Below are 123,990 nucleotides of genomic sequence, written 5' to 3' on the forward strand. Positions count from 1 at the left end.
ACTTTGTGTCGGTTCTGAGATTCTGGCCCGTTTCTCTCAGAGTCAAACCCAGAAGGAGCAAAAATCACAGAGTTCTGGATTTATTCATGTCAGCGTAGCGACCAACACGTTTAAAATGTCTGCAGCAGAAAAAAACGTCTGAGCTCCGACTCTGTTACACTTTATTACGATCTAGATTTTTATCTGAACTACTGTTTTATTTTAATCAATAAATGTTGAAATATGAAGAGAAAATAGCATTTTTTCCATTAATTTAGTAATTTTCTTTATTTACTTTGGACAAAAGCACAGGAGTTAAATAGTCTTTGGTGAGGCGTCCTTCTCCTGATTATTACTGCTGTTAATCTGTTCCAAAACACTTATGCAGCATAAAATAATATGTGCTTTAAATCATTTATTGTTTAGTTTCAACACACAGATCTTAAAGAAAATCAAAGTTTCCACCAATAATTTGCTCTGCAGGATCCACAGATCATCACACAGACCTGTTGATTTAATGTCAGCAGATAAACTTTACAGTTTTCATAAATTCACAAATCTGACTAAATCAAAATTAATCAATGCTACAAAATAAAAAAAACAGAGAAAGAAAGAAAGTATGAATAATTGTTAAAATAATTAAACATGAAATTTTCTTCACCCAAAGAGCCAAAAATGCAGGATAAAGGAGCAGCAGCTGTTTGATGAAAGCTTTGACAGCTGAAGCCAAACCTATGAGAGCAAAATCAAAGATAGGACAAAAGAGGATGAGGCACAACGCATGGAAACATTTGAGGGCAAAAAGAAAGTTGAAAGCAAAGAAAATTGGAAGGCAAAAAAAAGTAAATTAAGTTTTTGAAAGCGAAAAACAAATTTGAAAAAAAACGTTTGAAAGCAAAAAATATTTTGAAGGCAAAACATTTGAAAATAAGTTTGTGAAAGCAAAAATAAAAATGTTGAAAGCAAAAAAAAAGTGAAAATAAGTCTGCCGGTGCTGTAGAGCGGGGTGTCGTCTGCGTAACTGACAGACATGTTGTCCTGCATGGGGAGAAATAAAAGCTTCAGAGACAAACGGGGCTTCATAGAAAACATGCAGACGTCACCCCCACCCTGTGAGAACAGAGACCGGATCGTTTTATGAATCTGCTGTGAGTGACGGCGCTCAGGTAAACGCCTTAAAGCAACGTCTTCACCTCCGTAACTGATCCGGACGTCTCCGTATGGTCAAAGTGAAAGACGTCCGTCCTCTACTAACTTTAGCATGTTCTGGTTAGTCATGATGTTTTCCAGCGGGATCCCCTCCCTCAGCTCCTCCCTCTTTTGGGAGAGCTGTCAGTCAATCCTCAGAAGAGACGTCAAACCGTGACTCTAATGCTTCAAAGCTGCTGGAGGTTCTGTGACATGAAGCTACCTTCACACAGAACACGTGACACATGGTGTTCACATTAGACCAGCAGGGGGGGGCTTTTCCTAGTGTACGTCCACCACCTGCAGGTGGAAGAGGTTTGGAGTGAAATGTCGTAGCGTGTAAATCTGGTGAATCTGGCTCCAGACTGATTCCATTCCCATAAAAGAAAGAGTTCCAGCCCGGAACAAACCGCAATTATTCAATCCTCAATTTTAAACGGTTGGCTCTTCTGGGAATTAAATGGGACGCCATCCACACGACGAGTCCCTATGGGTCAAAGTTCAACCTGGCATAACTTAGCGTGTTCATAGAGCCTGCAAATAGTCGTAAACACGCATCAACGTGAGGTTATGAACGCAGAAATGATCGACTTGTTGTGAACGTTGTGAAGCTTAGGTTGTGTCTGAATTCCTTCACTGCTCACTCTATAGAGCGTTCTCCAGGTTCTAGTTTGTCTGAATCTACAATTCCAAAATCCAGAACCCTAGAAATTTCCCAGAAGTCTCTGCGAAAAAACAGTGTGCATCAATGCTCACTAGATGGGTGAATAAAGACCACAATGCATTGCATTGGAACATTTTTTGCCAAAAAATGTATTTATGTATTTTTTTAATAAACCCTCATTTCTATCTTCAGAAGACAGTGGATCATATATAATCATAGCTAAACGCTCATATCTATTAGATTTTAATTTTGAAATCGATGACGTCATATCCGCCGTTTTAAAACGTGAACGCGGCGTCTGAACGGCTTTTAGAATTCAGGACTCTACATAGAACCGCACTATATAGATTTTTAGTAGAGGTTATGGCGGGAACTCAGACACAACCCTAGAGTTTCCTCTGTAGACTGGAAGGTCCTGCCTTAAGGTTAACCCTTGTGCTATCCCAGGCACTTTAACGTTGGGAGTTGGGTCATCTAGACCCACTAGACAGTGCTCTGAACCTTTTTTCTTCAATGATTTGTGATCTTCACTGGTGTCCATGGATTACATGAAATCTTTCCACCTTTATCCACCTTTGTCATGGTAGGGAGAACACGTCAATGGAAGGGGGGGGTCATATGGACCCCATAGGGTAGCACAAGGGTTAAAGGTGAAGCCATGTTTTCTCTACAGCTCTCCCTGCTGGTCGTGAAGAGAGACGACCCTTCTATTTGCTAAACACCAGCGTTGCCGCCGGCAAAAGCAAAACGGCGTGCTTCTTTGATCTTTGACTGGTTACGGATTAGCGCAACTCTTTCAACGTCATTCCAACAAATTGTGAAGCTTTTGTTAGAATTGCGTTAATTCCATAAGGCGGTTGGAAGAGTTGCGGCGGTCGTTGAAGGGTTAAAAAAACCCTGACTGTGTTTTTAGAGGATTGTGGGAAATGAGGCCTTCAGCTTTACATGCGTGTTTTCATATTTATCATCACCTGTGTGGGTGTGGTCAGGCGTCATGTGACCACTGACTGATGAACTCTGTTTTCTGCAGGACGACTGAAGCTGACGGCCTAAAGGACGGACGAAGGGGCAGTTCCCTGCTGGGGCGGTTTCCTGCTGGGGCGGTTCTGTTGGTTCAGGCGCTCCTGCTGCTGATTGGACCATGCACTCCTCTTGGCGCCCCCTGCTGGACTGAAGTCTGTCCGTTTCCAGAATCAGTGTTTTCTTTGAAAATTTGCACTTTAAGGTTTTAATTTTTGTTTCCAACACCCCCGTGAAGGAGGTACATGTTTCGTTTGTCTCTATTCAGATTTTGCTTTGAAGTTCTACTTTTTCTTCATATTTTGAGATAAAACTTTTATTTTGAAATTGGAGTGGAAAGTTCAGACTTGGAGAACTTTCCAGTTCAGAAGTTTTTCATTTGAAGAAACTGAGATTGGTCTCATGCTGCCTGCCTCTCCTGTAGCTTTCCTTTAACCAATCAGGGTACTTCGCTAATGCCAGACTGTCCAATCAGAGCAATACGAGGAATTGATCTCGTGTCCGAGCCGGTTTCTTCTTCTGCAGTTTGTGTGCTTTTTTTTGTATTTCCTTTTTAATAAAACATTCCACCACGAGCCTTTGAGTTTTCATGACATGAAGGGATATTTAAAACAAGATAAACACAGTTTCACTCAAAAGGGGAAAGTTGTAACACTTGTTCTATCCTAGGCACTTTACCATTGGGAGAGGGGTCATCTAGACCCACTAGACAATGGGTCATCTAGACCCACTAGACAGAGCTCTGAACCTTTTTTCTTCAGTGATTTGTGATCTTCACTGGTGTCCATGGATTACATGAAATCTTTCCACCTTTGTCCACCTTTGTCATGGTAGGGAGAACACGTCACTGGAAGAGGGGGGGGGGGTCATCTAAGATAGCACAAGGGATAAAATAAGACTGATGGAGTCAAACCAACAACCTTTGACATTCCTCAGCATCTTGCTCAAGGACACTTGGCAGAGGTAACTAGGAGCTGAACCACCAACCCTTCTGCTGGGAAGACAAAGGCAAAAATGTCTTTTTTTCCAAAAACTTTATTTTAGAAAAAACATCAAAAAGTAAACAGCAGGAAGTGAAGTCATCGCCGCCAAGTCCAGGTTCACGGAGCCTCGTCCAGCGGCGCCAAAACGAGCTGCAGCTCCAGGAAGGTGCTGCCCAGACGACCCACCTGCGGGGCGCGGCTCTTCACCGTGACGCTCGTGGTCTTCAGGAGTTTGCAGCACTGCTGGCACTTCCGGTGTCTGCGGACACAAACGGGACTAAATGCAGGTGGCAGGCTGGGACGGCGCCGCCCCCTGCAGGACACACGGACTCACCGCTCCTCACGCGTGATGTCGACCCCGACAGACGGCAGGGCCTTCAGGGTCTCTGAGATCAGAGCCCAGAAATGCCTCATGATGAGCTTCAGAGACGTGGAGCCGGTCTGGATGTAGCTGAGGACACGCATGAACACACGCATGAGAACGACCATGAACACACGCATGAACACATGTATGAACACAAGCATGAACACACGCATGAACACACGCATGAACACACGCATGAACACACGCATGAGCACACGCATGAGCACATGCATGAGAACGACCATGAACACACGCATGAACACATGTATGAACACAAGCATGAACACACGCATGAACACACGCATGAACACACGCATGAACACACGCATGAACACACGTATGAACACATGTATGAGCACACGCACGAACACACGCACGAGTACACGCATGAGTACACGCATGAACATATGCATCAGCACACGCATGAGCACACGCATGAACACACGCATGAACACACGCATGAACACACGCACGAGCACACGCACGAGCACACGCACGAGTACACGCATGAACACATGCATCAGCACACGCACGAACACACGCACGAACACACGCACGAACATACGCACGAACACACGCACGAACACACGCATGAGCACACGCATGAGTACACGCATGAACACATGCATCAGCACACGCACATGAGAACACGCATGAACACACGCACGAACACACGCACGAGTACACGCATGAACATATGCATCAGCACACGCATGAGCACACGCATGAACACACGCATGAACACACGCACGAACACACGCATGAGTACACGCATGAACATATGCATCAGCACACGCATGAGCACACGCATGAACACACGCATGAACACACGCACGAACACACGCATGAACACACGCATGAGCACACGCATGAACACAGGCATGAGCACACGCATGAGTACACGCATGAACACACGCATGAGCACACGCATGACACACGCACGAACACACGCATGAGTACCCTCATGAACACACGTATGAACACAGGCATGAGTACACGCATGAACACACGCATGAGCACACGCATGACACACGCATGAACACACGCATGAGTACCCTCATGAACACATGTATGAGCACACGCATGAACACACGCATGAACACATGCATGAACACACGCACGAACACACGCATGAGCACACACATGAACACACGTATGAGCACACGCATGAACACACGCATGAGCACACGCATGAACACACGCACGAACATACGCACGAACACACGCACGAACACACGCACGAGCACACGCATGAGCACACGCACGAACACACGCACGAACACACGCACGAACACACGCACGAACACACGCACGAGTACACGCATGAGTACACGCATGAAGATATGCATCAGCACACGCATGAGCACACGCATGAACACACGCACGAACACACGCATGAACACACGCATGAGCACACGCATGAACACAGGCATGAGCACACGCATGAGCACACGCATGAACACAGGCATGAGTACACGCATGAACACACGCATGAGCACACGCATGAGCACACGCATGACACACGCACGAACACACGCATGAGTACCCTCATGAACACATGTATGAGCACACGCATGAACACACGCATGAGCACACGCATGAACACACGCACGAACACACGCACGAGTACACGCATGAGTACACGCATGAACATATGCATCAGCACACGCATGAGCACACGCATGAATACACGCATGAACACACGCACGAACACACGCACGAGTACACGCACGAGTACACGCATGAGTACACGCATGAACACATGTATGAACACACGCACGAACACACGCATGAGCACACGCATGAGTACACGCATGAGTACACGCATGAACACATGCATCAGCACACGCACATGAGCACACGCATGAACACACGCACGAACACACGCATGAGCACACGCATGAGTACACGCATGAGTACACGCATGAACACATGCATCAGCACACGCACATGAGCACACGCATGAACACACGCATGAACACATGCATGAACACACGCACGAACACACGCATGAGCACACGCATGAGTACACGCATGAGTACACGCATGAACACATGCATCAGCACACGCACATGAGCACACGCACGAACACACGCACGAACACACGCACGAACACACGCACGAGTACACGCATGAACATATGCATCAGCACACGCATGAGCACACGCATGAACACACGCATGAACACACGCACGAACACACGCATGAACACACACATGAGCACACGCATGAACACAGGCATGAGCACACGCATGAGCACACGCATGACACACGCACGAACACACGCATGAGTACCCTCATGAACACACGCATGAGTACACGCATGAGTATACGCATGAACACACGCATGAGCACACGCATGAGCACACGCATGACACACGCATGAGTACCCTCATGAACACACGCATGAGTACACGCATGAACACACGCATGAACACATGAACACGCGCATAAACACACGCATGAGCACACGCATGAGCACACGCATGAGCACACATGAACACACAAGAGCACACGTATGAGCACACATGCATGAGCACACGCATGAACACGCATGAACACACGCATGAACACACGCATGAACACACGCATGAACACACAAGAGCACACGTATGAGCACACATGAGCACACGCATGAGCACACGCATGAACACACGCATGAACACACGCATGAGCACACGCATGAGCAAACGCATGAGCAAACGCATGAGCAAACGCATGAACACGCATGAGCACACGCATGAACACACGCATGAACACACGCATGAACACATGCATTAACACACGTATGAACACATGTATGAGCACACGCATGAACACACGCATGAGCACACGCATGAGCAAACGCATGAACACACGCATGAACACACGCATGAACACACGCATGAACACACAAGAGCACACATATGAGCACACATATGAGCACACGCATGAGTACACGCATGAACACACGCATGAGCACACGTATGAGCACACATGAGCACACGCATGAACACACGCATGAACACACGCATGAACACACAAGAACACACAAGAACACACAAGAACACACAAGAGCACACGTATGAGCACACATGAGCACACGCATGAACACACGCATGAACACACGCATGAACACACGCATGAACACACGCATGAGTACACGCATGAACACACGCATGAACACATGCATGAACAGACGCATGAGCACACGCATGAACACACGCATGAGCACACGCATGAACAAACATGAGCACACGCATGAGCACACACATGAACACACGCATGAACACACGCATGAAAACACGCATGAGCACACGCATGAACACACGCATGAACACACATGAACACACGCATGAACACACGCGTGAACACACGCATGAACACACGCATGAGTACACGCATGAACACACGCATGAACACACATGCACATACGCATGAGCAAACGCATGAGCACATGCATGAGCACACACATGAGCACAGGCATGAGCAGAGGCATGAGCACAGGCATGAGCACAGGCATGAGCACACGCATGAGCACACGCATGAGCACACGCATGAACACACGCATGAACACACTCATAAACACACGCATGAACACACTCATGAACACAAACATGAACACACACATGAACACACATGAACACACGCATGAGCACATGCATGAGCGTACGCATGAGCCCATGCATGAGCACACGCATGAGCGTACGCATGAGCCCACGCATGAGCACACGCATGAACACACGCATGAGCACACACATGAGCACACGCATGAGCACACGCATGAACCTACGCATGAACACACTCATGAACACATGCATGAACACACACATGAGCACACGCATGAACACACTCATGAACACAAACATGAACACACACATGAACACACGCATGAGCACATGCATGAGCACATGCATGAGCACATGCATGAGCACATGCATGAGCGTACGCATGAGCCCACGCATGAGCGCACGCATGAACACACGCATGAGCACACACATGAACACACACATGAACACACACATGAGCACACGCATGAACACATGCATGAACACACTCATGAACACATGCATGAACACATGCATGAACACACTCATGAACACATGCATGAACACACGCATGAACACATGCATGAACACACGCATGAACACATGCATGAACACACTCATGAACACATGCATGAACACACACATGAACACACGCATGAACACACGCATGAACACACATGCACACAGACACACATTTGAATGAGGCCTGCAGGAAGCAGCAGTCTCTCTTTCTTCATCTTAAATGTCCATTTTCTGCATGGGGGGGGGGCAAACGTTAGGATTCGTGGGCCACAAACGGTCCTAAAGTTTGACCGACGGGCCGAACCAGAACCGGACCAGAAGCATGAAAACATGCACCTCATAAGAGAAAGAAAAGAATCTGGACGAGAACATTCTAGATTCAAACATTTTGGAGTTTTTTTATTTTTTCTCGTTTTCGCGCCGACGGCTCGATTCCCTTCAGGAAAAAAAAAAAAAGAAAACGTAGGAAAACGCTGCGTTCATGGAACGATGGGAAAAATGACTGTCCGAGTCAGTTCTACCACTGAACACAGGTGTCTGTAGAGCACCGCCTACAGGGAGACTCTGGAATTACAGGCCAAATAAAATGAAGGATTATCAATAGAAATGATCCCAGTTTAGGGGGCAGTAGTCCCCCCCCCCCAGTTCTGGACTTGAATCGTTTGTGTTCAGTTGTTAATGTTTGTGTCAATCTGTGCGACTGTGGGCAGAAACACAACGGTCACCTCTCGTATTTGCTCTGCAGCAGCTTGTGGACCTGAGGAAGGAGGAGGGTGCAGGCGTCCAGACTCCAGAGAGACCTGCCCCAAACAAACAAACAAGCTGTGAGTGTGTCAACGTGTGTGCATGCACGTGCACGTGCTGCATCCTCACGGCTGCAGGTTGATCTTGTTCAGGATGTCCACCACGATGGACAGGTCCTTCATGGAGACGGCGGTTTCCAGAGCTTCCTGCAGACAGAGACGGCGTTTGAACCTTCAGCCACATTTACAAAAAGAAATCTGCAAAATCAGATTCAACAGATTTTTCCTGAATTTTAGATTCATTCGTTTCCACATTTATCAGCCGTTAGGTCGTCGGCTAAGTTTTTGCATTTCCCTGAAGCCAATGAGCAAGGCACTTCCTGCAGCTTTTTGTGGATAACCCTGAGCGTTTCTTTCCTCTGGTTGTGGAGCTCGCCGCTGCAGCGCCTCTCACAGCGGGCTCATGTGACCCGCCTCACCTTGGAGCCGTCCCGGGTCCACACGGCGGAGACCGTCTGCAGGTTCTTGAGCCGGCTGCTCAGGATCAGCATCATGGTGTCGTGGCCTTTCCGGATCTGCGCCAGAACCTCCTCGTCGCTCAGGGCGGCGGCGCTGGAGTCGTCCGATCCCGACAGGAAGTCGTCCACGTTCAGCCCGATGGGCTCGTTCCTGCTGCTCGGGATAATTCTGGGTTTGGGCTCGACCGGGTTCTGAGGGGGGGGCTGGCAGGCGGGGCCGGCGGCTGGACGCTTCCCGCTGGAGACGACGGTGGGCTCCACCCTCTGGACAGGCGTGGACGTGGCGAGGGCCGGAGTCTGTGACAACCAACCAACAAAGCTACACTTTTTGCTGAAACGGTGAGGAGGTGGGCGGAGCCGGAAGCAGAGCGCCACCACGCTGCCTTCACTGACCTGCAGCTTGGTGGGAAAACAGGAACCGTCCTTCAGCTGTCGGCTGACCGCCACGATGGTGTCTGACAGAGAAGAAGGCTTTTATTTTGGAGTGGTGGTAAACAGGAAGTGGAGAACCTGGCCTGACCCCGCCCGGACTCACCGGACTCGCCGTCGTCGGGCGGCGCCGGGAACGGCTCTGTCATCCGGGGCGGCGTTCGTGCTGAGGAGAACGGATCGTTATTGACCTGCTGTGTGGAAACGTTCAGGCGGCGGCGTGGCTCCACCTACAGATGGCGTTCTTCGGCTGGAAAATCTCCCTGAAATCCTCGGCGTTGTGAATCTCCGCTGACAAAACTTTCTCATCCGCCTCGTCCTCGCTGGGGCTCCGCCTCTCTCCATCAGGGCTCCGCCTCTCAGATTCCGACCGCTGCTTCACCCTGATGACATCACAGCGTGCGTTGGAGCGTGATTCTGCGAAGAGGAGGTCGCCCCTCCGCCCGGGCCGCCCCGTACCTCTGCGCGCTGCAGGTGGTGGGCGGTCTCTCGTAGCTCCGGCGCAGAGCGGCCCCCCCAGGATCCTTCTTCTCCGGGTCCGGTTGGTCGTCCGGGGCGACCCGGTATGGCGCCGATTTGCCACTCTTCTTCACCCGCTTCAGATCCACCACGAAGGTGGAGACGCTGGACAGCTGATGAGACGCGCCGATCTGTGGGGGGGAAGGGATGAGGGGGTCTGCTGGCAAACGGCAGGTGCCATGAACGGATGAGGGGGCGGAGCTACAAACCAGCTGCTGGTTGCACACGGCCAGGTCCGACACTTTCCCCCACCACACCCGCACCACGTCGATGCAGCGGTCCGGCTCCCAGCCGAAGACCCGCAGAGAGTCTGTAGCTCCGCTGAAGAGGCAGGAGCCGTCCGGACTGAAGCACACACACCTGCACACACACACACGCACACACACAGGTCAGGGGTCAAAGGTCACACTAAACCTGAGCCGCAGGAATCACCTGATGGCCGACGTGTCTCCTTCCAGCGTGCCGATCATGGTGAACTTCTCCAGGTCCCACAGCCGGACGCTCCTGCAGGAACAGAGGAGGGTCAAGGGTCAAAGGTCAAAGGTCGTTTACACTTGAGATCGTTAGTTTGTGAATCTACGGCCTGCGTGACGATTTATTCAAATGAGACAAAACGCAGAAAAGGAGGTGAACAAGTCATGCACGATGATGCTGCTCGTTCAGTTCACACCTTAAGAGTGTGGGGGCGGAGCCTCACGTGGCGTACCTGTCTGAGCTGCCAGAAGCTAGCAGGTACTCGTTGGGGTGAAACTGAACGATGTTCACGGCTGCAGAGTGAGACTTGAACTCAGTGATGATCTTCCCCTGACTCAGGTCCCACAGCTGATGGACAGGAGGCGTCAGAAGCAGCACGCTGGGGGGCGGGGCTTGTCAACATGATGACCCGTTACCTTCACGGTGCAGTCGTCACTCGCTGAAGCCAGCCACTTCCCGTCAGGGCTGAAGGCCAGACTGCGCACCGCGTCAGTGTGACCCTGAAACGAGGAGAACAGCGGAAACAGGAAATTGCTGCGACCCAATCGGGTTTCTGTGGAGGATCCAGAGGATCCGGAAGATCTGGATCCAGAAGATCCGGATAATCTGGATCCAGTAGATCCAGAGGATCCGGATCCAGGAGATCGAGAGGATCCGGAAGATGCAGGCTCACCTTAAACCGGAACACGTAACCTTTCCTCCGAACGTCCCACAGCTGACAGACGGTTTGAGTGAGAAGACACCAGTCATTAATGGTGAATCTAAACACATGCACGCTCACATGCACGCTCACATGCACACCTTTATGTTGGTGTCCATGGAGCTGGAGGCCAGAAATTGTCCGTATGGATGGAAGCCCAGACTGGTGATGCTGGCTTTGTGTCCCATCAGAGTTTGAAGGACTGCAGACAGGAAGCAGCAAAGTCACATGACTGCCGATTCTACGGAGGCCCCGCCCCCCTGAGAGTGACAAACTGTTGTCTTGATTTCACACAAACATAGAGACACGATGGCAAAAAACTGAAATAAACAAATAAACGTTGGTTAGTCATTTCTATGATTGTAAATAAAACTTTTCCCTCTAAAAGTTTAGCGGCTGCAGAAACAACAGCAGACTCTGCTAGAAAAGGAAAGTCGTCGTGTCGTCAGTTCAGACGTCCATGTGCAGCTTTCTCATGACTGCAACGGTTCTGCTCATCCTGTTTGACTGGTTCTTGTTTTCTTATGTAAATATTTATAAAGTATTGTTCAAAAATACAAAAAACAACGTAAAGGAAGAGACGACAGAACAGCCGAAGGTTTTCTCTGCTGACGGAGAAAAAGCAGAAAAATGTTTCAAAAAAGTGTTTCTGAATCGTCCTGAAGACATCAGGAACGTAGAAACGTGGCGGCAGAAACTCTGGTTCATGTGGTGGAAAGGACCCGTTTCAGAGGCCTGCGTGTTGGGGGCGTGGCTTACTCTTAGCGGCCTCCAGGTCCCAGACCCGTATGGATCCCGACTGCGACCCGGCTGCGACCTGCTCCTCCGACAGGCTGAACTGGATGCACTCCACCGCCGTTTTGTGGCCAGTGAGGCTCTGAGAGGAAACGGAGCGGAGCGTCAAGACACACACTTCCTGTTTGAAGCTGGTTAAAAACCGAGGTCAGGTCACAGGTGACCTCTGGGGGGCGTGTCGGCCTCTGATCACTGTGCATCACGCCAACAGTCCCTGGTTCATGTGAACGGGAGGAAACGTTTTAATGAACGCCATTTTATCGGCTCAGATGAGGGCGTGGCCTATTGACTGGCAGGTGTGTTTGATCCTCATTGGCCTATTTTTGAGAAGGGATCGATGACATCACACCGCCCTGCAGCACAGAGCGAGGAAGGGGATGGTGGACCTCCTGGTTCCGTCCCGGTCGAACCCGCTCTTCAAGAAACAGTTCTGGAAATCAGCGTTGTTTCAAAATAAAAGCTCTCACCATGATGCAGTTGGCCTTGTTGAGGCTCCACAGGTTCACCCGGCAGTCCTCTCCGCCCGTGGCCAGCAGGCGGCCGGTGCTCTTCCCCAGAGCCAGGCAGGAAACGGGCCGGGCGTGGGCCTCGAACTCCTCTGAAGCACACAGACGGCGGTGAGACAGCGACTGCGCAGCTGCAGGGCAATGCGCAGAGGAACTCACGCAGACGCCAGTAGATCTTGGTGGGGTTTGCAGCAGCCATGCTGGACGCAGACGCAGACGGGCCTCAGCGTATGCAGAGGCGTCCCGCCTGGCGGGGGAGCCGCCTTCCTGGGAGGGCGGGGCTTCCTAAAAACAAAGAGTTCAACCCGCTTTGGAGCTGAAACCCAAACCCAGCAGAACTCATCCAGAACCTCATCCAGGAACCAACTCCTGCAGGAGGTTCTGATTCCGACCCTGAACTAATCCTGGTCTGGGGAGGTCCAGATGCTGGATCCTTTGGACCTTCAGAACATTTCACAGACTTCTGAGGAGAAAAGGTTCTGCTGGAACCGTCAGGTCCTGTTCTGCTGAGTTCTAAGGTCAGAACACCTGAAGACTTAAAGTTCGAGCAGGAACATCAGCGGAACTCGATAGTTGGGTCTAAGTTCTTCTACTGAAAGTTCTGGACGGACCAGCTGGAGGACAGAAGGTATAACAGCGAGTCTCGGAACCCTGAAGACTTCCGGGAGGTTCGGGTCCAAACGGAGGAGCGTCCGTCTCTGTGATCTAACTTAATCCGCTTAGGAAACTCTGACTGAAGGCCGGCTCTGCCTGCTCTGCTCCAGGTGAACTCACCTGACCGTCACCACACCAGCCGCGGGCTAACGTTAGCCGCCCGTTAGCAGCCTTTCCCGACGCTTCCGTCCCGGGACAACGGCGACCGGGAGCGGCGAGTCCTCCTGCGAGGGTCCGCTGCAGAGAAGCGCACGAGCGGGTCCAGACGGAGCGACGCGTCGCTGAGTTTTCTAGACTGGCTGCTGCCCCGCAGCTTAGCAACGGATGCCTACGTCACATCCGCTGACGTCATCTGAGCGTTTTCCTTCTTTATTTAAAACTTTACTGAAGGATTTTTAAAATATATAATTTATGCCTAAATGTATTTGAACCAAATATTTTAATAATAATTTAACAGCAACATCATTAAAAGGATGTTAAATTGGCTAGAGCAGCGGTCACGTGACTGACGTCATCAATAGAAGACTTAAACTTTATTAAAAACATTATCATTAACAAGTCTGGATTCAGAATCCATAGACGTGTTTATGATAGAGATTACTATTCGAGGTAATGTTGATTATATAGTTGCTGTTCGTTATGTTATGTATGATCCATCAATTGTCAATAAAGTTAAAAAAAACTTGTTTATGATAGAATCACACAAACAGACAAAACCGCAGAAAGGAACAAATCAAATAAAAGAATCGCAGAGCACATTAATATTATTCACAAACTTCAAACATGGTCCAAGTTTTAAAGCCTCAATAGATTCTTCATCTTTCTTAATTTCACAGATAGAAATGGGGAAGGAGGGTTTTTCATTAGGATATTTTTAATGTAATAATTAACCAGAATGACGATGAGATGAGTTAGATCCTGTTTTCTTCCTTGTATTTGAAAAACCGTAGGTGTAAAGCAGAGACATCAGGAAGAACGTGTGACGGCCGCAGGTTCAAACCCCAGAACACAAAGTGCACAAAGTTTGAGTCCAGGAGAAATGTGTGAAGGTTTCAACCAACAGCTGGTGTCAAAAGCCTGACGGAATTTTTGGGAGATCAAATATTTAATGGGGTCGTATTTATATATTATTTAAAAGAAATTTCTCTGGCTTTGTTGGTTAACGTGTGTCTATATGATCATTTATTGATGTGCTTGTGTCCAACAACTGAGTGAACCGGTGAGAGCTGAAGGCCTTTGGTCAGCTTTCACTGTTATGAGAGGCTCAGCATCGTCTGACAGTCAGGGTGTATATTTGAATAAACCTCTTTACTTTACTTTATTTATTTGTACTTTTTTATGGATTTATTACATTAAATGTTTTAAATATATATTATCTTTTTTTTTTTTACAAATTTGAAGCAGAAAGTATTATTTTATGCCACTCCTTCATTATTCCAGAAGATTTTTAGGGATTTTTCTCCAAACGACAAACTGAACTTCCTGTTTTTCCAAACTTTGATCTCATTTCATAAAAGTTGAATTTGTTCACCTTTGATCTGTGGTTCTTGTATGTTGACAGTAAAGTCTGACTTCTTTGACCACGCCCCCATTTCCTGAATAAAGTCTATGAAATCCCCACTGACAACAGGAAACAGCCCGAATCTTCTTTCAAAATAAAAGCTCAGTAAAGGGAAGTCTAAGCGGCAGCTGAGGAAGACCACACCAAAGGAGGAAGAATCGCTCGTTAGAGGAGGAATTACAGGATTAAATGTTGACTTTAAACAGCTGCTTTTAGCTAAAACACCCAAATGTGCAGTTGACCTCTGACCTCTCACGTCATCTTTCTCAAACGTACATTCAAACCTTTAAAATGATCTTCAGAGACAGAAATAGTTCCGTCAACCTTCAGCACATTGAACATCATTCAAGCTGGGGGACCAGAAGCCCCGCCTCCCTGCTGACATTTTTACTTCAAAGGATTCCAGATATCTGATAAAGAATTTTAGATTTCCCCGTTTGTCGTCAGGCTTTTCCTGTTCTTGACATTCTGGAGGATTTCAGGTTTAGATGACGCCTCCTTTCCTACAGAAACAGACCAAAACGATTCCCCCAACAGACTCGGTTCTGAATTCCTGTCATTTATGCCCCCCCCCCGGTTTATCAATGATGTAAAAGCTTTATGATTCTGGTGACTGCTGAACATTTTCTATATATTAATCCACATATTAAATGAACATTAGCACAAAGAGGCGGTTCTGGATCCACCAAACATCTGGATCAAAGGTTTCTGCAGCTTTAGGTCCAAAGTGAACCCAGAGGTTCCTTCCTCTGTAACTTCAGACATTTGGACTTTTCATGGTTACTTGATTGCATTCATTTCCATATGTAACCTTTACATTATTCACTGATTTTTATTTATGGTTTACAGTGTTAAATGCATACAAAAAAACTTTATTTAAACAGCACTTTACAAACACCATGGGGGCTTTACAGAATAAAAAAATGAGAATAAAGAACAAACTGCTAAGATGAAAGATTTGTAGATGTAAAAAATAACGTTTCTCTCAAAAATGAAGAATAAAACCTCCTGCAGTGATGGAGGATTAAAGATGTCTGTAATGTTTTTATGTTTTAAAGGTTTCATGAACGCTTGGAATTTGTAGTATTTTCAGATCTATTCTTTAAATTTCATGGTTCTGGGTTTTTTCTGAACAGAATTCACACAAAATCAAACTAATCATAATGTTGGCTGTTAAAGGTTTTCTTAATGTAAATTTTAAAATAAGGGGTGAAATAAAAAAAGCGTGGCCTTTAATTAAAAATGCAAAATATAAAGGTGATCAGAAATGACCAAAGAATACAATAAACTACAGTAAATGTTGTATTTTTGAGTAGATTCCAGTGTTCTGGTAATTGTTTAATCAGATCGTTTCCATAAATGTGTGTAAATCTAAGTTTGGAACTAAAAACTCAAGTTCTGTTTTAAAATATATATTAATATTTAATCTCAGTGTTTTTGTCAGGATTCCGTGTTATTTGTCTTATAAGGTGTTTTACCAAAATACCCGCCCCCCCCCCATCTAAACAAACGCTTGACATTTATGAGCAGTCTCTGGAAGATGCTTTATTTTGAAGGTCCAGGCCGGATGTTGTTGCCGCAGTGCGTTGTGGGTGGCCTGACCCCGCATCGTTTCCTGTTTCCCGCCGCTCCCAGGCTCGGCAGAACCGAGCCGAAACCAGCGCGCGAGGAGGGCGCCGGCGCGCGCGGGACCATGGCGAAGACCTACGACTACCTGTTCAAGCTGCTGCTGATCGGAGACAGCGGCGTGGGGAAGACGTGTCTGCTGTTCCGCTTCAGCGAGGACGCCTTCAACACCACCTTCATCTCCACCATCGGTGAGCGCGCGGGGCACGCGGCGGAGGGAGGGGAGGGGCACAGGGCCAGACAGGACCCTGAAACAGCGGGGGCCTCGGTCCCGCGGAGCACCTGTGATCTCCGTGATACTTCCGGTGGTCACCATGGTTACGCCCTCTGACCGCTGGTTTCCAGGTTAAAACGAGCAGAACTTGAGGTCTTGACCCCCCCACCCTGAAAGCGGGTCTGGATCACTAACAGGAAGCGTCTCACAGGATGCAGAACCTCTAGAACACCACAGAACCACCCGGTGGATTCTTTTGTGTTTCAGAGTGGGACCCAGGTTCTGGTTCTGCTCAGCTCAACAGACTGCTTTTACCCCCCCATCCAGTCTGGTTTTCTGGATTCAAACCCTCAACCTCCCAGCCTTTGGGTTAGACACTCATCCACTGGTCCTGTGACCTTTCTGACGACGCAGGCTGAGGATTTTACCCAGGTACCCCTGACTCCCAGGCCTGGACTTGAACCCCGACCAGCTGATGGGACAGACACTGCCGCGCTTGTGCAGTTCTGACGAAGCAGAGTTCTGCTCGATTCTGCTGCCTGGACATTGCAGGAGCGGCGGCACTGAGCGCGCTCTGTCCAGATCAGCTGACAGGGAGACTGTCCATCGTAGTGACGTCATCACCTCCCTCAGCCCCGCCCCCAGTCCACACGAACAGGTCTGTGGTTGAAGGGGAGGAGCTGCTGGTCCTGGTTCTGCAGAACCTGCAGCAGAACCGTGGACCGCCAGACTGGAGGGGATGAAAGAGCAGCTTCCAGAAGGTCGGTGACCTCTGCAGCAGAACCACTTTCACTTCCTGTGGGGGCCGAGAGCCGCAGGAGAATGGAGGGAAGCAGTTTGTGTGGCCGCGTCACCACGGTGATCATCTGATGCTTGTCGGGGTCACCTGACAGGAAGTGGTTTGACATCAGACTTCCTGTGTGAAACTGCAGCTCCAGATTCTCTCGTTAGTTCAGTTTCAATGAGGAGAAACCAAAGCAGCAGGTTGTGCTGAGACCCCCGGAGGCCCCCGCCCGTCGTGGTAGAAACGGAGGCGGAGCCTCTGGCAGAGGAAGAGCATTAAAAACACCTGTGATCAAAGTGAAACGTTGGTCACTTCAGGGTTTTCATCGCAGACGCTTCTCTGATGTTCTGAGAAAAGCTTTGGGACCCGGCTGTCCTCGATAGACGGACCCTCCAGGATTCTGGTTTGGGTCTTTTTGGAGCCAATAAAGAATGACAAACGCTTCTCACGTTTTAGCTTCTATTAGCATGCTTCTGTTAGCATTAGCATTAACACAAAGGAGTGGCGTTTCCTTAGCCTCAGTGGAAAACGTTTCTTTTCTATGTTCGTTGTTATAAAGTAGTTTTGTTAGCATGAATGGAGTATATCATAATACCATGCTAACGTCAACATTAGCTTACAATAATGCAAACACAAAATGTTGCACGTTTCCTTAGCATTAGTGTTAACCAGTACGGTACAATGTTAGCATGTAACGACGGAGGACACGCTACTTGTTTGCTCGCTAAAGCAAACGTCAAACTTCTAGCAACTTTGCTAGCAAACATTTATTTGGCATTAGCATGTTACATTGCGATGCTAACTGATCTGACGCTAGCGTGCTCCACGTTGTTTTCTGTTGCAGTTTGAAGAGGGAGCTCGAGCTCCGCGTGTCGTAGCCCTCGTCAGTTTTGTTTCCTGGACAGGAAATGATGTCGCGGCTGCGTCACATGACTGATCTTTTTTCCATCACTTTATATGAAACGTCTGGGGACGAACATTTAGATTTGAAATGAAAGCTAGTTCAGTAAATGACACGCTGCCGTTCCTTGTTGCATGCTAATCCTCTTGCTATGTAGCATTAGCATGCTAACAGCAGCAGCATCGTCGTTGGTGAAATCCTGAAGCGCTGAAACGCCGTAACCTCAAACATTTTGAAGCTAAAGTCACTTCCTCCTGTCGCTTCAAAGGCACATTCCTCTGCAGGATTTCTGAATCTCAGACCATAAGCGTCGCACAGCAGCGTGTTGTTGTGTAGCTGGAATGTGAGCAACAAAGCCAACAGTGTGCTCCGACGACTTGACCCCTGACCTTTCTGCCTGCTCAGAAATGTGTTTGTGAACCTCTTTGTTGTCAGCCTGGCTCATTTACATTTCTCAGCTTGGGCTGAATCTTTTCTGAAAATGATGAAGAAGATGAAGAAGCGGGTCTGTTGTGGGCCTGCAGACCTCCTGTCAATCAGCTGAACTCTGCCCTCTGGTGGTCTGATGGCTGAACTGAGCCGCCGTCTGATTTCTGTGTTTCAGGAATCGACTTTAAAATCCGGACGGTGGACCTGGACGGGAAGAAGATCAAGCTTCAGATTTGGTGAGCAGGTTCTGGTCCAAATGGACCTGCTGACCAAAACCAAACTTTATTCAAACAGCGTGGAACTTCTGATGAAAGATGCTTTAACTCAAACACCTAAAGGCCTTTTAACGCCACCTTAAGAGGGTCCCAGGGCCTCTGCCTGGAGCCACCGACCTCCTTAAATTTGGGTCGATTTCACGCTCAAACACCAAACATTTGGATCCAGAGTCTCTGCAACTCGCCGTAAGGTGAACCGAGGAAAAGGAGAGGATTTGTTCCCACGACATTCAGCAACAAAATCTCTTTTACATGTGCTTTAAAGCCCTTTAGGCCGGTCTAGATGAATTAGTACCATGACCTTTGAGGTCAACGAATCAGCACTGCTTCTCATATTTTCAGCATTTACCACTTGGCCATTCTTTTCATCTAAACTGAAAGTGTTGTCCTGACAGATGTGAGCTTTGGATCGTTCCAAAATGATGGAGTCGCTCATTCATCATTTGGAAAAGCTGGTGTGTTTTAGTCCAAAGATGCAGATCTTTCTGTTCCAGAACCTGCAGTCTGAAGCATCAACGTTCTCTTTCACCAAACTGATGGACTCAGCAGATTCCTCCTCAGCAATTTATTCAATTGAATAATAATTATTATTACAGTATTCGCTTCCTGATGATCTGCTCACAGATCTGGTAGACAACACCATAGGCTGGAAACACGAACATATAGAACAAATAATGCATCTAGACGGTGTATTTATGTGCAGCCTGAGCAAAAGATGACAGAGACCATCTAACATCGTTTCTTCTTCTGTGATGCGGTGGTCAAGAACCTGCTGTGATATCTGACAGCTTTAAACAGCAACAGACCTTCACAGACCAGACCTGTCTGTGTTTTATCACAGGGACATACTGTTCATACATGTAGCTCCACTCGTCAAACTCCTGTCCCTAAGCGGGATTTAGCAAAACGAAAACACACAGAAAGGAACATCCTGTACAGGAGCCTTCATGAAAACGTGTACTAGCATACGGAATTGGGTTAAAATCATCGACTGTAAAGAAAACCCTTCAGTAGTGTTTGAGAGAGCCAGAGACAGTGGAAGGCGGAGCTTCAGGCGGAACAGGACCAGATGAAGCAACGTGAAAATGTTCAACCGCTTAAACTGTCAGCACGCCATCAACGAACGCCGCTTTGTACGAAGAGCTCGCCACTGGACGTAAAAACCTGCGTAGGGACGTGCGATCACGGTGTTCTGGCCGGAAATGTTGGTTCTGGAATTAGCGTGCTAAATCTAGAATTAGCGTGCTAAAGCTTATAGCTTGAATTAGCGCGATGATTTCTCTGTTTAACTGCTATAAAACAGACATTTTGGTTCCAAGTAAAAAATAGTTTGATTGGTTTCAGAATGACTGATGACCTAATGGCCAAGACCAGTTGTAACCCCTGATAATTACCTCAGGAAACCCCTCGGGTAACCTGCAGCGTGGTCATTGTGCGGTGAAGGTCTTGCGCTCTGTCTTGCAGGGACACAGCAGGTCAGGAACGCTTCAGAACCATCACAACAGCCTATTACAGAGGAGCTATGGTAAGACACGCCCCCTTTTTGGTCGGCCAGCGGCTCAGTGTGTGACCTCACTTCCTGCCTGCTACAGGGCATCATGCTTGTTTACGACATCACCAATGAGAAATCGTTTGACAACATCAGAAACTGGATACGCAACATTGAGGAGGTAGGCCACGCCCAGTCACATGACCCAGTGATGATCAGAACACGTGACGGGTTCGTTGTTTGTCTTCCAGCACGCGTCAGCGGACGTGGAGAGGATGGTTCTGGGGAACAAGTGCGACATGAACGACAGAAGACAAGTGTCCAAGGAGAGAGGCGAGAAGGTCGGTGGCCGCCGGAACCTCATTGGTCGGTTAACAGGAAGAGGTTTCTGAGTAACTTCCTGTCGTTTGCTCCTTCAGCTCGCCATCGACTACAGCATCAAGTTTCTGGAGACCAGCGCAAAGTCCAGCATCAACGTGGAGGAGGCGAGTATACGTGCCACCCCCGTCACCGCAAGCGATCACATCCATGTTTAGCTCCGCCTCCTTCTGATGACAGTCGTCATGGCCGAGTGAAGTCTTTAACCCCGAAATGACTCGCTAAACTCTGACTGTGTACCGAGTTACGGTAATTCAAAGAGTCTGTAGTTTACGTGTCGCCGGCGGCATCGCTGCCGTTAATCGGTACAAACCAACATCAACCGTGTCTGTCCTAAAATAAAGGTTGACAATAGCTCCGCCCCCCAGGGGGTGTGACAACTCCTTCAAACTTAATGTTTGCCCCTCCCTGCAGGGATTCATCACAAAATACTTAACAGGAGCTTAGCATCCTATTTGACCAGCGTCTAACAGTGAACTTTGACACGACCCTGCGGGTTTCTTTCCTTCCTGTTCCTGAGCTTCAGAAGGAGGCGGAGCTCCCATAAACACACATTCAGGAACGTCTGGAAAACGCCGCCTGAAGCTGCGGTTTTCCTAGAAGCCTGAGTGAAAATGTTTGGAAGACCTGAACTAAATGCTACAAAACTCCCCTCTGACATGAAAACTATAAATGAGTTTTACACGCCCCCCCCAGGCCTTCCTCACCCTCGCCAGAGACATCATGAGCCGCCTCAACAGGAAGATGGTGAGTCTGGTCCCCTCCAGCTCTGCAGGAAGTAGCCACGTCCCTCACCTTCCTGTTCTCTTCCAGCATAACGACAGTTCGGCAGGTGGGGGCGGAGCCATCCAGATCAAGGAGCCCCGCTCCAAGAAGAGCCTGTTCAGGTGTCTGCTGCTGTAGGCGGAGCCTCCTGCAGTGTGAAGGAGCCCACTGCCCCCCTCCTCTCCCCTTTCTGCTGGACAGATTCACCTGGAGGACACGGCGATGAGTGGGCGGAACCGCGACGGAGAGCCCGGTTCTGGTTTTTGTGCTCAACACACCTGAAACTGACGTGAAATCCCCGTTCTCACCAGAAAGTCTTAACGCCACCCGTACGCACAGCCAGATTATCGCCACCAAAACCTTTTTCTTAAACTCCTTTGGCTCCTCCCACTTCACCTGCCAGAGAGTCGAGCAATCAGGAGCGCAGGGGGGGCCACTCCTTTCAGAGACGTCAAACTCCACCTCTGACTGGCGGGCGTCCTACTGCAGGGGTGGAGTTAGCAGGAGACCCGCCCCCTCGAGGCGTGGGATTCATTGTTAGCAGAAAAGTCTGGGTTTAGTTTGACTTGACTTGAGCAGCAAAGACTCAATAATCCATAATCCAGGCAGCAAATCCAACCTCAGAAATGTTCCTGCAGAAATCTGCTCAGACGTTATTCTGGTAACTCGCAGAGTTAAAGCCTACAGAAGGGGAGGAGCCTAGAACTTGAATTTAGTTTCTTTAGCTTTGATTTAGCATTTTTCTGTATCTGCGTCACAGGAAGTTTCTGATCTGCTCCTTTTGATGTGTTGCTTTTATTTTAGAGGCCTTTAATTTGAAACTTCCAGAGGAAGTTGTCTGGGTCGACCCAGAAACCTTTGGGCCGCCGACCTGCAGAACCTTTCACTGTGACCAAAGAGCCGTCAGACACAGAACTGTCCAGAAATCACGTATCCTGCATGTATTAAAACAGTCTTTTTCTGTGAATAAGAGTTTGTTCCCTTTAAAACCTCGTTTATTCTCCGAAGGGCCAGAAACCTTTGTATTTTTCAGGTGATGTTCATCTGCAGGTGAAGCGCTCTTCTGTTTGCAGGAGGAAACAGCGCTGATGCAAAAACAACCAGTGTGTTACAGAAACGGTCCTCCAGCAGAGAGGCCTTCAACTGTTTTATATCATTGTCTCCTAAAATTCAAGTTTTCTTCCTCATTAACTTTGTTTTGACGTGAAAACTTCCAATAAAGGTGTTTTATATTTGGAGTTCTGTCCCGGCTTTGATTGGTGCGCTGCTGTTCGGGAGCCGTCCAGCAGAGGGCAGCATTTCACCAACATTGGGAGGAATCTCTGGTTTCCACACAAACCAACAGAAACTTGAAAACAAACGCCTTTAATAGAAAAGTGAAGCTCTGCTGCGATTGGTCGGTCCGGACGATCCGAGACTCGAGCCGAACCAGCTGAGAGGAAACCAGCAAGGTATTTACAGCACGAACATCCAACATCCAGAGGAACCTGCAGACACGCCAACAGCCACAGAGTCTGCGTCTGCACGCAAACGCCGCCACACTCACAGCACTAACGGTCAGAGGGTTGTGGCCGGGCCGACCACGGCAGCAGCATCCTGAGGAGGAGCAGAAGTCACATGACCGATCAGCTGATCAGCATTACAGGTGAATACTAGAGCTGGGGCACTCACAGCTGTAAGGTAGTTGAGGTGTGGCTTGTTTGAGGAGGAGGGGGAGGAAAGGGCCTGGATGGGGTTGGTGTCACCAGGCAGCGCCTCCTGCAGGTGTGAGGAGACGCAGCCGCTGTCGGAGCCCGTGGAGCCAGACAGGCAGCGGGAGGACGAACCGGAGCTCTCCGTGGCTGCAGACACACAAGGAGCAGTCTGACAGGTGCGCTAACATGCAGGAGGCGGAGCTCCAGGGTTCACGGCGCGAGTGTGCACGTACTCATGGAGGGCTGGCTGCTTGTTTCATGTTCCTGCTCGTCTTCCTCTATGCAGGAGCTGAAAGAGGAGTCGGGAGGCGGGAGGGATTCACTGTGAGGAGAAGAGGATGTATCGAGTCTGACAGGAAAGGGTCCAACCCACAGGTGCCGTGGTACCTGCACAGGTGTGTGTCACTGCACAGGTGTGTGTCACTGCACACAGGTGTGTCACTGGACAGGTGCCGTCGTACCTGCACAGGTGTGTGTCATGTCCATACATGTGCAGATTCAGTGGCCCCAGCAGACTAGAAGAAGATGGTCCTGAAGCCGGGCCCTCTGGGGTCACGGCGCCCCTCTGAAATGGGTGGGAGTGGTCAAAGGCGGAGACAGCGATGGACGCTCGCGTTCTGGCTCCTGAAAGCAAAGCGATGAGTATCTGCAGGCGACCGATGGCGCTCTGTCCTCCAGAAGATGGCGCCGTACCTCTGGTCTTCATGATGTGAACGGCGCGGTTGCTGATGGCCGCGTCGCTCGGCTGGATGTCCAGGAACGGTTTGCTCCCCACCCCCATGGACACCATCTCCTTCAAACGCATCTCTGCACAGAAAGACAGGTGAGCATTTTGGGACAACCCCCCCAACGGTTCTGCCCCCACTGGACCCACCTTTGTTGCGGGTCGCTTGGGTCCACAGGATCCGGGCGATGTCGCCCGTCCACGCTCGCTTGACCTCCGCCGAGGGCGCCTGAAAGATGAAGGTCTGGTTCTTGGACGTCCTCCTCCTGAACCAGATCTCGAACCTCAGACCGCTGTCCCCCGTCGACTCGGTCAGCCCGATATCTGCAGTCTGACAGCAGAGCGACCCGTCAGAACTCTGCGCCGCCTCAGAGCGGGTCTCAGCCGCCGGCTCACCTTGTAGGACTGCTTGTAGATGAAGACGTCCAGCCCCCCCTCCACCTTCCTGAGTTTGCTGAAGAGGACGAGTTCCTGGAAGAGGAAGACGTGACGCTGGCATTTCCTCCGGCCGCTCCAGACAGTGAACTCATCCTGGCGGATCAGCTGACCCTGCTCCTTCAGGTTCACCTGCAGAGAACAGGAGGAGCAGGTTCTGATCCGGGTTCTTCTCTGAATGTTTCAGCTTCTGACCAACAGAACATCCAGCTACTGTTTACATCATGTTTGTAGGCGGAGCTGCTGAGTTCAAAACTGTAGGAAAAACGAGCTTCTGGTGGTCGTGTCTGATCTGTAAAAGGTGCTTTCAGGTGAAGGACAATCGTTGCTAAACTCACGTCACAGTCCCGGATGGCGTCCATCGCCAGCAGGTCGTTGCCATGCCGGAGCTGGAACTTCACCATGCTGGTGGCAGCCTGCAGTGCACCGAGCTCCGCCTCCTGGGCCACGCCCACCTCCTTCATGAGGTCAGTGAGGAGCAGAGCGTACTTACTCATCCTCTGGATAGGCTTCAGCAGATAGGAAGACAGGTCCATCTTATCTTCGAGCTCCAGCTGTTTCCTCTGAGGAGGAGAAGGTTTAGTGTGGGAGAAGTTTGGGGCGGAGCCGCAGGGGTCAGAGGTTGCAGTTCTCACCCTGAAGAAGGCGTGTCCATGGCTGGCCAGCAGAGCATCGGACTTGGGTTTGTTCTTGCTGTAGAGGGCATAGAGGCTGAATTGCTCCTGCTGCTCCACACACACACACACACACACACACACACACACACACACACACACACACACACACACACACACACACACACACACACACACACACACACACACACACACACACACTCATTATTGTGTCCTTACATGACCTGACAGACAGGTGACCCCCTCCCCCACATACGTGTCTCAGGAAGCAGTGCGGCACCCTCAGGGGGTGTCTCCAGCACGCCTCCAGCTCCTTCAGGAAGAACTGGCTGTGGAAGTCCAGCAGCTTCTCCAGGTTCCCGAACACGATGGAGCGCTTCCCCCGCAGGTCCTGGGGGAGGTCGGCCCGGTCCATCTCTGGGAAGTAGTGGTGGATGATGTAGTGCAGCGAGCGCACGTACTCGCGCTCCGTGGTCACCATCTCCTCCACGATGTGCCGCAGCTTCCTGTGCAGAAGCGGCGTTCAGGTCGGCGCTTTCTGCCGCTCGCGCTCAGACGGATTCTTACCCACCTTCCTCGGGGGCGGGCGTCGCCCGCGGGGGTCCCTGGGGTATCCGGGGGGGGTCCGGCCCAGCTCTGGGCCCCCGTCCTGGAGCAGAGCGCGCGGTCGGCCGCCGCGGTGCTGCTGACCTCCAGGCCGCGGATGAACACGCCCGTGTTTCCCCGGGGGGGCGGTTCACTGAGGGTGCGGGGGGACGGGCCGCAGCGTGGCCCCTGGGGGGTGGGGGGGCAGTCGAAGCTCTGAGTCTTTCTTAGCTGCTGCCTCCTGCTGAAGGAGAGGAAGGAGGGAGAGGAGCATGGGGGGCTGAAGCTGGGGGAGGAGTTGAGGCGGGAAAAACGTGGCGTGGAGACGTCCCCCTGATCCGCCGACTCCTCAGAGGAGGAGCTGCGGAACAGACGCTGCAGGAGCGGCGTGTGCTGTGGGGTGACAGGTGGGGAGGAGCTTGGCCCCTCCTCTGGGGAGCAGGTGCTGTTCTTCCGACTCGCCCAGAGTCCAGACAGAGTTCTTCTGGAGGAGGTGGAGCTTAAGCTAGCAGAGGAGTCAGAGCGGCGCCGATAGGCGGAGTCCCGAGTCCTCAGGGCCGCCTCCATCTTCCGATCCAACGTCGCCCGGGTCTCCTGGCACTTGGACCACGCGAAGCTCCACTGGTAGAGGCCGGGCTCCCCCCGCAGCTCGCCCGCCTCCGCCTTCATCTCCTGGAAGCGGGCGTCTGGGATGGGCGGGTGCTTCTGGCGGTACTCCTCCAGACGGCCAATCGCGGCGCTGCACGTTTCGGGATGTGTGCAGTCGTCCATGCTGATCGCCGCCAGCTGACGCATCCCCTCAAACGCCCAGGCGTACGCCTGCACACACACACACAGAAGACTGTGAGGAAGCCCCGCCCCCACACCAGCGTCACACCAACAACCAAAACAGACAGATTTATGGTGACGTTCTTTGAACTACCAAACAAGTTGTTGATGCGTGAACTTAGTCATGTAATTTACAGATGACTCTCTGTTCCCCCATCTCCCCCCACTCTAACCCCCCAATCTCTGGCATCCCTCTCTTTCTCTCTCCTTTCCTTTTCCATCCAGTCCAAAAAGGAATGCATATAAATATAATTATCATAAATAAAGCTTAGCATCAAATCCAAAAGGGGTTTATCCAAATATACTCCGTTTGTCTGAAGATCCATAAACCTCTGTTGTAACAGTCAAATCTGTCCAACACACGAGGCCTTCAGCTCTGATCTGCTGGCTCAGCTGTTGGGTAAGTTAGACAAAAAAAACTAGCTCCAGGAGTTTACAGGCCATGGGTTCCGCCGCCGCTGACGGCGGTTAAAGGGTGGACCAGGATGGGGGTGAAGCTCCTCTCAGACGTTCCTTCAGCCACGCGAGTCTCCGTTTGGTAGAAGTCATGAACCTTTCTTCTTCTCAGCGAGTTTCTCCTCCTGGGCTTCAGAAGGAAACCGGGGAGAACCCCTCAACCCCTGGCCGCTTCTGGACGCCGCAGCTCAGAGCCGGTGGAGCTAAACTTCCGCCGGTGCAGAACAGAACCAACAATTTGGTCTGAAAATTGCTTCCAGACGGAGAAGGTGAAGGGAATGCTGTCGGAGCGCCTCATCATCCAGCATCGGTATCAGAGAACGGCCGTGAAAAGTTTCACAGCCCATTTCTGTTCCTGGTTGAGGAACCAAGAGTCCCAGAACTTTCCTGGATCCTCATGTTTCACCACTCATTTCTGCTCATGTCCAAAAGACTCAACAGTTTGGAGAGTCCTACAGCGGAGGAACTTCTCCCCCCTCCTCCTCTTCGTACATGTGGCTCACGTTCTCCATCAAAAGCCTTTATTTTCTCCTGAATGTTCTGGGTTGGGGGTCCGGAGGTCCAGAGCATCACAGTTTGTCGTGAGAAAGCTTTGAAGTGTGTTTGTGGGGCGCCGTGAAGGAGCTGACCCCGCCCCTCCTTTTTGTTTGGGTCTGGGGGAGGGGAGAGTGTGAGTTACAAATGTAGGGGGGGGGGTCTGCTGAACACATGAGCTCATGGCTCAGACAGTTGGACCAGCAGGGGGAGTTTAAGCCACACACTCGTTCAAACTTTCCTTCATTCCAGGTCTTTATAAAGACATTATGACATCACACCCTCTGGCCCCGCCCCCAAACCAGCTGCTACCAACAGTTGTGAAGACGTGGCTGAGTGTGGAGCGTCTCACCACAGCAGAGAAGGATGTAAGGAAACCCAGATGTGGATCTGAACCACATCAGCTGGTTCTACTGAGAACCTGAAGTCCATCTGGAACATCTTCACAGAACCTCCCACAATCTGACGGAACCAAATCCAGAATCTGGAGGATTTGCAGAAAAAACGGCTTCCAGGAACCAACCGAAGTACAAACCCCCCAGATCACAGGAGTCTGTGGAGCTTCTGGACCCAGTCCAACATCAGAACTGCCCTGGAAGTCCAGCGCTTCATCGTCAACACTGAAAGGCTTCTACAGTTTCATGACAGCAGGAGGTGCTCCTCCCACGTGCGTGTGCATGCGCGTGCACGTGTTATATGTACAGTGAATGTGAAAGCAGATGGAGGTCAGCAGGTCAGCGCTCTGCAGAAAGATGAGCTGCTGATGCGTCCTGACCGCTCCAGCAGCTTACTTCCCACGCATGCACGTGTGCGCACGCACACACACACACACACACGCACACACACAGTGTTTAGTCTCCACGCTGAGCTCAAAGGTGGTGTTGACGTGAACTCCACTCGTTGTTCCAGACATTCCTGAATCTGAGGCGTCTTTTAGAAAAGTCTGTCTCATCAGGGACGTTTCTTTTATTTTGAAAAAGCGTGACTTTCAGGACAAAGCGCTGTCACATGACCTCTTCTTCTGATGATGGGAGGTCATGACTAAAGGGATGAGGACGCCGTCATCCGTCAGTCCGATTGGGGTCGCGGCGATCAGCCGTGCGTTGTTTCCAGGTTCCAACGGAGCGCGCTCAGAGCAGCTTTCATGTTCTCAGGCTGAGGTTAGGGTCTGTTGGAGCTCAGAACCACTGCAAATGTCCCCTGGATCTGTAAAGTTCAGAACTTCCACTTCCTGTTTGAAGCCAGTTTGAAGAGCCAGGTCACTTCCTCTGCCAACCACCAGGGGGTTGTCAGTCTTCATTCATTCCAACAGCTTAAATCAAAGCCAGCAGGATCCAACCAACAAGGTTCTGGTCTTCAGAAGATTCCTGCTTTTGTTCCCTTCTAAAGTTATGAAAATAATGTGAAACAAAACATTCAGAATCATGCAACGTTCTCTAGATTGGTTCCAACGGCCCCGCAGATCAAAGGCTAGCATTAGCTTAGCATTCATTAGCTGTCATCTTCTGTGCGTGTTTATGTTTGGGTCCCAACTGAAGGCAGACGTGTTCTGTGGTTCAGCTTCCTCATCACATATTTTAAAGTGAAACCGGTCCTACTTTGTGTTGGTCTGTCCACACCAGAACCCGTGTGAGATCAGCCCAGAACTCTGACAAACAGAACCTCAGAAGAGAGCTGATGCTGAAACTGGAGCACCAACTCCATCAGACGGTTTCAGATCCAAACGTCTGCGTTCACGTCGGGTCCTCCTGGATCCAAACGGACCGCCTTTTAATCCCAATTCTCCTCTGGTTGGTTTGAGGACCAGATGTGAGGAAAGACTCTGACATTTCTAAGCCAAACTACTCCAATCTCTGACATCACGACTCGTCTGCACACCTCTGCCCCCTGCAGGCCGCATGGCAACACAAACCGGCGTTCTAAAGTTCTGGAGGCAAAAACAGCAGGAAGGTAACGAGAACAGCCAGAACCCCAGAACCGCGTCTCCTACCTCTGTGCTCTCAGCTGAAGCTCTGCAGCCCAAATGACGCTGGAGCGGCGCCCCGACCACACACACAGACCCCCCCACTTCATTCACTGTCTGAGTGGCAGATGGGCGGTCCCAAGGGAGGGAAGGGGAGGGGGGATACTGTGGCGACAAACATTAGTGAGGAGTAAAAGGGAGGAAGGAGGGACAACTGGACTCTGGAGTTACACACACGCATGCACACACACACGCACGCACGCAGGCGGCTGCTTAGATGGTGCTGTGGCATTAGAACAACTGAATGGCGTGAAAGCAAACATCTGAACTTCCTGCTGTGTTTTTGAGGTTCTTTGGGGTCCACCAGAACCCTTCAGGTCTAGTTTGGATTTGATGTGGACCATAGACACCATGGTGATGCCACGCCCCCACCACGCTGCGAGTCACAGCCATAAGCTACATGTGCAAGTTACATGTGCAAAATATCTTGATGGGATCAATGATCATTTAGAATCTAACCGTGTACATGGACCCAGAAAAACTTTTTCTGATTATAACAAACGTTCACATGGTCACACTTTCAGTCAGAATAAATCATTCACACATGCACAGTAGTGTTGGAAATACTGGAAGAGGAAATGAGTTCCACTGAGAGGCTACATACATAGTTATCCATGAACATTGAACTCACACTCCGCTCTGCTAACCTGCTCTCTGACTGACTGGACCACCGGCATCCATCCTCAGTTAAAACCACGGTTATCACACAACAAATTCCAGTTCACATAACAAGCAGATCTCACAAACATCCCCAGATCAGATCCACCAGATCCACAATTAGATATATTCATCACATTCACACATTACCGGACAAAAAAGATAAATCAATCCATCTGCACACACGCACTGTTTTGAACTTTGCTGTTTTAAACATTCGCTCTCTTTTAAACAAATCTTTTATCATGAATGAGCTCATTTTAGACAACAATTTAGATTGCCTTCTTTTAACAGAGACCTGGCTGGGTGCTGATGCTCCTGTTGTTCTCACTGAAGCTTCCCCACTAAATTTTAACTTTTTATTTTCTACCAGGGGAGATAAAAAAAGCGGTGGCACTGCATCGATTGCTCGTGGCTCATTTGCAACCAAAACAATCACGCTACATAGCTACTCCTCATTTGAGCATCATGCATTTTTACTTTTACTATTTTTACTTTTTTACTTTTACTCGACAGGAAGCTCCAGCGAGAACTGTGAGGAAACGATACATAACTCCTGATGTGGCTGCAAATTTTATCAATATTTTACATCAAACTCCCGCTCATATTTTACCTGCATCATGTGATTTTATGGTTGAACATTTTAACAACAAACTACAGTCTGCCATTGATGCTGTAGCTCCACTTAAAACTAAAACGTTGAAAACTAAAGCTACAGCACCGTGGAAGAACGAACCAATCAGAGCCTTGAAACGCGAATGCAGGAGAGCGGAGAGGAAGTGGAGAAAAACAAAGTTAACTGTACATCGCAAAATTTTTAAAGAACAGCAAATGAGGTACAGTCATGCAATAAAAAAAGCCAGAACCCTCCACTTCTCAAACTTAATTTTACAAAACAAAAACGATCCTAGAGTTCTCTTTAAAACAATAGACAGTTTAACTAAAAGAGACTCTCAAAGGTCCTCCATAGCAGCCTCAGATGCTGTATGTGAGAGTTTTGCAGACCACTTCAGGAGTAAAATCAATGCTATTAGATCTACTCTTTTAACTCAAAAAGGTGTTGATTTTAATGAATCTATAGCATTGTATTTATCAGAGGAAACACTGGAAAGTTTTGTCCTGGTTGATGCTGTGGGACTTGGTCAGGTTTTCTCCCAGTTAAAGCCAACCACCTGCCTTTTAGACCCAATCCCCACATAGTTGTTGAAAACATTTTATGACTACTTTGAGTTTGAGCTTTTAAATATAGTAAATGACTCTCTTCAGACAGGTGTCTTCCCTGCTGCCTTTAAAACGGCAGTGGTGAGGCCTCTTCTGAAGAAGAGTCATTTAGATCCATACAACTATAATAATTATCGTCCAGTATCCAACTTACCATTTTTAAGTAAAATGATTGAAAAAACTGTTTTAATCCAATTTAATTAGTTTTTAAATAGAAATAACATATTTGAAAAATATCAATCTGGTTTTAGGACAAACCACAGCACAGAGACGGCCCATGTTAAAATAGTAAATGATATTAGATGTAACCTGGACTGTCAGAAACTCTCAGTCCTGGTACTACTGGATCTCAGTGCTGCTTTCGACACTGTAGATCACAGTATTTTACTCAACAGACTGAGAGGTTTGGGCATCTCTGGTACCGTACTAAAGTGGTTTTATTCCTATCTCACAGATCGAAGTTTTTACGTAAGTATGGATACTTGCTCCTCAGGGGTCTTCGACATCAACTGTGGGGTCCCCCAAGGTTCAATTTTAGGCCCACTACTTTTTAATCTATATATGCTGCCACTGGGGGACGTCATCAGGAGGCATGGCGTTTGTTTCCACAGCTACGCTGATGACACTCAACTGTACATCGCTGTGTCTCCTGATGATGAAGAGTCGGTCAACACACTCTTAAAATGCATTTTAGACATTGAGTCATGGATGGCGGAGAACTTCCTACAGCTAAACCAGGACAAAACAGAGGTTTTAGTGATCGGTTCTGAAGACAAGAGAGAGGTAGTTTTATCTAAACTAAAGAATTACAAAACTTCTCAGTGTGTGAGAAACCTTGGTGTCATTTTTGACTCTGAGATGAATTTTATCCCACAAATTAAAAATATCACAAAAACAGGATTTTATCATCTAAAAAATATATCCAGAGTCCGCCCATTTCTCTCTCTTGCCAGTACAGAGGTGCTAATGCATGCTTTTATTACCAGCAGATTAGATTATTGTAATGCCCTGCTCTCTGGTCTTCCCAGAACAAGAATAGCAAATCTTCAACTGCTGCAAAATTCAGCAGCACGCGTTCTGACGAGGACCAGGGGGCGGGAACACATTACACCGATTTTAAGATCGCTGCATTGGCTCCCTGTGCAATTCAGGATTGATTTTAAAGTTCTTTTATTGGTTTACAAATGTTTTTATGGTCTCTGGCCTTCATATTTATCTGACATGATTTTAAAGTATGAACCCTCGCGGACCCTGAGGTCCTCTGATACAGGCCTTTTGCTTATTCCAAAAGTTAGAACAAAAACGTACGGCGAGGCCTCATTCAGTTTTTACGGACCTCGCCTGTGGAACAGCCTCCCAGACAGCCTCAGGGCTGCAGAGACAGTTCATGTTTTTAAAGGAAGGCTTAAGACCTACCTTTTTAATTTAGCTTTTAGTTGAATTTTAGGATTTTTAATTTTTTTTATTATTATTTATTTATTATTATTATTATTATTTAAATATTTTAATTATTTATTTATTTTTTCTTTTAACTAGTTTTTTATGTGTATGTAAATACATTTATTTATTTATTTATTCTATTAATTTTTAAGTCGCTCTTACTATTTCATATGCCTATTAAGGTTTATGTAATTATTTGTTTTTTGTCCATGTTTTATATATATTTTAATTTTATTCCTTTTACATTTTATTACACTCCAGTGTTTTCCTCTGAGGGATCCTCCACATCGGTGACTGACCCTTCTCAGTGAACGGGGTCGCTGCAGTGGGATCTCCTGGGTCTGACTCTTTTGATTGGATCTGGGGGGTTCTGTGGTAGTGTTCTCCATGAACTTGAGTTGGGGGGTCGCTGGTGTGGACATGTCCCCAAAATATCGTTTCCCCACGACAGGACAAAGCCAGGTCTCTACATTCTATCATTCTATCACTTTTTTATTTATTTATTCATTTATTTATTTATTGATGTGTGTGTGTGTGTTTTTGCGGGGGGGGGGGGGGGGGGGGGGGGTTGTCGCACGGTTTGTCTTGTCATCTTGTTTTTAAATTTTATTGTTTTTTATGCACAGCACTTTGAGTGACATATGTTGTTGAAAAAGTGCTATATAAATAAAGGTTGATTTGATTTGATTTGAGATATCTGGCTGCTCCGTAATAAACGAGAGGATTTTCTAAATGTGCTTTTATTAATGTTACGGTTATTATGAAGCGCCTGTTCGCTCATCATTTTATTTTAATCCGTGTGGTCAGAGCTTTTTTTGTGGAAGAACGGAGCTGGAAGAAGGCAGGACTAAGAGAGGCTAACACGGGCTAACAACATTAGCCTTTGATTCAACATAAATCCATGCGGGAAACGCTGCAAACTGGCTGAACGTAAATGTGTGGGAATAACAGCAGCCTTTATTTTGTTGGGACAGGAAACACAAATCCATGTGATTGTTTGAACAGTTTCTAAGGACTGAGCGCTATTTCTGCTTTGAAAAGCTCACACCGCCCCAAAGCCGCTGTGTGAGCTGACGGTCCGAGCTCTGCCCGGACACACACTTTTACCGGGAGACCCGGTTCTCCCGAATTCTGTAGCTCGTTCACACAGAGCCGCGGGACGGATGGCAGTCCAAAGCTCCCACACATAATGCACACGTAACAAAGCATCCTCCCTTCCCCTCAAACACAAAGCTGTAAGTCCGTCTGCTCAGAGACACGTCTCTCGCTCCACCGGTCCACCTGACTAATCAGGTGCAGGAGCGACGACTTTTCTATTTTGTTTATTTATTTTATGTTAAAGTCACTTCCCTCAGTTTATACTGGATCATCGCGGATGAGTCATTAGTTGGGAAATAAAATGAATGAAGTAATAAAGTAAAAGAAGGAATATTTATTTAAAAGTAAACCCCCCCCCCCCCCCCCCCGACGACATCATCGTCCATCCCGACGTTTTACTGTAAACATCGTCATCTGCCAATTTAAGGCATCGCCCAACCCTAGACCAGTGTGTGTAATACTGGTCTATGTGACACGATGAGGACTTCCTGTCCATGCAGGGTACATTTCCTCTGGTGAGCTTGGTTCTGGTCCTCTTGGTTCTATAAGAGTTCACCTGAACTCTGGATTGGACCAGACTCCTGAGAACGAGGGTCTCTGTTCTCTTGCAGATGAACTCTGGTGCGGTTCACTTCAGTGTGAATGCAGACGGACCAGGAGGGGAACCAACGAGGCAAACATTTTAAAAGGAAGAAATTCCATTTCTGGAACCAAAGACGGATCTTTTCCCGCCACCTCTCCTACCTGGTCCAGGAAGCAGTACAGCTGCACGGTCCGCTCGATGTTCTGCCCGGTGCTCTTGACCCGCTGGGAGAAGTCCTGGAGCTGAGCCCAGAAGGAGTGGACCTTCAGCTCGTAAGCCTGGAGGTTGGATGAGGACATGTCGTTCCAGCGTTCCAGGCGGCCCAGAAGCTCCTCCCCTCGCTTACACTGGTCCTGCAAGCAAACAGGAGTCAGAGTTACAGTTTTTGTTATTTCAGCATCAAAAATATCCATCAGGGTCAGAGATCAGTGTCATCAGCAAACAACAACAGTTCTGGTATTTCAGAGACACGAATCGCTTAGAGAGGAAATAATCCAGAGCCTAGTGCAGATCCGTGTGGAACACCACCATTGATGTCTGAACGTGAGGAACTAACATCCTCAAGTTCTTCCTGCCAAAGAACGTCTGATCTGATGACCGTTTTTCCTTTTCTGGATCCAATACCGTTTCGATCCGAACACATGAACGTCTATACAGTTCTGTTCTGAAACCATTCGGACTCGTTACCGACGTCTGTAGTGCCTCACATATGCGGTGGCGTAGAACTCCTTGAAGTCCAGCTGTTTTTTGTTCAGAAGCTCCAGAGAATCTGCCGGTTCCTCCAGAGTCTTCAGATGGACCTCCCCCTCCTCCTCTAGCCACGCCCTCACCTGAAACACACACACGTCCTGTGAGCAGCTCAGGTTTCATGGTCAACAGCTGCTTCCTGCTCTCTGATCTGAAGCTCCTCGGTGGGAGGAAGGCTAGCTGATGGGCAGAAGGACTTATTTCATGCTCAGAACTACGGTGGCCGACAGGGCTCACACTCCATACAGGAGAAAAACACAACGAAATTACCCACAACACAACCACAAAACCGCAGCAATAGCATTAACCTCAGCACAACGGAAAGGAGGACTTTTTTTTCTCTCCTACTGGTGGAAAAAAATTCAGTTTCAAACTATTCGGTGCGAAGGAGTTTTAGAATTCTGAGAAAAAAAGTCAGAATTTTCTATGGCCTTTTTTTTTTCCTTTCTCCATGGCCCTAATCCTCTTCCGTAAGTAAGTGTGCAGGAAACAACCTCGTAATTTTACGAGATTAAAGTGGAGGTTAGCATGCAGAGCAGCAGCAAGAGCAGACCGACTAAAATGAGCTGATTGATAATGTTCCAAATGTTTGGAAGCTCATTTGTTTGATTTATGATTTATTCCTGTTTTCTTTATCGATGGCTGGTTTGCAGGATCTCTGCAGCCATTGATGAAGCTGTGCCGACGGCGTCGGTGTCCCTGCAGACGTCCACTTCAATCCTTTCTTCCTCCACTAAAGACCAGATCTCTACGTTTGTGTGACGCTTCCGTCTGAGGAGGAGCACTTTTTGACATTTTCAACATTCTAATGCTATATTCTATATGCTATATATGAAGGTAAAAATGCTCGTAAGAACGCACTTGTAGATTTGATCTGAGAACTTGTAATATAGAATGTTAATACACATGCAAATGGAAATTTGTCAGTTCACAGCAGAAGATTTTTACACACAGATGCAGATTTTTGGTGCACAAGTATTCACATTCCATATTACAAATTCTCACATCAAATCTACAAGTGCGTTCTTTTTAGAGCATTTTAGCCTTCATGCTAACATAACAGAATATTTTCATTCCTCTTTATTGTTTTATGTTGAAATGGGACGTTTCATCTGCAGGAGGGGGCGTATGGAACACTGTTTACTTCTGCATTGGTGTTGGGATGACAGGTTCATGGCGTAAGGTGACAGATGAACTTAAGGGTTTGTGAATAAAAAGGAGAATGAAGGCAGCAGCGGTCCTCTACACCCAAACGTGTCTCTGAGCTCCTTATTTTACAGATGACACTCTGCTTTACCGACACCGAAACCCGGAAAGACGGCTACACTGACAATCTGATTTTGAGTCACCAAAAGGTTTTGAATCTCTTTTTTTAAACCCATCTGGAAATAAAGCTTCACAAAAGGCTCCACGTATTTCATCTTCAAGTTAGGCTCTGATAAACGGAAAAAAATCGTTAATCCACGACTTTTTTCTCGTAAGTATACGACTTAAAAGTCGTATTTTAAAAAAGAAAACAAAGAGCGTTAGATGAAGCAGATGTCACTATGTGGAGAGCTGGTACATTTATATTTTTGGACAAACATATTTGTAAGAAATTACGTTATCTAGTAAGAAAACACCCTAATCTTGTCCAAATATCACGTAGCTCTCAGGAGCGCCGAATAGTTTGAAACTGAATTGGGTTTTTTCCGCCGGTAGGAAAAAAATGTCCTAATTTCCGTTGTGCTGAGGTCAATGCTGTTGCTGCGGTTATGTCATAGTGTTGCGGGTATTTTCATAGTGATTCGGGAAATGTCGTTGTGTTTTTTCTTTTGCATGTAGTGTGAGCCCTGTCGGCCACCGTACAGAACCCGCGAAGACCAGAACCAGATGTGTCTTTGACGCCTCATTCTGTGAACCAGAGTAACCTCAGACGGCTGCAGATCCACATGTCCACCAGCAGAGGTCAGTGCAGCTCTGGAAGGAGCCGTAAAATGGTTTTGTCTCTGCATTGACAGCTGAGCTAAGCATTTCATAAAATATCCATCAAAACACATTTCTATCACAATAAAAACCTTTGTAACATCGGTTTCTGCAGATTTGACTTTCCAGCGCAGCATTTATCATTTCATGCCTCATGAAGTTACTTTATTTTTTTTACTTTATTTTATTTTTGTTTTATTGTTTTTATTCACTTTCCTTTCAAAGTTCAGCATTTTACTTTGAAATGTAGCTTATTTTATTTTATTAACTTAGCATAGTTTAGCACATTTCCTTTGGTTTTTAGCTTCAACTTTTTGATCACAAACACATTTGAGTTACTTGTTGTAAAGGTAATTGGGCATTTATTTGCATTTCCAATGTATTTTAGTTCTTTTTAGCTTTCTTTTTGCATCGTTTATTAATAAACACTATTATTTATTTTCAACACAAAACATTTAATATTTTGCAGGATAAAGCTGAACCATGCGGTTGTTTTCCTCTGAACGTGTTCTAGCCATCCAAACTACTTCAATATTTCAGCTTTTTTCCGCTCATCTGAGTCCAGTCTGTGGAAAAACTAAAAGACTGAGCGTCTGAGAAGGAGGCGGAGCTTCTGCGTCTGTCCTCCATTCCTGCAGGTTTGTGTTTATATACACAGAATCAAGTCTTCCTGCTTTTCTTTGCCCTTAAAACGACCTCGGCTGTGAAACTGAAAGCAGCTGAGGGGCTGAGGGTGATGGGGGTCTGTGTGAACTGACCTGAACCTTTAGGTTTCAGGTAGGAACCCTGCATGGACTGAGCTCACCTGGCTGAAGCCGTCCTCCAGGTTCCAAAAGTCCAGGATGAAGTGGATCTCCTGGGTCCTGGAGTTGGACAGAGTCACCAGGCAGTGCAGCAGCTCATCCACCTGATCGTACAGGGACGCCACCGCCCTCACCGCCTCTCGCTGCTGCTCTGACGCACCGCCGGCCTCCTCCCGCCGCAGCCAGGACAGAGAGGCTCCGCCCTCCTGCTGCAGCTGCAACAGGCGGGCGTCCTGCAGGATGCTGTGCATCACAGCCTCGTCCCTGGACAGCAGAACCTGAGCGTCCTGAAGGAGGAGGACTATTACAAGCTGTGTTCACGGTTCATGCTCTCTGCCACATGTCAGCTGTGTTACCGTGGCAACAGCAGGTAAAGGTGTGCCTTGAAGGGCCCTGATGGCTTTCTGCAGGAGGTCCACCACAGAATTGCACTGATTGGTCAGCTGCTGGACTCTCTGAAGGATGGAGGACAACAACATGAGACTGTTTGCTGAGGTCAGACTTCTCTGATCATTCTCCATTTCACTTTCTTCATCCTTACAGAAGCTTCAGACCAGAAGATAAAACCTCAAAAACACATAAATTCAGTTTCAAACTGTAGAACCCAGAACTTTTGGGTCACTGGAAGCTCTTCTTCTATTGGACAGTTTGACATGAGAGTGATGACTCCAGAGCTTTAGCATGGTTAGCGTGTGTGAACACTGACGGTTCTGAAGGCGATCCAGCTGCTCTGACTGAAGATGAAGGATCCTCCAAAGTCTGCAGGAAGCTGCTGGAGCTCCACGTGTTTCTGCAGAGACTTCAAAGAGCTCACCACCTCCACCTGCATCACAAAACACCACATCACAGATCTTCATGTGTCACCATCCAGAATAACACTAGACTTTCATCTGTTCTTTCAATGCACCCATGTAAACATCGGCACCGTGACTGTCTCACAAAAACACAACAATGATTTTAAACTCCTGAATGTCTCCAAGTCTTCCTGCAGACGCTGTGCAGGTGATCAGCTGTTACCGGTGTGGCTGCAGGTTTGTCCAAATGAAGGCAGGAGTCTTTGATAGCCAGGATTAAAACCGCATGGATGGAGCCGGGATGGTCTTCCTGTACAAACACAACCAGAGAACAAACACAACCAGAGAACAAACACAGTCAGAAAACAAACAACAGGCAGAAAGAAAAAAAACAGTCATCTACTTCTACCCTTCCTCTTCTCTATTCTTGATAATAATTCATCATTTAGTTCTCCATGCCTCTGTTTGGTACAGTGATTCATGTATTGTCCCTCTTTTCCTCTCCCCTCCTGGGGAGTGGGAGTGCTTCCAGACTCCAGTTGTTTCATCCGTGCTCCTGTTCCTGACCGTTTACCTCGTCTCTGCTCCTGCTCCTACACCTGGCTGTGGTTCCTGTCTCCGGCTCGACTCGCGCCTTTGACTGTCCCGATAACCACGGCTGGATGAAGCTCGTCTGCTGGACTTTATATATGTAGTTGTAGATTTAGATAAGTTAATTCTTCTCTAAGAGTTCTGGTAAATCGCCTGTCCGTCCTGGGGGAGGATCCCTCCTTCATGTGGGCACCCCTGAGGTTTCTTCGTTTTTTCCGGAATCCGGTTTTTTAGGAGTTTTTCCTTACAGAGAAGGGGGGTCTAAGGGCAGGGATGCCAGTATAGCTTAGTCAGTTTGTTAGTTCATTTTAGTATTTTCCTATTGAACTCTTTGTATTCGTGATCCTTTTGATTTCATGTTTTACTTTGAAGCCCATCGAAACGACTGTTGTTGTGATTTTGGGCTATACAAATAAAATTGAATTGAATAGAAAACAGTCAGAGGGCAAACACACATAGGCATGTGTTCAGACATGCAGCACTGATCCGTTCTTCTCAGTCAGACTGACCTGCAGCAATCCGAGGGCTGAGAATAACGCTGGTGCTGGGGGGGCTCTGCGGGTGTCCACCAGCACCGTCAGGCCCAACGTCAGTGTTTCCTTCCTGTGTCACACAGGAAGTGATGTCAGACAGAGAACAGGCCGGTGGTCTGTCTGCAGGCACAGGTACATACCGAAGGGTAGAGGTGTAGAAAAGCAGGAGGCGGAGAAGCTCGGCGCTGTCACATTCAGGGTGGGTCCATACTGAATGGGCGGGGCAAACAGTGAGCAGGGCCCGCCCCCCTCGGTCTCTCGATCCTACAGAAATATCAGGTGAGAACGGTAGTGTGATTCACGCTCTCTTTTTAGCTGGTTCTGTTTTTAAATGGGTTTAGGAAATCCTTTTGAGATCAAGCAGATTTCACATTTAGCAAATAGAAAAATCTCTTTTTTTTCACTGTGAAATAGTAGCTGTTAACTCAATGTGTCCTTTTTTTCTTTTTTAGAAAAGTGCTGGGTGATACGGACAAACCTGATAACATATAAATCACAGTTTTGTTTGCAACTTAAATTAACGAAGAATCGCTGCAAGTTCAAAGTAGAAAAGCCCTTGAAAGGTGCACCAAACACCTTTTCCCGGTTTCCTTTTCATGCGTTTGTCGTTAAACAGTTCAACACCCAGCGCAGACGTCTGTGATCGTCGATGCAGTCATTCCACGCCGCTTTAGCGGCTTTTACTCATCGATTCCATCTTCATGGTCGTGGTTCTTACATAGATCATTAGATCAGTTTGTTGGGTCAGTCTGTTTTTGGGACCGGTCCGGGTGTCTGGTCCACATCCTTCCTGTTTTACCAAACCAAATCTGTGTTTCTGAAAGAAAAGCTCCTCGGTTCGGGTCGTCTGATCATCTTGTCTGAATTGTTCTTCCTCCGTGTTTGTTTGCTGGATTTGGACGTAAATCAGTGCCGTAAACTAACCGTGTTGTGAACCACAGAGCTGCATATAAATGTTTTCTACCTTACATTTCCTGTAGACCGGGGGTCTGAGTCGAGGCCTGGACTCAGACCCCCGGTCTAGAGGAAATGTAACTTTGTGACGTCCAGCTCTAACGTATCAGGTGGTTGTTGTGAACCTTGTTTGGATTGACCAAAAACCAAACCTGCACTGTGTACAGGTCCCTGCGTGTTCACATCCATAATAAACTAGACGGGTACGACACCAGGGTCCTAGGCAAAAAGGGTCAGAGTCACCTCCACCTTTGGTCCGTTGGTGTCTGTCTGCAAATACTTAGGACCTTTTATGGAACTCTAGTTGCATCAGCAACTTTCTATGCAGTGGTCTGCTGGAGTGGTGGAATTACAGACAGGGAGACAAGAAAAAACTGGACAAGCTGCTCCAGAGGGCTAGCTCTGTCCTGGGGTGTCCACTGGACTCAGTGGACTCTGGAGGTGAGAGGAGGTGCTGACCAAGCTGTCCAGCCTCCGAACAACCCCTCTCATCCTCTGTATGAGACAACCGCAGTTCATCGTTCAGCCGCAGACCGCTTCACCCTCAGTGCAAAAAGGAACGCTCCCGGAGGTCCTTCGTCCCAACAGCAGTTGGACTGGACAACAACACGGTCTAGGACCACTGAAACTGCTGCTGTATCGACTTATTTAGTTATGACGTGTACTTTTACTACTGTTTTTATTCCTACTCTTGCTATTTGAACTGTTACATTTCTCGTTTGGCTGCTTTAACAACACAATTTCCCTCCGGGGATCAATAGAGTCCCATGATCCATGATCATCATCAACGTTTCCAGAACCGAGTCTGGTTCCTGTTGGGGGTTTCTCACCGGGCAGACAGACGGCTCCTGACTTCAGCAGGACACTGTGGAAACTGGAATGGGGGTTCTGAACTGTTACAGTGGGAGCAGCTGGTGGATGTTCTGGTTCTGTTGGACGCTGAGCTGCTGATGGGACAGCAGGAGGTTCGCTGGAGACGTCTGGAAACACAAACACACAACTATAGACACGCACACACAAATCAGCACAGATGAAGCTTAAAGGCCAAAGGCTGCAGTGGGCAGAACATCTACAGAACCAGCGTGTTCCAGCAGAACTCCAGAGAGGAAGTCACATCATGTCTGCAGACAGTCCATGTCCAGATCCACCACGCTGCCCGTTTATGGAGCAGGAACTGGACTTGGTGGTTTTGGAGGACCAGGCTAAGCAGAACCGTCTTAGAACAAAAGTGACAGCGGGAATGCTGTTCTGACGTCAGGGTGTCCAAACTGAGATCACAGAGACGTTGGGACATGTTCTGTTTTAGCAAACCTCCTCTTCATCAGTGCATTTGCTAAGGTTTTGGGCTGGAATTGGACCTCCGACGGAGGAGAACCCGTGAACCCATCATCTGCATTAGACTGACCGTTCTGCTGGATTACTTATTTGTATAAAAAGCACCAACAACGGAACCTGGTGGGACTGTAAATATAAGAAATTCAGCTAATTTCCATGAAACTAGGAACAGAACCGGTTCAGTCCAGTTCAGACCCTGTTCCCTCATAGAGACTGTCTGGGATACGTCAGAACCGTTCTGTGACCAGAAACCAAACCTGACATGAGATCCAGGCCTGTGGTCTCTGGGTGAAGACGGTGGAGGAGTTTCAGCGTTTGGTTATAGAAGAACAGGTTAAAGTTCAGGCTGACACACAGCAGGGGGGGGTTAGAAGAAAGTCAGAGTTAACCAGGGGGGGGGGGGGGGGGGGGGGCTGATAAGGAAGGTGTCAGCCAATTGGAGAAGGGGGAGGAGTTTAGGCAGATGAGAGTCTGATTGGCAGAAGGGGATGGAGGAAGTTCCTGTACCTTCATGCTGATGCTCTGCAGATCCTCCTCCAGCAGCTTCACCCCCCCCACGCTGCCCGCCTTCGGAATAAGAGCCTTTGGGCTGCGTTGGACCTGGACTGGCTGCAGGTGCGAGGGGACTCTGCCGCGGATCAGAACCAAGAAGAGAGCCGGACTCCACAGCAGGTCTGGTGAAGCCCCTGCCTTCAAAATAATGGTCCTCAGATTGTGGAACACCTTCAGAATAAGAGCCCTCAGGGTGTGCCTCTGCTGTACTTCCATGTTGGCAGTTCTCAGGCCAGGCGTTTTTTGAATTATTTTCAAAATAAGAGTCTTCAGATGAAGTTGGTGCCGTCCTTTCAGAATAAGAGTCTTTAAAAGGCGTTTGAATTGTGCTTTCAAGGTAAGAGTCCCCAGGTTGTGTTTGCAGTACACTTTCAGAATAAGAGTCCCCAGGCTGTGTTTGCAGTACACTTTCAGAATAAGAGTCCCTAGGCTGTGTTTGCAGTACACTTTCAGAATAAGAGTTTCCAGGTTGTTTTTGCAGTACACTTTCAGAATAAGAGTTTCCAGGTTGTTTTTGCAGTACACTTTCAGAATAAGAGTCCGCAGGTTGTGTTTGCAGTACACTTTCAGAACAAGAGTCCCCAGGTTGTGTTTGCAGTACACTTTCAGAATAAGAGTCCCTAGGTTGTGTTAGTAGTACACTTTCAGAATAAGAGTCCCTAGGTTGTGTTAGCAGTACACTTTCAGAATAAGAGTCCTCAGGTTGAGCTTGTATTGTGCTTTCAGGTGTCAAGTATTCAGGCTGTGTTTGCTGTTGGTTATTTTCAGAATTAGGGTCCTCTGGCTGTGTTTCTACTGTATTTCCAGAATAAGAGTCTTGACAGTCTGCTCGAGTTGTGATTTTAGACATGGTATTATCATGTAGCGCTTTATTTTCAAAATAAGGCTTCTGTGCTTGGACTAGTAATGCGTTTTCGGAGTAAAAGTCTTCAGCCTGTGGCCCTCCATTTTCAGTATATTTAAGTAGGGGATTTTTAAAATAAGAGTCCCTGGAGCAGCATGTTTGAACAGTAACTTCAAAGTAAGAGTCCTTAAGGTTAATTTGCTTATTACTTTCAGAATAAGAGTTCTGAGGGACTGGCTCTTGTGCACCTTCAGAATAAGAGCTCTCAGGACATATTTGTAAACTGTTGTTTTCAAAATAAAATCCTTCTGTACAGCTTTGTTGCGCTTTATTTTCACTAAAAGATATTTCTATGGGTTTCTGTTTCAGGACATCATCTAAATAAAATTCCTCTTGCGGAAAACTTCCAGAATAAGAGCCTTCATGTTTAGTCTCCCCTGTAATCCTTTCAAAGTAAGAGTCCTGAAATGTTTCTCTTTGTTCCGTCATTTCTTTCCCTCCATCTCTTCCTTCCTTCCTTCTTTCTGTGGTCACTTGCCTCTCCTCCTCTGTTTCTTCCCGCATCTCCACCTTAATCTCCGCCTCCTCTGCTATCAATGGTAACTCTTCACCTCCACCTTTCACCTTCTCATCACTTTTCTCCTCAATCTCTGGCCTCCTGGTTTCTAACTGCTGCTCCTTTTTCACCTCCCCTTTCCTCTTTTCTTTTTCACAAACAGCTTCACACCTGAGCTCCTCCTGCCCCCTGCCCTCCTCTTCCTTCCCACCCTCTTCCAGTTTGGTGCAGGTTTCAGTTTCAGGATGCAGATTCAGAGTGTCCTTGTGTGAAGCGGTACCTTCTGCTGGTTCCGCCTGAGAACCGGACCTGCACATGTGCGTTGCTGCATAGGTGCGTGTGTGCGCACAGATCTGGTTGCTGCTTCTGGCTCGGTTCTGCAGGCTGATGGACTGAGTTAAAGATCCTTTCTGGGGGGAGAAGCGCGGGAGCTCAGTTAGCTCCACGTACTCCCCCTCCGACTCCTCGCCATCACTGCTTGCTGCTGATTGGCTGCTTCTGGAGGGGAGGACCTCCACCTCCTGACCGTGCGAGTTAGTGTCTCTGCTCTTCACGGACGTCTTCTCGTCATCCCTGTGGTTGGTGCGACTGATGAATTGTGGGTAGACCAAATCCTCCCAGGGGACCCTGAAGACGTCCCCGTGCGCAGACAGAAGGCAGCGCTCCAACCGGGGCCCCCCTCGCTGCTCCCTGTCCCTGTTGACAGAGTCCAGCCAGGCCATGGTGAAGAGCGTCCTCAGAGCAACGGTGGTCACCTCCTGCTGCTCCACATCGGGGCCCGCAGCCAAACAGCTGCACAGGAGCAGGCGGGGGGGTGGGGTCACACTTCTCCTGCAGGGGGCAGTGTAGCGCGATCGAGAAATGGGCGGAGCAGCGGGAGGAGAAACAAGCAGGTAAAAGTCTCCTGGTTGGAGGAGGCGGGGGTCCAGAGGACAGAGCTGAACGACTATCTTCTCATGGATGCAGAGAGGCCAGCCTTCATGACGGAAGAGCAACCCACTGAACGGCAGCTGGGGGGCGAGAGGAGGCGGAGTCACTTCATATGTTAGGACGGTTCCTCGCAGACGCAGTCGGATACTCACGCAGGCGTCCTGCTGCACGCTTTGTAGGAGCTGCTTTGCTGGAAGCAGGAAGTGGATCAGGTACTGGAGGCCGTCCCCCCTGAAGCAGCTCTCCACCACGCTGAGGACCTGACAGAGGACGGTTGGGGATGTGGCCTGGAAGGGGGGGTAGAGGTCTGCCAGAGCCGCCTGGATGCAGCGGTCCAAAGACTCAGAGTCCTAGGAGGAACAGATGGAGGTGATCAGAGAGGGTCTCATTCAAACCGAACACCCCCACCCCCAAGACAGACAGGAGCCCCCCCCCCACATCTGCAGCTTCAGGTTAGAGAATAGGGGGCAGAACCGAAGGGAGCTGAGGTTCTGGAGCTGGTTCTTCCAACACGTCATCAGAGCTGGATCACGTGAGTCCCAGCGCTGAACCAGCCGATCAGACCCACATCCGGTCCTGCCTCGGTCCACCTTCTGCCCCACAGCCCCTCCCTGACTGAGAAGACCCATCTACTTTCAGAGCGGCAGATCCAGTTACAGCAGCAGACGGGCCTCCCAACCACTCGGCTAAAAATACGCGGCTGTGGACGCCGTCCAGCAGCCTGTGCGCCGGGCTCAGATGGGGGGGGGGGCTGTCTGTGCCCCGTTTCAACCTTTGATCAGAACCAAAGAATGAAATCAAGCACGCCCCCTACAGTCCAAACCAAATAGCACATACTGGTCCGGACTGATGTGTTTGTGGATCTTCCTGTCATTTAACCCTTGTTCTATCCTAGACACTTTAACATTGGGAGGTGGGTCATCTAGACCCACTAGACAGTGCTCTGAACCTTTTTTCTTCAATGATTTGTGATCTTCACTGGTGTCCATGGATTACATGAAATCTTTCCACCTTTATCCACCTTTGTCATGGTGGGGAGAACACCTCAATGGAAGGGGGGGGGTCATATAAGACGGCACAAGGGTTAAAACGTGCAGATTTTGCTGCAAACAGAACTGCAGCCTGAACTGTCAGACTATGTCTCACACGGAGCTCCGCCTCTTTTTAAACCACGCCCCCTGTGATGTCACAGGGGGCGTGGCATCACAGGGGGCGTGAGGTTTACACACTGAAACGCAAAAACGTCAACAAAAACAGTGAAAGATGTGGAAATCTGCACTGCAGAATAAAAGAATTTTAGGAATTCAAAGTTTTGAGTACTAAGTTCTGTTAAAAAAAAAGTTTTAACATCCATTCTGGGTAAACCAGAGAGGAGGACATTACAATAATCTAATCAACTCAAATTAAAAGCAGGCATCAGCTTCTGTGCTGTAAGAGAGAGGCACAGGCGGCCTCTGGAAATGCTTTTGAGATGATAAAATCCTGTTTTCACGACACTTTTAATGTGAGAGATCAAACTTAGCTCAGAGTCAAAAAGCACGGCCAGGTTTCTCACGTTGAGAAGTTTAACATTCCTGAGTTTTGGTAAAATCATCTCTCTCTCGTCTTCAGAACCAATGATCCAAATTTCAGTTTTGTCCTGGTTGAGCTGTAGGACGTTTTCTGCCATCCATGACTTCGTCTCTAAAATACAGTTTGAAAGAGTTTTAACAGGTTCAAGGTCATCAGGAGACACGGCGATGTAAAGCTGTGTATCATCAGCATAGCTGTCAAAGTCAACGCCGTGTGTCCTGATGACATCACCAACATATATACAAGTTAAAACTAAGTTCTGGTACATCGCCTGTCCGTCCTCATGCGGACACCCCAGAGGTTTCTTCCTTTTTCCCGAATCTGTTTTTTTTTTTTTTAAAGGAGTTCTTCCTTACCGAGACGGAGGGTGTAAGGGCAGGGATGTTAGTTTAGTTTAGTCTGTTTAGTTAGTTAAGTTTAGTAGTTTCATATTGAATTCTTTGCATTCATGATCGTTTTTATGGTTACTTTACAATTACCAGTACAAAGGCCATTCGGAGTGGTTCTTAATGTTCTCGTCTTGAATGGAGTCACCTCATCTATGGAAGACTGTTAGTAAAATGATCAACCATATAATCCCAGGGTGCAGGTAAAACATCCATCAGGAGTTTTATCCAGATTCAGACAGTTCTCACTGAAGCTTCCCTCTGGATTCCACAGGTGGCATTAAAAAACACACAGAAGTGATCCGATGGTCAAGCCAACAACAGAGGACAGTCCAGCGGCAGCCGTAGGTCATGTCAAGGTCCAGGCAAAGACATCATCGTTCTTATCATGTAAATTAAGATCACCAGTTCATAAAATCCTATTTTACTTCATGTGAAGAGATGAATTCTTCAATAAAACAAAATGAAAGCAACTCCAAAAGCGGGAGCAGACGCCTCACCTGAGCGCCAGGAAGCAGGTTTTCCTTCAGATCCGACATGTTCCCAAAACAAACGCAGGGAAGTCATGCAAACAGAACCTAAAGGTCAAGTTTGTCTGGTGAAACGCGGCTTGGCAGCAGCTCAGGCTGGTCTTTGCAAAGCAGGTTCTGCAGAAAAACGCCATCTACATTTCTACTCAACTGAGCCCAAATCCAACAGAACCGACCCAGAAAGGACCACAGAGATGACCCAGCAGACAAAGCCTCCCTGCAGTCCATTTAGAGGCAGCAGCGCTGTGTGGAAATGTGGGATTACAGCGTTTAGCTCAGTGAGGAGGAGAAACATCAAAGCCAGCGGGGAGACGTTCCCATGGCAGCACGAGGGGGGCCGGGGGGGCTCAATGACTTCATTATCCTCGGCCTCCAGAGCGCAGGACCGACTGTGGGTCCATAATGTCGGCAGCTGACCCACAGACCAGAGGAGGACCACAGACTGACGAGGCCTTCAGAGAACCTCTCCAGAACTTCAGGATCATGGTGAAAACATCCAGACCAACAAAAGTCCAAAGAAAACCGTCTAGAGCAGAATCTGATGTTCTAGATCTCTAAACTTTTCCACAAAACTGGTTTACTTTGCTTTGAAGGATTACTGGTTCCCAACACACTGCTACACAACAAGTGCTACGCAGCAACACAACTACAGCAAATCATGACAATAGGTTTAGGGGCTGTCAAAACCTGCTACTATGATGGAATCTACCTGAATGAATGAGTCTTCATAGACGACTACAGCAAATGTACAGTTTTTGTTGAGAAGGTTCTGCTCAGACGACCCAAAGCTGCAAACTTCATGTAGCTGCAGACAGTTGTGTGTCAGGATGCAAGACTTCCCCAAACCTCAGAGCTCCTTTCTGAACCTTCAACAGCCGCTCCACCAAACCGAATGAAACCAACTCAAACCGACAACGCTTCCAAACAGAACCATCATCGTCCGTCACAACAGCTCTGCCGGCTGCGTTTAGGAAAAAGAAACTTCCAGACCTGATCAGGAAAACCTGGAGGTTCTCAGGTCTGAGCTTCAGCGTGTTTGGTGAGTTTCACTGAGGGTTACAGGGGGGTCAACCTCATTTTCACAGAGGGCCACATCAGCATAGTGTCTGTCCTCAAAGGGCCAGATATAACTTATACATGTAACTACATGTAATGAAAAATAAATGTAACTACTCCTTAATGTTAAATAACTCTTTATAATAACGTTTAAAAGTGACAATTACAGCTGCATAGAAAAACATATGTTTGCTTGTTACTTTAGCACAAATCCTTTTACATCTTGTCCGCTTATTAAAACCCACATAACTCCATTAATGAAGGATCAGACTGTCCAAGTGAATAAAGACAAAGAACATAAAACTGAGCTGCAAAGAACATGTATGACACGTGTAAAATTTTACAAAAAAATGCTGTACACAGCCTTGATGGTTTGATGACAACAATTTGTCTGCATCCACACATAAGACCTGCAAACAATGAATAATTGGAGCAGCAGCTACACATGTATAACATGTAATCAATTAAAATAAATGTGTTTTAGGACCTTAAAAACTTTTCTGCTCTCGTGGGCCACATGAAATGACATGGAGGGCCACATTTGGCCCCCGGGCCTCGAGTTTGACACATGTGGTTAAAACTATGCTCCAACGTCTGCAGCAGCGAGCACGGCTGTTAGAAACCCCAGCAGGTCCGAGCTCCTGCTTCAAAACACAAGTGACGCCGTGACATCACGGCGCCGGATCTTCACCGCCCCCGTCGGCGTGAACACAACCACAGGAAACAATATTCGTAACAATGCGTTTGCGTTTTGGACTTCAAAGCTTGTTTTTCTAAATGTGAGGTTTAATGACCCAGATGGGGCCTCAGAGGATCCAATCTCTCTGGTTCTGCTGGTTTTAATGAATAACCGGTGGCAGCCAGTCCGTCCCTGGAGGCCCGTGACTCATCCTCCGACCTGACGGAGGAACCAGTTCCTGAAGGGAGTGGAGGAGGAGGTGTCATCTCGGGGTCACCGTCAGAATCCATCAGAAGTAACTGGCAGCGATGAAGCAAAAAGCAGAACTATCCAAAAATCTATGTCTGGTCTCCATGGTTACCCCGACGGATCAAAGCAGACGGAGAAAGTGAACCGTTTCCAAGGAGCAGAATCAGAAACCGTCAGGAGACGTGACCTTTGACCTCCAATGGGGCAGAAGAAGCCAGCTGTCTGAAACCTGAGGCCTCTCCTCTGGAGGAGCAGACTCCTGCGAGATGCCTCGACGGCATCCCACTCCTCACAGGAGGCGTGTCTTTTTAGGCCTTTGCTGTATCCGCTGATTCAGCATTTATCCCATAATGCATCCCAGCACGTTGTGTGGTCACTGTACAGATCACTGGCCGTCGTTTGACACGCACGTGTACGGCAGAACACAACCAACACCCACCCACCACGTATGATGTTAAAGGCCGTGGACTCGTAAGGGGCTTTACAGCCAAACAACCATGTCCACTGCACATGGGCAAGGCAGGAACTGAACCTGGGATCCCCAGATCAGAGGTCGACCGCGCTTCCTCTGCACCACAGCTGCCCAATACTCATTGTGAGCCGGTTTATGAACTAAATGGTGTCCTAGAAATAAATAGCTGCTGTTGCCTTCAGGGTGACTGCTATTAAAAGGTATTGATGCTGTTTCTCTGGAATGTTCCTAGATCTGGCAGAAATACAACACTTGAGCTTCTTCCTGTTGGACTGTGGGCACAGTTCTTCCACAGCTGCGTGTTTTTAAGGAAACTGGTTCAAACCCTGCATTAACATTTTGATAGTTTTGTCTGAACTCTGCTTCTTCTCAGCTGATGTAAACATTTCTTAGCATATTTAGTCACATGCTGAACATCTACATTTGTATTTATTATTCCTCTCCTTAATGATTTGCTGTTTTCTGCTTTAACTCCCTCAGCAGGGGCAGAGGAAACCCTCAGCCTTGTAACAATATTGATCCTTTATAGACCTGATCATTGAGCTCCACGCCGGTTCCCACCGCTCTCCAGCCCATCCTCAAAGGTGTCATCTGCCCACACATTAGCAGATCAGGTGAGTTGCGCTACGGCGCTGCTGTGACAACTGCTCACCCACATTTACATCCAAACAGTCGGGCTGTTACGGGCTGATCCCTCCAAACTGAGGGATCAGCCCGTAACACGAGTCCCGTGTGAGGACGGGCTTCCTGTGCGGATCATGTGTGTTCGGTTTCTGCGACCTGCTGCAGCACGTTTCAGAAATGTTTCCCCACAGGGATTAAAGTTTCGTCTGCGAGATCTTATCTGCAAATGACGCGCGGCTCAGAGAAGAGCCTCCAGTCGGACAGAAGAGGCGGCAGGAACACGTTCCAGACGCTAGGGCCGTCAGGACGTTTCCATCAAAACAACGGCGGGTCCTGACTGAACCAGTTCTTTCTGTTCCAGATAAGAGCCACTAACTGTCACACACGACGGTGTGGGAAACGTTTTCTCAACAGGTCTTCTCAGCCAGCATTCACTAATGACCCATAATGCACCTGGCATGTGTGAGTGCTGCTGTTTCACCGCCGTCCAGTAGGCGGCAGTAGGGTCTTTTTGTTGGTGTACTATCCACCAATAAATGTAACAAAAACAGCTCATGGGAGGAAAAAAACCAAGATATTATTATTTATCTGTCGAGTTAGCATCGCAACATAATATTTGCACCAGCTCAGTGGCCTTGTGGTTAGTGTCCGCCCTGTAACTGGAAGGTCGTGGGTTCAAACCCAGGCCGAGTCATACCAAAGACTTGGGACCCCTCCCTGCTTGACACTCTGCATGGATTGGGGGGTTAAAACCACCAAATTGTTCCAGAGCGGGGCTGTGTCTGCAGCTCGCCGCTCCTCCAGGGGAGGGGTCAAATGTGGACAACAAGTGATAATGGGACTTTAACTTTAATTCAGAATATTTCAAGGATTTAATGATCTTTGTGTTTTCAATGCAGGTGGAAAGAAAATATGATCGGGTTCCAGGCAACCCTTAACAGAGCACATAAAAACATGATGGAATGGAGATAAACACAATTAAAATTATAATTAATTATAAAGAAAAACAAGAATATCAACACAACGTAAAAAAGGGCAGTGGGACAACATCGGTTTGATATTTGTCATAAAATCTTGAGGATTTCATCATTTCCCAGAGCTTAAGGTCTATCTGACTGTAAAGAACGCTCTAGTTTGTACTTTTTACCAATATTCTCCACTCTTTCGTTGGCTCAGCATAAACTCAACATTTGTTTTTATTTATTGAGCTTTTTTTTGCCTTATCCTCCTCCTGGTGGCAGATCAGACCTGCTGTTTCCTCTAAAGCATCTTCACTGCAACTGCTTCACATAAACACAACACTCTCACTGAGATTAAGACGAAAACATCTCAGCTACAGTTGTTTTTGGGGGGGGTAGCCCCAACCTTGACATGACACAGGTCCCTACAACAGCAGATTAGATTAGGAGGTTTCCCACAGAGCCAGCTGACAGCACCTGCAGAACATCTCTGAGAAGCAGCAGAGAGGGCTTGAAGGCCGTCAAAGTGAAGAGGTTTTGATCTGGACCCAGTGACCCCATGGACGGGGACTGGTCAGACGGAGGTACCAGGACTTATGACCTGGACCCAGTGAAACCAAAGTGGTATTTTGATCCATTCACGCACTTCTGAGTCTTCCTCTCTGAGCACCAGCCCCTCCCAATCCCCAAAAACGAGCAGTTCCTCACATTATGACATCACAAAGTGAGGAACAGCCCCTTCCAGGAAGAGTCTGCACTGCCAGCCCCGCCCCCAGGCCAACAGACACGCCCACTTTCTCAGTGGAGCTAGCAGTGATTGGCTAAACGCTTTCCTTTTCTCTGGACAATATGCTCGTCCATTTTTGCAAAAGTTCAGATGTTTGTTTTTCGTGGGAAAAACGCAGAAAAACCTGCTGAGGCCGCCTCTAGGATGACATCATGAAATGGGCGGTACCCACAAAGAGAGAAAGGCGGAGCCTCAGAGATCGAATCTTCTGTGAAAATAAGACATTTCATTTAAAAATCGTTCTTTAGTGGGTCAAAGGTAAAATATATAAATTAATCTAGTTTACCATAAAAGGCTAGAGAGAAGCACAATATAAGCGCTATCCCTTTGTAGGTGAAAAAGTCAAACATTTAAATCAAAGGTTTTTACTTTTTCTGTTTTATCAGCTCCATTTTTTTGTTGCTGTACATCTGAACGTCGACCGTATCGAATGTTTTCATCTTTTCACATGTGCAAACATTCACATGTGAAAAGAAACATACATTCAGCTGCAGTCTCAGGAGCTGATCTTTCTGAAGCTGTAATCTTCGTCTGAAGGACGGTTACCTGCAGACAGGTTCCTCAAAGAGCCATGATGCCAGCTCACATCATTAATGTGGCAATAATCCAGCTCTGAGTGTTTGATCCCAGAGGGCCCAGCAGATCAGTGTCAGGCCGCTCTGGCCTGCAGAGTGCAGCAGGTTCAAAGGGGAACCTGCCTTTACGGGGTTCAATTCATTGGGGGGTGTCTCCCTCATGGGGGAGGTTTTATGTTTCTCTGGAGAGGCAGGGGCTCTGCAGTAACACTGCACCTTTGTGCTGAAGGACTTCACAGAGCACTGCCCCGGAACTGACCCGTCCCAACGACACGCCACTCAACGCCTCGGACAATTAGCACTTCCTGCCCCAGACGAGTCCGGGAGCAGTGGCAGGCTGCAGGTACAAAGGCCAAGTTCCTGCGGTTGACATGTGACCCAGCAGGCAGCGTGTTAAATCTGATCCACATGGCGCCCCGCAGAAGCTTCTGCACATCTGAACTTTGAGAGTGAGCTCTACACAGCGTCATCCATCAGAACAGAGCGGAGAACATTCCTGCAGAGCCTCATTGCTCACAGGAAGGCACCCAGCAGCCCCCTCAACAAGCCCCAACAGCCCCTGAGCTCCTGCTCCTCCTCATCCTCGCCTTTGTATCTTTATCCAAACTGGAACTGCATCAGACGATTCCAGCCTCGGTTTCTTCCAAGCGGCCTGTTTCAACCAAATGAGGCACGTCCAAACCCTTCACAGATCCCTAGATATGTCCTTTAGGCTGGAATCACCGTCTCAATCTGAGACGCTGCATCTGAATCAGGTGAGGACAGAAGGCAGGCCTGGGGGGGCTGACTGCAGCAGACATGTTTGTAAAACACCAGCAGACCGGAACTTTGACAATCCAGCATTTTATGTGCTTGGTAAAAAACAACATTAAAACTAAATAAATAAAATACATTTTTTTAAAGTAGAAAATCAGTTAAAACGTAGTTTTAAGCGACTTGATTTTATGATATAAAGTATCATAAAAGTCTCATGGATCCATCCATCCATCTTCAGAACTCAAGCCCTCTTAGGGTCATGGGGTTACTGGAACCGGCCCGGATGCGGGTGGGTCGGGGCGTACCCTGAACAGGTTGCCAGTCTGTTGCAGGGCCACAGAACCACACATGGTTCTGCTTGGGGCCATTGTGAGTCACCATGAAGCATGTTTTTGGGCTGTGCGAGGAAAAGAGTGGCTGGAGAAAACATGCAGACTCCACACAGAAAGGACCCAGCTGGGATTTGAACCGGGACGTCGTCCCAGTGAGGCGAGAGTGCAGTGGTGCATACATGGATGGATTCACATTAAAATGAACCGCACCAGAGTTCACTTGGACCAAATCAAAGTTCAATGAACTTACTGAGGACCGTCAGAGGAAACCGCCTCTGGATCAACAAACAGTTCATCGGCAGACATCAACATTTCTACCAACAGATCTCACTGACGAGGTTCTACTTTGACTCAACAGATCTGCATGCCTGCAACAGACTTTAACACATGGGTCACACTGCTCTACACTGAAGGAGAAGATGCTGCATCACTTCCTGCACTTGGTCGTCGAGAACTTTTCCAAAACACACTTCTAAAGCTGCTGCTGCATTTCTGAAGAACAGGATGAAGGGGATTGGGTGTTCAGGTACGTCTCCTGATCTGAACCCAATCCAACACCTGTGGGGAATTCTGAAGAACAAGTGGAGCGTCCCTCTCCATCCAGGCTCTAAAAGAGGTTCTTCTTGAAGAATGGACAAAGACAGATGTTGTAACTCGTTCACTCCAGACTTGGTGAAAATCACGGCGCTCATACAAAAAACTAGATCTAGTAGTTTTTGTTGCAGGATGTTTATATTTTTGCTTCAACCAATCTAAGTAAAACTGAAGATGATGTGATCTAAGTTGGATCATTAACCTTCATTTCATGTTATGGAGATAAAGAAATGTTCAAGAAAACTCAACCTTGTGGAAGGTTTGGAAATGTTTCTTTTGTTCATTGAGCTTCTGATTAAATTAGTACTTTTTAAAGGGGGTGCACTCATTTATGCTGAGCACTGTACAACGTTCATTACATCTATTATACATATTTCTCTGCAGAGGGAAGATTGTTTCATGAACCGGGCCGGGGGGGGGGTCCATTCCTCCTGCTTAGATTAATACTATATTATATTAATATTGATATCCTAAAATTGTAGATTTTCTATAATTAAGATCAACTTTATTAATCCCTGTAGGGAAATTCAGTTGTAGTAGCAGCACCATAAAATAAAATAAGTACAGGCTAAACTTTCAAAACTCTAATTTCCATGTACATTCATGGTTACCAGATGAATTGTAGAGTCTGATGGCGGACGGCAGGAATGACTTCCTGTACCGTTCCTTTGCACAGCGGGGGGGGTGAATGAGTCTACTGAATATTATTACCATCCGGCATCAGTACCATACTGTAGTCCATGCAACTTCCTATTAACTCGTTTGAATTTAATTTAATAACAATAACAATTAGTTGTTAGTAGGCTGATAGGAGTCAAAAGTTGGGAAACCTGCACTGAGGTTCTGGTTCTCATCTACTTCTCCTCGGTTCTATTCTTCATTTATGTATCATTCAGTTCTCCATGCCCCTGATGGGTGCAGTGGGATTCAATTCAATTCATTTTTATTTACGTGGTCCAATATTACAACAATAGTCGTCTGGCTTCATACCAGAAATAGAATAATAAATATTAAATCATGAAGAACATAAAGCCACAGAATTCTATAAGCAATGGCTAAACTAAACTAAACAGACTAAACTGAACTGGGCGTCACCTTAGACCCCCTTTCTCGATTCTTTCCCCTCTGGGGGAGCAGAAGTGATTCCAGATTCCAGTTGGCTCGTCCGTGCTCCTGTACCTGACCGTGGACCTCCTCTCTGCTCCTGCCCCCCCCCCCCCCCCCCCCCCCGCTGGCTTGTCACTCTCCGATCTTCTGACCAAGACCTCCAGATACTTGAACTCCTTCGGTAAACGTCATCTCAGCTGCTGGTTGCTAGCCTTGTGGTAATGGTATTTTAATCTTGACCAGCAGGCTGAATGGCGTCAATTTCAGAAAAAAAAGTTAGTTTATCTTAGTGAATCCCAACAAAGCAGAGACTCAGAATACTTCAATATCAAAGGCTTTCCTTAGACGATTGATAGCTGACGGTTCATAGTCTTCCTCCTTCAAACTACAGTAGAGATGAAGGTTCTGCAGTCATGTTACATCAGTCTGCTTAGGTTCCCACAGAGATCAGTTCCTGTGTTTACCAAAGCAAAGCTGCGATCCTTCAGGTGGCGTCACAAACACACGTTGTGTTGCCGTTTACATCATTTCTCATGAAAGCTGCTTCTGCTTCCATCAGACCTGCATGGAAATCAGATGAGCTCAGAACCACACCAGGTCTTCTTCCTCAGGTTCACACGCTTCTCCACTAGAACTGTCATTTCTGTCACCCCCCCTGTAACTTTCTGCTTTCGCTGAACCGCTGCCCCATCACTCAGAGTTCGTCATGTGACCTGCGGGGGGTGGGGGGTTTCATAGCAGCTCAGAGCTTCAGTTTATGAGAAAGAAGCATCTGATCAGAACAAGGTTGGAAACCAAAAATAATATCTTCCGGTGGTCCCAAAACAGACCCAGAGTCAGGATGGAGGTTTGAAGCCCACAAGAACCAGAACCAACCCAGCCCGAACTGCAGGAGCTGATAAATCAGACAGAACCCCAGGAGAAACACGAACCACACGAACAACAACCATGAGTTCAAGCCGCAGACAGGTCAGGATCGCTCCTGAGGCAGAGCAGTGGGCGCCGCGAGGCGTTCAGGTGCAGTCAGAGAAAAAGATTTGGAGAGTTTTCAGCAGACTGGCGCTGTGGTTGCTGTTATGATTGCTCACATTCACAAGTGTCGGCCACAGTTTAAACAACACAAACAACGCCAACAAACACACACCTTTTTTAGAAACTCTACACCTCCACCCTTCCTTCCCCCACAACAGACCTGGCTCTCTCACACACACACACGTGCACACGCACACACAGACGTGCACACACGGGTCTCACCATGCTCTCCGTGGTTCTCGGCCCCCTCTTCTGTGCTCCGGCCTGACACCATGCTCTCTCTCTCTCTCTGTCTCTGCAAGTGTCTCTTGTCCTGGCGGCTCCCAATCTGCTTTCACGTGTTAAGCCCCGCCCCCCAGCTGGTTCCCTGAAGCCTCCCCTTTTCCTCACCTCTCCTCTCTGCTGCCCCCTGCTGACCTGCTAAATGAAACCCAGGAAAGCTTGTGTGACGTTACCATGGCAACCACAAGAACACAAGTTCTGCTTTCTGAGGCCCCCAGGAAATCATGCACCCCCCGTTACAGGAGGCCACTGAGGACATGGAGGGTCCCGGTGAGTGAAGCTTGACAGTCGTGATGAAGACCACAGCCACAATGGGCGAGCTGCGGTCTGCAGGTGAAACCATGGCGACGTGGACGAGTGCCCAGACCAAGAAGGGCCCGGCCGCTCCCACGCTGGGCTTCATTCACTCCCAGCATTCCTGCTTCCAGGCTGGAAATTTATGCAGGAAGCCGGATTCTGAACTCAAAGGCTGAACGGCGCTGCGTTCACCAAAATACGGAAACGGCAGCTCTGCGGCACATTTTAGGCCGTTCTAATGGACGAGTGTCAGTGAAAGCATCAGCATGAGGAGACCTTAAAGAGCGCAGAAGCGTTCTGAAAACATCTAAACCAGAAGAGATTTCTGCTGCTTCTCATTTTTCAAGGGAAGAAGAGGAGGAGGAACACCTCTGGAGATTCTTCCTCATCCAGGCCATGTTCTCCCTGAATTCTGCTTTTCAGAGCTGATCTCCTCACAACTGAAGGAGACTTCCTCGATCCTCTGGCCGTTTCAAAAACCGTCAACGATCCAGTGATCCTCAGAACGGTCAGCGGTTCTGTTAGGGGAAGGGGCCAGTGCATTTTTGGTCAGCTCTATTCTGTTGAGCAGATGTAGAAACCATTGAAATATAAACACCAATTGGAATCCTTAAGTGGGAGGAGCATACAGCCTGGAGTTGACCCCGCCTACCACTACAATGTTCTTAAAAACAGAACCATCAGATCACAGAAAAGTCTGAAACGGTCAGATCCTCCCACCTGCCCATCAAAGGACCCCACCCCTAAACATGGAAACATTTTGAGCTTTAGTAAAAGTTTAAACTGAAGTCGACATGATGAGGAAATGAAGTCATTCCTTTGAATACATTTAGTGGGAAAATCAGATTTTTTACATGAACGTTAATGAGCTCATGTGTGTGACCTGCTCTAGTGGTCATCTGAGGAACTGCATCGTGTGAAAGGTCTCAGACTCCTCTGCTGGAGAGGGTTTCTCCAGGAGGGCACAGAGGTCCTCCTGGACTCTCTAAACCTGTTCTGTTCCGGATGTGACTTTGTGATCTTCAGAGGTTCCTCGTCCTTCAGCTTTAGTCCAGGATTGTTCTTGAGGTTCTTCTGTACTGTTCTTTGTTGGTTGTTCTGAAGCTCAGAATTGAAAGCAATCTTAATTAAAAAAAAAAAATAAAAAAGTAAAAACTTCTCTGTTGAATGGTCCTGGAAATAAGGTGTAATCAATAAAAAAGGGGCGGGGCCACACTTTCAGTTTGTTTTCCAGTTGGGCAGCTTTACAAGAAGAGCGTTCAACAGAGGCTGCACATGTTTGTGTTCTACGTTTCATGTTTTTTCCCTATCGGATTAACATCTTCAGCTTTTAAATCTGAACTTTGTCTGAGGACGATCCATCCTCTCAGGTTTTGACCAGAGCTCCTCTGTGCTTCAGGAACGTCCAGAACCGCAGTGATGAATTTGTTGGTCAGCTGTGAAGAAGCTTGGTCCTCACAGCTGACCTCAGAGGTGAAGCTCTGCAGGAAGGAATCAGGAGCTGAAGCACAGACAGCCCCCCCCCTCTCTTATTTGCATTTCAATATCCACGATTTCACGTGTTTCAAGGCCCGCAGTTGAAGCTCTCTCCTGATTGGCGAGAGTGGTTGCCATAGAAACAATGACTCTGACTCCGGCACTCACTCCAGTTCTCAGATACAGTCAATAAACTGAACTCTGGTGCGGTTCACTACAGTGAGAACGCTACAGGAAGAAATGCTCTAAGCTCAGAGTATTAGGTGGGTGAGTGCGGGGGGGGGGGGGGGGGGGGGGGGTCGTGTGAATCTGAAGAAGCAGAATCATGACAGATTTAAGAATAGCGCCCCCACATGAGCAGCACTTGGAACAGCTTATCCCTTTAGGTTTGGTCCGCTTCAGTCTTTGGTTCTTACGGACCGTCTGCATCTGCCTCTGACGGACAGAACCTTTAAATTTGAAAGAATTCACAGCAGCAGCAGCAGACGTTTTTTCCTCCTCCAGACAGAAACTCCAGCTGTTTCTGATGAAAACATGAAGCAAATGTGGAAACAAAGCAGGGCCAACATCTCTGCTGGTTTCATGGAAGAAGAAGCTGCTTCTGTGCTGCAGTGCATCCTGGGTAAATAATGCATTACATGGTTTCTCTGAGGCTTTTGCGGAGGAAATTAAAAGGAAGATTCCAGACTGTGCTCCATATCCCCCCAGGTGTGTCCCTCAAAAGAACCCGGGCCTCTCACGTAAACAACAGCAGACTAACCAAAACGGGTCGTATCTGATCGGACCGTCACCGGCCAGAGAAACTCAGCGGTTCAACCCAAACCTGAGTCAACCTGCAGTTCCACGTAGCCAAGAACTTCAGCATTAAAGTCTTCAGAGTTTTGCACAATAAAACAACAAGCGCGACTGTAGAACTGAAGTGGAGAATGGAAGAGCCTCACCTTCACACAAAGACAGACTAAAGTACATAGATCTGCATCATCATCTTATTTTAGATCACAAATTGGTTTCTGCAAACATCCAGAGTCAAACTAAAGTCTTCATAGTTTCAGATTATTATCTTATCAATAACCCAGTCTTTGAACGCAGCAGAATCTGTCTGAAGAGCACTTTTACCTGAGAAAACCAGAATCTGTGGTAACTAATCCACCATTTATTTTAGGGTCGGGCGATGTCCCCTAAATTGGCCGTTGACGATGTTTGCTGTCAACCATCGGGCTGGACGATGACATCGTCGGGGGGGGGGGGTATTTTTACATTTTTCTTTCTTATATAACTGCTATTCGTTTTTTTGATTTTTTCATTTCATTTCCCAACTAATGACTAATCCGCGATGATCCAGTATAAACTGAGGGAAGTGACTTTAACAAAAAAAGTTAACAAAATAGAAAAGAAATAGTCCGCTCCCGCACTTAACTAGCGAAGTGGACCGGCGGAGCGCGGACTTACAGCTTTGTGTTTGAGGGGAAGGGGGGGGGGGGGGGGTGCTTTGTTACATGAGCGGTATGTGTGGGAGATAAGACTGCGATCCGTCCCGCAGCTCTAGGGGTACAAGCAACCGAACTCAGAACCGGGTCTAAACGTGTCTGAGCACAGCTCGGATCGTCAGCAGACACAGCGGTTTGAGCTTCAAAGCAGAAATGTTGCTCAGTCCTTAGAAAACATTCAAACAATCACGTGGATTTGTGTTTCCAGTCGTGTCCCGACTAAATAAAGGCTGATGTTATTCTTACATGTTTACGTGCAGCCAGCAAGCAGCACCACCCAAAGCTAATGTTGTTAGCCCGTGTTAGCATACTGCTAATCCTGGCTCCGTTCAGAAAAAGCACTGACCACACGGATTAAAATTCAAATGATGAGCGAACAGGTGTTTCATAATAACCGTAACATTATTAAAAGCACGTTTAGAAGATCATCTCGTGTTTTACCGAGCTGACATGTCAATGTATATAGCCGCTCGGCGCTGTTTAACATTGTTTTGTATTGAATTGTTACATTCAATAAAGTTTGAAAAAAAAAAAGACGCTCGGCGGAATTTATATCCTTCCGGTTTTCAAACCCTACTGCGCATGTGCGAATGATTTATTCCGACGGAAAGTGTGACCTTAGTGAACGTTTGTTATATTCTGAAAACATTTTTCTGGGCCCATGTACACGGTTGGATTCTAATCCGACCATTGATCCCCTCAAGATATTTTGTACATGTAACCGCGGCTTATGGTGTTGACTCGCAACGTGGCGGGGGCGTGGCATCACGATGGTGGTCTCTCCATCGGGATGTCAGTCACCCATCACGATGGACGATGATATCGTCCATCGGCACAACCCTAATTTATTTAACTTCTTATTGTTTTAAAAAGGTTTTATCAGGCAGGAAGACACAAACAGGAAGACAGCTGAAACTGAGCGAAACAACGATCGATGGTTACAAGCAGAACATGCCAAACACACCAGATGTATGTCGAAACATAAAGGGGCCTATCAGCATCAGCACTGTGCAGAAACTGTGACGGTAGTACTTTAAAACCATCAACCTTTGTAGTGTCAGTCACTGTTTATGCCCCGCCCACAGCAGCAGATAGCTGCTAAGTTAGCTGACAGAGAAAACGTCATGCCTAATGGGGTTCATGCTACGCGTTCCTGAGGAAAATGCATGTGTTCCTTGACTTTGGGGGCGGTGCCTAAGGAGGCTGTCGCTCCACTCACAGGTGGAGGTCCACGTTTTTGTGGTAAGAATATTGAGTTGAACGTAAACTCACAAAAAGTAACCTGTTCTCCACATGGAGAGCATAAGTTGGCCACCGAGGGAGATCGAGGGCTGGCGGCAGGCCGGCACAATAAATCCCAAATTTATCGTTATGGCGTTATCAAGCTGAGCAATACACATATCGCAAAAGACGGCGAAAAATGCAATAAATAGTTCCCTTATGTGTGCTAAAACAATCTTATGGCAACTTGAAGTATTTAATCAAATAAATCCAATGTCTGCATTTGACCAATAGGATGGAGGCCTTTTATGTTAGATGTTTGCCTCCTGTGTAGACGAGCAGGGCTCGACATAGCCATTTGTCCGCTGGCCCGGTCCTGTTTTTCGAGCAGTGCGGACCACAAGACTTTACTTTTCACTTGTCCGCTCGGGCCACTAAAATAATTAACGGTTTATATATTCTTCACCTTTTTCAATAAAGTAAATTTTGCCAAAACGTGTAGATTTACCTCGTCTTCATAATTTAGTTTTTCTGCTAGTCCTGTGTTCAGACTTCAAGGGTTTCTATGGGAAACCTTTGATCACTTCTCCCTCTCTCCCGCCTGCGCGCGCTCGGCTTTCACTGCCGAGCACCACGCGGCACGCGCTCACTACTTTTTTTTTTCAAACTTTATTGAATGTAACAATTCAATACAAAACAATGTTAAACAGCAACAACGAAGGCACAAGCCAGTGGGTTATTATTACATTTGATTATAAATCCGACACCGTCACTGAAGAGAGACTGAAGCATGTCAGAGATGTGGAAGACATGGCAGGAATAGATAGGAATATGTTGGATGGAGTAGTGGGTATAATTAGTAGTATGGACAGCAAGATATTTAATGAATGCATTGAAGATGAAACTGTATGCACTAAGCTTTAAGCTGAATGTCAAAGAATCAAAGGCAACTCCAAATACCTGAATCTCAGACTCAAATGCAGTAGAATGTTAAACTACTTAATTTTGTTTTTCTTTACAACACTGTAAGCAGTAAGTATTTCTAGTTAGCTGAATGATCTCAGTTAGACCTGCACAATATGAGGAAAACTCGCGATATGCGATATCAGAGATTAAAATTGCGATAACGATATAATTTGCGGTATATAAACAAACAGCAAAATAACCAAATAACCATTCCCGGTTTAAAAATTATACTCCAAATGACCCACGTTGACATAGGTTACAAACATTAACATAACAGGGCTCCATCTGATTGGTCAACAATGTGAAGGCGTCCATCCGATTGGTCAAATGCATTAAGGGATTTATTTGATTCGTTAAATGGTTCAAGCTGCCATTAGATTGTTTTAACACATTTAAGGTTTATGATTTATTGCGATATTTGCCGTTAGAAGCACCATGAAAACTTCTGAACTAGTGTTACCTACTACACTGCAGTGCTCTCTTCAAAAAATCTGAAACAGACTAGAGCAGATTTAAGTTTGATATGGTCTATTTTCAGTCATTGAAAAGTGTAGAAATAAGTGATGTCACCAGAATGCACCAAATTGCACCATATTAAAAGTTTCCGGGGGGGCATGCCCCCGGACCCCCCTAAAGTTGCAAGCACCTGCGGAGCGGCGGGTCTCGCTGTGCGCGGTGTCGGGCCAGTAACTTTCAAAAACTACTGGCCCTGTGGGCCAGTGCAAATTTCTGGGCTATGTCAACCCCTGACGAGGGTCATTTGGAGTGTTCTGTGTGAAATGGAAATGATGTATTTAATTGTTTTACTATTTGTTTTGTATCACAAGTTATATTGTCATTGCAATACTGATCACTAATATGGCATTTTGCAAGTTTTCCTCATATCCTGCGGCCCTAGTTGAGTGAAGAAGTGGATACACTTCTTCAGTCAGTGTTTGCTCCTGTGTGCTGTTGTTTTTGTAATCCACAGGATGTTGTTCTTGGGTTGTTGTTAGTCAGATGGCTCTCCATCTCGGCTCCACAGATTCCCCTCATGAGGTTTGCCCTCACCATGCTGAACCGCCTCGGTTCTCAGGCTTTCAGCAGTAACCACACCTTAGCTGTCAGTCAAGGTTTGGATTGTTGAAATGCCTGGTTTGTTTGTCCGCAGTGACAGTCTGGGTTTTCATTCAGCTCCACATGGTCCCGTTATTGAAATAGCCTTGTTGCTAGCAGAGTCCTCCTTCAGGTCAGACACCAGTTTTTGTGGTCCGGTTGTTTCTCTGAAGGGCTTGTAAGCCGGGACACTGAGCAGCGGGCCGTGGTCCAACGCCTCCAGGTCCGGGTCACCTTTATACGTCTCCTTTCGGTAGACGCATCAGCACTGTCAGCTCTCTGCAGATACCCAGTCCCTGTCTGCTGTTTGAACACCAGCCTTCAGGAACACGAGTCCAGAGTCCTCCTCTGGATTACCAAAGCCGGTACTGTCAAGGCTCATGCTTATGTCTCTGCAGTTTCACGCCATCCGTAGTACCAGACTTAGTTTGCCAAAGCTGTGTATTTGGTCACAAAGAGGCTTGTAGGCGTTGGTCTGAACGGCTGCTTCCTTAGCTCGGCCATCAGCCCTGAAACCTCTTCCAGTCTCTGCATCATCTCTCTCTGCTGTGGCTGCAGGGCTTGGTGGTCTCTAATGTCCGGCGGTATCTGACAGGACTGCAGGAAGTCTCATTTGTTCCCATTTTTGGCAACTCTTAGCTGGTTCTTACAGGTTTGGAAACCTTTACAGACACAACTAATCATATAGATTGACTGGTCCAGAGATGTCTGTGCTGCAGCGTATGTTTGTCACCTCCCACCATCATCATCATCATCATCATCACTCTCATTAATAAAAAAGGAAAAATGCTTTAAAAAAAAAACCATCAAACTGAACAGTGAAAAATGTTAAATGTGACTGAAGAGTTTCCTCCTTTTATCTTTGCTCAGTTTATCAAAAGTATTCCTAATCTTAAACCAAAAAACATGACTTTTAAAAAATAGAACGTCCTCTTCAACAGACTGGACTGAACAACCAAAAGAGCAGGAAACCACAGACAGACCTGCAGACTGGGATCTCCCATCAGTGTGTGTGTGTGTGTGTGTACGCCTACACACACACACACACACACACTGAGGCAAGTGCTCACCTGCTGCAGCGCGACCCCCCCCCCCGGCACATTCTACCCACTCCAAACACTTCAGCAGGAATGCCAGCAGACAAATGCAAGAACGCCGGAACAAACGTCCAACAGCCGCTTTCCTGTTTGGTTGTGTTTGAAACATCCTCAAAAGTCTCAGAAAGATCACTCTGGGTTGAACTGACAGCTGAAAGTCAAATTCTGCTTTTTTGTCCAGAAGCACGTAGGGAGACATCAGCAAAGAACTTCTCCACGTCTTCTCTGGTTAAGGACTCCAGAGACCACGTTTGTTAACATGGTAAAGAATGAAGGAACCCGAACCAGATCCACTGTGGATGCAGACACTGGTGTGTTTGGATCACAGCAGACCTGCTTTCTGAAGGTTTCAGTGATTCTTAGTGACGACTTTTAAATGTTCATGTTTGAATGTTTTGGTTTAAATGGGTGTTTTAGTCATTGGCGTGATGTAAAATTAGTCAAAGAGGCTGAGCACCACAGAGAATGTGAGAACACTACCATGCAAAAAAGTCCAAATGTGAAACGGAAAAAAACAGGCAAGTGTAGTTTGAGCTGGTATGAAAGCCCAGATAAATGCTAAATACCTATCTTTATTTTTAGCACAGTGTTCCCTCGTTTATCGCAGGAGTTATGTTCTAAAAATAACTCGTGATCGGTGAAATCTGGAAGTTATTCATCTTTATTTTGCTGTAATGTTTAAAAAAAGTAATCAGCCAGGATGAAAATAGAAGAAAAAAAACTTGGAAACTTTTAGATGAATATAGATGATTAAGTAAACGCATGATAAAGTTTAAGGTAAATACTTAACTGAGAATAATTTACCTAAAGTAAATCTGAGTTTGAAAAAAACCCGCTGACTTTTTCCATTAAATGAAAGATGTCACTTAGCTCTCAGAGTAGTTTTTAAAGGACTAAAAGCTTTTAAATTCATTTTAAATAGCAGTAAACAGTTTATTATAAATAAAAACATCTAAAAAGAGACTCAAGTAAAAGCGGGCATCTCCTGCAGAAACAGCTGACAGGATGACAGACTTCACATGAACTGAAGAAGGAAAAGCAGAACCAGACGCTTGGTTCTTCAGCGTTCAGCTGGTTCTCCTAAAACCCAAACGGGGTTTCTGCCAGCAGCAGCTGACCAACACAAATCCCTGTCAGGGAGGAACCTGCAGACCTGACAGCAGCTCCAACTCACAGCTGGACACCAGCAGACGCTGGAGGAGCTCAAGTCCTCCTGAAACTGAAGGAGGGTTCAGCAGAAATCAGCTAGAAATGATCCGAAGCTTCATCTGGACCAAGGAGCCCTGCCTGTGTCAGAACTTCTACCTGCAGGAACAAAGCCCCAACAGACTCCAGCTGAGCGGAGATCCGGGTCTGCAGACCGCGGAGGATGAGAAAACCCTCAAAGTGTTGGACAGACGCTTTCAAATCTGGACGTGTTCTCCTCCGGGGAAACTTACTGTTTGGTTTCCAGCTGCAAACGCAGGAAAACCTCCTTTATGGTTTGGATCCGTCAGCAGAACTTCAGAACACACCGCTGATCCAGTCCCACGACCCGGAAATAAATCCACACCGCATCGTCCGAGTAACGACAGCAGCAAACGTCTGCACTGCCAAGTTGTTAAGCCGTGACAAAAGCAGCAGCGTGTGAGCAGACTGACAGAAGCTGTGGAGCTGCAGGAAGCTCCGCCCCCAATCTGAGAGGAGGACGCGGCAGAGATTCACTGACACACTCACACGCAAACACACGCCGAGTTACATTCAAGCAGACAAGAACACACACAACATATCACACCCAGACACACAGACGCCAACACGCGCACACATCAAATCACAATAACACAAAAAGAAACACATGCAGACTCACACAAACACACACACACAGGCGGGTGTTGGAGGGTCATCAGACAGATTCCTGGGTAGAGCAGTGGGTCTGTAAATAGAGCATCTCTGCATTTGTGACAGCTGCACTCTCCACAAACAACTCCACACCCACTTTCCAGGAAGTGACACGCTTTAGCTACTGTTGCTGGGAATCAAACCTGCAGCTCTGAGGGACGTCCCACCTCAGGTCTGCTCCACACTAACCAACTGGGCGGATAATCTCTGACGGCACCCAGAGGATTATGGGCCACCAGAACGAACCCCCCCACACCCCCAACTCAACAACGCTCAGAAGGTGGAGGACGAGAGACTGAGAGTCCATCCACCTGTCAATCAAAACACAAACCTACTTTCAAATCATTTTTAAAAAAAACGCTGTGATATTAGATGTTATGTTTCCATGGGAAATAGGGCTGCACAATTCCAGGAAAACTCATGATTTGAGATATTAGTGTGCGATAATTATATTATTAGCAGTAAATGAACATATGGCCAAACATCTAAATACATTATTTCACTGAAACAGCTGAATTTAAATAAGAGTCAACATAACAATTACACTCAAATGACCCGTATCTAGATAGGAGGGGCATCTAACGTCAAAGGAGTCCACCCGATTGCTCAAATGCATAAATGGATTTATATGATTCGTTAAAAAAATACGACTGTTTTAGCACATGTCACCGTTTATCGCAATGTTCCCGGTCTTTTGCGATATGCGTATTGCACAGCTTGATATTGTAATGGCAATAAGTTTGCGATTCATTGTGCAGCCTAATGGGAATCAAAGAAACTGCTCGGGTGAGAAGCCTGCCTCCAGTGGTCTGTTGAAGAACTGCAGCATCTGCTACACATTTAAAACAGAATCCTCTAAACTCAACGAGCAGAAACAACAGACTTAAACTCTGCTGAACTTGACAATGAAAGAAAAGACAAAGATGCTCAGAAGTGATTTCCAAATCTCCAGGTCATTTTCTAAATGTTTTTCCTTTAAAATTGATCCTTTCTCACTTTATTATTGCGTTTTTATATTACATTTAGCCCCCGAGCATAATTAACTACTGCATGCATCCTATTCAACTTACTTTTTTTTCAGAACTTCTTCCCACCTTAGAGCGGGTTTAAATCCAGACTTGGGATGTTCTGCATCACCTGAACTCCACCTGTTGCTCTTTCATAACTTATGCTTGCTTTGTTTTTTAAAGTGTTTTCTGTACAGGAAGGTGTCTCTGTGTCTTGTTCTCTGCTCTCAGAGGTTTTCATGAAACCTTTAAGCGTCTTCTCATGAATGCAGATTCCTGTGTTTAGCATTTTCAGAACAAAACTTTCAATGCACAGACCTTTCTGCACTTATTGAAGGGACTTCCAGAGGAAAAAGCACTTTTGAGCTAGTTTTTGTCTGTAGGACATGCTTGTTAGGGGCGGGGTTTAACTTCAGCAGCAGCCCCACCCCACATGACTACCATTCATCCTTTCATTTTATCCTTTGTTGTGATCTGTAGCTGCTGATGTGCCGCTGAGCACAGACAGGACGTGCGCAGCCTAACCGACACCCCCTTTCTAACCCATCGGCCTCCCAATCAACCAAACCACAGCAGCAAACCGACGCCTGCACCACCTGCAGGAACCCACAGACTTCTGCAAGCAGGCACATTTCTGAGAGCAGAAGGGGAAGTTTTGAGGTGGTGGTGGTGGTGGAGCTTACAGCCCCTCATGGAGCAGGAACGGCTCAGCTGAGGAGAGCACTAAGACGCCGCTGCTCGCCGTGTTTTTGTTTCATCAGGCGGCAGCTGGCAGGGATGTACACGTAAATCCCGTCGGCCGCATGCGGCCCCAACAAATCAACAGCTCAGACATTCCAGCAGACTCCCAGCTCCATGGGTTCGCTTCCAGAGAGCTTCCTGCACACAAAGCACAGCCTGGCCTCGTCGCACGTGCACGGAGGGAAGGCGTGCACGTGCAGAAACAGAGCTTTCCTTCAGTCCAGATTGTTTTAATCTGTCAGAGATTTTCCTTTGTCTGCAGTAACAAAAGTCTTCATGTTAGTCCCATCAACGGACGTGACCTCTGACCTTGTGGAGGCTCCATCTTCATTCAGAGTGACACCATGAGAAAAGTGTCTAAATGCACTCCATCCCTGAAAAAAAACATGAGCCTGGACCCCCCATCCTGTTGGTTCCTGAGCTCACTTGAAACAAACGCCTCCTGCTGGAGTGACAGGGAATCCAACCCCCCTTAGGATCCATTGGTCTGAGAACACGGGGAACGACAGAAAAGCGTCTGTGGTTCCTCCTCTAACCTCCTGCTGGGACCCTCCTGCAGAAGAAACCAGAAACGTCTGGTTAGAACAAACAACTCCGTGGGGCCGAGGAGCTGACGGAGCTCCTGATTCCAGAACCTTGAGCTCCGACCATGAATCAGACTGCAGTTCTGCGTCCGTCGCTCCAGGTCAAAGCCACGAGGCAGCAGGATCGACCTGACCTCAGAGGGCCTCCGTTTAGCAGAGGGGGCCCTGGGGGCCTTAATCAAATCAGATAAGAGCACATGAATAATAAAGAGTGTCACACAGGGACCTCAGTAAGAGCGGGCACACGTTTGAAGACGCAGCTGTCGGACTGCATGAAGACGAAGACGCCATCTGGGACCAAGCTCGCCTCTCTGATCGATTTCATGAAAAGAAAACCCCCCATGAGGCTCAACGCCCACACCGGGCTTTTAAACTGAAAGGGTTAAACAGACCTGGCTAAAAAATGTATTTGAAGCTGTGAAAACAAAAACCTTCATCTGAAAGTTTCATAAATATTTTGGATTAATTCCGTTTATATAAAGTATGAAGCACAGATAAACGATCCTCGTCTTAAGGAGCGAAGCAAAGAAAGAAAAACCTTAAAGCCTAAAACCCCTAAACATTAAAAGGTTTGTTTGGCGTTTTACTCCCAGCGTTCCCTTAGGGCAGTGCTTCTCAAATAGATGCCCCCCTGGCATCGGGAGGCACGCAGTAGTGGCGGTTTTAGGCACAGGTAATACGGGCAATTGTCCGGGGCGCAGATTTAACGTGGGGGCGGTGGTCACAGTGGCTCAGTGCTTGGAAAAAATCTGCGCCACTCATGCTTTCCTATTATCTGTATGAGGTTGTAACAGCCTGAAACTGAACTGCCGTCCCTGCAGCTGCTCCCGTCTCCTGTCACACGCGTGTGTAAAAAGGAGAGGGGAGGGGTGGTGTGGGCTCAGGCTGCGAGGTGGAACACGCACGCGGAGCGCTGCAAGCGCCGACTATTGTGTAACAGCAGGATCATGGCCTTTAGATTCCTCAGCTCATGCTAAAAAATGTCATTCTTTATGAACTATTGTAGACATTTTTGATGACGTGTCTTCATTTTCCATCCATGTATTCTTTGTCTGCCTGTGGTTTAGTTGGTGTCAGTATTTGACATACAGACAGCAGGTAATGCAGGAAAACAGCTGCACTTTATGAGATCATAAATAAACAATCATCATTTACAAAAATAATCAGAACAATGTTTTTATCTATTTCTTCAGACTCAAACGTTAAATATATTGGATCTGCTGTGTTCATGTTTCAGATCAATTTACATTTAGTATGATTTATTGATTGAATTGTTTTTCTCTACATCAGTTGGTCAAAATGTTTCTAGTTTAAATAATGAATGACAGATTTTTTATTTCAGGCACTTTAAGCTTCTTTTCTGTTTTAGACTACAACAGGGTTTCTGTGGCTAAATAAAGTTAATATTTGTTGAAAATGGATTTATGTTGCTGGTTTCTTTTGTTAATGTTAATATACAATTTCAGGTATACTTACACAATTTTATAGATACTAACTTAATATATTGTAACCGTGGGAGTGTGAGTGTGTGTATGCATATCGCATTTTCTTTTTCCTAGGGGGGCCTGGCAAGAAATAATTGGGAAGCACTGCCTTAAGGTTTATCTTACACGGTCTCACTCACAGACCAGCATCAACAGGAACTCTAGGAGACGGTGTAGCCCTTCCTCCACCATAGAAGAAGACAGATATAAATGTATGTTTCATGCTGCAATCACACCGGCCGCGTTAAAGAACGAGTTCTACACGCCTTTATGAACGTCCATCCAGCCAATGGTGTACACACTGGATTAGCTCAACACACGCAGGTTATGGGGCAGGGGATTAATCAATATAATGGATTTATTTGAATTCATTGTTTTAGATCATTTATTTTTGGGGGAAATAGAGTAGGAAGGGAAAAAAAACTAAAAACGAATTTGGATTGACAATAGTACATTCCATTTACATGACATCCTTGAGAAGGCCGTATGAGTCTTAAGGGAACAAAAAGGAACAGCTGCGCTTCCCTTAAGATGCAGCTGGTCCTCTCTATGGCTCTATGGACCGGGACAACCCAAAACCCTGCAACAGCTGTATGGTTCAACCAATATACAGGTGCGTGTGGAAGACCAGAGTGTTGGGAAGCAGACGGTCGATCAGAAGATCAGCATTCAGAACTTGAGATTATGCTGCAGACAGTGACACAGATGCAGACATAGGACGCAGACCGAGGACACAGACAGTGCACGCAGACAGTGCACGCAGACAGAGGACGCAGACAGCCCACGCAGACGACACGCGCAGGCAGACAGCGGACGCAGACAGAGAACGAAGAGAGTGCACGCAGACAGAGGACGCAGAAAGTGCATGCAGATGGCATACGCAGACAGTGCACGCAGACAGTGCATTCAGACGGCGCACGCAGACGGCGCACGCAGACGGCGCACGCAGACGGCGCACGCAGACGGCGCACGCAGACGGCGCACGCAGACGGCGCACGCAGACAGTGCACTCAGACTAGGCCTGCACAATATACCGCAAATTTATCGTTATCAGGACATTAAGCTGTGCAATATGCATAACGCAAAAAACGGCAAAAATCGCAATAAATGGTTACCTTAAATGTGCAAAAACAAACTCATTGCAGCTTGAAATATTGAACAAATGAAATAAATCCCTTTATGCATTTAACCAATCGGAAGGACCCGTTTACGTTGTTGATCAATCAGATGAGCCCTTTTATGTTAGATGTTTGACTCCTACGTTGACGAGCGTCATTTGGAGTATAATTTTTAGACTGTTGCAGTGAAATGGAAACGATGTTTTTGGTTGTTTTGCTATTTGTTTATATACCGCGAATTATATCATTATCGCAATATTAATCATCAATATCGCATATCGCGAGTTTTCCTCATATCGTGCAGCCCTAACGCAGACAGTCCATGCAGATGGCACACGCAGACAGAGCACGCAGACGGCACACATAGACGGCACACACAGACAGCGCGTGCACGCGTGTCCATCAGCCGTAAATGAAGTTGCAGCTAGAGCTGCAGACAGAACAGGTTCTTTCTCGGCTGTGAAAGCTTCTGTTCAAACAGCTCATTGTCTCTTCAGTTGTGTTGGATTTTTTCACACCCCTCTATGGCTTTTGTTCTTACATAACACCTCTGTATTTTCATAAATGTGGGAACGGTTGCACGCGTTCATCAATTCTTTTGTGAGTGATGAGAGAGCTGTCCTCCGTGTGAGACGCCGCGCCCGCGTCCGTCTTTGTGTAATCACTGATGCGGCTGAAAGGAGGATAACTGTGAGAGCGAGGCGTCCCTCTGCTCCGTGGAAAAGTACCGCTCCAGGAATGCCAGCAGCTCGTCCGCCCTGCAGCCAATCAGAGCGGACTCCGGCACGCAGCTAAGCCGCGCAGGAAACCCCGTTATTGGACGGATGACCCCCAGTCTGCTGTTCTAGATCCACAGGAACATCCGACCACATTCCTCATGACTTGGGGTGGGGGGTAAACCCAGTGGAATCACTGATGCTCAAAGTCTCGATTAATACCTCAGGACCTTTCTGTAGAAACTACAAAACTACAATTCTTAAAAATGTAAACCGTTTGTGCTTCTGATGGAGATGAAGTGGAACATGAGGAGGAAAGTAAGGAAGAATGTCGTTTTCTCAAAAAACAGATGTGACAAATAATTCTGATTTCAGACCGTTGGAAAGTGTTGAAAAGCAAATCCAAGTTCATCACCGAGACAGCTGCAAAGTTCAGCCGGGTATCAAAGCCAGCAACAACTCCAAGGTTTTTTGTTTTTGTTGAGATTTTATGGCTAATTCAGAGTCACAAAGGATAGCGCGCTACCAGATGAATATGGTCATGACTCAGGGAGGATCCGGTAGGTTGTGCGGACTTCTGTTTGACGAAGATCAAAGCAAAGTTGATCTTTGTGAAACTGAAGCGCTCGGACGTTTGCATTTATTAGGACCAAAGGATTCTGTTCTAAGAATAGTGAAGCCGAGCTGACGAGCTGATTCCATTTTTGATTCTCATCCCTGCATTAAATTAGCAGAAAAGAAAAAAAAATCATCTGTTGATCAGGAAGTTTCCCAGTTTTCCTGATCAAAAGAACTAACCATTACTGACCATACCAGAACAGAACTAACCTTTACTGACCATCCCAGAACAGAATCAATCAATCAATTTATTATTTGTATAGCACTTATAAAAGCCAAGGCAACCAAAGTGCTTAACATAAAATCCAATAAAATCACAAACAATATGATGCAATGAAAAAAAAAACAATAACAATAAAACAAAAAAATCAATTGAAAAATAAACCAATAAAAACAGTAAAAGAACTAACCATTACTGACCATCCCAGGACAGAACTAACCATTACTGACCATCCCAGGACAGAACTAACCATTACTGACCATCCCAGAACAGAACTAACCATTACTGACCATCCCAGGACAGAACTAACCTTTACTGACCATCCCAGAGCAGAACTAACCATTACTGACCATCCCAGGACAGAACTAACCTTTACTGACCATCCCAGGACAGAACTAAACATTACTGACCATCCCAGGACAGAATTAACCATTACTGACCATCCCAGAACAGAACTAACCATTACTGACCATCCCAGGACAGAACTAACCATTACTGACCATCCCAGAACAGAACCAACCATTACTGACCATCCCAGGACAGAACTAACCTTTACTGACCATCCCAGGACAGAACTAACCATTACTGACCATCCCAGGACAGAACTAACCATAACTGACCATCCCAGGACAGAACTAACCATTACTGACCACCCCAGGACAGAACTAACCATAACTGACCATCCCAGGACAGAACTAACCATTACTGACCATCCCAGGACAGAACTAACCTTTACTGACCATCCCAGGACAGAACTAACCATTACTGACCATCCCAGGACAGAACTAACCATTACTGACCATCCCAGGACAGAACTAACCTTTACTGACCATCCCAGGACAGAACTAACCATTACTGACCATCCCAGGACAGAACTAACCTTTACTGACCATCCCAGGACAGAACTAACCTTTACTGACCATCCCAGAACAGAACTAACCATTACTGACCATCCCAGGACAGAACTAACCTTTACTGACCATCCCAGGACAGAACTAACCTTTACTGACCATCCCAGAACAGAACTAACCATTACTGACCATCCCAGGACAGAACTAACCTTTACTGACCATCCCAGGACAGAACTAACCTTTACTGACCATCCCAGGACAGAACTAACCATTACTGACCATCCCAGGACAGAACTAACCATTACTGACCATCCCAGGACAGAACTAACCTTTACTGACCATCCCAGGACAGAACTAACCTTTACTGACCATCCCAGGACAGAACTAACCTTTACTGACCATCCCAGGACAGAACTAACCTTTACTGACCATCCCAGAACAGAACTAACCATTACTGACCATCCCAGGACAGAACTAACCTTTACTGACCATCCCAGGACAGAACTAACCTTTACTGACCATCCCAGAACAGAACTAATTGAAGCTGCAAAGCAAATCGCAAATTTATCGCTATCGCGATATCAAGCTGTTCAATACGCATATTTCAGAAATCTGCAAAAATTGCGATAACTGGTCATCTTAAATGTGCTAAAACAATCTTACCTTAACAATCTTAAAAGCCTGAAGTTTTAACAAATCAAATAAAGCCCTTTATGCGTTTGACCAATCGGATGGCCGCCTCCTATGTAGACGAAGGTCATTTGGATTGTAATGTATGTTGACTCTTATTTGAATTAAACCGTTAAAAGAAGTATTTAGTTGGTTTGCTATTTGTTCATGGATTACAAGATATATGGTCATCACAATGTTCATCGCTAATATTGCAAATTACGAGTTGTCCTCATATCGTGCAGCCCTAGAATAAACCATCACAGACCAACAACGAACCATCCAAGAGTCTCCCTGAACAAACAGAACCCCTAGTTTTCTGCAGCACCAAGTTCGCTCTGGGGAACGTCACACGTCCCGTCACACGTCCCGTCACACGTCCCGTCACACGTTCAGTCACACGTTCCGTCACACATCACGTGTCTGTGTTCAGCTGTTAGATCTGCAAAAGCAGGAAACAGATGAATCTAAAGTTTAGGAAACCTTTTGGTTAATCAAATGATTCCAGGATTTCTCCCTGTAACTGCAGTTGTTTATTTTCTGTCATTTCAGAGTGAAACATAAAAACATTTCTACAGTTACTGGAAAACATCCGTTTTTAGAACCCAAAACATCTGAAGTTTCCCCCGTTTCTCTTTTTTGACTTATCAGCATCAGTAGGAGGTTCTTCTGGTCAGAAACATGGCTGCTCATGAACGCATCCGCGCTCTGCTGGTTTATACAAGTGCTCAAAAAAACAGAGTGAACTTGAACGCAGCTTCAAGCTTTCTGACTCAGACTGCAGAGAGACCAGAATCTGGTTCTGTTCAACAGATCCTGAAAACTGAAGCTTGAGAAGCGAGGATGGGAGGGGACAGGAAGCCGTGTCAGAGCTTGAGTGGGCGGGTTCTCCGTCCGTCAGATACGGACAGAACCGTCCTAACACCACCCCCTGGTGAGGCTTCAGGTCAGGCTTTGGTGGAGCAGAAGAAGAGGACAGTGAAGAAGACAAAAAGCTGCTGCTGAGTCACCTGGAAGCATCCAGAATCATCCTGCAGCTAGTGTGAAACATCTGGATCCAGAACAGAAGAACCCACCAATGTTCTGATCTTCTCCTGAGAATTACAACAATCATCTTTATGACCCCCCCTTTTGAAAGGACTTTGAACAAGTTAGTTTCTTCCATCCAAAGATGTGCATTGGTGTTTTCAGACCATTCCAGCCCTCAGAATCGGCTCCAGACGGTAACTGGACAGGATGCTGGAGCTTCAGGGGACTCTGCAGCTGCTGCGGCGAGCTTCCACGGAGGGCGAGGCCGCGATTCACCGGATCAACTGGGAGCAGCAGCTGAGGGCGGCGATGACGCTCAGACTCTTCACCGCTCAGACACGCCTGCTGCTCTCACATCTGCTGGTGGAGGAATCTCCACAGCATTCCTGCTTCCACTAAACATCTAAGGAATGTGGCGGTGGCCAGAGACGTTTTCACGGGTAAACGATAGAAAAGCTGAACTTCATTCTTACAGTTTGAGGAAGAGCTTTGACATAATCCCTACAAAAAGAGAGGAGTGACCCGAAGTTCTTCTAAAAAAGGAGTTTTCAGCCTGATTCAGATTTTAAGTGATGAAGTTTTTGGATCAACTGCAGATGGAGACGTTGGAAATGTGGAGCAACCAGACGTAGCAAAGAGATTCTAAACATGTTTACAGAAAAATCACACATGAAATCCTCAATTTCCCATGAGTCTCTGCAGGAGAGCAGAGTTTAGAAAAACAATGTCAACAGAAAAAACTAAATGGATTCCCGTAATCTATAGACCAATTCTCCTTTGGTAGCTCAATAAGGACCAAACAGCAGAAATCAGCTAAAACCAATGTTGTTCTCTGATGATAGAAAAGGTTACTGAACGCTGCAGCTGCTTAGACACGTGATCTTCTTAACGAACGCTTCATTTTAGAAATGGCTAATAAGGTAATAAATGACCAAATTCAAGGTGGACTCTATTCTAAATGATTTAGTTTAAATGTAAATAAAGCACAGTTTAAGTGAAAAACAAAAAAATCCTTTTAGCTGAAGGGTCTTTTTCAGAGAGCATGAGATGGATTCATGTTTGAGAAAGTATAAAAGAGAGCAAACCTGACGGACAAACAGGAAGTTTCTGAAGGACAAGAGCATTCTGAAAGCAGAAACGCTGAAAGCAGGAGAATCTGGACGGTCATAGAACTAATAACTGTCCGTTTTCAGAGTTTAGCACTGACTCACTTCCCTCCACACAACATTAATGACAGTCAATCCTTTCAGCTCTGAACACGCTGCTACACAACTCCCAGTTACACAACTCAATAGCTGCAGGGCCAACACAACAGTCACACCCACACCAGACACCCAGACAGCTAAAGGCTGCAGGTTACACTTCCTGTGTGTGTGGCAGCAGAAAACGCTGCACAATCCAGATGAACAAACAACACACAGCAGCACCATAAAGGCCTTCTCTTTATCTGATAATGATCTCACTGAGGAATGAAAAATATTTTCTCACAAAAACAAAAAGATTCAAAGAAGAGCTGGGTGATAGGGCCAAAAAGAATATCTCCGACTTTTCCACACCAAATTCCAATTTTTCCCCTTCCTTTAACTTCTTAAACAATAATTACAAATGTCAGAATGTATTTAACAAAAACTATTTTATCTCAGCATCTCCTTTTGAAATGTGCTCAAACACAGAGTTCAGCTAAATTACAGAAGTGGTATTAATGTTTGTAGAGCTGCCGCTAGCTTGAGCCTATCAGACGGAAAAACGCTTCTGGCTCTCGTTTCAGGTGTTTGCCGTACTCCCACTTTTGGCAGCTGCATTTTGCTATGTCTGGTCTCCAGGTTTAAAGTCACAACCCCAGAGGTCAACATTTTCCACGGCCGGTGGGTTTGTTTTATCTCTACATTCACAGTTTTACCGGACAAAGTATTTCATCATTTTACTGGAGGTTTCATTTTATTTTTGTGATATTGTGTTGAATGCAAAGAGAGAGGACGTCACAACATAACGACAACATCAGATAAAAAAAGTGTAAAGTGATTTCTAATCTGCCTTTGCTCGCTGCTTTTGGCATTTTCACACGGTCATTAAAGTCTTTTATTTTCTATCACAAATGAGCTGTTTCTTCTCTTCAGCACAGCTAAAAGCCAGTCAGTCACCTGTAGCCAACTGATAAAAAAGAAAATTCTTTTCTTCATGAACTCTCTAAGTCATTTATAGATGGTATGAACACATCTTTAGTCTCATCTAGCTGTAAACTCAACTTAAAACCTGCTGAGAAAACAAGGACAGATTTGCTAAGGGGCAGGAGATTAACAATAAATGCACTTTCCTCTAATTACGCCTCAGGGTAGGGCAGGGCGATAAAACGATATATATTGCGATACTTTTATTTTGAAGGGTCTGAGTTGTGAGCATTTCCTTGGTTTTTGGCGAGGAAAAGTTAGTGGGCTAGTCGCCACATGGCGAGTAAACGTTTGCGTGAAAGTAGTCATGTTTATTTTGGTGAATTTCTTTTGTCCTCTCCTCCTCTCCAGTCTGTGGCTGTGAGACTCGGTTCACGCCGTGGTCACTTCACCTGTGAGTGGCGTTCAGTTTAACCTGATGAAACAGCAGTTTTAGCAGCGTCCAGTCAGAAGTGGAGGATAACGCTGCTTCACTTACAGCAGCAACAGACAGAGGAATAAAAAGTGTTGATGTGGAGGCAGCGCTGTTGTTGGACGCTAATTCTATGATGCTAACGATGCTATGCTAACCAGCTGTTCCGTCTGTCAGCTAAATGTAAAAAAACAGAGCGGTTTACAGTCTGACAGTATTTTCACAGACCGCACTTTAAGACATGGCGGATAAATAATACAACCAAATGAAGTCATAGGGTGTTAATAACAGCACTTTTCTCTAAATATTAACAGAACTGAATCAACCGTGTTTTAGCAGCGTCAAAGAGCCGGTGTTACACCCCCCCCCCCCCCCCCTTCATGAGAGCTGCAGCTTTGATGCTAATGATTTATAATCAAAAACTTTATAGTGTTTTCATGCTGTCATTTGTTATGGGTTAATATAAAATGTGATAAACTGGAGGCAGAATTTGGAAATCTATCATAAATCTTTCCTTGTTAGAATTTGAGCTTCCACTTAGATGACAATAAAGATGTGTTCCTACCATTTATAAATTACTTTTATGCAGTTTCATTATCACAACACCCGGATAGTGTCATTATTTGGCCAATTAAAAATGTTTGGCTGCTAGATTTTTGTATCTACTTGGCCGGTGACTCATGTCAGCCCGTGTGGAAGTATTACTGTTGTTTAAAATTAAATACACATTTAAAAATAAAAAAGAATCTGACAAAAAACAGAGTAAGGTGCAGGAAGCATGTTCCTTCTACAACTGGAAATACCACCAACCGTTTTTATCACCTGAAGCAACAAACATGTTCAATCTTAAGGCCCGTTCACACCGGGACGAATTTCGCGCGCGATTTTCGCCGACGTTTAACGCCTCGTGACTAAACAAAGGGCACCAATGAGAGTGTGCACACCGACGCGAAAAAACGCCACGCGTCAAAGCGTCAAAAAAAACCCGACTCGGGTTCGTTTTTTTGTTTTGACGTGGCGCGTCCAAATCTATTCGACCAATGAGAACGGCCTTTTTGCACACATGTCTGTAGCTTCTGAAGTTACAGTAAAACACAACTTGGGGGCGCTCAAACACAAAACTGCCTTTCTGAGCACACATACCAGCGAAGAAGATAGACGCCAAGTAGCGTCTACACTGCCGTGAAGAAATAATGACGGACATTCTAAAATATCCCCGAACCAAGCACCAGTTGGAGCTACTGGTGCTTGAAATATTCATGTTTTCTTTGTATTATTCTGACAAGCGCGTAAATACTTGCTCTCTTCTTCTGAGGGAAAAGTGAGTTTAAGAAGCGTAAAGTTGAGCAGCGCCACCTTGTAGTTGTAGAGTATTTCTGTTTACATTAAGCGCCATCTAATGTCAGGGAATGAAATTGCATGTTCGCTCGGCTCATCGTCAGCGAAAATCGCCTGGGTGTGAACACAAAAAACGCTGGCGAATAACGCCTGGCGAGTATTTGTCCCGTTGTGTACGGGCCTTTAGACTGAAATAAAACAGGATTCTCCAAAAAAACCACAAAGGTCAGACCTGCACAGCAGCAACAGCATAACTACCAGAAAAAACTCTGAATTTGTTTTTAGTTCCTAGATTATTCAAAGGAGATTTACTAAAATGTTTGTCACTTTTATGTTTGCTCTGTAAAACTTAAAAACACTAGAATTTATTTGTAGAATTAATGTTTTGTTTGTGAATGGAATTGATCTATCATTATGTAGAAGAAACCATTTCTGTAAATCTATTTATCAGACCCGTTTAAACGCCAAAGGTGCGCTAATGGCTAACACAATACGCCCCCTCAGTGGTTACATGGTGAACTGACCTAAGTCAGTCCATTGGTTTTCAAATCAGCATCAATCTAGAAGTTTGTTTCCGTTCGCGCTCCTTTCTAGGGTTTCGTTCTGCTGTCGTCAGCTTTGGCGCTTCAAGCTAAGCTAACCAGTTTAGCCGGCTAAAGCTAACTCTCCTAGCTAAAGGAGCTGAGTACGAGTCTTCGCCGACAGCTCGCAGCTTATGCGAACACCACCGCCACGGTTGAACTTGTGTGTTAGACATGCTAACGTGCAGGTGTGAACTCACCTGGCCAAACGCCTCCTCCGCCGCCTTCAGGGTTACACTAACAGGAACGGCAGAAGAAAAAAAAACGGGGGCCGCGCGCGCGAGCCTCTCTTCCCGCCGTCATGAGCCTTTTCACTCACTTCCACCTGGTTTTTTCCTCACTTGCGTGTCCCGACGTCCTCGCACTCGGGGTCACCTGTCCGCCGGCGTCCACCTTGGTCACGCGGATGGCGCTCTAACGGTCAGGGGTGACGGTTGGTCGCGCTTTCCCGCCCAACTGAAGGAGAACTTCCATGTTTGTAAAACCACGAAGCTAAAGTTTAAACTAAAACGGATCGTATCAGCGATTTAACAGCACTAAATTCCCTTAAAACATATGTTTAAAAATCTGCCGACTAACATTATTCCGCCCTGAAGCTGCAGTTCCAAGAGGCGATCCTGTGAATCACGTGATCCTCTCATTCTGAGTGAAGCGCCCCCTGGAGGTCAGAAAGGAAAGTGACTCTGTGAGCTTGAACTCTTCAGGAATGGTCTCTTGCATGGAAAATGCAGCATGGTTTGTCTGTTGATGTTTAATGTCGGCAGCAGGGATGGGATCCATCCTGAAACCGCCAGGATGGATCTGAGGATCTCAGGTGACCATCGTGGGCCCTCATCTGTGTCCCAAAAACATCCAAACACTAAGTCTCAATCTCAGTTTCCTTCAACAACTTAGACAGTGGAGAGGAGGTAATCTGAGAGAGATGATCACAGATTACAGAAACTCAGCAGAAGAACAGGTGGGGGGGGGGGACTCCAATTCTAGAAGAAAAGCTGCAAATCATCCAGTTAAACTGGGAGCAGCTTTCAGGCTCTGGTGGTTCTATTTCTACTGTTTCTGTATGAATAAATCCATAAAGCTACTATTCATTATTCTTAAATTAACCTTGAAGTAAGAACAATGTTCGAATGATGGCTTTTAAAGTCATTTACCTTTTTTATTTTGTTTGTTTGTTTTAGGTAGCAGCAAATTGACAGCAGACATTAATAGTAATAATAATAATGAAGATAAATGCGATAACAGAAAACAGTAGCCAAATTTGACCCAGTGAGTTCTCCAGAAAGTGCATTCACACCACATTTTAAGACTTTTTCTAAAGAAAAACACGATTTATAAAACTTGATTCAGAAAATGATGAACTGTGTTCCTCAAACAGCAAGAACTGGTAGAAACCGGCTAAAACAAACGTTAGCATTGAGCTGAACGAGACTTACAGACCAGCTCCAAACAACATCAAAGCATCAAATGACTCCAAAGAAGAGAAACAAGTGCATAAACTGGAGGCTCTAGTCGAGGTGCTAACGCTACACTTTTGGCCAAAAATAATAAAGTGTCCAGACGGAGGTTGTGGGTAAAAATCCCCTGTCGAGTCAAATTAACCCTTGTGGTGTCATAGATGACCCCCCCCCCCCTTCCATTGACGTGTTCTCTCTACCATGACAAAGGTGGATAAAGGTGGAAAGATTTCATGTCATCCATGGACACCAGTGAGGATCACAAATCATTGACGAAAAAAGGTTCAGAGCACTGTCTAGTGGGTCTAGATGACCCCACTCCCGACGTTAAAGTGCCTAGGATAGAACAAGGGTTACGTGTTTAAAAAAGGGGAGCTGAGGCCTTCCTGTTCTACAAAAAGGAAATGGGCAGCAGTGCTTCCCGCCACACTCAGCTACCAGTTAGACATGAACTGAATGTTTAACTTGGAGCAAAGAAGTCCTTCCTTCTTGAATTCAACCTAAAACCTTTTGAACATCATGAATTAAACCAAGCAAAGGTTGAGCATGAATGTCTTTAATGAGCAGAGCTGTTTGACATCAACACGTTTCTGGACAAATGTTTTCCAGACGCAGAAAGATGACCTTTCCTCCCTCTGAATGATCCTTCAGGAGAATCCGTGACAGAGCAGAGCCGGCCTCCACGGCTGCGGTGGAAGGACGCCTGATGCTACACAGTAAGGCAAAAACAGCCTTTGGCAAAGCAAGACACCAGTAAAGGCACAACTTCACAACAGAAAGGACACGCAGCCACAGCAGGAAGGAAGATTTGCTCTTCAAGCACACCAGCTACACGTTTAGATCTGACACCAGGGCTGTTTGATGAATCGGTTTCTATCCCTACCATCCAACCAGATCCATCTGATAAAAATCCTTTCAAAAGGATTTACATCGATAATCAATGTTGGAAAATACCATTTAGATTGAAACGTGGTGGGTTTATTTTACTGTAAGGACCAATCACAGCGGACAACACACGCATGATGTCATGAACACGGATCAGTCCATCATTCCAGTCCAATGTGTGGACAGACTGTGAATAAAGTCATGTGACCATCCAGGGTCTAGAAGGTTCTAAGAATGTTCCCTTTGGATTCTCTGGATGTGGAAAAACAACAGTGGGGATCTTCAGGAAACTAACATGTGAATGGATTTGACATTCATTCTAGTTTACTTGTTGGTTTGGACACAGATTTCATTTAACTTGATGATCTGGAAGAAATCCAAGAATCTGGAAAACTGTTCAGGAGCAGGAATTTTTGTCTGGAAGTTTGGATGAAGATGATCTGGATCCACTTTAGGACAGAGGATCTGGATCCCCTTTAGGGCAGAGGATCTGGATCCCCTTTAGGACAGAGGATCTGGATCCCCTTTAGGACAGAGGATCTGGATCCCCTTTAGGGCAGAGGATCTGGATCCCCTTTAGGACAGATGATCTGGATCCACTTTAGGGCAGAGGATCTGGATCCCCTTTAGGGCAGAGGATCTGGATCCCCTTTAGGACAGAGGATCGGATCGGTCAGAATGAACAAATCAACTATGAATTGAATTGTCAACCACAAATTATGATATGAATGGAATTGTCATTAAAATTTGATACGAGAAGCTTTAAGAGAACAAAGCTCCTGCCAGCTGAGGAGAAAACAAAGACCTCCACCCAGCAGGGGGCGCCACTGCCAAGACCCTTCTGCATTTATCCCAAATTTGAAATGAATACTTCCTTTAATCTTCCGTTTCATCACAGCTGAGCACCAAAAGACATTCACCGATACGTCAGACGTTAAGTTTGGACATTTATTTTGAATCAGGCTGTTTTAAATGACCCTCAATACCATACAAGGACGTCCCTGTAAAAACCAAAGCCGGACGCTTTTTCTACTGAAACCTGTTGGGACATAAAGGCTGTTCTTTAAGGAACAGAGTGACCGCTGCTGGAGACGTCCTCTAGTTTCTCCTCTGAGGACGGCAGACGAAGACTCCGTCTGACAGTCAGTTTTTCACCTCAACCACCACTAAAAACCAGGAGTTACTGGTTTCTAGGTTAACTTCCCCTTGTTTGTCTTTACACTCTATTATCAGGACGTTGCCGAGTTGGGCGGAGATAACTCCGGTCACATCCCACTTCCTTTTCAGGGTGCAGAATCCAGCGGCTGACGTCAGCCGCTCTGTCAGAGTTTGCATGTTTGTTGGACGTTTTCCTGACGTTTCAGAGGCAAAAGACTTTAGAGGAAACAAAGTCAAGAGAGCATAACGACAGAAGGTTAAGGCTGAACATGAGGCCCTGAAAAAAAACACTAAAAACTGACAATTCAATTTACCAAATGGTATGAATATGACCTTTAAACTCAGTGATTTCCTGCCTTGCTCGGGTTACCGTGACAACGGGGCGGAGCCGGGCTCACAGTTTGCATTTTGTGCTTTTGTTCTGACTGCTCCTCGTGACAAAGCAACGTTAAGACGTACATTTCTTTTCTGACCTGACTCCAAGACATTTTTCTGGAGTTTTTTTAGAGAATTACGACTCTGATGTGAAGCACAAGTTATTTGTACTCTTCCTAGCTATCAGCTGATGTTGCAGCCAGTGACTCTGCCCCTCCCACACACAGCTGTATAAGGTGCATTCACGAATTTCTGCAGGTGGAGTAGAGTTTACTTCTCTGTGAAAGTGTTTCAGACATCCTGAAGAGCATTGTTGAAGTACAACTTTAAAAAAAGGTGATGTCAGCGTTGGAGCTCGCCTGCATCTTTACAGGAATTTAAAGCATTCGGCCAAAGCGGGTCTTAAGCTGACTTCGTGAAGATGCTGGCATTACATTCAATAAAAACTAATATTGATCATCTTTGAGGTTGAAATAAAATCTACTTTCATCCTTAAATTGTGTTTACAAGAAAAGTTAAAAGGTTTTACAATCTCAATATTATGATCTGTCTTTCCACGCTGCTTACAGTTGACCTCTGAACTGGATTGTAGCTTTGAGATCATACTGGACACATTTTGGGATATTTTCTTCTCAGACAGACCATAATATCATTGTGATTGTAGTTCTTTCTGAATCTGTCGTGTGGTGGCAGTAAAATATGTGGCTGCAGATCAGAGTCGGAGATAAATTTACTGTGAAATCTGCTGAAGTCCTCTGAACGCCAGGAGACAGCCGCTGAGGCCGGAACGGCGAGCAGCACTGTTTTTGTGTGGATTAGACTGTAGGGAGGCGGGGCCGTTCCGTTGTGGTCAAGAAGACAAGCTCCTCCCCCAAGTGTGTTGTCCTCCACATCTACAGCTGGGTGGGGCCTCGACTTGGAGGCTCAGTACTGCCAGGAGGGGGCGCTGCCACCAGGCTCCTCAGGTAGACACAGGGGTTTCTTCTCCTCCCAGAGCCTGGCGGAGGTGGGGGAGGGGGCGGAGGCAAGGCCCCGGGGATTTTAGAAGGGGACATGAGCGGCCTCATTTCCTGTGATGCTCCTCCCCCCATCTCCTCTTCTTCATCATCTTCCTCCAAATTCGTCTTCTTCTTCTTTTCTGGGAAGCAGAAGGAGCTCTGTAACACCTGAGCGGCGATGGAGGTAGTGCTTCCCGCCACACTGCCCGGCGGTGTGTAGGAGGCAGGTCGGGGTCCTCCCAGCCTGAAGAGGGCGCTGACGCGAGGGTGGACCGCCTCAGGGGGGGCAGGTGGGGAGGAGACGCTCTCCAAGGAGGAAATACTCTGATTCCAAGCCTGCTGAAGGTCCACAGGGATGATTTTGGTGGCCTCCAAGGACACGCAGGGAGGGGGCGAGCCCACGCTGCCCTTCCACGGCAGATGGTTGTCTCCACCGGGGGGGGGTCCTGGTTCAGCTGGTGGACTTGGACAGACCTCCAGAGCTGCTGGGACTAAACCAGAAGAGAAAAATGCAAAGGTTACCACGGCTACTGTGATTCACGCTAACAACTGTAACTGTTGGAATGTGAGTGAAAGCTCTGCTGTGGCCAGGAACCCTCACTCCACAACGCTAAGGAGGTCTACGAGGACGTCCATCAGTACGTCTACGAGGACGTCCATCAGAACACTAGGAGGAAGTCCATCAGTACGTCCACGAGGACGTCCATCAGTACGTCTACGAGGACGTCCATCAGTATGTCTACGAGGACGTCCATCAGTACGTCTACGAGGACGTCCATCAGAACACTAGGAGGAAGTCCATCAGTACGTCCACGAGGACGTCCATCAGTACGTCTGCGAGGACGTCCATCAGTACGTCTACGAGGACGTCCATCAGTACGTCTACGAGGACGTCCATCAGAACACTAGGAGGAAGTCCATCAGTACGTCCACGAGGACGTCCATCAGTACGTCTACGAGGACGTCCATCAATTTGTCTACGAGGACGTCCATCGGTACGTCTACGAGGACGTCCATCAGTACGTCTACGAGGACGTCCATCAGAACACTAGGAGGAAGTCCATCAGTACGTCCACGAGGACGTCCATCAGTACGTCCACGAGGACGTCCATCAGTACGTCCACGAGGACGTCCATCAGTACGTCTACGAGGACGTCCATCAGTACGTCTACGAGGACGTCCATCAGAACACTAGGAGGAAGTCCATCAGTACGTCCACGAGGACGTCCATCAGTACGTCTACGAGGACGTCCATCAGTACGTCTACGAGGACGTCCATCAGTACGTCTACGAGGACGTCCATCAGAACACTAGGAGGAAGTCCATCAGTACGTCCACGAGGACGTCCATCAGTACGTCTACGAGGACGTCCATCAATTTGTCTACGAGGACGTCCATCGGTACGTCTACGAGGACGTCCATCAGAACACTAGGAGGAAGTCTATCAGTACCTCCACGAGGACGTCCATCAGTACGTCTACGAGGACGTCCATCAGTACGTCTACGAGGATGTCCATCAGAACACTAGGAGGAAGTCCATCAGTTCGTCCACGAGGACGTCCATCAGTACGTCTATCGGTACGTCTACGAGGAGGTCAATCTGTACGTCTACGAGGACGTCCATCGGTACGTCTACGAGGAGGTCAATCTGTACGTCTACAAGGACGTCCATTGGGAAGTCTACGAGGAGGTCAATCTGTATGTCTACAAGGACGTCCATTGGGAAGTCTATGAGGACATCCATCACTACATCTATGAGGAAGTCCATCTGTACGTCTACGAGGACGTCCATCGGCACATCTACGAGGAGGTCCATCAGTACGTCTACGAGGACGTCCATTGGGAAGTCTACGAGGACATCCATCACTACATCTATGAGGAAGTCCATCTGTACGTCTACGAGGACGTCCATCGGCACGTCTACGAGGAGGTCCATCTGTACGTCTACGAGGACGTCCATCGGTACGTCTACGAAGAGGTCAATCTGTATGTCTACAAGGACGTCCATTGGGAAGTCTACGAGGACATCCATCACTACATCTATGGGGAAGTCCATCTGTACGTCTACGAGGAGATCCATCGGTACGTCTACGAGGAGGTCAATCTGTACGTCTACGAGGAAGTCCATCGGTACGTCTACGAGGAGGTCAATCTGTACGTCTACAAGGACGTCCATTGGGAAGTCTACGAGGAGGTCAATCTGTATGTCTACAAGGACGTCCATTGGGAAGTCTACAAGGACATCCATCACTACATCTATGAAAAAGTCCATCTGTACGTCTACGAGGACGTCCATCGGCACGTCTACGAGGAGGTCCATCTGTACGTCTACGAGGAAGTCCATCGGTACGTCTACGAGGAGGTCAATCTGTACGTCTACAAGGACGTCCATTGGGAAGTCTACGAGGAGGTCAATCTGTATGTCTACAAGGACGTCCATTGGGAAGTCTACAAGGACATCCATCACTACATCTATGAAAAAGTCCATCTGTACGTCTACGAGGACGTCCATCGGCACGTCTACGAGGAGGTCCATCGGCACGTCTACGAGGAGGTCCATCGGTACCTCTACGAGGACGTCCATCAATACGCCTACGAGGACGTCCAGCAGTACATCTATGAGGAAGTCCATCTGTACGTCTACGAGGACGTCCATCGGCACGTCTACGAGGACGTCCATCGGCACGTCTACGAGGAGGTCCATCTGTACGTCTACGAGGACGTCCATCGGTACGTCTACGCGGACGTCCATCGGCACGTCTACGAGGAAGTCCATCGGAACGTCTACGAGGACGTCCATCAATACGCCTAGGAGGACGTCCAGCAGTACATCTATGAGGAAGTCCATCTGTACGTCTACGAGGACGTCCATCGGCACATCTACGAGCAGGTCCATGAGTACATCTACGAGGACGTCCATTGGGAAGTCTACGAGGACATCCATCACTACATCTATGAAAAAGTCCATCTGTACGTCTACGAGGACGTCCATCGGCACGTCTACGAGGAGGTCCATCGGCACGTCTACGAGGAGGTCCATCGGTACCTCTACGAGGACGTCCATCAATACGCCTACGAGGACGTCCAGCAGTACATCTATGAGGAAGTCCATCTGTACGTCTACGAGGACGTCCATCGGCACGTCTACGAGGACGTCCATCGGCACGTCTACGAGGAGGTCCATCTGTACGTCTACGAGGACGTCCATCGGTACGTCTACGCGGACGTCCATCGGCACGTCTACGAGGAAGTCCATCGGAACGTCTACGAGGACGTCCATCAATACGCCTAGGAGGACGTCCAGCAGTACATCTATGAGGAAGTCCATCTGTACGTCTACGAGGACGTCCATCGGCACGTCTACGAGGACGTCCATCGGCACGTCTACGAGGAGGTCCATCTGTACGTCTACGAGGAGGTCCATCGGTACGTCTACGAGGACGTCCAGCAGTACATCTATGAGGAAGTCCATCGGTACGTCTATGAGGACGTCCATCGGCACGTCTACGAGGAGGTCCATCGGTACGTCTACGAGGACGTCCAGCAGTACATCTATGAGGAAGTCCATCTGTACGTCTACGAGGACGTCCATCGGTACGTCTACGAGGACGTCCATCAATACGCCTACGAGGACGTCCAGCAGTACATCTATGAGGAAGTCCATCTGTACGTCTACGAGGACGTCCATCGGCACGTCTACGAGGACGTCCATCGGTACGTCTACGAGGACGTCCATCAGTACGTCTACGAGGATGTCCATCAGAACACTAGGAGGAAGTCCATCAGTTCGTCCACGAGGACGTCCATCAGTACGTCTATCGGTACGTCTACGAGGAGGTCAATCTGTACGTCTACGAGGACGTCCATCGGTACGTCTACGAGGAGGTCAATCTGTACGTCTACAAGGACGTCCATTGGGAAGTCTACGAGGAGGTCAATCTGTATGTCTACAAGGACGTCCATTGGGAAGTCTATGAGGACATCCATCACTACATCTATGAGGAAGTCCATCTGTACGTCTACGAGGACGTCCATCGGCACATCTACGAGGAGGTCCATCAGTACGTCTACGAGGACGTCCATTGGGAAGTCTACGAGGACATCCATCACTACATCTATGAGGAAGTCCATCTGTACGTCTACGAGGACGTCCATCGGCACGTCTACGAGGAGGTCCATCTGTACGTCTACGAGGACGTCCATCGGTACGTCTACGAAGAGGTCAATCTGTATGTCTACAAGGACGTCCATTGGGAAGTCTACGAGGACATCCATCACTACATCTATGGGGAAGTCCATCTGTACGTCTACGAGGAGATCCATCGGTACGTCTACGAGGAGGTCAATCTGTACGTCTACGAGGAAGTCCATCGGTACGTCTACGAGGAGGTCAATCTGTACGTCTACAAGGACGTCCATTGGGAAGTCTACGAGGAGGTCAATCTGTATGTCTACAAGGACGTCCATTGGGAAGTCTACAAGGACATCCATCACTACATCTATGAAAAAGTCCATCTGTACGTCTACGAGGACGTCCATCGGCACGTCTACGAGGAGGTCCATCTGTACGTCTACGAGGAAGTCCATCGGTACGTCTACGAGGAGGTCAATCTGTACGTCTACAAGGACGTCCATTGGGAAGTCTACGAGGAGGTCAATCTGTATGTCTACAAGGACGTCCATTGGGAAGTCTACAAGGACATCCATCACTACATCTATGAAAAAGTCCATCTGTACGTCTACGAGGACGTCCATCGGCACGTCTACGAGGAGGTCCATCGGCACGTCTACGAGGAGGTCCATCGGTACCTCTACGAGGACGTCCATCAATACGCCTACGAGGACGTCCAGCAGTACATCTATGAGGAAGTCCATCTGTACGTCTACGAGGACGTCCATCGGCACGTCTACGAGGACGTCCATCGGCACGTCTACGAGGAGGTCCATCTGTACGTCTACGAGGACGTCCATCGGTACGTCTACGCGGACGTCCATCGGCACGTCTACGAGGAAGTCCATCGGAACGTCTACGAGGACGTCCATCAATACGCCTAGGAGGACGTCCAGCAGTACATCTATGAGGAAGTCCATCTGTACGTCTACGAGGACGTCCATCGGCACATCTACGAGCAGGTCCATGAGTACATCTACGAGGACGTCCATTGGGAAGTCTACGAGGACATCCATCACTACATCTATGAAAAAGTCCATCTGTACGTCTACGAGGACGTCCATCGGCACGTCTACGAGGAGGTCCATCGGCACGTCTACGAGGAGGTCCATCGGTACCTCTACGAGGACGTCCATCAATACGCCTACGAGGACGTCCAGCAGTACATCTATGAGGAAGTCCATCTGTACGTCTACGAGGACGTCCATCGGCACGTCTACGAGGACGTCCATCGGCACGTCTACGAGGAGGTCCATCTGTACGTCTACGAGGACGTCCATCGGTACGTCTACGCGGACGTCCATCGGCACGTCTACGAGGAAGTCCATCGGAACGTCTACGAGGACGTCCATCAATACGCCTAGGAGGACGTCCAGCAGTACATCTATGAGGAAGTCCATCTGTACGTCTACGAGGACGTCCATCGGCACGTCTACGAGGACGTCCATCGGCACGTCTACGAGGAGGTCCATCTGTACGTCTACGAGGAGGTCCATCGGTACGTCTACGAGGACGTCCAGCAGTACATCTATGAGGAAGTCCATCGGTACGTCTATGAGGACGTCCATCGGCACGTCTACGAGGAGGTCCATCGGTACGTCTACGAGGACGTCCAGCAGTACATCTATGAGGAAGTCCATCTGTACGTCTACGAGGACGTCCATCGGTACGTCTACGAGGACGTCCATCAATACGCCTACGAGGACGTCCAGCAGTACATCTATGAGGAAGTCCATCTGTACGTCTACGAGGACGTCCATCGGCACGTCTACGAGGACGTCCATCGGTACGTCTACGAGGACGTCCATCGGCACGTCTACGAGGACGTCCATCGGTACGTCTACGAGGAGGTCAATCTGTACGTCTACAAGGACGTCCATTGGGAAGTCTACGAGGAGGTCAATCTGTATGTCTACAAGGACGTCCATTGGGAAGTCTACGAGGACATCCATCACTACATCTATGAGGAAGTCCATCTGTACGTCTACGAGGACGTCCATCGGCACATCTACGAGGAGGTCCATCAGTACGTCTACGAGGACGTCCATTGGGAAGTCTACGAGGACATCCATCACTACATCTATGAGGAAGTCCATCTGTACGTCTACGAGGACGTCCATCGTCACGTCTACGAGGAGGTCCATCTGTACGTCTACGAGGACGTCCATTGGGAAGTCTACGAGGAGGTCAATTTGTATGTCTACAAGGACGTCCATTGGGAAGTCTACGAGGACATCCATCACTACATCTATGGGGAAGTCCATCTGTACGTCTACGAGGAGATCCATCGGTACGTCTAGGAGGAGGTCAATCTGTACGTCTACGAGGACGTCCATCGGTACGTCTACGAGGAGGTCAATCTGTACGTCTACAAGGACGTCCATTGGGAAGTCTACGGGGAGGTCAATCTGTATGTCTACAAGGACGTCCATTGGGAAGTCTACAAGGACATCCATCACTAAATCTATGAGGAAGTCCATCTGTACGTCTACGAGGACGTCCATCGGCACATCTACGAGCAGGTCCATGAGTACATCTACGAGGAGGTCAATCTGTACGTCTACAAGGACGTCCATTGGGAAGTCTACGGGGAGGTCAATCTGTATGTCTACAAGGACGTCCATTGGGAAGTCTACGAGGGCATCCATCACTACATCTATGAAGAAGTCCATCTGTACGTCTACGAGGACGTCCATCGGCACGTCTACGGGGACGTCCATCGGCACGTCTACGAGGAGGTCCATCGGTACGTCTACGAGGACGTCCATCAATACGCCTACGAGGACGTCCAGCAGTACATCTATGAGGAAGTCCATCTGTACGTCTACGAGGAGGTCCATCGGTACATCTACGAGGACGTCCATCAGTACGTCTACGAGGACATCCATCACTACATCTATGAAGAAGTCCATCTCTACGTCTACGAGGAAGTCCATCAGTACGTCCACGAGGAGGTCCATCGGCACGTCTACGAGGAGGTCCATCGGTACGTCTACGAGGACGTCCATCAATACGCCTACGAGGACGTCCAGCAGTACATCTATGAGGAAGTCCATCTGTACGTCTACGAGGACGTCCATCAGTACGTCTATGAGGACGTCCATTGGGAAGTCTACGAGGACGTCCATCAGTACGTCTACGAGGACGTCCATCAGTACGTCTATGAGGACGTCCATTGGGAAGTCTACGAGGACGTCCATCAAGACGTCTACGAGGACGTGGGTCAGGACATTTATGAGGAGGTCAACTCCATTTTTTTTTTTTTTTTTTAATCAGAGATGTGTTAGAAATGTGGAAAATGCAAAAACATTTGTGGTCACGTTCTTTGCTCAGGATTCTGGTTTGGACCAGGATTTGTTCAGACTATCTTTGGACTTCTGCTTTCTCTTTAGACTAAGGAATGGAACCAGCACACGGCTCCTCGCTGTGGTGTGATGTTTGTTAGGACAGAAGCATCAGAGCTGGTCTCCAGAGTCTAGACGTGCTTCTGAGCTGCAGCTTCACCTGATTTGGGCCGTTGCTTTGGTGTCTCTGCTTTGCGAGCGACAAAGGTGATCCCGACGTCTTCCTCCTTTTCCGGATCGGAATGTTCGGCTTTGTCCACCTCCGGCTCCACAGGAACAACCACCGGATCTGACACAGAAGAGGAGAACATGACTGAATGTCTGCTTTAGCGGAAACCGGTTTACAACGGTCACCTGGATTCAGCTTTTTGAGGAAAACGTCTACAACTTTCTTTTCTTTTCAACTTGAACTTTTCTAAAACGGTCTCTACCCTTCTGGATGAACGAGAGTCTTCTCAGATATTTGCTTTAGAGGCAAAGAGCAGAGCAGTGAAAGACTGAGAGGGTCTGGGGGAGGCCCAACATGAAGGCCCTGAGGAGGTCAACAAGTCTCTAAGGAGGTCCATGAGGAGGTCCATGAGGAGGTCCATGAGGAGGCCTTGGAGGAGGATCCTAAGGAGGGGATGTCACAGTTGGAGCAACCCTGAGCTGCCATCTTCAGCTCTTTTGCTTCATCCTCCTTCATTTATTCATGTTTTGATGCTACATGTTAAAATAATCCATGTCAGGTGTCAGACTTTCGTCGACGCCTCTTCCACTCGGTCATACCTTTGTCCTGCCAGCTGACGTTGCGTCTAGGTTTGTCTCCGCCCTCTTCTTTGACGTCGGATCCTCGACGCTTGAAAAAAAGAGAGAAAAACAGCAGATCAGGGGCCTCATTTATAAACGTTGCGTACGCACAAAAGAAGGCGTACGCCACTCTCTACGCAATAGTTGAGATTTATAAAAAGCAAACTTGAGGGGAAAATGTGCGGTCCTTCACGCAAGCTCTGACCCAGGTGTACGCACAAAAACGGGTGAAATGAGAAACGGCGACGCCATCGGCAGATGGAAGAAACACGTGAAAGTGAAAATGACAATACTGCCTCTCAGAAATAACATGAAGACTTCACAAAGCAAGTCTGACAATTAACAGCTACACCAACACCCGTTTGATCGATCAGCAGTCAAACAAACAAAACAATCAAACGAAAATTACAACAGAAATTCAAATGAACACTTATTTGCAGAAAGAAAAGTGAAATATGTTCTGCAATATTGGCATGTTGTGCAATTCATCCTCATAAATAATATAGTTAACAGAACAAAATAATGTACAAAACTGATATTCTCGTTAATGTGTCCGTCTGGTGGAGCAGACATAGGTGCAATTAGACAGACAGACGGATAGATAGAGAGAGATGCATTAATTGTCCACTGGGGAAAGTTGTTTTCATGGTAAAATATTTCTTCATAAGCTACAGAATTATGGTATTCATGCATATGCCTTTAGTTTGTTTTATTTTTGATAAAACAATGTATGGCGTATGTCTCAACCATTCAGAAAGCAACAAGAAATTACATTTGCGCTGATCAACTTCTCATTTCCACGTGGATTATTACCGACATCTGCAGCTTGTCAGATGTAATTAAATGGATGGAAATAAAATGCCCCATCACAATGCGACGCACAATGGCTGATCTTGCGCTCTTAGAAGATGTGGCAAATGGAAGAATTCGGAGTGAACGCATCTTTAGACAGCAAGGAGACTTGCTGGCAAACGAGGACGAGTGGTTTATGAGCCGGTTCCGACTTCCTCTGCGGGCTTTTGGGGGTGTGTCACCTGGTGCATCTGGCGCGTCGGTGTCCCGCTGCGCCTCAGTCACCACTCCACTTAAAAGGGATTCCCCAATTATTGCCGCCAGTCTCTCATCAGGAGGGGTCAGCTCCGGTGTCCCCCCCCCCCCCCCACACCCGTGGCAGACACGGGTGTGTGTGTGTGGGGGGGGGGGGGGGGGGGGTTCAGCGCTAGACGTTTTTTTGCCTTGACTTTGATGTCCGACCATTTCTTTTTTATTTCGGCCACGGTCCGAGGTTGTGAGGCTACAGCATTAACGGCGTCTGCCACCGTTTGCCACTCACGTGCCTTTTTGGCATTAGTAATGCCCACACTGTGTCCTCCAAACAACACTTTTCTCCTCTTTTCCACCTCGCCAACGATAACTTCTACTTCACATTGAGTGAAGTTACGTTTTTTTGATTTCCTCTCGGTGTTTGCCATGGTTTCGCAATCAATGAATATTCATTTGTGGGCGTTTCACGGACTATTTATGGGCAACTATGGGCGTGTCATGAAGCCGCAAAAGCTGCGCTGCATTTAGGATTGGTTGAGATTTATTAAGGGAAAGATGCGTAGGATGTGCGTGCGCACGGTTTTATAAATCCGAATATTTCTGTGCGTACGCACGTCCTATGTTTCATCCGTACGCCACTTCTGACGCAAATCCTACGCAAAGTTTTACAAATGAGGCCCCTGGTCATGACTGAACCCGACTGAGGAGAAATATGGAGGGAACACCAAAACAAGATAAGAAGTCTCAACTATGTCAAGGCGGAAATTCAAAAAGAATTTCAAACTTTCCCAACGAAACTCGTTTGGGGGAGGAGTTTAGAAACCTTTCTTTGGTTTGTTCCATCAGCTGCTAAGTTGTTGGTTCCAACATCCAGCAAAACCGCTGAATGATGCTGGTCATCAGGCTAATCACAGTTTGATGAGCTCCGGACCGCCTTCCTGCACGCCGTCTGTCTTGTCACAGTGAAGTTAAAGTCCCACTATCTGTCACACACCTAGGTGTGCGAAATTTGATCTCCGTATTTGACCCCACCCCTGGGGGAGCAGTGAGCTGCAGACAGACCCGCGCTCGGGAACCACTTGGTAGATTTACCCCTTAATGGTGAGTGTCAAGCAGGGAGGTGTTGGGAACCCATTTTTAGAGTCTTTGGTGTGACTCGGCCTGGATTTGAACTCCAGGACCAGGGGTTCAAATCCAGGAGTACCGTCAGAAACCAGAGCTGCTGTGGATCAGACACACTGAAACAAAACCAAATCCATTCAGCACCAAATCCTGACAAACCAAAAATCTGGATTCAAATCAACTCTATCTTGTTTTTATTTATTATTTTATAAGCTGCTTGAATGTGGGGTGAGAGAAAAGCAATGTCATCTGTGCTGTATGTCTTGTGCATGCAGCATAGTTGACAATAAAGCTGACTTTGACTTTGACTCTGAACTCATCTGAAATGAAGCCACTTCAAGAACTTTCCCTAAATAAAGTCTCAAACCAGACTTCCAACAAAGTCCGACTGTAGACCCAAGTTCAGCCTGGTGATCCAGAGTCACCTGTGTTCATGTGGAGGGGGTCTCACATCCAAACTGGGAGCTGCCCAGTGACCACAAACAGTGAGTGGACAAAACACTGCTGGCCATCAGGCAGTCAGAGTTGGAACCAACAACCCAACAGCTCAAGGTCTGTGTCACAAGCCAGGAGGACCCGTCCACAGAGAACCCTCCAAAAACCGGTCCACCAGCTGCTGTCACAGAACATCTTCAGACCGAAACAAGGAGCCAAGGACACCGACTAATTCCTGAAACCAAATGAGGGTTTTGTTTTCTGTGACAGTGTGGCGTTGAACCCTTGTCACCTTTTTCAGGCTGCGCTCCTTCTTGTGTCGTTTGTATCGAGTGGATTTGAACGTCTCCATGCGTCTCCTCATGTTCCTCTGGAACACCTCGCGGTCCTGACGCTCCTGCTCCCCCAGGGGCATGAAGTGACGGCTGTAGTGGGACTGGTACTGAACAGCAGAGGAGACACAGGTTCATGGAGGAGCAGCAGCGGAAACCCCGGCACCAGGACGGCGGCACATCCATGAACAGTCATGACCAAGCCTTTCATCCGTCTGAGGTCTCAGGACTCCTGAATCTCCTCGGAGCTCTCTAATCTCTGGGCTTGTGGTTCTTTGCTTACCCGCCTCCTGGGTTTGTACAGGTTTCCGGCGAGGACATGATGGGTCTCGGTGTCCTCCTCCACTTTGGCTCCAGGGACGTTGTCAATCACCTGAAGGTCCAGGCACACGCCACTGCCGTTCTCACGCCTGAAAGAAGACGTACCAGAAAACTAAACGCGGGCCAAGGTCAGTCTCAGTCCAAACAACGGTTTAGACTCGTGAGCTGAGGAAAGAGGCGGAGGAGCACGTCAAAAGCTCAGGACGGCGTCTCGTGGTTTTCAGATAGAAGTTTCTAATGGGGAACAGGAAATCGCCTTAGTGGTGGACTTCACTCCTTTACAGAAAATGTGTTTCCCTTCAGCCTCCGATGTTGAGAAACAGCATCACTGAGGTTGAGGTCATGGAGTTACCACATCTGCTCCAGAAACACCAAAAAGAGTTCAGGGAGCCAGGACAAAAATATTAATGGATTAGATTTATCTGGTCTTTTCCAGACACTCAAAGTTCTTCCCATGTGTCCATCGTTCATTCATACTTGGTGGTGGTAACTGCTGATGTACCACAGCTGCCCTGGGGCAAACGGACAGAGGCGTGGCTACCAGTTGGCGCCTACGGCCATTCTGACCATCACCGGGACATTCATGCACATTCACACACCAGTGGAGCCGCACTGGAGGCAGGGAGGGGGAAGTATCTAGCCCAAGGACACAACAATAGGTGACTGGGGCCGCCAACCACGAGCCGCCAACCGCCTGTGCCACTACCGTCCAATGGATAACTATGAAAGTAAAGATGGTGGGACGGACGGACGGACGGACACCCTTGATGCTTCAGCAGAACGTCTGTGTTGTGGAGGGAAGTAACTTACAGGTAGTTGGTGACGTTGGTGACTTCTGGGAAGGAGGCTCTGCTGGCCATGGAAGGCAGAGACAGTCTGGCTGAGGTCAGGACGTTCCCCCCCTGCCAGGAACACACAGGTTCAATGAAGATGACGGTCCGGACACGCCTTAAAGTCGGTCTGCAATTACGTCATTTCTGTTATGAAATGAAGATTTTCTGTGGTGACGCCAAAAGGGAAAGCCAGACACGGAGGTGGGGTTATGATGATGTGGGGCACTGAAGGAACCTCACTTGACCACAAAGACTGTATAAACAATGAGAATCCCTTCTCCCCTAAACAAATAAAATCCGTCTTTCTTTCTGTCATTTCTGTGGTTTGTTTGATGTAAACAGACAAATAAATCCAACATGTTAAGACAGTGAAGGGGGGGGGGGGGGGGGCAAATACTTTTGGTTTAATCACAGTTATGGAGCAGTCTTAATGGGAACTGCCTGCAGTCCTGGTTAATAGACTGTGGCTGTATTTGTTGTGAAACATCTCCACCTGCTGGCTGTCAGAGGAGCTGACAGAACCTGGAGACCCCCCCCCCCCCGCTTATGTTTTTCATTCATTTGTCACTAAAGTTCCCTCTCTCACAGTGTTTCCATGGCAACCGGATGAAGCTGAGCTCTGATGCAACATTTAAAAACCAGCTCATCCTTTCTTCAAACATTGATTGAATTGAAATGTGAATACAGTTGGTGGGTTGTGGTGAGCGCCGTCTAAAGGTCAACCTCCCAGCTGAGGACGACAGCCACGGACCGAAGCCTCTCCAGGTCTACAGAACCGTAAAGCAAATGAGACCGTGGCCACGGCGGAGCTCCACCCTCACACCTTAGAGCAGACTTCATCAGGTGGGGAGCGGGTCCGCGTTGGCAGGTTCTGGTACCTGGTCAATGACGCTGATGGCGTCCCGGATGTTGATCTTCTGGTACGCCTCCCACAGTTCGCTCTTCCGGTACACGGACTTCCTCAGCAGCAGTTTGCTCAGGTAGTTCTTATCGAACTGCTCCCACCTGCACACAAACGGGGTCATGGGCTCCGGCGGTCACGGTGACGGAACGCCATCAGGGGGAGGTGGAACTCACTTGTCTCTCCAGTGGTGGTACCCCTGCAGTCCTGCAATGTCCTCCACCGCTGTCAGGATGTGGTCGAAGGCCTGGAACCGCAGAGAAGAAGGACTTCAGTTTGGCTGGAACGGCCTTGACAACGGGAAGCAGAGGAGGAACACTCACCCTCTCGTGGATCTCCTCGTTGATGGTGGGCTTCCGGTTGGTGGAGCGAGGAACTTTGAGCCACTTCACCAGCGGTTTGATGGTCAGACCCTAAAACCAGAAGCAGGATCAGACGGTTCCTGTGGGACAGTTTCAGATCATCTGGATCAAGCCTGAGCAGATGAGCGTCAGAGGAACAGTTGGCCGTTTCACAAGTCCCTTTACACAAAGTAAACCATCTTCTTTAGCAGTTTTTGTACATCGCCGCTCTGTCCTGGGGGAGGATCCCTCCTTCATGTGGACACCCCTGAGGCTTCTTCTATTTCCCCCCAGAATTTTTTCAGAGTTTTTCCCCCCAGATGAAACTCAGATCTTCCTCCTCCGGTTCCAACAGACACCTGGAGATGAAAGGAAAGCATCTTGGGCTGAACCTCCCCAAGACAGAAGAACTGGTCTTTTCTGTCAGTCTCTCTGTTCTCCATCATGTTCAGATCTTCATGAATCGTCCTCACAAAGGAAACCAAGACTTGGTCATCATTACTGCCGTCTGACCATCAGACAGAACATTTCTCATGCGTGTAGATCTTCTCTGTGCGGTTTATCCTGCTCATCTTCTGGTGCAGGACCTGGTCTTCTCCAGCTCGAGTACTGTGATGGTACCGGGGGGAAGACTCCAGCATCTGCCGATGATCCAGGATGCAGCTGCAGGGCCCCACGTCTCCAGTAGCTGCTAGCATCAGATTCAACTGACATTCAGAGCAGCAAACTCCACCGCCCCTCTGTACCTGGATGCTCTGGTCCAGGTGTGTGCCGCTGCACCACCCTACGCTCAGGTCAGAAGCTAAACTTCTCGGCTTTCTGATCCCACTGTGTTGGAATGGCCTGTTCATCTCAGCAGACACAATAATCTTAATCCTAATGTACGAGAAAAGATGAAAACTGAATTATTTCACAACTTTCCGTGTTGGTTGAGACATTTTCCTCGCGCCACTTCACTACAGATGACCTGGACCTTTGTAGCTTCGTTACTCGTATGTTAGGAAACAAAGCGGCCGCTAAACAACTAAATCTAACTTTACTGCCAGGAGGTGGCGCTCTCACCTGGAACATGACTGTGAAAAAGACCACCACGATGGTTGTGGCCACGAAGTAGTCCTTTGCTTTGACCTTTTCTGCATCCAGGAGCACCACCAAGGCGAATGCCACTGCCCCCCGCAGGCCGCCGTAGGACATCACCACCTGGTCGATCTTTTCCAACGGTACGAGGCGGAAGCGGTTGAGAACCCAGGTCTGACCAACCACTCCTGAGAAAAGAGGTCAACCGTAAAACAGCTGAAGAGGTTGGGTGATTTCCGATGGAAGAGGAGGGACTGACCCACAGCTCTGAAGACGAAGATGAACACCAGCGTGCAGGACACCAGGCCCGTGTCCCACGCCCACTTCGACTTGTCCACAGCTGAGATCCCCAGGAAGATGAAGATGATGGTCTCAGCGATGCTGGCCAGAGTCTTCATGGTGTACTTGACTGTTGTCCGAGACTTCTGCGAGATGTTGGCCTCCACGTACTTGTTGGCTCCAATGCCGCAGAAGGTCATTCTGTCAATAGAGACGTTTCTTCACATTGTCTAGAACAAGATGGCAGCCTTCCTGGTCGGTGAACTCACGACAGAATGGCGGACAGTGAGAAGAGCTCCGCGGTCAGGTACGCCAGGTAGACCAGCAGAAATACGAAGAGCGGCTCGATGATGCGGACCTTCTTGGTGAAACGCGTGATGAAGCCGAGGAGGACGGCAAAGACCAGACCCACCAGAGTCCCGCCGATGCTGACGATGAGGAAGGAAGCTGGGGGAGAGAAAGGGGTGAGTCCCGGCGATCAGGATAACGCTGAAACGATTGCGTCTTTGGACCCACCGACTCCTTTGAAGTAGTCTGCTGTCTGGACGTTCTCCGGTCCCACCTCCACAAACGAAATGTAGACTTTGTACAAAACCTGCAGGAGACATCCGGGAGCTTTCATCTTCTGAAACTGCCCCCCGCCCCCCACCCCCATCATCAGCCTTTATGACAGGACCCCCCCCCAGCCCAAATATCAACAAATCATCTAAAGGATCAGGCTGAGCGTTCCATGAAAGCTTCCAAAAGCATTCATAGATCACCAACCAGCGCGTCCCATGACGTTGTCATGGCAACAATGAAGCAACTGAACTTTCCTTCAGACACAAAAACCTTTCATGAAAAAACCTCATAACCCTCCTGAGGTCAGAGGAGGATAAAGGTCAAGAATCTAAAGGGAGATGCAGCTTTTATGTCCAGAGATCCACCAATCGACGGGGTTCTTCCAGAGGATCCCCCAAAAGGAATCCCAGAATCCTCGGTTCTTCTACCGGTCCACCGGTGAACACCGTTGAAGTTTACACGCCGCACCATCAAGTTACCCAAACTCTCTACCCTTATCAAACTGTTGCCGTGGTAACGGGCTAAATGCAGTGTCTTCAGAGAACTGCCACACCCACAGCAGATGTGACGGTAGGAACCCGGGGTTTGCTCGAGTGTCGCCATGGTAACCTCCAAAACAGGTCAGTGGCGGTTTTGGTTGTAGCCATTTTATTACTTTAAAAAAAAGATTGGTCACATGACCTTTGACCTTTGTGGGGGCTGATGTCGACCGTCGTGTGTCAAAGCTGTCTAACCCCTGCAGACACGTTCATGAGACCGTCCGTGTGCCCCCACCACCAGAATCTGCTCTCTGAGGAAAACGAGGTCCATCCCCGAGGTCTCCTTCAGGCGTGGGGGTCACGGCTGCAGAAATCCCCCCTGCTTTGTTCCACTTCTTGCAGGGATTAGCTCATATTCTGAGTGCTGCTGAGGATTACAGAGCAGCAGGTAATCTGCTCACAGATGATTAGTTTCAGCCGCTGAGCGAAGGTGGCGGTTTTGTTCTGATGGAGAAACGCAGATGTTCCCAGCAGAAAGTGGCTTCTCACCTGTTATCACAGCCCTCGCTGCTGACGTCACATAATAACTCCGCCGCGGATACAAGGGTCACACAGCGTGCACGCCGATTACTCATTATGGGCTCATTATTGCCTTTCTGTCAGTCGCCACAGTAACTATTACCCACCATGACAGCAGGTCTCTCTGCCCCTGCCTTCTTATTTCACTGTGTGCGTGCGTGTGTGTGCACGTGTTGAGATTCCCATCTGGATCTGGGTTCTGACTCCAGACCAGACGTGCAGCTCCAGACCTACATCACCGCCGCCCTGGTTTGCAGAGACCACGTCTCTGGATCAGACTACGACACTGACGGAGGGTTTGTCTCTAGGAAAAAGCCTTAAGGGAATCTGATGGGGGGGGGGGGGTGCTTATTAAACTATTGACTGTATCTGAAAACTGGACTGAGTGGCCCCGCCCCCCTGGTGTTCCAAACAGGAAGTACCCGCAGAGTTCTATAGAGAAATAAACAGCTGTTCCTCAGCCAGAAGAATCATTCCGGCTCTGAAACCTTTTCCTAACATCTTCTAGATAATCATAATCCTTTTTTTAGGATTTTTTTCTGTACTTCAAGTTATTCAAGTTCTAAACTGACCAATCCAATGCCTCAATTAAAAGTAGGCGGAGCCTGCTGGCCCGCACGAGGACCAGAGGCCTCCTGTTTGGTCCAAAACAGAGTTCAGGTGAGCTTTCACACCTGCAGAACCAGAAGGACCATCAGATGAAACCACAGCATCATCAGACCAGAACCAGATGTGGATCAGACCAATCCCCAAAACTGGATCAGTCTAAAACCAGACATGGATCAGACCAGAAGCAGATCTGCCAGAGTCTCTTCAGAGCAGGCCCTGTGGTCACTGGGTTGAGACGCTTGTCTGTCAGTGAGTTGGTTGGGGTCAAATCCTGACCTTCTGTTCCTCTGAACTGATAATATAATATGGAGCTTCAGACTAAAGGTCTCGATAACCCTAGAATGTTCCCCGTGTTCCTGAAACACATAAAAAACAAAACATGTTGCTTCCAGGACCAAAAACGCCAAACTTGACCGTTTCCCGTCTTCTGCACATATCAGATATTTTACAGAAACTTTCTGCAGACACAGATGGTCTTGTGTGCATAAAACGTCTCAGCGTTCCTCAGTTTGACCTCTGGTTTCGTCACCAACAGCCAAAAACCTTCCAGAGTTCCAACAGCAGCGTGTCTTACCACAGTGACGGCATCGTTGAGCAGCGACTCTCCGAACACGATGATGAAGAGCATTTCATTGATGTGAACCTCCTCGAACACGGCCAGCACCGCCACGGGGTCCACGGCTGAAATCAGGGCGCCAAACAGCAGGAAGTCCATCAGGTCCGCCTGCACGCGCCCGTCTGCGAAGGCAAACACAACGTCACTGCAGACCATCAACATGTTCAGGACACGCAGGAAACCCCCCCTAGACCCCATTCACTAACCTATGACCCCCAGCAGTTTGGCGGCGTACAGACAGAAGCCCGTGCAGAAGGCGTTCCACAGCGTCCCCACCACGGCGTACATCAGGATGGCCCCCAGGTTGTCGAAGAACAGACGCGCCGGCATGAAGTATCCGGCGTCGCCCACGATGGTCGGCAGTAGGAACAGGAAGAAGAGGGCGGGTTCTAGCTGGTACAGCTGCTTCTTGCTGGCTATGAGGACCACCCCCCCCAGAACCAGACCCAGTAGGATCAGCATACAGCTCTCTGGAACCACAGTGGTGAACCGCTGGGAGAAGTGGAACACTGTGGAACAACAAGACTGAGTCGGTCGGTCTGGTTCATCAACCATCTCTTGTCTCAGACCCCCCCTTGGCCTTCGCTAAACCCAAAGTAAAAGGACCCAAAATCTTTCTGGGGGTAATTTTAATAATTTCATAGTAACGAGGATGAACATTTATGAAGAACTTCCATCTAAAAATATTTTTAAAAACATTCAGCTCCTCTGATGATTACCGAGTCCAACCCTGCATGAGAAACACGGCTTTGAACCCAAGACCAGAATCGTTTTTTCTGCCGTCACACTGAAGTAGATAAAGACTGATTTGGCTGAGTGGTTCCATGGTGGCGTGACGTGGCTCCAGTCACTTTAGTTTTAAGATCAGCTTCAACAAGGAAGTGCGATTTGTTTCCTGTTGGGTCTGTTTGTTCATTTTGGGGAAAGTACGGGGATCAAACAGCCACAACGCCGGAAAAACGGCGTCCACTGCACCAAATACAATTATTGCACAACATCACCTCCATTCTGGTTTTAGATTCAGTTCTGGATGGTTGCATCATCAGCTGTTAGCTAACCAATGATGCTAACGATGACTATTAACACATGGATTCTATTAACTTTACGGAAGTAGATCTGATAAATGCGAAGAAGAAAAAAAGAATTTCAAGAAGTTCATGACTCAGAGGAGGCGATGAATCATCACGTCTCGTCTGATTGGTCCAAATGTTTTTGTCTCTGCAGACGGTGAAACAAATTTACAAGAAAAAAAACACAAGAAACGAAAGTTTGACTTCATGTCACAGACGGATCCACGGAAGGTCTGTCATCAGTCACAACAGACACACACATACACAAACACACACAAAGACACACACACAAACACACAAACACACACACAAACACACAAAGACATCGACTTGCACACCCAAACACACACACAAACACACACCCACACAAAGACACACCCAAACACACACACGGACGCAAACAATGACTCACAAGCAGACAGACACACAAACACAGACTCAAAAACTCAGAAACACAGAGATATACAGAAACACACATTCTGGCTTCTATTGTCAGTTTATGCACAGACCTGAACCTTAATCATCCTAACCACCGATAACCAACCCGCCAATAACCAACCCGCCGATAACATGGACACTGACTCATCAGAAGGACAAACACGTCACACAGTTTGACAGTTAGCATCAGAGTGTTAGCATGAAAGGGTAACAGGTGTGCTCTTCTGTTTTGGAGCAATGGAGGCAGAGCCAGAGGAGTGAGAGGAAGAGGATGAGGACGAGGAAGGCCAAGGACCGTCATCTCTGATGACATCTGAGACACTTTGGTTGATCATGTAGTCAACCAAATATTGAAATATTGAGATCAGCCGTAAACAAACGAGCTGCAGCAGAGAGCAGATGATCTCCTGAAGGGGATTTTCTTATTGATTATCATGAAGTGCTGGTTCACTCATTATTTTTAATCCGTGCTTTTCTTCTTGGCGGGGCGGAGCAGGAAGAAGGGTTAGGTTAGGCTAACAGGTGCCAACAAGAACATTTAGGCGTGGATGCAGTTAGAATCCATGGAGCAAAGCTTCAGTCTGCATCTTTTCCTCATGTAAACATGTGGGAATAACTTCAGCCTTTATTCTGTCTGGACACCACTGGAAACATGAATCCACCTGATTGTTTACGCGGTTCCTCAGGACTGAGCGGCATTTCTGCATCCGTTAGCTCACACACCGTCCCAGAGCCGTGGTTCTACCGGGAGAACATCGGCATGACCACCGATCTCCATCGGAAGGGGCGGAGCATTCTGAACGGCGTTTACATGACGCCCTTTTATTCTGATCAGGCGTTCATTCCGATCACTTCTGTCCGTGTAAACGCAGCTAGTGTTCAGCTGTTCTTACGTCTATTCATATGATGGTTTGTGTCATTAGAAAACACAATCACATTTATAAATAAATGGGAAATATAACTTTATTTGGAATGGAAAGTTGGAAAGGCTAAACTTACCGTCATTGAAAGTGTCCCCACCGGGGGACAGTCTACCAGTTGTCCCCAACTTACCCCCTTCCTCATATAATCCCATAATAGGGTGAGGGGGTGGGGGGGTTTAGCCTGCGATGCACCTTGGGGGGGGAGTGGTCCCCCTCCCGTGGTTGCCGTATGCAGTGGGCCCCCCCTCTCTCGGTTTTATTTGCACCTTAGACGTGTAGGGCCCTTGGTAGGGGGGAGTGCTTGGACATCACTGCCAGTAAGCAGTAGACCTGTCCTTTTAGCACCCTACCCGCCAATTTTACCTGCACCCCCTTAGTACACACACCCTTCACCCTTCAAAATATACATTCCAACATAAACACACACACATGCACACACACACCCTCACAAACACAAACACATTTCGCTAGGAAGGTGGGACCTTGGACCATCTGTCCCCTACCCAATCCCTGGTAGGGGGTATGGCGGCCGTGTCCCCTGGCTGCTGGTTTCCTGGGCCCGGCGGCCCTCTCTGAGCTTTCCGGCAAGGCCAGAAGCCGGGGATCATATCACACCTGAGCCGGGGGTGTCTGTGTCCCTGTGGTGTGGATTCTGGTCCTTGCCCCCGGGCGCTGGGCCTCGCCAAATTTCCAACTGTGGCCGAGCCTGGTCGGGCCATGTTTACAACACCCCTCGTGCCCCCCCCCCCCCCTTTCCCCGGGGTGCTCCCTTCTGGACCAACCGTGGGCCGGGTGGGTGGCAGCCTGAAGCGCGGAGCGGGTCACCCTTGGGGGGGTCCTGGCTCGTACCTGGGGTTGGGGCGGGGGGATGCCAAAAACTCCTGGGTGGTGATGAGGTGCTCGTCTGGGGCTGTGGGCACCCTTCTCGGGTGGGGCCCTGCGTTTGGCTCTTCCGGCGCGGCGGGGGGCTGCTGTCCTGGTTGGGCTGGGGCGGCGCTCTCTTTCCCCCCCGTGCTTCCCTGCTCTCTGGCTCTGGGGGCCTCGCAGCGGTCCTGCTGATCCTGGCCTGGGTGGCGGACGTGATCACCCGGGGGGCGGTTGTTCTCTGCCTGCTGCCGTGTGGCATTGGGGGCTTCTGGCTGCAGCGGCTGCTGCGGCGGGGGTCTTGGTGTGGGCTGGTCACTCCCCCTCCTTCTTTTCACATTCCATCATCCATTTTAGAAGAACATAAAAACTCACCTGAGCACAGGTGTTAGCTCACCTTTGCACTAAGAGTTTGCGTGATTGAATGAAATATCTCAAACTAGTTTGTTTAATGGCATAAGTATGCATGTGTGAACACTATCTGTTTTGTGTACATGTTGACATGTGGACATTTTAACAGCTATTAGGTGTGTTGATAACATTTGAGTGTGTGTGTGGACAGGCCCCGCCCTTTGAGATTTGTATTACATCTGAACCTCACCGTAATGATAAACATCCAGCAACCTGTTGCTTTATGCTGCTTCATGGTTTTATCCCACTTCCCCTCCTATTATCACCCCCTACCCCCCCTCTCTCTAACGTCCCTCTCTCTTCTTCCCCTCTTTCCTTTTCCGTCCGGTCCAACACCAAAGATTTTCAAACATGATTGAAATTAATAAAATTCCAAAAGGGGTTTATTCAGTCATACCTCTGGTTTGTCTGAAGATTAATAACCCCTCTTGTTAAAGTAAAATATGTCCAACACAAGAGGCCCTCAGCTCTCATCTGCCTGCCTAGCTGTTGGACAGGACAAGTTAAAAAAAAGGAATGGAAAGGTTCATTTTGCAGGAGAATTGAGGAGTTTTGCCCATTGTGTGTGTTTTTATGGATTTGTATGTAGAGTTCTGAGAATATGAGTCATGCTTTCAGAAAATGTAAGTAAACAATTAAGAAAAACTGCAACATGCTAACCATGCGTCTGCATTACCTGGAGACTGCGCAGACATGCATTCTCTGCAGAAATCTGCTGCAGTCGCTGCATGCACAGACTGCCAAAATCCACAAACAGCTGCAACATCACATCCCCGTCCTCCACCCAAACCTGCAGTGGAGCCGCATCCAGAAACCCGTGCAGGGTCGAAAAACTAGTGGGCTGTTTGCATTACCACCGGTGTCCACTAGGGAGAGCTGCAAAGTCCATCCAGATGTACAGGACGTGAACAAAGTTGGTGTTAGAAAGTCATGACCTGGTCATTCTTGCTTCAGTGCGCCGCCTACTGTTCACTTTGATGAGTTTTTTGCTCCACTCAGGGTTTAGCAGTGAATTCACACACCAACTTCAGGCTGTTTGAGTCCAAACCATCACCGATCATCGTCTGTGGTTCCACACAGAAGATGATCGGTGCAAAAGATAAAGTCTGAAGATTTTGCTCTGGAAATGTTTCTCCAGCAGAAAGTCCTCAGAGTTTCTCCCCGTCTGCTGTGTGGAAGGTTCTGGACGGATTCCATCCAGAACCAGCAATGCAGGAGGACGCTCTCATGAAAGAACTCTAAGGTCTTCAGCTCAGAAGACCAGACTCTGAGCTCGCTTCCAACACAAAGACATGTGAAGAAAATAGAACTTTTTCAAATGAAACTCCTAGAAGGTACGGACAGAAAATACTGCAAGCTCAAAGAAAGTGTTGGCACAAACTAGCAAAAAAGCTCAAACAAGCAAGAACAGGAAGTTAGCATAAATTAAGCAAGCGACAAAATGCATTAGTTAAAGCGTAGAAGTTAGCATGGGTCAGGTACAAAGCTCAAACGTCAAAATAGTAGCGTCAAAGAAATCAGCAAAGCTAGGTGAAGAAGTCTGTGGCTGCATTAGTTCAAAACAACAGAAGTCATTTCTTTGATAGACCACACGCAGAGAACAGCGCTGTTGGAACTACGATAATCGCGTAAACGTTTGGAAAGTAATTCAAAGAACGTGTTATTTTGTTACCGTAATATATCAGTGTTAAAGGGTTCATACGATTTGGTGAAATAATAGTAATCAAATAATAATTAGGTAAACCTGATAAAGAAAGTTGTAAAAATGATTTGATATTTCTCAACTAAAAATCTCCTTTGACTTTGTAAAATGACACTTGCTTATATTTCTACCATTTTGTTAAGGTGGACCGGATACAAATCGCTGAACAAAGAGGGTAGCTAGCATAGCATGACGGTAAGTTTAGCCTTAACCTGAGATAGAAACATCGTCAAGCTCCATTAAAGTTATAACATGGAATGAAGGAAGGGTTTGTGGAATGTAGCATGGATCCTTAGCGTGGAGTGTCAGCGTGGAGCCTTAGCGTGGATCCTTAGCGTTAGCGTGGAGCCTTAGCGTGGAGCGTCAGTGTGGAGCCTTAGCGTGGATCCTTAGCATGGAGCCTCAGCGTGGAGCCTTAGCGTGGAGCCTTAGCGTGGAGCGTCAGCGTGGAGCCTTAGCGTGGAGCCTTAGCGTGGAGCGTCAGCATGGAGCCTTAGCGTGGAGCGTTAGCGTGGAGCGTCAGCGTGGAGCGTCAGCGTGGAGCCTTAGCGTGGAGTGTGGAGCCTTAGCGTGGAGCGTCAGCGTGGAGCCTTAGCGTGGAGCGTTAGCGTGGAGCGTCAGCGTGCAGCCTTAGCGTGGATCCTTCGCATGGATCCTTAGTGTGGAGCGTTAGCATGGAACCTTAGCGTGGAGCGTCAGCGTGGAGCCTTAAGGCCCGTACACACCGGGACGAATAATCGCCAGGCGTTATTCGCCACGTTTTTTGTGTTCATACCCAGGCGATTTTCGCTGACGATGAGCCGAGCGAACATGCAATTTCATTCCCTGACATTAGATGGCGCTTAATGTAAACAGAAATACTCCTGTACACAAGGTGGCGCTGCGCAACTTTACGCTTCTTAAAGTCGCTTTTCACTCAGAAGAAGAGAGCAAGTATTTACGCGCTTGTCAGAATCAAACAAAGAAAACATGAATATTTCAAGCATCAGTAGCTCCAACTGGTGCTTGGTTCGGGGATATTTTATAATGTCCGTCATTATTTCTTCGCGGCAGTGTAGACGCTACTTGGCGTCTATCTTCTTCGCTGGTATGTGTGCTCAGCAAGGCAGTTTTGTGTTTGAGCCCCCAAGTTGTGTTTTACTGTAACTTCAGAAGCTCCAGACACGTGTGCAAAAGCGCCGTTCTCATTGGTCGAATAGATTTCGACGAAACGCCTTTTTTAAAAAGTGACGCTTTGACGCGTGGCGTTTTTTCGCGTCGGTGTGCACACTCACATTGGTGCCCTTTGTTTAGTCACGAGGCGTTAAACATCAGCGAATATCGCGGGCGAAATTCGTGGGCGAAATTCGTCCCGGTGTGTACGGGCCTTTAGCGTGGAGCCTTAGCGTGGAGCGTCAGCGTGGAGCGTCAGCGTGGAGCCTTAGCGTGGAGCCTTAGCGTGGAGCGTCAGCGTGGAGCCTTAGCGTGGAGCGTCAGCGTGGAGCGTCAGCGTGGAGCGTCAGCGTGGAGCCTTAGCGTGTAGCCTTAGCGTGGAGCGTCAGCGTGGAGCCTTAGCGTGGAGCCTTAGCGTGTAGCCTTAGCGTGGAGCGTCAGCGTGGAGCGTCAGCGTGGAGCGTCAGCGTGGAGCCTTAGCGTGTAGCCTTAGCGTGGAGCGTCAGCGTGGTGCGTCAGCGTGGAGCGTCAGCGTGGAGCGTCAGCGTGGAGCGTCAGCGTGGAGCGTCAGCGTGGAGCGTCAACGTGGAGCCTTAGCGTGGAGCCTTAGCGTGGAGCGTCAGCGTGGAGCGTCAGCGTGGAGCGTCAGCGTGGAGCGTCAGCGTGGAGCGTCAGCGTGGAGCCTTAGCGTGGAGCGTCAGCGTGGAGCCTTAGCGTGGAGCCTTAGCGTGGAGCGTCAGCGTGGTGCGTCAGCGTGGAGCGTCAGCGTGGAGCGTCAGCGTGGAGCGTCAGCGTGGAGCGTCAGCGTGGAGCGTCAGCGTGGAGCCTTAGCGTGGAGCGTCAGCGTGGAGCCTTAGCGTGGAGCGTCAGCGTGGAGCGTCAGCGTGGAGCGTCAGCGTGGAGCGTCAGCGTGGAGCGTCAGCGTGGAACGTCAGCGTGGAGCCTTAGCGTGGAGCGTCAGCGTGGAGCGTCAGCGTGGAGCGTCAGCGTGGAGCGTCAGCGTGGAGCGTCAGCGTGGAGCCTTGGCGTGGAGCCTTAGCGTGGAGCGTCAGCGTGGAGCGTCAGCGTGGAGCGTCAGCGTGGAGCGTCAGCGTGGAGCGTCAGCGTGGAGCGTCAGCGTGGAGCGTCAGCGTGGAGCCTTAGCGTGGAGCGTCAGCGTGGAGCCTTAGCGTGGAGCGTCAGCGTGGAGCGTCAGCGTGGAGCGTCAGCGTGGAGCGTCAGCGTGGAGCGTCAGCGTGGAGCCTTAGCGTGGAGCGTCAGCGTGGAGCGTCAGCGTGGAGCCTTAGCGTGGAGCCTTAGCGTGGAGCGTCAGCGTGGAGCGTCAGCGTGGAGCCTTAGCGTGGAGCGTCAGCGTGGAGCGTCAGCGTGGAGCGTCAGCGTGGAGCCTTAGCGTGGAGCCTTAGCGTGGAGCGTCAGCGTGGAGCGTCAGCGTGGAGCGTCAGCGTGGAGCCTTAGCGTGGAGCGTCAGCGTGGAGCCTTAGCGTGGAGCGTCAGCGTGGAGCGTCAGCGTGGAGCGTCAGCGTGGAACGTCAGCGTGGAGCGTCAGCGTGGAGCGTCAGCGTGGAACGTCAGCGTGGAGCGTCAGCGTGGAGCCTTAGCGTGGAGCGTCAGCGTGGAGCGTCAGCGTGGAGCGTCAGCGTGGAGCCTTAGCGTGGAGCGTCAGCGTGGAGCCTCAGCGTGGAGCCTCAGCGTGGAGCGTCAGCGTGGAGCGTCAGCGTGGAGCGTCAGCGTGGAGCGTCAGCGTGGAGCCTTAGCGTGGAGCGTCGGCGTGGAGCGTCGGCGTGGAGCGTCGGCGTGGAGCGTCAGCGTGGAGCCTTAGCGTGGAGCGTCGGCGTGGAGCGTCAGCGTGGAGCGTCAGCGTGGAGCGTCGGCGTGGAGCCTTAGGGGTAGAGCCGGGTCTTTCAACCATCACTGTGAGGAAAACTGAAACAGACTCTGATCTGCAGCTGAAGGTCTGAGGACGACTGTCGGACGCCGTCATCTGCTGGTGGGCGGACTCGTGGGAGGAAGAGCGTCTCCCGCTCACTCCTTTAGTAATCGTTCCTCAGTGCTACAGCCAAACCAAAATCAACTTTAAAGGACAAACAGACGTCAGCCGATCGATGGTCTGCTGGTCTCTGGGGTCTGGAGTTCCTCCGTCTGGAAGCAGATGCAGTTTCCTCTTTTGATCTTCCTCATGATTTATGAGGAAGACCTCTGCTGAGAGCAGCGGACGATAATGAGCTTTGGGTTTATGTTTGGACATCAGATCACTGCAGGAAGACTGTCAGGACGTATTTCCACTCATGAAAAAGGAGGTTTTCTTCCATGATCTAAGAAGCTTCAGGTAAAAGTTCTTTACTCACTGAGAAACCGTAGACAAAAATACAGAACCGTCGACGGAACCACAAACATCTACAAACACATGAACCTCCACATGAAAACACAGAAAAGCTGCTTCAGTCTCGTCTTTTCCATTTGTCTCAATCAGGATCTTTTTTTTTCTCCGTTCCTAAGAGAATTGAATTAATTTAAAGTCCAGACGTGAAAAAGCAGCTCAGCTGAGGAAGACTCCAAACGGGAAACGCGTCCAGCCTCTTTTCAGAGCGTTTCCCCTCCAACCTAACATTTCTTATTTTCCCTCCAATCAAAGTTGTTTTTCCTGGTTTTAAGGTATTTGAATATTTCACTTACCATGACTCAGCTTTTTCTCAGCTTTCACATGGATGAAACTAAATCACGCACAGTTTCAGCTGCTGTTCATTATTTAAATATTAAATATAAAATGTTTCTGTTGCACCGCTTATGCTAGGTTGGGGGTGTGGGGGGCTGTAAGCTAGTGGGAGACAGCGTAAACAGATGGATGATGGGAAATGAGAGCAGGCTTACTCCGCACCAACAGTCAACAACTTAGAGGTGAGTTTCTGAAGAACTTCTGCCGCTCTGCAGAAACATTGTTCTACAAATCCACACTTTGGGCTGAAAACTGCATCGTCATCATTAAGAGAACCGGGACCACCGGGAAGGCTTTAGAAACAGATCAGATGATCCGAGTTTAAACCAGAAAGTTCTGACCCAGACGGCAGGTTCCGTCAGTATCACATCCAAGAGCGCTCTAAGGAACCCTGAGGGTCGGAACCTGCTGGTTCTGGGCTGTAGTGGATCAAACAGACTCCTGTTAAAGTTCAGGAACTTCACAGTGATCCGGATCGGTTCTGGCTTCAGTTTACCCCACTGACGTGTCCCTGAGGGGGGGGGGTCACTAGGATGAACTCTGTCTGTCAGATCAGAGCCGGTCCCGTCTGACCCCGTCTCGTGCGCACGCGCGCATCACTCACAGATCTTGGCCGCGCTGGCGAGCAGCAGCCACACGGCGATGATGTAGGGCGTCTGCACGTAGCTCCACTCCCACTGGACCACCCGGTACCCGCCGCCGTGATGATGCTCCCCTCCCCGCTCCTCGTGCGCCGCGCCGCCGGCCGGATCCTCCGCCGCGAGCCGGGCCAGGGCGGCGGGAGCCGCGGTGCCGCGCGGGTCCGCGGCGGCGGCGGCGGTGAGCAGCAGCAGCGCGAGGCCGAGCGGCAGCATGACGACCGCGAAGCTGCGCGCGCTCACATCCCGCAGACCTTTATATACACACCGACTCGCGGAGGCAGGTGATGCGCGCGCACGCCCCCGCACGCGCCCGGGATCCGCCGAGACTTGAAGGGGGGTGTCACGTGACCCTCCGATTCAGCTTTAAAGAGACGGAGGCTGCAGGTGAGACTGTTGTGACGTCGGGATGAATCCCAGCCTGTGACGTCAGAGTCCACCTGAACGAGAAGAGGAACTTTGATGTTTGAACACTTCTGTCGTTCTCATTCTCTTATTTTAAACCAAATGATGCAGTAAATTCCCGCCCTGCTGAAGGTGCACAAGCAGTGCAACGCGCGCACACGCACGTTTATGCATGCGTGCGCACACACACACACACACAAACCCCCGTGTCTGCAACTGGACACTTGTTAAATTTCCTCACAAATGTTTAAAAGTGCTGACTCATGTTTCAGTTTGTTGAATTCCTAACGGTTTCCTGTAAAACTCATTTTATTTCCTGCAGACACTGTTCTGTGCTCAGCAGCGCCTCCTGTGGTCGTTCCTGCATTTATGAGACTATATTATAACTGTGGGTAGGGGGGGGGGGGGGGGGCAGAACAGACTCAGAAACCTTCAATCATGAATCTGCAGCTTCTTGTCGTTGATGGTTTACATTCAGGTTGAACGTCTTCTTTCCTCTCAGTCCACCTCTGGACCCGGTTCTGACCCGAAGCTTGGAGTTCTGTCAGAGGTGAGGTTGGTTTGGGGTGGGGGCCTTCAGTGTGACCCCCACACAGCAGCAGATTCCCTCTGAGGTGAACACAGAGATGTGCGCCGCGCTGATAAGACATGTTTTGGACACCGTCCTGCTGTTGTGTCTCCACACAGACGCCGACGCGGCGCCGACTCGACCTTCAGCACGAAAATCCTCCGACAAATCCAGGAGGAGCAGGAGGCAGACTTATATGTCAGACACACAGGGGGGCAAAAAAGTATTCAGTCAGCCACTACCTGTTCAAGTTCTCCCGCCTAAAAAGACGAGAAAGGTCCGTAGTTTCTTCATAGGTAAACCTGAACTATGAGAGTCAAAATGAGGAAAATAATCCAGGAAATCACATTGTCTGATTTTTCCTCCATGCAGATCTCCTCTAGAGCAGTGATGTTTTGGGGTTCGTTACCCGGGCAACAGTGTTTGGGATGGTTGTCCTGTTGAAAGACCCAGCCATGTTTCATCTTCAGTGCTGATGGAAGCAGGTTTTCACTCTAAATCTGACCAAACATGGCCCCATTCATTCTTTCCTTTACACGGATCAGTGGTCCCGGCCCCTTTGCTGGAAAACGGCCCCACACTATGATGCTTCCTCCCCCATGCTTTACAGTAGGTCTGGTGTTCTATGGATACAACTCAGCATTCTGTATCCTCCAAACACGATGAGTAGAGTTCTTACCAAAAAGTTCCACTTTGGTTTCATCTGACCATAGGACATTCTCCCAATCCTCTTCTGGATCCTCCAAATGCTCTCTAGCAGACTGTAGACGGGCCTGCACATGTACCGGCTTCAGCAGGGGGACACGTCTGACCCTGCAGGGTTTGAGTCCCTGGTGGTGTAGTGTTTTACTGATGGTAGCCTTTGTTACTTTGGTCCCAGCTCTCTGCAGGTCATCCACTAGGTCGCCCATGGGATTCTGGGATGTTTTCTCACCGTTCTTGTGATCATTCTGACCCGACGAGGTGAGATCTTGGGGGGGGGCCCAGATGGAGGGAGATTCTCAGTGGTCTTTTATGTTTTCCGTGTCCTAATAGTTGATTTCTTCACACCAAGCTGCTTATGTTGCAAAATTCAGTCTCCCAGGCTACTGCAGGTCAACAGTTTGGTTTCTGGTGTCCTTAGACAGCTCTTTGGTCTCCATAGTGTGACTGTCTGAGGCTGTGGACAGGTGTCTTTATATAGATGACCAGTTCAAACAGGTGTCATTAATACAGGTAACCAGTGGAGGACAGAGGATCCTCTACAGAAGAAGTTACAGGTCTGTGAGACAGAAATCCTGCTTGTTTGTAGGTTAAAATACTTATTTTCCACCATAATTTACAAATCAATTCTTTACATTTTTTGCCCCTCTCTCTGTCTCTGTCTCTGGGGTCTTTCCAGGTATCTGTTGTAGCCCCTCCTCCAGCTTGGGGGTTACTGCCCCCAGTGCTCCAATTACCACAGGCACCACTGTCACCTTCACTTTCCAGGCTTTCTCCTCTTCTTCTCTGGTATTTCTCCAGTTTCTCATGTTGGCTTTGGGAAAAGTTGTCCAAAATAGATTAAAAAAACACCCCTATAGTCTCAAACAACTCCTAAGATCCTAAAGTCACCAAACCTTCTCACAGGACTAATTCTCACCTATTCTTACTAGGTAATAGTTAACCATGTTTTTACTCCTACTCATTGAGAAAACTAAACTTCATAAAGCTGCTGGTGTGGATGAACTATCAAACGAGGTTCTTAAGTGTCCTAAATTGTTAAATACTCTACATTGTCTCTTTAGATTCTGTTTTAAGGATGGCTTTATACCATCTATTTGGTCTAAATGGATCATCAAGCCGATTCCAAAATCCCCTCAAGCAGATCCAAGAGTCCCTCTGAATGATGGAGGCATTAGTCTTCTGAGTACCGTGTATAAAGTGTTTTCTAGTATTTTAAATAATCGGTTATCTGAATACCTAGAAACAAACCAAGTCCTGGTAGAGGAGCAGAATGGATTCAGGGGAAATAGAGCGTGTATTGACAATATTTATGTTCTGTCCTCGTGGTGAGAGCTAGACTGCAAGAAAGTAAAAGTACCTTTGTTTGTTTTGTGGATTTAAAAAAAGCATTTGACTCGATAGACAGAGATCTTCTTGAATATAAATTACATATATGGTATTAACCCTTGTTCTATCCTAGGCACTTTAACATTGGGAGGTGGGTCATCTAGACCCACTAGACAGTGCTCTGAACCTTTTTTCTTCAGTGATTTGTGATCTTCACTGGTGTCCATGGATTACATGAAATCCTTCCACCTTTATCCACCTTTGTCATGGTAGGGAGAACACCTCAATGGAAGGGGGGGGGGGGGGGGTCATCTAAGATAACACAAGGGTTAATGGTCAATTTTATAAAGCAATTGAAGCTCTGTATAAGGCTCCATTAGCCTGTGTTCAGGTGAATGACCTAAAAACAGGATGGTTTTCTACCATTCGGAGTTAAACTAGGAGATGTTCTTTCACTCTTTTTTCTTTCTATGTAAACGATTTAGCTCAAGAAATTAAGAAAACTAACTTGGGGATTGATATCAATAACTGGAACTTGAGCATATTACTTTATGCTGATGATATTGTTTTGATAGAAATAAGGAGGAAATAAAATTACAAGGAATGTTAAATACAATGAATGACTGGTGTAACAAATGGAGACTCACTATCAATGGTGATGAAACACAAATGGTTCATTTTAGAAAGCCTTTAGTACCTCAAAGTAATTTTCTGTTTTATTTTTGGTAAAACTACTCTCATGTTTACTGATACCTATAAATATCTTGGTTTTGTTTTTCATAAAAATATGATGTTCTCAGAAGGAAAGCAGCTGTTATCAGATTCTGCTGGGAGGAGCTTGGTGATAAACAGATGAAGGTTTGTCCTGAGTTGAGTTTTGACACGTTTTATTAAATTATACGATGTCATGGTGGATCTGTGTTATTTATGCTGCAGGAGTCTGGGGTTATGAAGACGCTCCTGAGTGTGATAAGGTTCAAAACAGGGCAATGAGATATTTTCTGGGTGAACACAGGTTCACCACTAAAGCCGCCATTGAGGGGGACATGGGGGGTAGGGGGTGGGGGGGGCATGTGTGATCAAACAAAGAGCAGAAGTTCTCAGATTATGGAACCGGCTGGTGACTTTACCTGCAGAGAGACTTGCACCTAAAATATTTGATTGGGATAGAGCTCATATTTATCCCTGCTGTAAAGATGTATTTAACATTCTGTGAACCTACAATCACTATTTTTTATTTGTTTGAAATGTAAGATAGATAATGTTAAGGAAACTTTAGTTGGTTATTATGAAAAAGACTGGAAAATGAAATTGCTTCAAAAACTAAAATTACGAACTTATTTGCAAATTAAGGACACATTTTCTGCTGAGTCATATGTTATATATAACTTAAAAAGAGGACAAAGATCCTTATGAGCTCCACTCAGAGCAGGAGTGCGCCCCCTACAGGTGGAAGTAGGGCGCTTTAAAGGCATTCCTGAGGAGGAAAGACTCTGTGAGGTCTGTGAGCTGTGAGTGGTGGAGGATGAATTCCATTTTTTGTTTTATTGTCCTTTGTATGAGAAACAGAGACTTTGTATGTATGACGTCATAGAAAAGAAATGTCCTGATTTGTTTTGGTTATCTGAAGACAAAATTTTAAGTTGGCTTTTTGAAAATGAAATCTTTTGTTTCGCAAATTTTGTGTCAAAGGCATGAACAATAAGAATGGACACTTTGTATTCTGTTAGACTCTGATTAGGGGGCTATTGGATTTTTTTTTTTGTGATGGGGATGTATCTCTATGTGTTGTGTATTTTGTTTTTCAGTGTCATATAAGCCCGTGTGGGCACTTAAATAAATCAAATCAATCAATCAAAACCTACGTTGATACAATAAATCCAATAAAAACAGTAGAAAACCTGGATGTTTGTTCGTTTCCTGAATGTGTTACAAAAATATCCGATCAGAACTTAGACATAATGTTTCGGCTCACGCTGCTCACCACAAAGCCATAAAGACACGCGGAGGTCAGAGGTCACGGTCAAGTTAAAATCTGTTTAGAAATGAAACAGACGTTTGGTTTATCTTTGTAAATCCGTCTGTGTGTAAACATCGGATCTCCAGCGTGTCTGAGCGTGAGCGGTCGCTCTGCAGGACGCCGTCTGCCGCCGAAATCTGCTCTGACTGACACTTTGAAAGACTAAAGAGAGGAACAAAGACGTGACGTCTGTGACAGCTGACCGCAGACGCTGAAGGATCCAGCCGGAGCCTCCAGGTCCGGTTCTCCTCCAGGTCCGGATCTCCTCCAGGTCCGGTTCTCCTCCAGGTCCGGTTCTCCTCCAGGTCCGGTTCTCCTCCAGTTCTGGATCTCCTCCAGGTCCGGTTGTCCTCCAGGTCCGGTTCTCCTCCAGGTCTGGATCTCCTCCAGGTCCGGTTCTCCTCCAGGTCCGGTTCTCCTCCAGGTCCGGTTCTCCTCCAGGTCTGGATCTCCTCCAGGTCCGGTTCTCCTCCAGGTCCGGTTCTCCTCCAGGTCTGGATCTCCTCCAGGTCCGGTTCTCCTCCAGGTCCGGTTCTCCTCCAGGTCCGGTTCTCCTCCAGGTCTGGATCTCCTCCAGGTCCGGTTCTCCTCCAGGTCCGGTTCTCCTCCAGGTCCGGTTGTCCTCCAGGTCCGGTTCTCCTCCAGGTCCGGTTCTCCTCCAGGTCTGGATCTCCTCCAGGTCCGGTTGTCCTCCAGGTCCGGTTCTCCTCCAGGTCCGGTTGTCCTCCAGGTCCGGTTCTCCTCCAGGTCTGGATCTCCTCCAGGTCCGGTTGTCCTCCAGGTCCGGTTCTCCTCCAGGTCCGGTTCTCCTCCAGGTCCGGTTCTCCTCCAGGTCTGGATCTCCTCCAGGTCCGGTTCTCCTCCAGGTCCGGTTCTCCTCCAGGTCCGGTTCTCCTCCAGGTCCGGTTCTCCTCCAGGTCCGGTTGTCCTCCAGGTCCGGTTGTCCTCCAGGTCTGGATCTCCTCCAGGTCCGATTCTCCTCCAGGTCCGGTTCTCCTCCAGGTCCGGTTGTCCTCCAGGTCCGGTTGTCCTCCAGGTCTGGATCTCCTCCAGGTCCGGTTCTCCTCCAGGTCCGGTTCTCCTCCAGGTCTGGATCTCCTCCAGGTCCGGTTCTCCTCCAGGTCCGGTTCTCCTCCAGGTCCGGTTGTCCTCCAGGTCCGGTTCTCCTCCAGGTCCGGTTCTCCTCCAGGTCCGGTTCTCCTCCAGGTCTGGATCTCCTCCAGGTCCGGTTCTCCTCCAGGTCCGGTTCTCCTCCAGGTCCGGTTGTCCTCCAGGTCCGGTTCTCCTCCAGTTCTGGATCTCCTCCAGGTCCGGTTGTCCTCCAGGTCCGGTTCTCCTCCAGGTCCGGTTCTCCTCCAGGTCTGGATCTCCTCCAGGTCCGGTTCTCCTCCAGGTCCGGTTCTCCTCCAGGTCCGGTTCTCCTCCAGGTCTGGATCTCCTCCAGGTCCGGTTCTCCTCCAGGTCCGGTTCTCCTCCAGGTCTGGATCTCCTCCAGGTCCGGTTCTCCTCCAGGTCCGGTTCTCCTCCAGGTCCGGATCTCCTCCAGGTCTGGATCTCCTCCAGGTCCGGTTCTCCTCCAGGTCCGGTTCTCCTCCAGGTCTGGATCTCCTCCAGGTCCGGTTCTCCTCCAGGTCCGGTTCTCCTCCAGGTCCGGTTGTCCTCCAGGTCCGGTTCTCCTCCAGGTCTGGATCTCCTCCAGGTCCGGTTCTCCTCCAGGTCTGGATCTCCTCCAGGTCCGGTTCTCCTCCAGGTCCGGTTCTCCTCCAGGTCCGGTTGTCCTCCAGGTCCGGTTCTCCTCCAGTTCTGGATCTCCTCCAGGTCCGGTTCTCCTCCAGGTCCGGTTCTCCTCCAGGTCCGGTTCTCCTCCAGGTCCGGTTGTCCTCCAGGTCCGGTTCTCCTCCAGGTCTGGATCTCCTCCAGGTCCGGTTGTCCTCCAGGTCCGGTTCTCCTCCAGGTCCGGTTGTCCTCCAGGTCCGGTTGTCCTCCAGGTCCGGTTCTCCTCCAGGTCCGGTTGTCCTCCAGGTCTGGATCTCCTCCAGGTCCGGTTCTCCTCCAGGTCCGATTCTCCTCCAGGTCCGGTTCTCCTCCAGGTCCGGTTGTCCTCCAGGTCTGGATCTCCTCCAGGTCCGGTTCTCCTCCAGGTCCGGTTCTCCTCCAGGTCTGGATCTCCTCCAGGTCCGGTTCTCCTCCAGGTCCGGTTCTCCTCCAGGTCCGGTTCTCCTCCAGGTCTGGATCTCCTCCAGGTCCGGTTCTCCTCCAGGTCCGGTTCTCCTCCAGGTCCGGATCTCCTCCAGGTCCGGTTCTCCTCCAGGTCCGGTTCTCCTCCAGGTCCGGTTCTCCTCCAGGTCTGGATCTCCTCCAGGTCCGGTTCTCCTCCAGGTCCGGTTCTCCTCCAGGTCTGGATCTCCTCCAGGTCCGGTTCTCCTCCAGGTCCGGTTCTCCTCCAGGTCCGGTTGTCCTCCAGGTCCGGTTCTCCTCCAGGTCTGGATCTCCTCCAGGTCCGGTTGTCCTCCAGGTCCGGTTCTCCTCCAGGTCCGGTTGTCCTCCAGGTCCGGTTCTCCTCCAGGTCTGGATCTCCTCCAGGTCCGGTTCTCCTCCAGGTCTGGATCTCCTCCAGGTCCGGTTCTCCTCCAGGTCCGGTTCTCCTCCAGGTCTGGATCTCCTCCAGGTCCGGTTCTCCTCCAGGTCCGGTTCTCCTCCAGGTCCGGATCTCCTCCAGGTCTGGATCTCCTCCAGGTCCGGTTCTCCTCCAGGTCCGGTTCTCCTCCAGGTCTGGATCTCCTCCAGGTCCGGTTCTCCTCCAGGTCCGGTTCTCCTCCAGGTCCGGTTGTCCTCCAGGTCCGGTTCTCCTCCAGGTCTGGATCTCCTCCAGGTCCGGTTCTCCTCCAGGTCTGGATCTCCTCCAGGTCCGGTTCTCCTCCAGGTCCGGTTCTCCTCCAGGTCCGGTTGTCCTCCAGGTCCGGTTCTCCTCCAGTTCTGGATCTCCTCCAGGTCCGGTTCTCCTCCAGGTCCGGTTCTCCTCCAGGTCCGGTTCTCCTCCAGGTCCGGTTGTCCTCCAGGTCCGGTTCTCCTCCAGGTCTGGATCTCCTCCAGGTCCGGTTGTCCTCCAGGTCCGGTTCTCCTCCAGGTCCGGTTGTCCTCCAGGTCCGGTTGTCCTCCAGGTCCGGTTCTCCTCCAGGTCCGGTTGTCCTCCAGGTCTGGATCTCCTCCAGGTCCGGTTCTCCTCCAGGTCCGATTCTCCTCCAGGTCCGGTTCTCCTCCAGGTCCGGTTGTCCTCCAGGTCTGGATCTCCTCCAGGTCCGGTTCTCCTCCAGGTCCGGTTCTCCTCCAGGTCTGGATCTCCTCCAGGTCCGGTTCTCCTCCAGGTCCGGTTCTCCTCCAGGTCCGGTTCTCCTCCAGGTCTGGATCTCCTCCAGGTCCGGTTCTCCTCCAGGTCCGGTTCTCCTCCAGGTCCGGATCTCCTCCAGGTCCGGTTCTCCTCCAGGTCCGGTTCTCCTCCAGGTCCGGTTCTCCTCCAGGTCTGGATCTCCTCCAGGTCCGGTTCTCCTCCAGGTCCGGTTCTCCTCCAGGTCTGGATCTCCTCCAGGTCCGGTTCTCCTCCAGGTCCGGTTCTCCTCCAGGTCCGGTTGTCCTCCAGGTCCGGTTCTCCTCCAGGTCTGGATCTCCTCCAGGTCCGGTTGTCCTCCAGGTCCGGTTCTCCTCCAGGTCCGGTTGTCCTCCAGGTCTGGATCTCCTCCAGGTCCGGTTCTCCTCCAGGTCCGATTCTCCTCCAGGTCCGGTTCTCCTCCAGGTCCGGTTGTCCTCCAGGTCCGGTTCTCCTCCAGGTCCGGTTCTCCTCCAGGTCTGGATCTCCTCCAGGTCCGGTTCTCCTCCAGGTCCGGTTCTCCTCCAGGTCCGGTTCTCCTCCAGGTCTGGATCTCCTCCAGGTCCGGTTCTCCTCCAGGTCCGGTTCTCCTCCAGGTCCGGTTGTCCTCCAGGTCCGGTTCTCCTCCAGGTCTGGATCTCCTCCAGGTCCGGTTGTCCTCCAGGTCCGGTTGTCCTCCAGGTCCGGTTCTCCTCCAGTTCTGGATCTCCTCCAGGTCCGGTTCTCCTCCAGGTCCGGTTCTCCTCCAGGTCCGGTTGTCCTCCAGGTCCGGTTCTCCTCCAGGTCTGGATCTCCTCCAGGTCCGGTTGTCCTCCAGGTCCGGTTCTCCTCCAGGTCCGGTTGTCCTCCAGGTCTGGATCTCCTCCAGGTCCGGTTCTCCTCCAGGTCCGATTCTCCTCCAGGTCCGGTTCTCCTCCAGGTCCGGTTGTCCTCCAGGTCTGGATCTCCTCCAGGTCCGGTTCTCCTCCAGGTCCGGTTCTCCTCCAGGTCTGGATCTCCTCCAGGTCCGGTTCTCCTCCAGGTCCGGTTCTCCTCCAGGTCCGGTTCTCCTCCAGGTCTGGATCTCCTCCAGGTCCGGTTCTCCTCCAGGTCCGGTTCTCCTCCAGGTCTGGATCTCCTCCAGGTCCGGTTCTCCTCCAGGTCCGGTTCTCCTCCAGGTCCGGTTCTCCTCCAGGTCTGGATCTCCTCCAGGTCCGGTTCTCCTCCAGGTCCGGTTCTCCTCCAGGTCTGGATCTCCTCCAGGTCCGGTTCTCCTCCAGGTCCGGTTCTCCTCCAGGTCCGGTTGTCCTCCAGGTCCGGTTCTCCTCCAGGTCTGGATCTCCTCCAGGTCCGGTTGTCCTCCAGGTCCGGTTCTCCTCCAGGTCCGGTTGTCCTCCAGGTCCGGTTCTCCTCCAGTTCTGGATCTCCTCCAGGTCCGGTTCTCCTCCAGGTCCGGTTGTCCTCCAGGTCCGGTTGTCCTCCAGGTCTGGATCTCCTCCAGGTCCGGTTCTCCTCCAGGTCCGGTTCTCCTCCAGGTCCGGATCTCCTCCAGGTCCGGATCTCCTCCAGGTCCGGTTCTCCTCCAGGTCCGGATCTCCTCCAGGTCCGGTTCTCCTCCAGGTCCGGATCTCCTCCAGGTCCGGTTCTCCTCCAGGTCCGGTTCTCCTCCAGGTCTGGATCTCCTCCAGGTCCGGTTGTCCTCCAGGTCCGGTTCTCCTCCAGGTCCGGTTGTCCTCCAGGTCCGGTTCTCCTCCAGTTCTGGATCTCCTCCAGGTCCGGTTCTCCTCCAGGTCCGGTTGTCCTCCAGGTCCGGTTGTCCTCCAGGTCTGGATCTCCTCCAGGTCCGGTTCTCCTCCAGGTCCGGTTCTCCTCCAGGTCCGGATCTCCTCCAGGTCCGGATCTCCTCCAGGTCCGGTTCTCCTCCAGGTCCGGATCTCCTCCAGGTCCGGTTCTCCTCCAGGTCCGGATCTCCTCCAGGTCCGGTTCTCCTCCAGGTCCGGATCTCCTCCAGGTCTGGATCTCCTCCAGGTCCGGTTCTCCTCCAGGTCTGGATCTCCTCCAGGTCCGGTTCTCCTCCAGGTCCGGTTCTCCATCAGAACAGGAAACCCCTTTGCAGCCTCCTGCTGCTGTCAAACAGAAATGGTTTCCGTGGCCGGACTCACGCTGGTGCTGTTGAGGAAGTTTCCGATGGCGAGCAGCGTTGCCAGGATCCTCCTGAAGGTCCGATTGGACGCCAGCTGCTCCATGCCCAGCTTCAGGTCAAACAGCGGCTCTGCGATCTCCTGGGGGGGGGGGGGGGGGGGGGACACAGTCATAGTTTCATCAGTCTTCTGCTGCTGTTCTCTGGGCTCCAAACGCCGTCAGCGTTTCATTAGTGCCGCCCCCTGCAGTCCGTCTGCTGCATAAAACACGCTGAAGGCCAGAGCTGGACGGCGTTTAG

At 48.5% G+C, this 123,990-nt stretch overlaps 5 protein-coding genes across 36 annotated transcripts in view; 2 read left to right on the forward strand and 3 right to left on the reverse strand.

The window, feature by feature from the left end:
* The window catches only part of kifc3 (kinesin family member C3), a 35,672-nt gene extending 32,246 nt beyond the window's left edge, over window positions 1-3,426 (forward strand). For all 20 annotated transcript variants that reach the window (XM_078944746.1, XM_078944750.1, XM_078944742.1 and 17 more), the window contains one exon: window positions 2,862-3,426. In XM_078944746.1, the coding sequence (XP_078800872.1) occupies window positions 2,862-2,870 (9 nt within the window). In that variant the 3' untranslated portion in view covers window positions 2,871-3,426. The remainder of the gene's footprint in view (window positions 1-2,861) is intronic.
* Window positions 3,427-3,868: 442 nt separating this feature from the next.
* Window positions 3,869-13,939, reverse strand: katnb1 (katanin p80 (WD repeat containing) subunit B 1). Its single transcript, XM_023953778.2, has 19 exons — window positions 13,706-13,939; window positions 13,091-13,216; window positions 12,893-13,023; window positions 12,390-12,507; window positions 11,732-11,832; window positions 11,604-11,645; window positions 11,347-11,430; window positions 11,163-11,278; window positions 10,889-10,960; window positions 10,666-10,816; window positions 10,397-10,587; window positions 10,172-10,320; window positions 10,044-10,103; window positions 9,902-9,963; window positions 9,470-9,805; window positions 9,121-9,197; window positions 8,973-9,047; window positions 4,169-4,285; window positions 3,869-4,093 (listed from the first exon to the last, which is right to left on the reverse strand). Exons 2-19 carry the CDS (start codon window positions 13,128-13,130, stop codon window positions 3,952-3,954), a joined length of 2,064 nt encoding a protein of 687 aa, XP_023809546.1. The 5' UTR covers window positions 13,131-13,216; window positions 13,706-13,939; the 3' UTR covers window positions 3,869-3,951.
* Window positions 13,940-16,709: 2,770 nt separating this feature from the next.
* On the forward strand, window positions 16,710-23,245 carry rab8b (RAB8B, member RAS oncogene family). The gene is made up of 8 exons (XM_004086067.5): window positions 16,710-16,963; window positions 19,276-19,336; window positions 20,840-20,900; window positions 20,968-21,045; window positions 21,116-21,205; window positions 21,284-21,349; window positions 21,939-21,989; window positions 22,056-23,245. The coding sequence occupies exons 1-8, from the start codon at window positions 16,714-16,716 to the stop codon at window positions 22,143-22,145; spliced, it is 747 nt and encodes a 248-aa protein (XP_004086115.2). The 5' UTR covers window positions 16,710-16,713; the 3' UTR covers window positions 22,146-23,245.
* Window positions 23,246-23,356: 111 nt separating this feature from the next.
* On the reverse strand, window positions 23,357-81,236 carry plekhg4 (pleckstrin homology domain containing, family G (with RhoGef domain) member 4). 13 transcript variants are annotated; one of them, XR_013654976.1, is made up of 24 exons: window positions 80,770-80,998; window positions 69,208-69,334; window positions 45,677-45,874; window positions 43,150-45,604; window positions 42,138-42,287; window positions 40,494-40,617; window positions 40,330-40,423; window positions 39,453-39,539; window positions 39,142-39,258; window positions 38,792-38,890; window positions 38,438-38,722; window positions 35,628-35,750; window positions 35,082-35,273; window positions 26,067-26,899; window positions 25,752-26,001; window positions 25,496-25,585; window positions 25,199-25,423; window positions 24,822-24,992; window positions 24,576-24,756; window positions 24,395-24,508; window positions 24,163-24,325; window positions 23,935-24,088; window positions 23,679-23,848; window positions 23,357-23,603 (listed from the first exon to the last, which is right to left on the reverse strand). XR_013654976.1 is itself a non-coding variant. In XM_023953779.2 (24 exons), the coding sequence occupies exons 2-24, from the start codon at window positions 69,262-69,264 to the stop codon at window positions 23,565-23,567; spliced, it is 6,306 nt and encodes a 2,101-aa protein (XP_023809547.1). In that variant the 5' UTR covers window positions 69,265-69,334; window positions 80,770-80,998; the 3' UTR covers window positions 23,357-23,564. The 13 variants fall into 13 exon arrangements, 10 of the variants coding, with proteins under 10 accessions (XP_023809547.1, XP_023809549.1, XP_078800890.1 ...); XR_013654975.1 differs by having other exon boundaries at window positions 23,935-24,023; window positions 24,089-24,325; XM_023953779.2 differs by having other exon boundaries at window positions 23,935-24,023.
* A 1,327-nt stretch (window positions 81,237-82,563) lies between these two features.
* Window positions 82,564-113,508, reverse strand: slc9a5 (solute carrier family 9 member A5). Its single transcript, XM_023953783.2, has 16 exons — window positions 113,150-113,508; window positions 103,479-103,781; window positions 103,231-103,394; window positions 100,945-101,023; window positions 100,698-100,875; window positions 100,409-100,629; window positions 100,135-100,337; window positions 99,055-99,144; window positions 98,908-98,978; window positions 98,709-98,835; window positions 97,808-97,899; window positions 96,960-97,086; window positions 96,637-96,786; window positions 93,723-93,792; window positions 93,115-93,243; window positions 82,564-85,930 (listed from the first exon to the last, which is right to left on the reverse strand). The coding sequence occupies exons 1-16, from the start codon at window positions 113,397-113,399 to the stop codon at window positions 85,335-85,337; spliced, it is 2,850 nt and encodes a 949-aa protein (XP_023809551.1). The 5' UTR covers window positions 113,400-113,508; the 3' UTR covers window positions 82,564-85,334.
* Between the last annotated feature and the right edge of the window lie 10,482 nt (window positions 113,509-123,990).

Source organism: Oryzias latipes, chromosome 3 (assembly GCF_053564925.1).
Source record: "Oryzias latipes strain Hd-rR chromosome 3, Olatipes_Hd-rR_3.1".
Taxonomy (NCBI): Eukaryota; Metazoa; Chordata; class Actinopteri; order Beloniformes; family Adrianichthyidae; genus Oryzias; species Oryzias latipes.

Coding starts and splice junctions, on each gene's coding strand:
- katnb1 (XM_023953778.2), bottom strand. CDS start 13,130: ATGGCTGCTGCAAACCCCACCAAGATCTACTGGCGTCTGC. Junction 11,833..12,389: donor GGACCTGGAGGCCGCTAAGA/GTAAGCCACGCC, acceptor TCCTGTCTGCAG/TCCTTCAAACTCTGATGGGA. Junction 10,104..10,171: donor CCAGCCGAAGAACGCCATCT/GTAGGTGGAGCC, acceptor CGTTCTCCTCAG/CACGAACGCCGCCCCGGATG.
- plekhg4 (XM_023953779.2), bottom strand. CDS start 69,264: ATGGATCCTAAGGGGGGTTGGATTCCCTGTCACTCCAGCAGGAGGCGT. Junction 38,891..39,141: donor GCTGGATCGCCTTCAGAACC/GTCAGTGTTCAC, acceptor TCCATCCTTCAG/AGAGTCCAGCAGCTGACCAA. Junction 24,993..25,198: donor ACGCCATCCGGGACTGTGAC/GTGAGTTTAGCA, acceptor TGTTCTCTGCAG/GTGAACCTGAAGGAGCAGGG.
- slc9a5 (XM_023953783.2), bottom strand. CDS start 113,399: ATGCTGCCGCTCGGCCTCGCGCTGCTGCTGCTCACCGCCGCCGCCGCC. Junction 97,900..98,708: donor CCATCAGCGTCATTGACCAG/GTACCAGAACCT, acceptor TGTTCCTGGCAG/GGGGGGAACGTCCTGACCTC. Junction 96,787..96,959: donor TGTACAAACCCAGGAGGCGG/GTAAGCAAAGAA, acceptor TCTGCTGTTCAG/TACCAGTCCCACTACAGCCG.
- rab8b (XM_004086067.5), top strand. CDS start 16,714: ATGTTGTTGCCGCAGTGCGTTGTGGGTGGCCTGACCCCGCATCGTTTC. Junction 21,046..21,115: donor GGATACGCAACATTGAGGAG/GTAGGCCACGCC, acceptor TTTGTCTTCCAG/CACGCGTCAGCGGACGTGGA. Junction 21,206..21,283: donor CCAAGGAGAGAGGCGAGAAG/GTCGGTGGCCGC, acceptor TTGCTCCTTCAG/CTCGCCATCGACTACAGCAT.